Source organism: Rhinolophus ferrumequinum, chromosome 2 (genome assembly GCF_004115265.2).
Source record: "Rhinolophus ferrumequinum isolate MPI-CBG mRhiFer1 chromosome 2, mRhiFer1_v1.p, whole genome shotgun sequence".
In the NCBI taxonomy this organism is placed as follows: domain Eukaryota; kingdom Metazoa; phylum Chordata; class Mammalia; order Chiroptera; family Rhinolophidae; genus Rhinolophus; species Rhinolophus ferrumequinum.
Window position 1 is genome coordinate 77,469,104 of NC_046285.1, and position 144,179 is coordinate 77,613,282.

Here is a 144,179-nt window from a genome sequence, read left to right on the forward strand (position 1 = left end):
ATGACTATTAGAGGTGGCAAAACAGGGATCACAGATCAATTCTGGGGAAATGAGGATTCCTTTTTTATGCACCTATCCTCTGCAATAAAGAATGAAGTTAAACAATTTACATAGTTATGTGAAAGGAGGTTGGTTACTAAATAAAAGTTGCCAAACTCTTCCCTAGGTCTTAGTAGCTGCTACTAGAAGATGAGTAACTGCTTTCAATATGCAAAAGTGAAAATGAGTCTCTCAAACTGAAACTCAAGTTACTTTTCTCATTATTAACGAACTGCTTCTGCACTGAATTTAATGGTATCCAAGACTAGACTAAAGAAAAAGTAAGTATTAGATTGGTGAAAAAGTAATTGTGTTTTATGGAAATTTTTAACTTTTTAAACCGCAATTACTTTTGCACCAACCTAATACAAGAGTTGAAATCTCTATCCTAAAATTGAGGCAGGATTGGTCACCTCAGAAATTGGCAAACCCCTTCCAGGGTACAACATGAAGTGCCTCACTGGTTACACAAGTGACAAGCTACTGTATCCAGCACCTGTAGCTGGAGAAAAACAGGAATCTGTTTTCTCCACCAAGGCTAATCCCTATGACCAGAGACCTGACCTTAGCTTATTTTAATATCATTATAAAGTCATTTGCACTGCGATTACAATGACTCCCATCATGCATTTGATGTTATGACAGTTCAGAAGAAATCAAATAAGGATGAAAAAGCAGGAAACCGAGTGTCCCAGCAGGAGAGATGAATGAACCACATCAACGGGACATCACCAATTCCTGCCCAGGGAGGGATAAAAACCCATGATTGTAACTTCCTCAGTACCCCTCATTCTCTAAGTTCACCCGCACTTTCCTCTTAAGTGAGTACTTTCATTTCAATAAATCCCCTGTGCTTTCTTGCATCTGCCTCCCTTCTGGATTCTTTCTTGCACAGAGATAAGAACCCGGTTACTGCTGCTAGACTTTGAGGCCTCTCTTGGACATCCCCCTAAGCCTCCAGTGACAAAAACACGTCTTCTATTCTGTGTTTTTCCCTTAAAATGAGAATATCACCAATTGATTAAAACTCAAAACAAACAAACAAAAAAAACCCCAAAAAACAAAAAAACAACTCAACAAGTATTGCGATGAGATTTAGTAATCACAATTGAGTGTCTGTTTTAAAAAGGGAGATGTTGAATGACCCTGGGCTAGAAGTTATACATAATAATGTTTATGCTTTTAGGTCACTGGGGAATTCCTTCGCCCCAAATATTTACGTATACAACTTGTGTTTTATTCAAATTTCACCAAAGGTCCAACAACATTACGCTTCTAGACCATCTATGTCACTTTCATTTTCTCTAAAACTTTTTACTGTTTGAGTTTTGGCTTACATTTCACCCTGAAATTTTCTTGTATCATTTAATGGACAAAGATTTTGTTTTTTTTAAAAAAAATATTTACAGATTTAAAGTAGCCATCAAAAATAAAGGTATGCTCTGAAGTTTATGGAGCAACATCTTTCTGGGTTAAATGAAAAAAAAATCACAGGCCTTTATAGATACCTTTCCTTGTTTATTAATTTACTTATTTCACTGATATTTTTCACCATTCTGGTTAATTACACAACTCAGAACTATATCAAGCATGAAGTTGTTCTTAACGCATATTGAACATCTAATAAAATACGAGAACTGCCTTTTTACTTTATTTTTATTTTTTACAGAAATCTGTATTTTATTATTGGCAAGTACTAGATTCAAAGTGATTAGCCCTTTAATATCTATATTTACCAAAGACATATGTACCACATTTTACTCAGACTTTCTTATGGGTTGAATTGTGTTCACCCAAAGTTTGTACTTTGAAAATCTAACCACCAGTATCGCACAGTGTGACTGTTTGGAGGTAAGGCCTTTAAAGAATTAAGGTAAATTAAAGTGATATGTGAGGACACAGTGAGAAGGCAAGAGCCTGCCAGCCACAGAGAGAGGCCTCAGATAAAATAAACCCTTAGTGAAGTCTGCAAGAGAGTGGAATAGGAAGTGCCAGACCTCATTCCTCCACAGAGTAACTGAGTAATGATAAGGTAGGTAGAAAGATAGAAATGAGCAGGAGGGAGCAACTTAGCACCAGTTAACAGGCCCCTGGCAGCTGCTCCTACATGGGTCAAGGCCCCTTGCAGCTGCTCTCACTTGCGGCACAAACACCGTGCTTGTTCAGCAAGATACTAAAAACACGATATATCATTAGAAGAAGGAAAGATACAGAGGGATAGAAACCATCCCGTTTATCAGAATATACATCCTGCTTCTCAGGACCATTTTTAATGAACTTCTCAAATCACGGGAAATTAACAGGTTTACACTTACGCTCTGAAAAACAACGTTGAGAAACACAGGGAAGGACTGAATACTGTAGCAGAGAAAGACAAAGATAACAGAGAGGGAGACAATTCTACGCATAGCGATAAAAACCCTCACACAATGTAAGGAGAGGCTGCTTCCCTCCCTTGGGTCAGTCCGCAACATGTCTCGGAGTGTATTCACTTTTACTAATGAACTTGCTGTTCTATACTGTACAAATTCTGACTCTTGACTCAACTCTTTCCTTCAAGAAGACAAAGAACCGAGGTACAAGGTCATTCCCGGTATCAGTAACAAGACATATGAGAATTTTATGAGAACTCCAGAAAGGCTTTATGAGAATTCCAGAAACAAGTTAAGAAGTTGCTACCTTCCAGAGCGCAAAGCCAAGAAAAACCGCTTTGAAATGGGTATAAATAAATAAATAAATAAATAAATAAATGAAAAGCTGTTGCATTTTCCAAGAGGAAAATCCAAGAGGGCCCTTACCTCGAGGTGGCACAGCTCAGTGCAAATGGAGAAAATGGTGCAACTGGTAGCTTTTCTCTCAGGACTTAAAGAGATGTAGATCCACTGTTCCACGTCTTGGGGAGGCTGACTCGCCTGACAGATAGCTGATGGGAAACAGCTGTACTTTGTAGGCCCGCAGCCAATGAAAGATCAGCCGCTTTTTGTAGCATCCGAAGCTGCAGTATCGCTGAGGGACACTAGAGGCAGAAAGAGATTATGAGCTCCTGAAAATAGAAATCGTGAAACCTCTCTAATTGGGAAACTACAAGCACAAGCCTAGACAAACTCATCCCCAGAAAAGATTTGAGAGCTTATGGAATCTCTACTCAGCCTGAGTGGTAAAGCTCTCCCCCTGTACAAAGCCAGTCTGTAAGGACGGTGAAGGAGTGACTCTGTCAAACAACCTAATCTCAGCAACAGATAACAGGGAAACTGGCAGTAGGGTCTGTGGGAAATCGCTGTGTTATCTTTGCATTTTTTCAATACATGTAAAACTGTTATAAGACATAAAGTTTATTTTCAAACATGACATTTTTTGAAATGGGTAGAATTTGAACAGTCAAAAACAAAGGTCAAATGAGAATAAAAACGATAAGAAAATCTGATGTAGTTAGACCAATAGTTTGTATAGATAGCAGTACTGTAGGCCAGCTGGACTGTGAGTTGGCACCTGTGAAAATATATACAACTTTTTCTTAGCAAAGCATTGATACAGTTCATTTCACTTTTTTTTATTATCACTATTATTTTTATTTGTTTAGGAGTAATACGCTACTGAGTTAAAGTAATAGAAAAATACACATTCACGGTTTCAATAAGGCCTTTCAGAAATTAGGCACCTGCCTAATTTTCATCCTCTTAAATGTAGTCACTTCTTACGCACTTGCAAAATATTTTTCTGAGTTTTCAATGTAGTTTCACAACTTTTTAGATGGCGAGTACCCTTTCATTTTAATACTCAGCTTAGTTATCATCACCTCCAGGAGACGTCCATCTCACCATCTAAGATATACTTCCTCTGTATTTCCCTGAATTTAAGTTATTTTTTTTTCTATCACAAATCTTAAATACTATATTGGCATTTTAACACACCACCTTCCCTCCCCCCCCTTTTTCCCTACTTGTCTGTACTTTCAAGAAAAAAGCATTATCTTGACACAATCGTTAGCCTGTATAATAATAGACAATTGTCAAAAGAGAGAAGAAAGGGAATGAAGCATGGTAGATGGGATGGCAAAAAAAAAAAGTAATCATGTAAAAATTGTATTTTTGTGACTTTGGACAAAGCTTAATTTATTTTTTAAAATCCAGTCTGATAAGTAAAACATTATGTAGATTCACTTTTTATTGCATGGCCACTACTTAAAAGCCACAAATTTACCCTTATATAAAGAGGCATGTGAAAATGATTCTATCAGTATATAATTTCAGATGGAAATGTTAATGTAAAACTTATGAACTAGGTTGGATTCCTGATATCACTTGGACTCAGAATTCATAAAATGTGAAGACAGGTAAAACTCATTTGTCAAAGAGACAAAACAAACCAAATTCCAAAGATGCACTTACAACGTTCAGTGTACTGTTTTGAACTGTGTTCTTCCAAAAGATATGGTCAAGTCCTAATCCTTAATATCTTTGAATATGACCTTATCAGGAAATAAGTTCTTTAAAATTGTAATCAAGTTAAGATGAGGTCATACTGGATCAGCAAGAGTTGATATTTTTACAAGAGGAGAGAAATTTGTACACACACATAAGGAAGACAACCATGGGAGGATAGAGACAGAAATCAGACTGATGGATCATCTCAGGTAGAATGCCAAAAACAGTCAGCAACAATCAGAAGCTTCCTAGAGGCGAGAAATCATTCTTTCCCAGAGGCTGTAGAGAGATCATGGCCCTGCTGACCCCTTGATTTCAGACTTCTAACCTACAGAGAACAAATTTTCAGACAATTATTTTGTCAGAAAATAAATTTCTGTGGTTTTAAGTCACTCATTTTAGGGCACATTGTTATAGCAGCCCAAAGAAAATGACATATTCGGTTATATGTTGTGTTTTTCTTTTTTTTTTTTAATCTACATGTACAACATGTAACATTGATGTCCGAGTCTTAGTTTTCTCCTATCATTAATTTCACCCTTGCAAACTATACAGCTATAAAACTGTGTTGTAAAAATATGTGTATGTCTCAATTATGTTTTATTTTAGTTTTCAGCATCGGGAGCAAAGAGCACTGTTATTTGCTTTTCATCCCCTTGTTCTTTCACATATAAGAATCATAAATATTTATAAATTGAATTGTTATCATTGACTTTATAAAAGCTGTTGAAATAAACAGATTTTAGACACTTGAACAGCTAAACCAATGAGGGATATTATATGTTAAAATATTACATTTTTTAAAATATATAATACACTTCTGATGTAACAATAAGCAAGAACTCTCTTAAATTATAATTACTTGTAATTCTCCTATCAGGCTCTGGAAGAACTTTCCATTAAAGTTGAAATCAACTTGTATATAGTTTTAGTATGTATGTGACCTTTCTTTATTTTCTTTGCCTTTAAGGGTTACACATGAAACCCTTGGGTCTTTCCAACTTTTTTGTCTTTAGATGTTTCCCTTTACACTATAGCTCTAACCCCAAGTACCTTCTGTACTTTCTCATAAGCCTTTTCTTACTCTGTAGGGAATTGATAAAGCAAGTCTGACCTTGGTTTCAAAGAAAATTGAAAGAAGAAAAAGGGGTGGAAACTATGTAAAGCAATAGGAAGACTAGTACTATCCACGGTCAGAGAAAATCAGAAAACAGGAAACTCTAGGAAACAGGCTTAATTTGCTATACTATAGTCTGTTATTATATCATCTGCCATTATACACTCAATATATAATCAAACATAGTACCTATATGGAGAAAAGTATTCACACATAGTTTTGAATTGTTATCCACGTGTACATGTAAATATATATGTATTTACTCCTTGGAAATTTTAAAATTTCCATTCTAATATTGAATATGTGACAATGCATACACATAATATAAAAGATAATTTGTTAATGAAAGTAGAAAATTTTACAACTATTTTTTGACTATGTATAATATAAATGAAGTGAACATGCTTTTGCAATAATGGAAAACAATTCATATTTTTTAAAATAAAATTTCTATGATGCAATAAATTGTATACTAGAGTTATACTAAATACACTTTGAGATAGCCATGCTTTTATTTCCTATGAAATGAGGGCATATATATGTAACACTGTTTTCTTAAAATTATTTGAGAAGCAATTTGTAAATTTTAACTTTCTGTATTGAAAAATAATTGTTGGTATTTGTGTCTGGGATAATCAGTTATGAGCTTATAATTATAAGTATCAAAATACCACAAGCAATATTATAATTCATTTCTCTCAGTTAATAAAATGGTTCAAAAGTTTATTTTAGAATGCATGAAGCCTATGAGAGGCCATATAATATGAACTTTGAGCTATGGTTATATATTGGTGTCTTACCTCACACATAAAACAAATTATCTATTTCAAAAAAACTATTGTAATTCTGACAAATTCAATATTTTAGGCATCATGGCTATTTCATGTGCAACTCTAGTAATCCTCTCCAATATTATTTTGCTGAGTGGAAATGTCACAGGACATTGACAAAAGCAAGTGACAACTCATCCTGCAATGATATTTCTTTCTAAAGCAAAAAGGAATCAGAAATAAGAAAATAAAACATATTTTAAAAGAAATATTATATTGTATAACCACATTAAGTTGCCAGAATTTCATTAAATTGTACTGTGCATTATTTTGTAAGTAAAATCTCAAAATGTATTTCTATATTGTGGAATATAGGCAATTAATCCTTAAAAATATGTATGTCATACTATTAACTCCTCTTTTCAGTTTAAAGTACTCTAAGGTGGCCACAATGACAACTAAGATATAGATGAATCTGGAGTTTGTAAGGTGCTTTCAAGTACACCATCTAATTTCATCTTCATATTCCAATTATTGCCTACAATTACAAAATCATCACTTCTTAAGCTTTATTATGTGTCACTATTGTTAATGTCAATAGACTGGGAACCACACATGAAAAAGATTCAGTTCTTGCCTTCAGAAACATTAAAATTCTGGGAGAATCAAATAAATAAATATTTTACCCATGAAAAAAATACGTAATAAATAAATAAATAAAATGTGGAATTAATGATAGAATGTTGTGTAAAATGCTGCCTGAAGATTACCAAAGCCACTTATTCCCACCTGGGAATCATCAATCTAAGAAAAAAGAGCCTGATGCCACCTATTAAAGCTAGCCAATGAATAGACAAGGAAGATTATTCTAAAAGAGAGGGTAACGTGAATAAAGGTTCAAATGTATAACATAGTGAAGTGTGTATATAGCAAGTATCAGCCAGGCCAGGAACCTAAAAACTAAAGGACAAAGCATGGGGTCACTTGAGACAATGTTGGTGAGACATGGCAAGCATTTTTTTATGCCCTCCTAAAGAAATTGATCTTCATCCTGCACAGAAGAAAGCAATCGACTGAGGATATTTCAGAGAAGAGACACATTTATCTCTTGGGTTGAGGCAGAGTTTCAACTATATATAAGTTGATTTCAACCTGTGATAATTTAACCTGTAGGTAACATAGGAGATAGATCTGAGGTATAAAAATACTTGATGCAGAAAGGTGACATAGAATATTATTTTAATAGTTGTAGTGAGAGAAAGTGAGAGTTCAACAAGTCAGGGCTATTAGAATATAGAGTAAGAATATTGATAAGGGACAGGGTTGAGAGATACAGTTATGAGTTATATTTGTATTTCTTGAGCTTGACATATATGACGGTCAAATCACATATGTTCAAAAGTCAAAATACATGACACAATTTCATTCAGATTTGATCTATTTCCCATGAAATCAGCCCTGGATTGCACTCTAACCCTAGTTTTCCTTTGTTTTTGTGGATATTTGTCAGACTTCTTAGTTGTAGGTAACAGAGGATGACTCACTAGCTCATAACTTCCTTAAGTTAATCTTGAGTTACCCACCTTAAGATTATAGGTTTAGTTCCTGATTGTCAAAACTTAATGGTATAAAAACATTTTAACTAAACTTATTATATTGTTTGCCCTAAGCACAGTAATTTATTACCTGTCCTAAACATGCGTTGTTCTTTTGGCACTCACATTCTTAAATGTGAGTGCCAAAAAACCTTGATGGCTCAATCAACCTTCAGCCAACCCAAATTCCTAAATGATTGAAGCATTATTATTGCAGGTTTTTAATGTTACTTAAATTATGTTTCACCTAATTAGTTTGATATACTATATTAAGATATTATAAAAGGTTTATTTTACCTTCTGACACACTACTCTCACTCAAGACAATGACAATAAATATTGTTATTGTACATCTACATTTTAATTTACTCAAATACTAAATAAGATTGGCCAAAGAATAGGTTACTGTGTTATACTTCAATAATTTGAAAATTTATATTTTCCATAAAATAAGATGGTGTCAATAGGCTCATTATGAATTATCACTTATTTTTCTAAGTTCCAGGTGTCTTCTAAACATGAGTTAAGTATTTTTTGTTTGTTTCTTTGTTTTTAAGTATCTTGTCCATATCAGCTCTTGAGTATCTTTGTCTTTTACAAATTATAGAAGTATCACCAAAATAATTTGAGTCAATGCAATAGAGACAATGGAATCATTTTTTGTAATCATACTTTCAAGTGTTTTGAGGACATTAGATTGAAATCAGTATGGTCATGACATCAGGGCCTGACATAAATTCTCTTTTTTTCCTTATCTTCCCATATATTTTGTTTCAGATGGTGTTTAATCTTTTCACTTTTAGATGATTGCTTTTGATTAAAAATATGAAAGGAAAATGATATCTGAGCAGTTCCTTATGTGTGATATTTTAATATAACTCTGTGGTCTGTGGCTAATAGTTTATTTGACATAATCATTCCTGGGACTTCTAAAAACCTTATAAATATTTTATGAAATTGTGATATTATTTTCTATTTTTGCACTGACTAAAAAAATCAGCTTTTACATTTCCAAATATGAAAAAGAAGCAACTATTTGAACAGAAAATGTATTTAGCACAAATATTACAATATTACATTAAAATTACAAATGATCTTTAATACAAAATATATATATTTTTATTGAAAGAAAACAGAAAAGGCATAAAAGATGAAGTACTTATTTGCAAAAGCTTAAGTTGATAGTTGATAAGTTCACTAAGTGATAAACATAATAAAAATACTAATACTCTATATTAAAACTTTACAATACCAAAGATAAAGAAAAAAATCCCAATGTGTATACAAATAGAAATAAGTCAGATTGAAATAATGTATATCAAACTGTAATTTGATATTTCAGAGACATTAGCACCCCTGGATTCTAGAAATCAATAGAACAATACTTTCAGAATTCCAAAGTAAAATTATTTTCCCTCAATTGTCAGTTTGACTTTAGAATTAAGATATTCTGACACACTCAAAAATAAGTTTTAGTAGTTAGCTTTCAGAACATAACTCAATGTAAAAACTACCCTAAAGCTTGGCTCTGCTTCAAGCTAGCCAACTGTGAATTGTTTGAAGCAAACTAACTCTACATGTCCAATTTAGGGGCCATGTTGGAGACTCAGTACCTGCCCGGATTATTTTCTAACGGTGAAGATTGGAAGCTACTGAGAGTCAAGCAGAGACATAAAACGACTCCTATAACTCATATTCAAAGAGCATACTTCAATTTCCATGCAAATTCTATTGGCCACAAGTCACGTGGCCAGGTCCAACCTTAGTGGGATGGGACAGTAGAATCTCCTATCAGGTAACTGGAAAAAAAAAATATATGAGCAAAATAATTTGCACCAAATATCGGCATAAGTGTGCACTTTCTAATTGAAGAAGTAGTAGAGCAAAACATGACTGTAAGCCAAAATGATACACATCCTGACATTTACATATCAACGGATACAATTCAAGAGAAAACTGAAAGGAATGCAAGTCACTGTCTGTGCAGAACAAGGAGAATCAACCATCCAAACTGGAACAGAAGAATAGAAGACTTCAGAGAAAAGGAGCACATAATCAAGTAATTTTTCTTAGAGAGTTCAGACAATGGAAAATATGATAATAGAAATAGTACAAAATAAAGACAATTGAAATAGCAGAAAAACAAAAACAAACTAAGCTAGGTACTAAAGCCTTAGTTCAACTATTTGTTTAGATATGTTTTAGTTTATATATATATATATATATATATATATATATATATATATATACACATATATATACATATATACAGATATATATATAGATAGATATATCTATCTATCTATCTATCTCTATATATATATAGAGAGAGAGATAGATAATGGTTTATCACACATATGTATGTAAAGTATATATATGTTCTTTAAATGAACCAATAATTTTTTCCTACTCACTGAGATTAAATGTAATACAACATGAGTATTTGCAATTTTATTTAATGATAACGTAGTATAATATTTAAAAGGTATTTATGTTTCCTAAGTTTTCATATTATTAGTCAATTTATGGGCAATGTAGAGAATAATTATTTGTGATTGAAAGAAATAATATTAACAACAAAGGAGTTGATTACAGAATTTGGAACATTTTTTTAAATGGCTGAGTAACATTCTTTTTATATCTTTTGCATATATATATATATATATACATATATATATATATATATATGTATATATATATAATTTTTTTTGTTTGTTTCCCCTGAAAAGGTTTTACTAAGCTTCATTGTATTTATTCTTAGGAATTTAATGTATTTCATTGCCATTTCAAAAGGGAAAATCTTTTCATAATAACTATTTTTTTTATTATGGTTGTTGCTGGCACATAGTTCCAGAAAACTCTGATTTTACATGCTGATTTGATTCAAGCAAGCTTACTAAAACTCTTTTCATTAATTCTAAGTTTGTTGACAATTTCTCTTAGATATCATATGCAGAAAAATCTATAAGCTACAAAAAAAAATGTCACTTTATTTCCTCCCTTTACAATTTTAGAGAAAGAGAAATGTTGATAAACATTTATTTTTGTTATTTCTGACTTCAACAGAAATATTTTAAATCACTCTCATTAATGATGTTGGGTTTAGGTTTTGGGTACTCTGTCAGGTTAAGAATGTCCGTCCCTAGTTTTAGTTCTCTAAGAGAAACTTTGTAAATAAATGTTAAATCTCAGTGCAATTTTATGCATGTATTGAGATGAAAGTTGTGTGTTGTTTTCTACTTTAGATAATATATAAAATATTTGTAAATATTTTGTTAGATCACTAGGGTAAGTCATAAATATAGGTATGCACAACAGCATAGATATGACATGACACACTTTTCAGGTTAAGTTGCAATTTAATGGGCCTATTGAGTCTTTGCTTCTATTTTCTTTACCACAAAAAGATAAACTGTAGAATCTTTATTTAATGCTTCCAGGGAAAACCATACTTATTTGAATCTAAACATGTTTCATCATATATATTTTGACAGCGGCAACATCAAACCAAATATACCTTGTTATTATAGAAATACATGGGTTATTTTGTCATATGTACCACATTTGGAAAGTGGAAATACGTATTAATACTCCAGAATGACAGACCCATCTGACAACTTTGCCCTTACCTGAAGTACCAAAATGAAATATATATTTTGAATATATATCATCTCCTATTTTAACCTGCAAATATTATTTTATATTTTTAGTGATCATTTGCTGGATAGACTACTATTGAGTAGTCCATGTTATTGAGCATAACATAACCTTAACAGAGAAATTATGAAAAAGGTTGTTCAAATAACATCAACCCTTTCATTTATCCCAAAGGAACTTCTGGCTTTTACAAATATGTCAATTTTTGTAACTTCATTGTATTAATATATACTCAAGGTGCCATTAAGAGCATGACTCTTTGACTTCTTCAATGAGGTGATAAAAATACTGATTTGTATCTATTATTTTGCTGACTAATTAATCTATTCCTTACACAATAGGACACTAACTATCCTGTGCATAATTTCACACTGTAATCACATACAATTTCAGATCATACCAGGTCACTGATCACATAATATTAAACTTTTTTCTGTGAGTCTCTATAGGTAAATCATCATGCAGTCCCTTTAGAATTCTTGAGGCATAGCTTTGTATGTAGAGAAATATTTTTCTTTTGCAAAACAGTTTCTGGCTTGCCACGGACCCCTAGTAAAGATCGAAATCTTGACCATGTACTGTAAGCTATTACATAATCAGAACTACCAGTAATCTATCTGGTCTTGCTTGCCCCGCCAAGTCATAAATATAGGTCTTCCAACATGAAATGGAAGAGATATACATAAATTGGCTTCAAATGGGACCTGAACATATGAGTAAGTTACACAAGCACGTGGTTCCTGATGACATGAAGCCTACCTATCATGTTGCCCGAAAATAAGACCTATCCGGACAATCAGCTTTAATGCATCTTTTGGAGCAAAAATTAATATAAGACCCGGTCTTATGTTACTATAAGACTGGGTATAATATAATATATAATATAATATAATATAATATAATATAATATAATATAATATAATATAATATAATAACGGGTATAATACCGAGTATAAAATAAAATAAAATAAAATATAATACAATATAATATAATATAATACTGGGTCTTATATTAATTTTTGCTCCAAAAGACACATTAGAGCTGATTGTCTGGCTAGGTCTTATTTTCAGGGAAACATGGTATGCTAGATTGACTCTTTTTTACTCAGTCTTAACTCATGCCTCATATTGATTTCCCTATGACCAGTTGACTGAGAAAGAAACTCATTTAGATCTTGTTTGCACAATTCTATTACAGCCCTTCTCCTGGGTGGCATTAAAGAACAGGGATAAAAGGAAAATTCTTCCAGTGGGAAGATCTTTAAATAGTTCACCTGATTATTATTTTTTCTAGGAAAGAGACATGGCAAAAGGTATAGATTCACATTGTTTGATAGGAAGTGGATAGGATTTTGCTGGATGGTAACATTTGAAAGGAAGATGATTAGAAAATTAGTGATGAGACGATGTATTTGACTCAAGATCAAACTCAACCTCTCTGCAGCTTTATTATAACATATTGTTTATTTTATGATATGTAGTACTGTTCATGTTTTTGTTTTCTTTTGAAGTGTACTCTAGGAAAAACTTTTGTAATGTTTAAAGTTTTAATTAATTTAAGAAAACATGTCAAAGAAAACATCAATCATAATTTACAGATCTTGGTACTATTTACCTTTATATAAGTGCAATTGTATTCTTTATACTACAGAAAATTAATCACCTTGACCACTGTAGAAATATGAATGATGCATGTGCAATTGGGAGTAAAAAAGGTGTTTGTTTGGGACTTCCTCTTCTAAGCACAATATATAATACATGTATGCAACATGGCTATGTATATACCTACTATGGCCTTAATCTTTTACAGAAAAGACACAGTGTGAGCCCTACCAATTCCCCTTTTGTACCTGTGAGCATTCTCAGGAAAACAGTAGCACACTACACGGACAGAGGTGAGAGTTCGAGCAAGTTGATGAACAAGAATTTGTGAATCAGAGTCCATGAAATGAGGAAGCTCTGCTGACAGAGAGGTTCAGAAATCTGCACAAGGATCACCTTGAATTTTTGGCAGAATGTTAATTTAGCTCTATATATACATTGTGAAACTCTACAGGACTAGGCAGAGGGCAAGTATAGATTTTATATAACATCCAAGACCTTTTAGTTTCAATCCTAATAACCAAATAGAAAAGATAAAGATAGGGAAAGACAAGCACAGTTTTTGGTTGTCATTCAGGTATTTCCTCAGCCACCCCTTCCTTATCCAATGGGTATATAAGTGAAGTGGCTATAGTGGCTAAGATGGAGGTTTTTCCGTGGGCTAACCACACCCGTTCATAAAAGCTTTCTTCTCTGAGTCAGGAGAGGTCAACACTGGACCCCAGATGTGGTACCGTCATACAGAAAGATCAGTCAGATATTGGATAGCAGGTTGGATCACTTCCATAATGGAAGTGGCAGTACTTTGTGGAATTCAAAGTTCTCTCAGTAGAGTAAATACTGCATATTGGTTTTCTTTTCCTGACAGCACTTCTATAGAAACAACCATTGCAGATGTACAGAATGTCTTATTCACCATCATGCTTGCTTCTGAAGAAGTGATTTATACTGAAGTAAATGAAGCATGCTATAGTATTGATCCGTTAGGAATTCAAGGTGTTATGAGACCAGTCTGAGTCCACATCCTCATTCATGTCTGAAGACAGGAGAAGACTGATGTCCCACGGGAATACAGGCAAAGAGAGCAAATTCTCCCTTGCTCAGCCTGTTTATAAGCTCCAACCACATTCAGGAGGACAATCTGCTTTACTCATACTAATTTAAATATTAATCTCATCCAGAAACACCCTCAGAGACACATGGAATAGCATTTACCAAATATCTGGGCACCCAGTGTCCCAGTCATGTTGACATATAAAATTAACCATCATACCATCATAATGAAGACATTGGCCTGATGTAATTGTGAAATGACCTTTGGAAGATTTCATGTTAGTGCTAGAAAGATAGCAACGCTTTCCTGGACTACAATTATATTTTCCAAGCTGTTATTGCTAAATAAAAGAACATAAGAGAGTGCTGTTTATTTTACAGCCAGAATTATTGGGTCTGGGAATCTAAGGGTAGAAATAGAAATGACTCTGCCCACTGTTACCTCTTGAGATCCAAGAGTGATTTTTTTCCCCATAACTACAATTTTAGGTTTTACTAGCCTAGAAGACTTAAATCTCCAGAAATGAGTGCTGCCAACAGGGGAAACTGATATATTTCCATTAAAGTAGATGTTGAGCCTGTCACCTGTCTACTTTGGGCTCTTTGAGCCAGTAAATCTTCAGGCAAATAAGAGAGTTTCTGTACTACTAGGTTCGTGTAAATGTAATTGTGGTTTAAAGGTTAAAAATAATTGCAAAAAACACAATTATTTCTGCACCAATCTAATAGTTAGGTTAATTGATCCTGATCACTGCTATATGATAGGACTAAGTGTGCAATGGATGGAAGAAATATCCTGGAGAACTGGTTAATCCACCAAAGCCATGTGATAAAAATCAATATACAACTGGAACCCCTCAATAGAAAAAGGATTGCAATAGACTGGACGCTTTAGAATACATTTGAGTCATCTTACCAACCAAGGAACTAAGACCAGCCAAAGCACTGTCCAAAGACAAAAGGGATATGAAATGGGCAATGGAAGAATGAAGTTATAAATACTAGCTACAGCCATGTGACAAATTGTGGAAATACCAGTGTAAGAGTTATGGGTATTTTTTTTTTAATTTAGATACAAACATACTTTTTTATGTGTATATGATTATTTTCTCATTTTATGCAACTCTACAATAATCCTTCCAAATAATAAAGAATATGGTAAAAAAAAAAATTAGCTTCACACAATATCTTGAACTTACAGAAAGCCCAACACTGTGAAACTATTCATTGCTAATTTGAGGCTTGTATTGCCCTCATCTTTTTGTCTCATTTTGTCTTTTGTTTCTAAAACCAATATCTTTGAGTTTTCTCTATTGAATGTTCCCTGGAATGTAGATATAGACATTAATGCATTAATTTTAAGAAATGCAATTTGAAAATAATGTATTAACAGCACTAAAATAAATTTAATGTGTAACTTGTTAAAGATAAAACTTCCTTGAATTTGAAAACAGCTGATTTTGACATTAGGATCATAATTCCAATGATAAAGGGAGTTATTGGGACCTGAAAATAACAAAGTCTCTCTGGATTCAAGCAGGTTTATGGTAGAAGATCTGACATTGTGTGTCTGGAGGAAAAGATATCACAGGCCTAAAATAAAACACAGACAAGTAGATCCAAAAGAGTTTGTCTAAGAGATGATACACCAGGCATTGCCCAGGAGTAGAGACTCCAGGGCCACTCATTATTCTAATATCTGGTAGGTAATTGGATTCAAAGATGCCTGGAAATGTAAGCAAACCTTCCCCTCTAAGGTGGAATGCAATAAAATAATTTCTAACAAGAATTCCCAGCTGTTGCCATCTTGGGGTAACGGAACCACTAACTAAGTCTGGCACTTATTTACATGGACAGTCCCTGATCCTATTAGGTTGGTGCAAAAGTAATTGCAGTTTTTGCAATTATTTTTAATCTTTTAAACCACAATTATGTTTGCACCAATCTAATAGTAACAGGAAATTGGGAGTCAAAGTCAAATCAAAAAATGTCTCCAGACTTTAAAACTTTATAATTCTTGTTATTTATAATGTTTGGTAGGAACTTCACTGATACATGATTCCCTAGAATCAAACTGTTTTTTGTTTAATTTTTAAAATTAAAAACTAATTTGCATTTACTACGAACACATTTGTAATCAGTGGTCTCAGACTCTGTGCTATGTTTGAAATTTCAATTACAAATTAAATGGATTAGTCAATGGCTATTGAAGAAATCAAAGGTCACAAAGGTAAGGTCCTTAAGGAAGTAGAAAGTGAAACAGGAAACTATCTTTTTAAAAATGAAAGAGAAGGAGAGAGAGAGAGAGAGAGAGAGAGAAAGAGAGAGAGAGAGAGAGAGAGAGTGCTTTTCTTTTCTACATAGAATATAATCACCCTCATTTGCTTTGCTTTGTAATGGTGACATTGAGTTTTCAGAATATGTGTTGGTTTTTTATTTTAATAATTCTAGCTCTATTAGAAACTTTGCAAAGCACATTACTTTGTAATTGTAAAATACCATACTTATGATGATTAATTTATAATTTTAATATATATTTGTTTTTATTTAAATGATGCTTTGGTGCTACTATATAAATAGCCTAGTTCAAAGATAAGTGTTAAGAAAGAACACTTTAAACTCTCAGCTTTCCCTCAACTTGATGTCTACCATCTCTTGCCATTAAGAGGAGGGATTTTGTGCACTTAGTAAAATCATAAAACTCTTAATTTGATATCTCATTGATAATGACTTACTGAATACATCTTTCCGATATGAAATTTTTGGGTTGACGTTTTCTTGTAGGTTTTGTCCAAGGCATAGTTTCTCAGTACATGCAAGTCACAGTTATGTTTTTTCAGTTGGATAAACCAGCAAGGATATGGTAAAGAGAAATAACCATTGTAATGATCCATTTACTACTAATTTCTGAGTTAGAATATATTATATTAATGGACAGTGTACACAATTATGTTAAATGTGAAGAATTAATTAAATCTTAATTTTAGAAAAGCAGTTGAATGTGAAGGATCTTTATTGGTAGGCCCAGGTTATTTTAGACTACAGGCTGTATTCATTCCCAGTGACTACTTGACAATTATTACTGAGCAATACGAAAATAGAAAAACAAAGGAAATATATTACTTCACATATTATGGAGAAGTTTATTTAATATTAGCGACAATTTTCCTGGCAATGGAGTTCAAGTCATTTCTACTACAAGGTAGGTGCTATAGAGTGATCCACAGCTTGGTAGATAATTAGCACCAACACACTTTCTTTCTTAGTTACCGTATTTTGAACACTGAGAAACTAAGATCTTTAGGGATTCTGCTATTGGAGATCACCCAAGTTCATCTAAGAAGACTCCAAAAATTGTCAGCATAAGAATTTTTTCTATATCTATGTACACCTTTATGTGTTTGGACCCATAGGTTTTTACAGTAATGTACCAATATTTTCCAATATTAATGACCATGGATATTTCATGTCACTAGTGTTTTCTTCTTCTGTCAAATAACAATGTCTAAAATCCTATATTAATGTTAACATATAGTTATATCAATGACACAAGCTGATACAAATAATTAGGTGATTAGCTGCTTAGGAATTACATATATATAGATATATCTATATATCTATATCTATACCTATATCTATATCTATCCATGTCTAGATATCTAGATATAGAAGAGAGGCAGCAAGGGCAGTAACAGTCTCCATTTTTCCATTCTTTGTATTTATATTTAAAAACCAAATGTCATATATGCATAAGTTAGAGAATCAGCTAACATAGAATTCAAATGAGATTGTATATGAAATATCACAAACAGTTAAATAAACCATACTGAATTCAGATTTTAAAAATTTAGAAAATTGCGGGAAAATGGCCAACATAGTTCAAACTTCATTTTTCTATCCCTTGGATTCATTGATAATGGAACTGTCGCTCTATGTTTGTTTACCATTGTAGTTTAATCTTAAGGGCCAGAGACAGCCATGATAACTTAGATTAATGGGGGGAAAAAAACTTCAAATAACTCTATTAAATTTATCCTGGAAACACTTATTATGTTTCCTGGATAGATTTCAATATCCTGGAAATATCTATTATGTTTCACCTACATTGTTACATTACTTTTCAATTCCCTGTTAATTTTAAACACATAAACTTCATAAGACAGTTAACAGTTTGCAATTTTTAAAGAGAAATTATTAAAAACTCAGGAATCAAATGATTCACAATTGATATCAGATTCTCTAGAACATTATTGAATTCATGTAATTCTCTATCAATATCAAAAATATGTTAAATGTGGAGCACAATAAAATATAAATGTGTTTTTTTCTAAATACATTTTTAACAAAATAATTTTTTACAAAAAATAATTTTGAAATAAAAAACATCCAATTATGATTAAAGCATATAATAAGTGGGGATAGAAGGTAAATACATGAACATAATTAAGGCCATATACAACAAATCCTCAGCTAACATCATACTTAACAGTGAAAAACTGAAAGGTTTTCCTCTCATATCAGGAAAAAGAGACAGATACCCCTATCACCACTGTTATTTAACATAATGTTGGAAGTCGTAGAGCAACAGGCAAGATAAAGAAACAAAAGGCATAAAAATTGGGAATGAAGAACTAAAATTATCACTTTTTTGCAGATGGCATGATTCTTTGTATAGAAAACCCTAAACTTCACCAAAAAACTATTAGAAACAATAAACACATACAGTCAAGTTGCAGGATACAAAATCAATGGACAAAAATCCATTGTGTTCCTATGTGGTAACAACGAAACTTCAGAAAAAGAAAAAAAAAAAAGCCTTTTGCAATTGCCACTAAAAGCATAAAATGCCTAGGAATAAACTTAACAAAGGATGTGAAGGACCTATACACTGAAAACTATAAGACATTATTTTTGGAAAATTGAAGAAGACACAAATAAATGGAAAGATATTCTGTGTTCATGGACTGGAAGAATCAACACAGCAAAAGTGGCCGTATTACCTAAAGTGATATGCAGATTTAATGTAATTCTGATCAAAATCCCAATGGCATTTTTTCAAGAAATATAACGAAAATAATTATCAGGTTTGTGTGGAATCACAAAAGACCCTGAATAGTCAAAGTATCTTAAGAAACAAGAAGAAAACTGGAAGCACCACACTCCCTGACTTCAGTTTGTACTACAAAGTGACAATAATCAAAACAGAATGGTATTGGCAAAAAAAAATAAAAATAAAAATAAAAAAGACACAGAGACCAATGGAATAGAATTGAGAAGCCAGAAATAAACCCACATGTATAAAGCTAGATAATATTTGACAAAGGAGCTAAAAGCATACAATGGAGAAAAGACAGCCTCTTCAATAAATGGTGCTGGGAAAATTAAAAAGCCACATGCAAAAGAATTAAACTAGTCTGCTATCTGTCACTAAATACCAAAATTACCTTAAAATGGATCAAAGATCTAAACATAAGGCTTGAAACAATACATTGCATAAAAGAAAGCATAGGTACTCAACTGATAGACCTCAGGTTCAGAGAGAATTTTATGAATTTGACCTCAAGAGCAAGGGAAGTAAAAGCAAAAATAAATGAATGAGACTATATCAAACTAAAAAGCTTCTGCACAGCAGAAGAAATGATCAATAAAACAAAAAGGCAACCAACCAAATGGGGCAAGATATTTGCAAACAACACCTCCGATAAGGGGTTAATATCCAAAATATATAAAGAACTCATACAACTCAACAACAACAAAACATCCTAATTAAAAAATGTGCAACAAACTGAACAGACACTTCTCCGAAGAAACATAAAGACAGCCAACAGATATATGAAAAAATGCACAACTTCCCTAGCTATTAGGGAATGCACATCAAAAACACAATGAGATACCACCTCACACCTGTTATAATGGCTATTATCAACAAGACAAGTAATAACAAGTGTTTAAGAGGCTGTGGAGGAAAAGGAACTCTCATATACTGCCGGTGGTAATGTAAATTGGTACAGCCACTTGAAAAACAATAGGGAGGTTCCTCAAAAAATTAAGAACAGAATTATCATATGACCCAACAATCCCTCTTCTGGGTATATACCCAGAAAATCTGAAAACGTTTATCCGTAAAGATATATGCCCCCTCCTATATTCATTGCAGCATTATTCACAGTGGCCAAGACTGGGAAACAACCAAAGTTTCCTTTGATAGATGATTGGATAAAGAAGATGTGATACATATATACAACGGGATATTACTCATCCATAAGAAAAGATCAAATAGTGCTATTTGCAACAACATGGATGGATCTTGAGATTAACATGCTAAGTGAAATAAGACAGAAAAAGTTGAGAACCATATAACTTCACTCATACATGGGATATAAAACTGAAAGCAACAAACAAACAAGACAAACATACAAGGAAACAAAAACTCATAGACACAGACAACAGTTTAGTTGTACCACCCCTCTTTATCAGAGGGGCTGTAGAAGAGGGAAAAGAAAGTCAAATATATGGTGATAAAAGAAGAACTGACTCTGGGTGGTGAACACACAATGCAATGTGTTCATGATGTATTATACAATTGTACAGCATAGGAAAAAGAGTCCATAGAATTGTCACAGCTATATAGGATATCAAAAGGGTAGTAGATTGGGGAGGGGGTTTATCATTTTGGGAGGGCTGTGAATGTCTAACAATTACACTGTTTTGTACACCTGAAACTAATATGTTTATATATATATATATATATATATACACACACACACATACACACACACATATATAAACGTGTGTGTGTGTGTATATGTATATGTGTGTATATGTATATGTATATATATATATTATATATAATATATATATATTATATATATATACATTTTATATATATATATATATATATATATTTATATATATATATATATATATATATATTACTTTGGCATAATGAATACTTCAGCCTGAAGGAATTTGTGAAACAGCAAGTGCTGGAAGGATTTTCTGACCTTCCCCTGAAGCCAATTATAAGACTCAGATGAGAGATGCCTGATGAGGAAAAGCACATCCTTACCCAAAAGACAAACACTGAGAGGAATCTGAACACACAGGCCATGCCATGCTGTTTTCCCCAGACTGCTACACTTATTACAGTCTCCACTCTTTTTGTTTTACACTTGTTTTCCTTTCCCATGACTTTCCACTCTTCCTCAAACCTAACATAAAATCTTTTTAGTTCAACCACTTCTTCAGTTCTCCATTTCCTTATGAAGACTATCATGCCACATAAAACTTAATATGAAATAAATTTGTATTTTATGCCTGTCTCTTATTAATCTATCCTTTGTCATAGGGGCCCCAACCGAAAATTACTCAGAACATTTAAGGGATATTTTTTCTCTTGCTAGTTGGAATAATAAAAATGATTCTGAAAACCAAGTGCAATTACACGTACTTTATGTTATTTTCAGTAGTGCTCCTACATATCCCCTCATAGGTTAGCAGAGTGCATATTTATACCCAAGCCTCTCTAACTGCATGTTTTATCTGAAGCACAAATGACATTTAATCATGGTTATTACGACATTCTACACTGGTTATAATCTGAGGAGTAAATTTTGAACTTAGTTAAGAAAAAAAGTATAGAAGTTTATTTTCTGTTTTTCTTTAGTCTCCCTAAGAATCATGTTTACTGAATTTCCTTGGCTTGATGCCATTAGTCTACCAGAAAAAGACATATGAAGTGCATGTTGAACTTACTTTAACAATTTAGTTCAAATTGTTTACTATATTACACAGTGTTCACTGCAAGAGTTCCCGGGGAAATTTCCCTCTCACTTAGGACGAGGCATATCATTCTTCTACAGAACATCTGGTTTGCTTTTATCTTAAGTGCACTCTAAATAAACAAAGTGATAAAGTTCTCCTGTTTGCATTGGCTGCTGAAAAGCTTAGTGCTAAATTTGTTACACTCTTCCAGCAAGTGTTTTGGAATTACTAGCATATATTTAATGTTCCAACCTCCCTCCTAGATACACCTTGCTTCCTTTTTTCCTTGACTTTCCTTAGAAATATTTATTCATTGTAAAAAAAAAATCATGTTTGCAAATAGTCTTAAACATTGTACTGTGAATTCAGTGAGGTATTACATGAGGATCCTTACAACAAAAGTTTTGAAAATCAGAGAAAAGAGAAACACAGATTTTAGTCTAATTTTAACAATCTTTTGTTCATAACCAGCTGAGTTTTAAAAGACAATGAATGTTGAATTTTCTCAAGAAGAAGAGCTTAATTGAATAGTTGGCTTCAAATGGCTGTTTTTATATTACAACTTTGGCATCTGAAAAAAAGTCTGCCAGCAGCAGAGCAAGAACAGCTTGGTACAAATACAATGTCGTATTTTTTTGTTTGTTTATTTTAATTTAGTATAATATTCCTCATAAAGCCTTCACCACATGTGTATCTGGCATATGGACTAGAGGATTTATCTGTGCTTCCGGCCAAAAGATAAAGAGGAAGAAGGCTGCTGTGAAGTTGAGTACAAACAGAAATAATGAGAGTTAAGATATGAACCAAGGTTAAAATGTAAGATCAAGATTATGGCATCAGATATTTAAGTTTTATGGGCTTCAAAGGCCCACAGGTACTGAGAAGTGTTGCTTAAGCTCTCAAATATATCGTGGGGTTTCTCATATGTACAGTTGAGTATAAATATATAAAACATCCAGAGCAAAGCTACACACATAGCATTTAATTGTACCATTCTCATCCCTCCGCTCCTTTTTATGTTCTTACTCTTGATTCACACCATGGACTAAGTGTATTCTCTAGAGATGTTTAAAAATTATCAAAGCCTGCTGCTATTTGCGGGCCAACTGAAGCGAAACCTCTCTTGGTGTAGGAGAGCAATTTTTAAAGCTTTTCATGTGATTCTCTTTCTATTCTATCCAGTCATTATTTATGTATTTATTTTTCCAAATGGCCTTACGAAGCATGTGGAAAAATGTTTAGCATTTGATGTAAGTTTTGAGTCTGAATAACCAATAATCCTGTGCATCTGAGCATACCAGAATATTTAGCTGAGGAGAGAGTTCAGAAAGAGTAACAGTCACCATTTGAGCAGCAGGATGTCTTGATGATTCCATGGCTATTTTGAGTCAGATGAGATGGACCCTCTTAGGGAGAGCAGAAGTCCCATCCCATTCATTTCTTCTCTTTTCCAGGTTTCCATGCTTACATATTTTAAAAAATGCATATGAATATCATAAATGATGTTTTTGTTGTTGAATTAAATACTTTTTCTCATTCTCTCAATCTCGGAATCACTGGCACAATTAATTTCCCTTCCCTTTTGCAAGGATTTCTCTACTTTTGTTTCTGATGAAATACACTCTTCTAGTTTTTCTCCTTACTTCACTAGTGATTTCTTCTCAGTCATCTTTCCTGGAGTGTTCTTATTTTCCTGACCACACAAACATTCGCTGACCCAGGGCTCAATGCTCTCTGACCTGTTATCTTCCTTATTTTAACTCACTCTGTAGGGGATCTTATCCAGCTACATGACTTTTAACACAATGTCTATTATTATGATGACTCTCAAATGTATACCTTTAACATGATAGTCCCCTGATATCCAGACTCACATTTCTTTATTTTTAATTAACATTTATTGAGGTGACAATGGTTTGTAAAGTTATATAGGTTTCAAGTGTGCAATTCTATAATACATGATCTATATATCACATTGTGTGTTCACCATCCAGAGTCAGTTCTCCTTCCATCACCATATATTTGACCCCATTTACCTTCATCTACCACTCTCCTCCCCTCTTACCTTCTGGTAACCACTAAACTATTGTACGTCTATGAGTTTTTTGTTCCTTTGTTTGTCTTGTTCCTTTGTTGCTTTCAGGTGGCTAAGACATGGAAACAACCACAGTGTCCTTCCATAGATGATTGGATAAAGAGATGTGGTGTTTATACACAATAGAATACTATTCTGCCATAAGAAAAGATGAAATAGTGCCATTTGTAACAACATGGATGGATCTTAAGATTATTACGCTAAACAAAATAAATCACACGGAAAAAGAACCATTATGATTTCACTGATGTGTGGGATATAAAACAGACTCACATTTCAAAGTCACTAATTTCTATCTCCTCTTGTATGTTCCATAGGTATCTCACACCTGATATGTCCACAACCAAACGTATGGTTTCTTCCTCCAAACTTGCTTCTTCTTGTGTTTACTAAATTAGCAATTGCCATGACCAATTTTCTCAGATCAAAAAACCTAAAGCCATTCTAGCCAACTTTTTTTCTCCCACACTCCATATACAAAAACATCACTAAATCCTGTGATAAGTATTTCCAGACTAATTTCAAAATTAGACTACCTTTTATTACCTCCATCTTAGACCAAGCCACCAGTATACCTCATTTGAACTAATGCTATAGCCTCCTAATGAATCTTTTCTTGCCCATTGTTAGGCTGTATCTAGTGTTCATTTTAAAATATGAATTCATTTCTGTCCTCCCTATCACACACAGACACTTCAGCCTCCAAAGACTTCCTAGTCTTTTAGAATAACATTCCCAAAACTTATCGTAGAAAAAAGGTCCTATATTTTCAGCCATGCATTGATTTTTCTTGGATTTCATTTTCAAACACATTCCCTATGGTCATAGAACTGTGGGCACCCTGTCCTCTGACATCCCATGATCTTTCTAAAACATTTACTCCCACTTTGGCATCTATCAATCTCACTGCCTGAAGCATTCCTCCAATATTCAATCTACATAAATGATCATTTACTTTCTTTTGGATCTCTACTCAAAAGTCGTTTTTCTCAGAGAGGACTTTCTTGAGTCCCATACCATGGTCTGTCCCTTATCCTGTGTAAAGTTCCTTTACAGCACTTATACGGATGGTGTTTTGTTATATAAGTACACTATTTATTTATTTATTTGTTTGTTTGTTTGTTTGTTTATTATCTTTTGCGTTTGAGCTACCCACTAGAATATAGGATCCATAAAATCAGAGAATCTTTCTTGTTTGGTCCTTGTTTGAGGCCCAACATTGAGAATACTTCTTGGTATATGATAGACGTTAAATAACTATTTTAATTTGCCTAAACACTCTATATCAGAATGACTTCTATTTTCTGATTCTTTCAAGGTTGTAATAATCCTTTATTAGGATTTCATGCTGTCTGCTCTCTCCTTTAGCTTGAGATGTCATATTGCTATCTCATAGTACAAACTCTTCATATCTGTTTGGAGCAAGCATCTATTTGGTATTTCTCAAGTTTATTAAACTTTCAATTTAATTTTACCCATTGATTGTTTTCCTTTACATTTGTTTTCCTTTTTATTCTTAAAATTAACTAATATTATTTTGTATTTTTATGAATTCTAGAAATAATTTGTCTAATGATGACCTATCACATACATTTACGTGTGTGTGTTGTGTGGCTATTGCCACAGATGGCCATTACCCAGTGTTGAAGATGGCTTGGGGAGTGCAACATTTCATTTTGCTGGAAATTATTTACAAGGATATATTATAGATCAATTTATCTACTGAAGAGGCTGTATCTTCATTGGTTTAAACCACCAATTTTCTTTCTCTAAAGCTCTTAAAATAAATTCAGGATACAATTAATTTTCTAACAAAACCAATGAGGTATCTTTCTGTTCTTTATTCTGTTGATGGGTATGGACTGCCAAACATTGTTGTAATTTAATTTTTATTTTTGGTGTTATAAATATAAGCTCATGCTGAGAATATCCAAATGCTTTCCTCTGAAAATCATTAACATGATGAGTTAGATTTAAAACAGCAATAATGAAATAGAGGTCATGAAAAAAACTAATCATAAAACTCTCCAGTACTTTCTGAATTAGCATTTTTCAATGGTCAACACTCTTGTAATACAATTTTATTTTAGCTTCTTATTTTAAGATTATTACACAAAATTGGGTTAGTATAATCATGTTTTACTCTTTTGTCCAATAATGCACAGACACTTCATTGGCTGCAGTGAAAAGATTTTCTGCACTGAAAGAATACTGCATTATCAGAGCTATGACAAAATTCAAGCCAACAAACCAGTTTCACAACAATTATGCTTTTCTTTCACGAGATTAGAGAAAGAAAAGATGAGAGGTAATTTTTTTTTTTTTTTCCAACTCTTCACTCAGAAATCTATTCTCCGGAATACCACATGCCACAGTTAATATTCTGATGCCATCATTTTCATAGCAGAAAGCAAATTTAGCATTCTAGGTTTATGGTTCTCATCCTAATTCATCTGTAGCCATGTCCTAACTCCAATCTGCATGCTACTGTCCATCATATAGTTCAGTTCAAAAAATTGCTGTCCCATAAAACTCTTTCAAAGGATAATACATAGTAGAGAGTTGCTGGAATATTTTTCACTTAAAAAATGGGACAAGTTTAATAAACATACAAAAATGTAGAGAGAAAGAAGATAGCATCTTTCTGACATCATTTCTATTTTTGATACACAAGTCTTGTATCTAAATTCTAATTTTTCTGACCTGGCAAATTGATATCTGAAGCCTATCCTTTATCATCACCTTTGTTTCTCTATGTTTCTGGAAATTCATAGAATGATTTAGAGATGCAAGTGACTCAGAGATCACTTTCTTAAACCTATTTGTTTTACAGATGCATGAACAGTGGTATTATATCTAACCATTCATGTATAAGCATAGTATCAGAGATCATGCTAAAATGCAGGTTGATAAATGCCCATTGTTCTAGAAAAGAGAACTTATTATATTCCAGGACAGCTTATCCCACCAACAAATAGCCCTATCCATCAAAAAAGCCTATAGTAAATGCAAGTATGTCTTTAGTTTCAATTTACTTGTCCTAGTCTCATCCAGGGGGAATAGAACATTTTTTATTACCACATTTGCACAATGATCCTTCAAACATCTATAGACTTTTTTATGGCTCTCCCCATTCTTCTCTTCTCCAAAGTACACACATACAGACTTTCAACTACTTTTCAGAAAACAATCTTATCATTTAGGTCCTAACATTTTTCTTTTTCATATCTTCCCTAAATCAAAGCACCTAAAACTGAGCACAGTACTCTTACCTGCAATTAATAAAAATTAGTCTTAATCTGAGTCAAGGTATTCTGTATCTAGCTAGTACTTCTTGGATATACGATGCTCAGTCTTTCCTAGTTTCAACATTAATGTAATCAGTTTTGATTGTGAATATTAATGTAAACTGATTACATTTTCTTTTCCTGCCTTCCTCTTTCCTTCCCCTTTTTCCCTCTTCCCTCCTCCACCCTCTTTCTTTCCTTTTCTCTTTCTGATTCCAAGTTTTGGAATCTGGAATTCTGACTACTGTGAGAACTGTGAAGGATCTAAGATTTACCCTACGTACAGCTTACATGTTAGCCTACCACAATCAGAAACAAGAGACTTTTTGATTTGGAGCAAACACGGTAGTCAGAATATTGGCATTTGTACTAGTTTCCAGAGTCCCTATTCCCACAGGATATTGCAAAGATAATGGGGAGATGCCTGCAAACACAGTGGTATCCAGTATAAGGGATAAACCCTTAGTTTATGGAATCTGAATCTTCTATAATGGGCAACAAACCCGTCTGTCCTTTGCATTGCAGGAGGGTATTATCTTTATTATAGTAGCCAAAAAAACAAGCAAGCAAACAAATAGAAACCTGCCTGTTGCTCTGGAGAAAGGCACTTCTGTCTGGTTTCCATGTCTGCTCACTATAGACATCTTTGAAAAATAGACTGGAACAAAGGCAGTCAGTAACTCTGCTCATTATACACACAAAATTTGAAAACAACCCAACAACTACCATAAAATATCTTCACACTATTACTACTATAGGCTGTTCCTTTTGAATAAATTCAGACAGCATTTCAACATTTCAGCCAATATTTCTTCTAATATATTTCTTCTGTCTCATTTTCTTTCTTCTCTATTTGAGACTGAAATTGCATGTGTGTTAGGGTGTTCCACTGATCATTACAGTCCTTTGACATTTTTTTTTTCCCCTTTCTGTGCCTCACCTTCCATGATATCAATTAACTTGAATTCACATTTACTAACCCTTTCTTCTGGGATATCCAATGTGCTCTTAATCCCATCTAGTTAACTTTTTATTTTTCCAGACATTTTATTTTTCAGTTCTAAGATTTCCATTTGATTCTTCCTTATACTTTACTAATTTTACATGAAATTCCCCATTTCTTGTTCTTGATTTCTTACTTTTACTGTAGACTCAAACTTATTTTATATTTGTTTTAATACCTGTTCAATTTGTGTTGCTGTTTTTCATAGATTGATCTTTTCTTTTGATTCCAGACCATATTTTTCCTTTATTCTCATTTCTAGTAATGTTTAATTGGATGCTGGATGATATGTTATAATATGATATTCTGGATTTTGTAATCATCCTCTGAAAAGTGTTGATTTTTGTAGTAATAGAAAGTGAATTATCCCGGAGATTGCCTTGAATTTGTACATACTTAGCTCTATACTGTGTAATGTATGTTCGTTTAGATTTTGTGCTTAGTCCTAATGATAATATCTTAGTAATAACGTGTGGGCCTCCTGGAATATCAATGAAAGTCAAAGGTGTTTCACACATTTGTCTACATTGTCAAGACTCAATTCCAAACTTTGTTGAGAAGCAGCTGAAATCTCTTCTCAGGTCTTTAAGCTTTCTATCTGCCATTTTCACCTTATCCTTGGAATTGTGTCTGTAGTTCTAAGGTCAATCAAATATAAGGGAATTTATATCATATTTTTTGGCGTATCCATTTGTGGCTCTCTCTTACCCAAATGTCCCTTTCATGTGCCAGTCTCTCTTAATGTCTATATTCCTTAGGCCAATAAGACTGTGACTTTCTGCTTATGTCCTTCTCAACAGGACCTTAGAAGTAACCTCACTGTGAAAATCGTATTAAGATTTCACCCAGTAAAAGTCCTTTTCTTCAAGGGTTAAATTCACTCTTATATCTGCCTGCCATTAGCCATTCTTTAAAACATTTAAATAAGATTATATATATATATATATATATATATATATATATATATATATATATATATATATATATATATACACACCCAACAGTTGTTAATCTTTTCTGCATGAGGGTTAATTTGATACAAGCTACTCTGCCATTACTGGAACCAGCTCTGTAATTTCTAGCTGTGCAATTGTGGGAAAGTTTATTTAAAAAAAAAAAAGTGTTATTTTTTTCATCTTTAAATTAAGAACTTTGAGATTATCTAATCCCTAATGATGTTTTGACAAATATTTGTGAACATTAATGTAAAGCATTGAAAAGGAAGTTTGGTACATTGAAAGCACATACAAATTTTACTATTATGTTTACTATAGGAACATCTTTCACAAAAATCCTCAGGACTAACATCCTTAGGTTAGCAATAAAATAAAATAAATATATTTTAATCTATTTAGGGGTCACTTTCTTGATTTCAAACTTTCTAAAACTCTACTCTAGTTTTATATGATAAAGATGGGGTGGCCAGTTAGTTCAGTTGGTTAGAGCATGTTGTTCTACCATGTTTCCCTGAAAATAACACCTAGCAGGACCATCAGCTCTAATGCATCTTTTGGAACAAAAATTAATATAAGACACGGTCTTATTTTAATATAATATAAGACCAGGTATAATATAATACAATATAATATAATAATATAATATAATATAATATAATATAATATAATATAATATAATATAATATCGGGTCTTATATTAATTTTTGCTCCAAAAGACGCATTAGAGCTGATGGTCCAGCTAGATCTTATTTTCGGGGAAACACGGTAATACCAGGGTTGCCAGTTTGATCCTGGTGTGGGCAAGTGTGAGCTGCGCCCTGCACAACTAGGTTGAAACAACTACTTGACTTGGAGATGATGGGTCCTGGAAAACACACTTAAAATAAGTAAAAGTTAAAAAAAAAAAAAAAAAAAGATTATCTTCATTTTCAAAATCCAGTTTCTTTTGTTTGTGTATTCATTTCAACTTCAACACTTTCTTGTCCTGTTTCATATAAGCTGAAGTAACAGTTATGTTCTAAAGCTAAACGTTATGGTTTAAGAAAGCATTTGTGAGATGCTTTTGTATTTTTTAAATGAATGTTTTGTTTTAACTTTTTACCTTTCTATAGACTATAACCTATCTCTAAGAGTTATGGAACTTGGGGGGAGCAAAAACATTTAGTACTTTTGGAAGTTATACTGCAATCTTTAGTGCAATCCATAAGAATTCTTTAATGTATTTCCTGTTCCAAACACATTATATATTCTGAATCTTTCTTTTCTTCAATCATTCAATTCTATCAACTCATAAATGGCCTTTTTTGAATATCTATATACCTAAAAGTTACATTAATTCCTGAAAGGCCAAGTTATTTTATTTCTAGGAGGAAAATTTACCTGGGATGTTCTGTTCTTATCCTATTGCAATGAATCACTGTATCTTTTACAACATTTATTCTTTTTTCTTTTCTTTTTTTTAAGAATATAGTTAATTACCTGTTACCCTGCAGTGAGACTGAGGCAGAGACTAAAGTGATGGGGCCTCAAGCCCAGGAATGTCAGGGAAACCACCAAAAGCTGGAAGACACAAGGAATGGATTCTCCCTTAGAGTCCCTGAAATGAAAGTGGTCCTGCCAAACCTTAATTTCAGATGTAGAGCTTCCAGAACTCTGAAAGAATATGTTTCTGTTGTTTCAAGCCACTAAATGTGTGTGATTTGTTAATGCAGCCTCGGGAATCAAATCCACACACCCATTAACACATTTGTTCCTGAAATATAAGAGCAATAAACATTTTATACTTTTTTTCCTGCAACTCAATGCACTGCTAAGTATATAATATACTTTTATTAAAATATACAGCTTCATTATTAAAACACTGCTTTTCATAATGTTATAGTGATTATTTATAATCCATTTTACTACATATAACATTTAAAACAACTTCATATCCAGGTATACAAATGCACATCATGACTACTAATATCTTCCATGGGCATATGCAATATTTATTACTCATTTTGAAATTGCATAAATAGCAATATACTACCTGGTATTATCTGTATCATTTACATTATTTCATAGTGAGGAAAAATTCTTGATATTGGTTTTCCTTGAATTCATCCTGATCCTCTGTGAGGATGAAATCAATTATTAATATATAATGTTTAACAGATGGGAAATATCAATGCATTGATCTTTTCTTAAGGACATTTAAGTATTTTATGCAACCGTTCTTAGGCTTGAGAATTCTCATTTCTGATTCCCACGCTTCAAAAAAGGAAAGAACAAACTGCATTCGTTCATTAGAAAGAATAACATGCATTTGTTCATTATTTTTGAAAGCAAATTCAAGTTGATAAATAATATTTTGCTAAATGTGAGTAGTTCTTTACCTGCTAGGTTTTTTGCTTATTTGTTAACAACTTTATACTGTTTTACACAATGTGACTACCCTTAACTTTCAGAATATTTTCTAAACATATATATTTTATCAACCCTTTGAATCTCTTCCTAGTTATAATCACACTTGAGCTAAGCATGAACCTGCAATTGATAGATAAAACTGACTATATGGGGAGCCAGAAATCCTGATTTTCAACGCTGATATAATCATGCTTCTGAAGATGGCAAAACTTAAAATCTTTTCAAATCACTTAAACTAGTATCAGATAACATAGAATATATCTAAAGTTTTAAAAGTCAGGGATTTTCATATGAATTGCATTATTTTCCTGCTCACAAAAATTTAAGAAATATTATTCATCAAGTTACTAATTCATATGTATTTAAGATTAATTATTTGTAGTAATGACCGTGTACAGTTTTAAAATTTTCTAGCCAATTAAATTTAACAATAGTAGCTGAAATTTAAGTCTCAAATTTGTTTCATATAGTGTCCTAATTAAATCTTTATTGATTTATTTTGTTTAGTTACCAACCTCATTTTGTACCAAATACTGTTAAAAATCCCGACAGAATATTATAAACTAATTGTGTTTCATTGGAAAATTAGGATTTTAAAAATTATAGTTTCTTATAAAAACAGAAGGTCCATAAAACTCTTTGCAAAACAAGTTTTTGCAGGTAACATATATTTTGTTTGTATTTGGAGGTGTCTTCCTAAAGCAGTTGCCAAGATGATTTTTTAACTCATTCCTCTGCAGACTTCTTAACTTCTTCCACTAGGAAATTTATTAATTTAGCACTGATACTTCTGTATTAGCTCACAATACACAAGCTGACTAACTAAGTGCTGATACTGATACTTAGAGAAAACACTTACTTCATACTTATGTGCAAGCTTCTGTTCTCAGATATTTTCATATATTAATCCATGGAATTCCCCCCAAGCAAACCTATCAAGAGGATACTTTTTATTATTCACTATTTTATAATTAAGTCACACCATTTAAGAAACTTAGCCACATGTAGAATGAAAAACTCAGGCAATCAGGCTTCAGAAAATGTGTTAACTATTCTGCAATCCTACCTTTGTAGAAAAGTAAGCTATCAACAAAAAACATCAAGGGCCAATATAATAAGTTGATTTAAACTTAAAAACCAAAACAAAAATATCTTATAGCTATTATCCTGAGAAGGATAGCATGCAACAATTCTCACTGACCTTCCTGATGTATAAAAATCATTCCTTTTTTTGAAAATGTCTTCTCCAGGGATGTTTTTCTATTACTATGTCACTGCTTCTGACATTTTCTACACCACTGGTTTCTATAAGTCTAAATTTTATCTTCCCCTGGCATTCTATTTTGCTGGTAAAGAATCTGTTTCCTTTCAGATCTTCTGGAGAAGGGATCCTGTAATTCTAAGTATTTTATTACTATCATTTATGACTAAAGTTATATACCATGAAAAATTTCCTGATTTCTTCACCAATATAATATCTGTCTTGCTTAAGACAGTTATAGAATTTTTGCCTCCTCTCTTATCTATATCCTGCTTAGGAGTAGTCATTCGTTTGTGTGTCAGTTTACTCAGCCTTACAACTCTATATCCTCCCATATGTACCAAGCCAAACAATTGCACTTCCTTTAAATTAATGTGTTTTATCTTAGGCAAACTACTTGAAATACAGTGTACCAAACTCAGAGAGAGTATACGTATGTTATTGAATCAATTAAGCAACGTTTCAGTGCCACGTTGGTAGAAAGCAATTTGAAAAACTGGATTAAAATAATTCTTAAAAATAAGAAATGAAAAGATTGAATAATGTCACTCAGTACATTTATGGGGCTACCTATTAATATTTCGTTTTGTCGGAAACATGTCTGCTCAATTAAGAATCAAAATAAGATGCAATGCTGCAGACGGTCTGGAATTTCCATATTCTGGGGGAAAGTAGAAAATCTTCCTAACCAATACAATTGAATACCACCACGTATTTATTACTGTTAATTTCTCTGTATACTATATAAAGTCTATGATATGTAAGATTGTAGGCTGTGTAAATATAAAATATGGTTGACATTTTACAAGGAAATTTATCATCACTAGCTTAATTTTTAAAGTATACTAATATGAAGAATTTAGGATTATTTGCTATTGCTTCATGTATATAAGTAAAAATAACAGGTACTTTAAAAAGTTAATAAAGAAATAAATTTTTAAAATGCATTTAAGAAAATACATTTAAAATACATTTAAGAAAAATGTATTTTGAAAGTTGTGTATTTGGAAATAAACATGGAAAGAAACTTGACAAATCCTAGGGAGTCTATAAAAAAGGGAGACTGATAATAAAGGGCTTAGCAAAGGTGACAGGCTGACAGTTCGACTTTCAAGTTTTCTTACTACACAGAAAATGCAATTAAAACTCTTTTACAGCTTTCACAAAATGATTTTCAATTATTTCAAATCAGTGAAAACTACATGTAACCCCAGCTTGGAGTTAGTATTCCAATGTAGGAACGTACCCCCAAGGAATACTCCATTTATATACTCCTTTTCCTCCTATTGACGTTGCACAGAGTATTAATAGCAGTTGATAGTTGTTGAAGCCCAGAGGCTTGCCTCTGCTCATACTGTAGATCTGTAATAAAACTTTAAAACTATAGATATAGAAAGCTTGCATGCATAATGCTTAGCAATTTCAAAATATTTAGGAAGTCTATTAAATTGTTGCACAATATTTTATTTGCTGCTTTTTTTTGGCACTGAACTTGCAATTTAGCACTATGAGAATGTTTTCATTTGGTCATCAACTGAGCTAAAGCACAGATAATTTGTACAGATTCCAAAATGATAATGAAGGTTATTATAGTGATAACCCCCAGCATATTTGCAGTCTTCCTAGGCAGCAATAATAACCAGCTCATCATCTTTTAATTAAAATGGTAGTCATTTTGTTTTCTAAAAATAAAAATTGTATCTCATATTATTATCCGTGGGATGGTCTATTTGCTGTATTAAACATTTCATTTTAGTTTTCACTTGACATTAGGGCATTTTTTTGTCTTATGTGACACATATTAGCAAACTAAATATAAAATAGTATCATGATTATGGCAATAAGTAAAAAACAGTGATATATTTTTAAGGAGGCAGCTGGCTTTTTTAATACAGTCATGATTAATGCATAATAATTGTATGTATTCTTCATAAACAGAAAAAATACAGACACTTCTTACAAATTTTAAGAAAGTAAACAGATCTGTAAAACAATGTAACTGAATCAAGGCAATACACTAAGTAAACAATTTCATAATTTTATAAGTTGTCTTTCTCAATATTATTATTTCTAAATTGACAAATTAGATTTATAAATATTTAAGAGCTGCCTGAAGACCATTCTCGATAACTTAACAGGTGAGAGAGGCATTGCTGGAACAGGCTTAGTTATCCCAGGACTTGGATAGGGTATATAAAACAGAGCAGGTTAGGAATATCTCCTGAATTACAAAGTAGAGTTTGATTTAAAAAAAATAAATAAATAAAGATTTTACAAATGTTAAATGCTTTACTTCCTGACAACATTTTTGAAGATGAGAGCATTTCATATTGTTTTTCATCAAATCCTCTTATTCTCATTCAAGCCAAATGTTCAATTGCAATCACTCCTCATTTTCTCTTTAACAATTGAAGTGGTAAATGTTTAAATTACTTTATTTCAGAAAACTAGTCACCATTAAATTTACTCTTCTTATTACTATTTCCATTTTAAAACCATAATATTCTTTTTTCTTTCATTTTTGTATTCAAAATATTTGGATAAGAAATAGTAGGCTGCATGAAAGGGAATTTACAATTAAGAACAAACAAAATAATCCTTTATATTTAATATTCTATGGTGCTTATAGTCATTGAAATGGGGGAATTAGTGCAGTTAAGTTTTATTCCATTATATGATCTGAGTTAAGTTACAATAGTTTTCTGCTTGTTTCTTTAACTACAAAATAAAGGACTTACATTAAATTGATTACAATGAAATAGTTTATTTTTGATTTGGTATAGAACAACATATTTTTGATACTTTACATTAAAACTAATCATTAATGCAAACAAAAAATGTCAGACTGTATGCCTGATACCAATGGAATCTGCACCAAAAGGATATCTTGATTTCTCTCTTTTTCTCTCTCTGCTTTCCAATTGGGCAGAAGTGATAGTCTCTGAGATGGCAGAACTGCAGGACAGAAGGAGCCCCAGTGTATGTATGTGTATGTATTTGTATATGTATGTATACATATACCTATATGCATATATGTGTATGCTAACATAAACACACACAACATATGATACACACACACAGAGTGTGAAAAAATGTATACACATTTTAGGAAAGGAAAAAATGTATTAAAAATGTATTTGGTTGGTATAAAGGAATTGGGATTTTTGCAATTATTCTTAACCTTTTAAACCGCAATTACTTTTGCACCAACCTAATAATACTCAATATACACCAATAACAAAAGATGAATACAAGTCACGTTTGACTTCTGAAACTACAAGAGGTGCTCAAAGTGGTTACCATCAACATCTGGACACTTCTGATTACGGCGAACTAGTGCTTGAGCAATGTTGAGTGAAGTGTGCATTAGTATACATTTTTTTTGGCACCCCCAGTATTTATATTTATATATAATATATAAATGATACACACACACGCACACACACACCATTATAGTGGCCATATATGTGTAAGACAAGCTGACTTTAGTCATGTAAATATTTGGGGGACTAGAGTTTTAGGGCAAGCCTTGAAGTGCAGACTTTCCTTGGAATTTATAAGAAACAAGAAGTCAGAGTGGATGGAACAGAGCGAACAAGGTTGGGGAAAGGGTGGAGAGGGCTGAGGGATTAGTAAGTGCTAGATGATTCAGGCCTAGGTAAATCATGTTGCAAAGGGGGTGAATTTGCTTCCACTGAATCAAGCAAATAAATAAAAAACAAAAACGCTTCTTTTGAGAGCTTTAAGTACACAAGTGGTGAAATAAAAATTGTCTTCAAAAAGTTTCCTCTGGCTTCTGGGTAGCACAGATGACAATTTCAACACAGATTGATCACCAAAAGATATTGTTGAAGTTCCAGGTGAGACCATGATGTCTTTAATAGATGGTGACAATTGAGTTTGAGAAATGTAGGCAGTGATTATGGTTCACTGAATGCAGGGGAAGGAAACCTCTATAATGTGAAATACCAGTAATTACATTTCTGATAACAAGTGTTTTATTTCTGGCTAAGATTCTTATAATTTTCCCATAAGTAAGATTATACTAACAGTCAGAGATGGGACTGAAAGAAGATTAGTAATCTACTCTATTAAAATTGTCTTTCATGAGTGAACTTGACAACCTATCGGGTATCAAACACATTCACAAATACAGTCATTGTATTGCCTGTAATTTTCTTTTGATAGACAAAAGTATTCAAAGTTTTAGTTCTCAGAACTTTTTCTATATTCTTAAAAATATTTATGAATACAATGAGAACTTTTCTTTTTATTTATGTTTAATCTATTTATATTTACCATGCTTAAATTAAAATGGGATTTTCAAAAATATTTATTAATTTATTTTAAAATAAAAAGACATTCATTATATATTAAAGCAAAAACATTTTTATATGAACATTAATTAAATATTCCAACACCAAAATATTAGAGAAAAGTGACATTATTTTATTTTTGAAACTCTCTTGCACACTAGCCTACTACACAATAACTGTATTCTCGTGTCTGTTTCTGCATTCAGTCAGTTGTGATATATTGTTTTGTTTGAAGAACATGAAGAAAATCCACGTACTTCAAACTGAAATGTGTGGGTATAAATCATTGCTGCCACACCAAATTTTGATAGGTGGTAGTTTCTTTAAGATTAGTAATATATGGATTCTGAAATAATATCAATTAACATTTTATACTTTGGTATACAATGGATATACCAATCCATTGGTCTATCTTACCCTTTGACTGCACCTCTATCTATTTGTGATGTTACAACACAAGAGGCATTAGGGAAATACTGGTTCACTGAATTATGCAGGTATGCCAAATACTAACATAAGCCTTTACATAATATTAAATAACACTTGGTAGTATTACCATTACTTTTATCAACAATGTCTTTATTGGCAAGCGGTAAAGTCCTCAGTAGTAAACCAAATTTTCCAAAATTCTAATATTTGGTTGAAAATTCACATTTTATTATTCACAACAAATACTATAATTTGCTTTCCTTGAAGAGATAAGCCAAGTTATTTACTTTCAAACAATGTCTCTAACATATGCAAGTCTGAATAACCCGTTTATCTACCAGAAGATCTTTCTAGTGAAAACAGTGTACATAAAAAAAAAAAAACCTAATTCAACTTGCATTTGAAACAATAATCCTCCCCATCACACAGATGTTTTTCTTAGCAACAGTCATCATATTTAGTCAGCAACATTGCTTTGTGAATAATTTCTATTTTCTTACACAAAATATTGAAATACATATACTCCAGAGTCAAAATTTAATCAAATCAATAATGTGTACTGCTTTATCAATGACACTTTTAAGTGAAACCCAGCATCCTTTACTGTAAGTTCATGGTGTTAAAAGTGTAATGAATACTAGTCCAACTTAGGGCCACTGCTTTAATTCATGCCAAGGTGCCATAATTTTTATCTAAAATTGCTTTTGCAACATCAGTGTAAATTTTGCTGCAATAGCATGCTTTCATTTTATGAAAATTTATTTTTATTTTTACTTTTTTTCACTTCCTACAAGGGCCTTAGGGAACCCAGAAGTTCTTAGAAAGCACTTTGAAGATCACTGTATATATGGTCATTTAATCTATAAAAAGGAGGTAAGAATATACAATGTAGTAAAGGCAGACTACTCAATAAATGGTGTTGGAGAAACTGGACAGATACATGCCCCCCCCCCCCAAAGAAAATAAAACTGGGCCAACTTCTTACTCCAGATTTAAGAATAAACTCAAAATGGATTATAGACTCAAATGTGAGACCCAAATTGTAACCAAGAAAACCATTTTTTCTTCCTAGAAGAAAACATAGACAGTAAGCTCTCTGACATTGCTCTTAGTAATGTTTTTTTTCTGGTATATCTCTCCAAGCAGGAGGAACAAAACAAAAAATAAACAAATGAGACTACATCAAACTAAAAGGCTTTTGCACAACAAAGGAAACCATCAACAAAATGAAAGACTACCTACTGAATGGGAAAAGATATCTGCCAATGATATATCTGATAAGGGGCTAATACCTAAAATTTATAAAGAACTCATACAAATCAACACCAAAAAAACCCAAGCAATCCAATTAAAAAATGTGCAGAGGACCTAAATAGACATTTCTCCAAAGGGGACATACATGGCCAATAGACATATGAAAAGATGCTCAACATGACTAATCACCAGAGAAATGCATATTAAAACCATGATGAGATATGATCTCACACCTGTCAGAATGGCTATCATCAATAAATCAACAAAGAAGTGTTGGTGATGATGTGGAGAAAAGGGAACTCTCATGCACTGTTGGTAGGATTGCAAACTGGTGAAGGCACTATGGAAAACATTTTGGACATTTCTCAAAAAATTGAAAATAGAATGATCATAAAACCCAGAAATTCCACTTCTTGGTATTGATCCAAAGAAATTCAAAACACTAATTTACAAAGATATATGTACCTCTATGTTCACTGCAGCACTATTTACAATAGCCAAGATATGGAAGCCGCCCAAGTGCCCATCAATAGACAAATGGATAAAGAAGTACCGTTATACAACGGAATAGTACTCAGCCATAAAAAATGATTTATTATTGTTTGCGACAACCTGAATGGACCTAGAGGGTATTAAATAGGTGAGACAGAGAGAGACAAATACCACTTATACATAGAATCTAAAAAACAAAATAAACAAAAACAAAACAAAACAAAACAAATAGACTCATAGATACAGACAATAAATTTATGGTTGCCAGATGGGAGGGGGTTTAGGAGACTGGGTAAACAAGGTGAAGGGATTAAGAAGGACAAATTGGTAGCTACAAAAACTATTATTGAAAAATAAAAAAGGCCACTGTGATGGCATAATTGCATTACATTATGCATTTGCATGTGAATATCTTCTGTGAATCTGTCTGGAATTTATTTTTTCTCTACTATATTGAGGAACTGAAGAGAACCATATTGCTTTCAACCTCTCAGAAGCCTTCGTCAGGTGGATAGAGAACAATGCACATCCAAGTACACACTAACAGGGCTCGATTAACTAAAAGTACAAACATTTATGTCTACTCAACTTTTCAGCCTTTAAAGATTTCTTTATGATCACAAGTCACTCGGTCAGTCATGCAATTATGTCTTTACTTTAAAACCCTAATAGGAGTGGAAATATCAAAAGACATAGTTGACTAGTAAAAATCATTTTCTAAAGCTATGAAAGTGATTTCTCACTTCCTTTGTGATTTTCTGGCTCCAAAATCACAATCCAGATATTTGGTGATAGAGATGACAACTTTAGGAATGCATGCTGTGGGCTAAATGTGGCTCCCTCTCGGATTCACATGTTTATGCCCTGACATTTATTACCTCAGGCTGGGACTACCGTGTTTCGCCGAAAATAAGACCGAGCCGGACCATCATCTCTAATGTGACTTTTGGAGCAAAAATTAATACAAGACTCGATCTTATTTTAATATAACATAAGACCGGGTATAATGTAATATAATAAATATAATATAATATAATATAATATAATATAATACAATACAATATGGTATAATATAATATAATACAATATAATACAATACAACATAATATAATATAATACTGGGTATAATATAATATAATATAAATTAATACCGGGTCTTGTATTAATTTTTGCTCCAAAAGATGCATTAGAGCTGATGGTCTGGCTAAGTCTTATTTTCGGGGAAACATGGTATATTTATAAACAGCTTCTTTAAAAAGGGAAATTAAGTTAAAATAAAGTCTTACAATGAGTCTGCAATCCTACATGACTGGTGTCCTTATAAAAAGATTAGGACACGGATACTCACAGAGAGAAGGACCATATGGAGATACCAGAAGATGTACATGTACAAACCAAGGAGAGAGGCCTCAGAAGAACCCAACCCCGATGACAGCTTGACCAAGGACTTCTAGCCTCCAGGATTGTGGGGGGGGGGGAATTATGTTGTTGAAACCCACCTTGTCTTTATTACTTTGTTACTGCAGCACTTGCAAACCAATCAAACACTTTTGAAAAGAAATTGCTCCTAAAGTCACTTATGAATGTTACATTTAGTTGATAAAATTATATCCCTGAGTCTTCTGTTTCCATTGATTCAAGGTGTAAATATATCCACAATTAATGTAGACACAAAATTCCAACACAAATTCCTTTATGCTCTAGCATTCTTTAGAGGAGATATGTAAACAAACACAGGGACCAACTTTTGGCTTAATTATTTTGGAAAATTCAAAAGTTAAGCAATAGTTTTGAGGATTTTTCAATATCCTTCAACATAATTTATCTGGAATGCTAATGGTTTCAAAATGATCTCCTCTTAATTATCTCAAATAAAATTATTGCAATGACTAGCATCATCTCTAGATGCAAATGATTATAAGTATTGATAATAAAAAAAAGATGAATCAGATTAGTCCTCTGCTATGAATTAGTGTTTAATTCCTAACACATTGTTGAATTAGAAATATATATATATATATATATATATATATACACACACACAGCACATTATTGAATTAGAAAGCTAGACAGACATATTCATTTATCAATCTAATACGAGGAAAACATAGTCGATGTTAACTATGTTTAGAATGTCATACTATAGGATTTCAGGATGGAGTATATAAAACAAGGTTTTATTAAAAGACCTACTGGAGTATGTAGCATTTAGAACTGGTCTTCAGTGATAACAATTCAATACCAGGCTTCTACTATTTATTGTTTGATAAATGAGAACATTGATTTCTCAAGAATAACTTAAATATTTCCATATTCCTAGGGATCATTCTATATAAGCGTCATGGTTTATTTGTTTTATATTTCACTACAGCATGGGAAGACTAATTGCTCAACAAAAAGAAAATATTCCATTAACATAGAATAGTCCAATTGAAATACCTTCACATTTTTTATTTACAAATACTAACTGTTCTATCCGTATAATATTTTTCATTGCATTATTTTAATAACTATAACTTAATACCTAACATAAAAACAATTTTTGGAAGGGTAATTTTGAAGAGTATTTCTAAACTTCCTATTGAATTATTCTGGGCTATGATGGACCACCTGCGGTTATTGTTCTTATCGGGGATGCCTCACCAACTATTTCGTTCAATGAGTCAATAACTATAACTCTTCTTAATATATATCTATGTAAGACAATCACGAACATTTGAAATGATCCAATTTGTGCTTTTCAAAGATTACTGTGGCTGTAGAATGGATTGTAGGTTGCAGAATAAATTAAAAGAGCACATAAAGTAGCCTATGACAACAGTCCATGTGAAATCAAGAGGTAACCTTGATTGGGAGAGATGACATTGCAGAAGAGAAGTAAGAGATAAGATATTAGAAGGCAAAATTGACATAGTTTGATGATTGATCAATGAGAGGAAGAGTGAATTTAGATTTATAATATAGTAGTCCTCTCTTATCCATGGTTTTGCTTTCTGTGGTTTAAGTTACCCATGGTCAACAGTGGTTTAAAATATTAAATGGAAAATTCTGGAAATAAATAATTCATAAGTTTTAAATTGCACATCATTTTAAATAGTGTGATAAAATCTCATGCTATCGGGCTCCATCCCATCTGGGATGTCAATGATCCAGTGGCCAAAACTATCAAATATTCCACATAATTACAAGGGGAAAGAAATATAATCTAATTCTTTGCTCAGAAAGAAAACTGAATATAGGAGAATCTACAAATTGTCCGTTCCAGTTATTAATACCAGGGGTACCAAAAAAACATATATAAGTGGACACTTGGGTCAATGTTGCTCAAGCAGTAGTTTGCCTCAATCAGAAGTGTCCAGACACTGATGATAACCACTTTGAGCACCTCTTGTAATTGCAGATGTCAAACGTGACTTGTATTCATCTATTGTTATCAGTGTATATTGAGCATTACAATTTTAGTACAGTTTTCCTTTCTTAAAATGAAAAAAGTCCCGGAAGTACACACTGTTCCCCAATAAAGTCCTATTTCCCTTCCCCAATAAAATCTTAAAAAAAAACAAAGAACAAACAAAAAAAAAACTAAGTGATGGTAATCACTTAAAAAACATGGTGATGGTAATTATGCATAGAATATTCTTTTTTTTCTTTTTCACTTTTAACTTTTCTTTTAGAAAAATTTAGGAGTCAGAGAAAACTAGAAATAAAAGGAAAATGAATACTCCCTTTTATAATGGAATACAGATTCACCAGTTGTTATTTTACTACATTTATGATTCTCTTTTTCTTTTTTCTCTCTAGAAATTGTAACGAATTCTCAAATGATTAATCAAAACTTATATATCATCATTTTAAACAAAAGAGATTATTTCTCCTGGCAATAAATATTTTAAAATAAACCCACAATAAACTCATTCTTCTAATACTGGTGCCCATTCACACTTGGTAATTTAATATCAATAATTTACCATGTATTAAACAATGCATTGTTCATATTCAAATTTTTCAGTTATTCCAAAATATCTTTTAGTGCCTTTTTAAAGAACCATTCATCTTTCTAGGAAAGTATTATGAATACATACAATGTTATACAGTAATGTGCCCCATAATGAGGTTTTGGTTAACAATGGAACACATGAAGGAAAGTGTTCCCATAAGATTACAATGGAGCTGCAAAATTCCTATCATCTAGTGACACAGCAGTTGTAACATTATAGCACAACACATTACTACTTTGTGTCATTTCAGTGTTTCAATAGCAATGCCATCAGCTAGAAATGCCTAGGGGTACTCACTGACCTAGGCTGTGACCATCCCACAGACATCTCCCCTTTTAACCGATGTTAATACTGGACCAACCCTTGTGGTTCTTACTGTGATTGCAATGTATCTTTCAGGAAATATTGAGGAAAAAAAGAGTTTATTACTTACAGTCCCTGGAGTGTACAAATGAGGTACTGGGTAGAGAGATAGAGGAGAGAGAGAGAGAGAGAGAGAGAGAGAGAGAGAGAGAACACAAGCTCAGGCTGTAGGCTCTGTTTTTATTGGAGTCCAGGAGTCCAGAGTGGGAGCCTAGGGTTTCACAAATTTATTCTTTATTGGTGGATTTAAAACATGATGGTGGAAATTTAAAGAATGGGAAAAGGAAAAAAAAAAAAAAAGTAGTCCAAATGGTCAGTTATCTAAATCAACCAAGATCTATAAAACAAACAGCCCTCAGTGGTGAAAGGTAACCTGACTCTTCTAGTGGTGTGCTAAACAATGGCCTCCTTGAAGAGGAGGCCTCTGAAATGGATGCCTCTTTGGAGTGGATGCCTAGACAATCAAAATGAAGTCAAGCAAGCACATGCACTACAAAAAGAAAAGCCAACCTTCAGTGCATATACTACAATTATTCATGCATTCGTGGTGATGTTGGTGTAAATAAACCTTCTGTTTGCCAGTTGTATAAAAGTACAGCACATGCAATAACAGCAGTTGGCTATACCACTTAGAGTTGTATAAGTACACTCTGTGATGTTCACACAAAGAATAAATCACCTAACTATTCACTTCTCAGAACATATCCCCATCATTAAGCTGTGCATGACTGTAATGCTTTTTTAGTCCCCTTTAATCAAGAATCGCTCTACCACTTTTCATTGGTACTGCTTAAAGTACATGCCAAGTGTTTGTTTTTAGGTTTATTTTGTCTTCTCTTGTTTCTCATTTTCAGAATGTCATTCAACATGAATTTGTCTGATTCTTTCTGTTATGGTTAAGTTCAGTGGAAAAATTTTGGTTGGTAAGTTTACATAGATGTGCCTTTCTCAGTGTATCACATCAAGAGTCACATGATATCCATCGCTCATTTTTAGGTTGATAAATTTGTTCTCAACTAAGGTGATAAACTGACAGTCTTATTTGCATACACTTCCTTTCCTTCTTGTTCTTCACTGACTTTTGCTTCCAACGGTCATTTTTTCCCCCTCAAGGACCTGTATTATGGCAAGTTTGTTATATTCCCCATCAACAATTATAAGGATGTCTTTCTACATTTACAGTCAGAAAGTAATCATTCAAGTGACAATCTGACTGTTGGAGTATCTCACCCTCCCCCAAACAGCAACAAAAGAATACTTCTCATTAAATGATTTTAGTATTTGTTGATGATTTTTGCCCGATTCAATTATTACAGAGAATGATACAAAGTGATTTTCTTATTCACTCATTCTTTCTGAATTTAATAGCTATCATTGTTGTGTAACAAAGAAAAATAAATTTATTTTTGTCCACTTGTGGACCAAAAAGGGGTCACATACCAAACTTGACAAGCACAAAGGAGGCTAGTATGGCAGGCTCTACAAACTCAAAGACCAAATTTAACCACGTAGGATGATCTGAACATAAAAATCCCTAACTAAAAGCAGGTAGTCACATCCTTGGCCCGCAGCTTCCTTGACAAAGGTCAACCTTTACCTGAAGTGAGTCTGTCTATTATCTTTTTGCATCTAAGATAACAGACCCTTGGAATGTCAGAGTAATCCCGTTTTCTGGACCCCTGAAAACCACAGCACCAAAGCACCAGACCACAAAACCCCACATTTTTATCTTGTTCCCCGAATACCATCTCTATGTGCTATAAAATGTTAATTGTTAACTATTCTGTACCTACCAATGTAAAATAAGTGTGTGTCTCTCCTTTTTACTTTTTATCCAATCCCAGAGATTTCCCAACTTTGCTTTCTCCCAACCTCTTAATCTACCACCAATGGATTTCATATAACTCTCCTTATGTCTCCTTCTTTGATTCTAATACAAAATAACCTGCAAAACTTCCATTCTCCAGAGCATTTTCTTGATCTGTTGAGATTTTGCTTCCTGGCAACTGTCCTTAGTTTGGCTGAAATAAACTCATTAAACTTCTCTACAGGTTTGGATAGCTCTACATTGACACACCCTGCCCTTGTTTTTGAGTTTCAGTATAATTTCTTTTTTATTATTCACTGGGTCACTACTACCATATTCTATGTTAAAGGTAGTCCCAAATTTCTCAATAGAAGCATCTTTTGATATACTTACATTTGTTGTTATTGCTGTTGTTGTTTTGAGAGAGATTGGGGAAGTAAATCTACATTTATTAAATATGCATTATATGCTAGTTTTTTTGCACGTACACTCAGTCATCATAATAACTTGATGGAATAGGAAGCATTATAATAGCCATATTATAGATGAAAAACCAATGCCCAGACAGGTGAAGAGACTTAGGCAAGTTACATAGAAATTTGAACCTGGATCAATCTGGGTCTTTTCCACTTCATCACAAACTTCAGCCAGAAAGTTCATACATATTTCACCAAAGACCTGATACTATTTGGTCTGTTTCTGAATATTCATAAATTCGATGTGAGTGAGGGATTTAAAAAATTACTCATATGTAGAAACAAAGGGAAAAAAATTTTTTGTTTTACATCTGGTTATCAATAAGTCTTTAAAAAATGTGCCTGCATAACGGTAAATAAAGGAATGTGTCTTCTGCATGGTTCCTTTTCTCCCCTTCACATACGAATACTATTATGTGCTAGATCCTCTGTGTCTCCTATTGCTTACGTTTTTATCTCTTTTCTTTATACTTTATCCTCCTATGGGTGATTAAGTTTTTCTACTTTCTCTTTAAATGTCTTCCAGTTCACTAATCTTCTCTTCTGCACTATATAATCTTCTGATGTACTCATCTATTGAGATTTTAATTCCACTTATTGTTTCTTTCCATTCTAATTTGATTTGGAGTTACATTCAGTAGAAGAACTCTGTATCTTCATTCGTATTTCTTTATATCCCTTTTTTTTCTTGATAACAGTAATCATAGCTGTATTAAGCCATTGTCTGTTAACTTCAGTATCTGGATCCTCTATACGTCTGTTTCTAACATATATTTGTGGTGTGTGGTGTATGTGTTGTGTGTGTGTGTGTGTGTGTGTTTGTGTGTGTCTGTGTGTGTGTTGGTCTTGGTTGTTTATCACATTCATGATTCATTTATGATTGATTATTTATGATTAAATGCTATACACTGTTACTTTTAGAAATGTGGAGGCTCTGTATGATGGTATTTTTCTCCAAAAGTTTATACTCTTTTGTACTACGGCATGGACTGATCATCTTAATCAGACGTGAACTGATAGAGGGTGAATTGTTCTCCTGGACTCCTTCCCCAGGCAAATCCTAAACTCTAATTCTTGTCTTCTGTAGCTCTGTGAGACTGCCCAAATTTGTAATCTGTTTTTCAAAGGCTTTCTGCTTTGTGCCTTCCTCTACTGCAATGTTCAGTTTCAGCATTTGGCAAATGTCTTGAGAAGAAAAGTAGCACAGGTTCAGGTTTAGTTTTCCCCTCGTCCTTCTCACTGGAAACTAACAAATTTCTATTTTTTGTCTCTGTATACCCATACCCATGAGACTGCCAAAGCTCTGGTGATTTTGCTTCTCTCCCACCCCCTTTTTTTAATGAGTCTTAGTCTCATTTCTTCACATATATCCTCAGTGTCTCTGTGTCCTGGAGCAACAAAGGCCCTGCTTGAAAAAGTATGTGTAAAATATAAGCTCAGTTCTCTCTGTAGTTTTTCCTTCTTGGACCGTTTCTTTTTTTCCCCCCTTGATCAATCAGGGTTACCTTAGAAGTTATTAAATCCTATCAGTTTTTGAGAACTTCCTGACTTTCTGATACAAGATGTTTCAGGTATTATCACGTATTTTCCCTGTCCACGTAATAGAATTAATATTTACAAGGACTGCTGTTTTCTTATTGATGCATGTGTCTCATTGCTTTTAAGCCATTTCATTGTTAGAGTGATGAACAGCATGTGTGTGTGCACACACATATAAACATATGTGTAAATATATAAATATATATTGGCATATATACATATATATTTATTTATAATTTCATGTTGATACCTGCAATTCCAATCCATTGCCATAGAGCTCTTCACTTCCTCTTTCATTCCAGTTTGTATCTCCCTCCTCTCACAATAAAAACCTTAATTCTTAACACTTTATTTTATTTTATAGAGGTTAAAGAATAGCAAATAGCATTTCTTTGGAATGCACTGATATTTTTACTCTAAAGGCTAGAGGCTTTATGAGAAATATAAGCCATTTAAAGTTCATTTCTCAATGCTTCTGAAATGTATTCATTTAAAAAGTCTAATGCCCACTGAGCTCAGCATCAAATCCAGATAAAGGCAATATGGGGCAGAGTTTGCTTGCATTTAGAGTCTCTATAGGAAACTCACTTGTAAAAAAGATGTAAATATCTCTTTAGGGGAGTACCATAAAAGTGAATTTGTGAAGATGATGTTAAAATATGGCTGGTAATACTTCCTGAAAGCACAAGACCTTTCCACTGCAAAAATATAATAACATTTACTCAAATATTTATTCAAAGACTCACAGGGCTGCATGGAACCCTGAGAGGCTGTCAAGTCCATTTTCTGACCTTCAGGCAAGACCACATTTAAACTACCTTAGGTGATGAAAATCTCTTTCCTTGAAAAGGACTTTCTTCCTTGGGTATCCCATTTTTATGTTTCATATCCTTAACTGTGAGGAAATCCTTCATTATACCCTCCATGCTGCAATTTAATTCCTTTTACCTTCTTCTACTGTAAGTAATAAAAGAAAAATGGTTTGTTATTATCTATTGAATAATATCCGTTTATAGACTAGAAATCTTATTATTAGACTAGCCTCATTTCTTTGTCTTTCTTTTTCTTTTTCTTTTTTTTCAGTTTGAAACTCATTCCATGGCCTTATTTGCTTTATCCGTTTATGAATCTTACTGTTCTGCTATAATCTTTTCAAATCATGTTTAACGTTTGATCATATTAGAGCTAGTCTCAGAGCAATGTAGTCAAAATGTGGCTGGTTCTGACCATAATGTAAGGAGACCTGGCATCTCTTACTACTGTATGTTTTGAAAATGATTGTGAATTTCTGATTTACTTTTATTTTTTCCATTAAACTCCAAAGATTGTTTTTCCTCCTCATTGAATATGCAGCTATTTAATCCAATTATCCTATAAAGCCATATTGTTTAATGGAGAATCACTAGGAATTCTAAAATGGTGCTGATATTATACATCAACCTGCCAATTCCTGAACAACTGAGTAATACGATTATAATGATAACTGCTACTAATTGAGTACTTAACACGTGCCAGCTACTGTGATAAGCACATAAGAATCACCTAATTTAATTATTATAGCAATATTTACAATAAGTCCCATTATTTCTATTTAAATGTGGGAGAGGGGAGACTGAAATTTAGTAAAATGAATAACACAAGGAGTAGAATGGTTACTTGAATACAGACCAACCTGACTCTAAAACCTGTGCTTTCAGCAACACAAACTTCACCAGAATTTAACTTGGTTTCTAACACTTCAAAAATTACCTTCAGAAATAAGATCTGATGACAATACTAAGGGAACAGGAAAGGCCTGGTTAAGCCCTATTCCAATGTCACAGCTATCTTTGCCCAAGTATGACATGGAAACAGTTACACACATGCTAGTTGTACTTTTCAAGCTATCAAAGACATTATAGAATGAGAATGAAGACAGGTAAAATTGAGGACAGAGCAACTTTGTTGGAAAGTTGGAAAGGATCCAGCAGGGTCAATTTCAGTTTCATTAGGAGAGGTAGGATACCATATTTATTCAGTCAGCTGTGCCAAGTTTTAGGAGAAAAGTGATTTTAAAATGAAATTATACATCTAAAGTGTGATGCCTAGCCTCAAAAGGGATAACTACCTGGTACACAATGCAGCAGATAGTAGATATGGAAAAAACAACAACAACATTTTTTAATATAGTTGAGGATCTAGAATCACTGTATATCAAATAAGTAGAATTGATGGAGGCTACAGTGACAGTAGTAGGTGGTGGCGAGCTTGAACAAAATATTGCTGCAAGCATAGTGTAGAGGAGAACAAACACATTATCTACCACCAGTTACCTACCACTACACTGTTATAAGTAATTGATTAAAATTAAACACAGTGATGTGAAGATAGTGATTGCTCAGTAAGAACCTATGGCGTTTGGTTCCAGGGATATAGGAACAGGAAGACATAATTACACTACATTTCCATTATTTCTCCTTTCAGAAGAGGCTGGCTTATTTTGAAATAATTCTTATATACAGGTCATATCAGAAAAGAAGAGAAAGACTTTAAAGTAGTCTAGTGGGAGATTGAGAAAAAGGACTGATAATAAACATTTCAGCTTTAAAGGCATCTACTTTTTCATTGTAGTACAGGAGCAATCATAGGTGATGTGTAAAGAATGGGTGTGACTGTGTCCTTATCAAACTTACGTAGTTGCAAAAACAAGTGGCAAGTGAAAGAACCAAAATTTAGCCACCCCGAAGCTGCTTTTTGGGATATATATTTTAACAGTTTATTAATAAAGGAAAGGCTCAGGAATAACCTGTGGCTCTACCCTCTTTCTTGCCCAAGAGATTCAGATGGAAAAACCTGCTTTAGGAAAGGAGCCTGGGCTTAATCCCCTTAATCTTCACTCTGGTGCTAGAAAGACTCCAAGCCTATTAGCTAAACACCTCCTGTGTCCCATTGTTTTGAGTTGCCCAGAAAGAATATACCCACCATGTGTGTTTCCCTCTTCTTCAACTACTTGTTAGTTGCCCCTTCTCACTTCTGAAATCTAATACCCTGTTCCCCCATCTTTCTCCTTTATCCAAAATGTCATATATATCCAATGTTGCCTCATTGTCTTTGAAATTTCCATGTTTCTGAGAATTCCCAATGTGCATGTATTAAATTTTTTTATTTTTCTCCTGTTAATTTGTCTCTGTTAATTTGATTATTAGCCCAGCAAGAAGAACTTAGAAGGTGGGAGAAAAAGTATTAATACTTTTTAGCTCTAACACAAACCCTATTTGGCCCATGGACTGTAGTTTTCCAGCCCCTAATCTAGTTTAACTGTCATTTTTGGATTAGGAAAAGAAGGCCTGGTATGATGAAATCAAATAAAGGTAAAATAGTTGTGGAATTTGCACAACTATAAATAAAAGCCACATTTTCAGAATTCTAGATAGGGAGGCTACAATGTGCCAAGTATTGTGCTAATGACACACAAGTTCTAACTTTCGGTCTCCCTTACACATCAGGCATATTTTAAATTATTTTTATTGTCGATGAAATACACAGCCAGTAAAAGGAAACTAGAATCCAAACACAGATCTGTCAGCAGTCAGCAGTTAAGGTGTTGGTAGTGTTAATAAAAGTGATAAACATTCTGTCAGACCTGGTGGGAAAGTGCTACCAAGATTAGACGGTGCTATTTATGTATACAAACATCTTCCTTGGAAATAAATATACTGTGTGTCTCGATGGTGTGTAAGTTAAATATTTTACTTCATCTAGTGATGCTCAATATCTTGTTAACTGACTCAATGTTTTTGAAGGAAAGAATAAGTTGTAAGGTTTGGAGCATCTAATAATTTAAAAATTATTTAAGAAGGGGCACCTACACTGGTATGAAAAATACATTCAGCTTTAATACCTGTTATGGGAAAGACAAATAATTCACTGATAGTGAAATGTCTTTCTTAACTCATGGAACTATGCTGAATATTCAATCATTTGCACTTGTACATCAACTGATGTGAGGAAACTTTTATTAGTACTAAACCATATTTCTGCTGGTTATTTCTTTATAACCAAAAAAATATCATTGCTTCTACTGCTGAGGGTGAGATTGAATCTTTTGAGCAGCTTTCCTATATGCAATGACATTCAGCAGAGTATCTATTGTCAGTTCTTCTAGAAATGGCATATTTGTCTAATAGACAACAGTAAGAACATTTCACATCCTATTCCTTTTATTGGCAATCTGCTATTACCATTGATCATTTCTTTAGGAAAGAAGCAAAATTCATTGTCAGAAAAATAAAGAACACTCAAAGCATGAATAAAAATGAAAGTGACTAGACTTTTAAATCAAACATGCTAATTAAGTGCTTACTTTAAGAGGGTATAGCTCATTTTGAGAATGTCTCTAAAATGGGAACAAAACTTTTAGTAATTCTTTGAAATCAATTTTAAAGAGAATACAAATATATTTATGATGGAAAAGCATTATCCCTTAAAAGTATTTTGAATTTTTGAAAGCACCTAGTCATTGCTTGTTTTAAAATTTACTATTAGTTCAAAATGTGTTATCTATCTTGCAGAACAATAGATAAATTTGAAAAAAAAATATTTTGTATATTCCAAGTTGTAATTAGTGAAATAAGTATATCTCCTCCTAAGACAACTGCTTTGATGAATATGATACCAGTTTTGAAATCACTGTTGTAGTCTGATTTTTTACATTTATTAACCATATAATAATAATTCTTGAATTACATCTTAGTAAACGTATAATAGAATCATCAGTAAAAAAATATGTGAAGCAAAAATAGCTAAGTTCATGCTTAAGTTTTATGTTTTTGATAAAAATTACACAATAAATTTCTTTTGTAAAAGACACTCAAAAGTAGTTTGAAATCAACTACAGGTATCTCCAAAATGTTTGCTAAATATTTATTTTGTGTTAATTGAATTTATTTTAATCTCATCAATAAAAGGAAACACTTTCCAAGGAAGACATTTTCATGAATACATCTTTCAAAATGAAACACTCATTAAAATCCCACACATCCTGTGTCATCCTTAAAATGAATTTTTTTTTTCTTGCACATTTTCATTATGTAGTTACTTAAAACAGCTTACAAAATTAATATGTGAGAGTCTCTGCAAGAATATACTTCCATGTTTTCCTATGTTCCTCTTGGAACTTAAGAAAAAGAAATCGTGTTTTTATAAATGCTACTTTCTTGGGCTTTGATTTTTAATGTGGAAAAAAGAAAGCATGTTGCACTAAAAGTTACTATGTAAATGAAATTATAAGTGAGCCAGAATGGGCAATCAGCAGCATACATAAACCTGCTGGCATATTGATATTTTAAAAACAGATACTTTCACAGTATTACAGGTGAGATTTTTAATTGAAATATTGAGGTAGTTGTTAGGTCTCTGAATGTTAAAGATCTTGACTTAATGTTAGGTCTCTGAATGTTAGGTCTCAGAGAACTTGACTTATAGACAGATCCATGTCTGCCAGAAAACAACAAACCTGTTGTTAGCCTATACCTGCAGACAGAGCCAAACTTGTGATGATAACAGAAAACACCACAAAACAGCTACTGGCTTACAGGCAGTCAGCATTCTCTGTTCAAACAATGCTACCCTGTCAGTACCACACCTATATAACCCTCCTCATCCCCTCCCTTGGAGCTGCAAGTCTCCTTTAGACATGCAGCCCGGGCTGTAACATTCTTTGCTCAGCCCAATAGACTTTCTGTTAATAAAATAGACTTTCTTAAACTTTCTTAACTTGCCGGACTGCGTGGGTTCCTTTACCAGCCAACCTATCAGTAGTGAGTGTAAATAAACATATTATACAATAGATCATCTCTAAACTTTACTTAAACATCAATGAGAAAGAAAATTTCAATAGAAGTAAAATGACTCCACAATTTCTCTGGTTTCAACTGCAGGCTTACACTAAATCTAAAGAAGAAATAAATTATAATAACATTCACTGGTAATATAAATGGAATATTCCTCTATAATAAAAATAATATGAAAAGCATTTCATCTGGTGTTTTGGCCATTTTAGTCGCCAATGCAATCAAATAGAATTGCCAGTAAAGACAAATGAAAGCCACTTAACGTCATGGCCAGTATACTTGGAATCATGCGTGCACTTGCTGCTTAGTCAACTTCACAGATTGTAAGAAAATCATGGTACTGGAGTATAATTCTACCCCCTTCTGGTTAAAAACAGGGAATCATTTATTTGAAGTTTCATACATGTGTGACATTTGAATATTTATGTAGATGCAGGATAGTCCATTTTAAATAATGAAGAGGAAGTTTGATGCCTTATCTTTTTATTAAGAAAGAAAGCCACCACTATTCCTTTACCTACAAAGACCTGCCCAGGTTCCAATCAATGGTTCTATTAAGTTGGTGCAAAAGTAATTGCGTTTAAAAGGTCAAAAAAAAAAAAATTGCAAAAAACGCAATTACTTTTGCACCAACCTAATCGTTCAAGCATAGCAACGACATGGTCTGAACCAGTTTTACTGCTAATCCCTGCACCCATAGAAGGTATATCTATCAATTCCAGCACTCTGTCGCAATATGTCCTTTTACAGTTCCAGGATCTCATTCATGGTATAATGCATATTGAGTTGCCCTGTCTCCATAGTCTCTGTTTAGCTGTGACTGGTTATAAGTGTTATGTGCAGTTCCTTTTGCCTTTTATTTAACAAACTCAACTCATTTACAAAATTACTTAAGTTTACCCCTGGCCCCTACCCCTTAACTTAGGTGGTTTCATACATTTGTAAAACAGTTGGATTCTTTCATCACAGTCTGCATTCTATTCAGGGATCCCCTGACTACCTAAAAGTTGTTTTTTGTTTTGTTTTTTAATTTACGTAAAATAAGATTCAATCTTTGGGTTGTAAAGTTCTATAATTTTGAACAAATGTATAATTCCATGTATCCACTATTATAACATCATACAAAATGGTTTCAACATTTTAAAAATGTCCTGTGCTTGATCTATTTTTTCTGCTTCCTATCTTCCGATCTTTCCTGTTTCTATAATTTTGCCTATTCCGGATGTCATAAATTGGAATTTAGCAGCATGTAGACTTTCAGTCTGGCTTTTTTTCACTAGCAACATGCACTTAAGTTCTCTGTGACTTGATAGCTTGTGACTTGATGTCTTTCTGTGACTTGATAGCTCGCTTTTTAAAATCCATATTCCACTGTATGGACATGCTATATCTGTTCATCCATTTGCCTTCTTTAAGATATTTTATTGCTTCCAGTTTGGGGAATTATGAATAAAGTTGCTATAAACTTTATTCTTACGCAGGTTTCTGTGTGAACATAAACTTTGCCAAATTCACCAGAGAAAATGCTTTCTCTGTTGGAAGGTTATTAATTATTGATTCAATTTTTAATATATAGACCTATTTAATAAATCAATTCTCCTTGTGGTAAGTTTTTGTAGTTCATGTGTTCGAAAAAAAATGGTCCGGGTCACTTTGATATTTAATTTGAGGCCAAAGATTTGTTTAGGGTACTCTAATATATCATTTTTATATTCCTGGGATCAGTAACGAATCCTCATTCATTTCTGCTATTGATATTTTATGTTATTTTTTTTCTTGGTTTGATTGGGTAGTTTATTGATTTAATTTCAAAGAACCAGATTTGGTTTTATTGATTTTCTCTATCATTGTCCAGTCTGAATTTATTTGATTTCTATGATTTTCATTATTATTTTTCTCTTCCCTGCCTTATACTTAGATTGATTTTGTTTCTCCAGTTTGTAATTATGTAAGCTTAGAATACTTATTTTATATCTTTATTTTTTTAATATAGGCATTTAAAGTTTTACATTTCCATCTAAGCACTGTTTTTACTGTATTCCACACATTTTCATTAGTTGTCTTTCCATTTTTATTTCACAATATTTTAAAATTTATTTTTATTTTTCTTCACTGACCTATGCATTATTTAGAATCTCAAAATATTTGGAAATTTCCCAGCTATTTCTCTTGTTATTGATTTCTAATTTAATTCCATTTTTGTCTGAATTCTATAACTTTAGATCAATATATTTTATGACTGAGAATGTGGTGTATATTGATAAATATTCCATGTAAATTGGAAAAGAATGTGTATTCTACTTTGATAGGATGGAGTATTCTATAAATGTTAGATCAAGTTCATTGATAGCTCTATTCAGATCAACTATATCCTTACTGTTTTCCTTCCTGTTTAATCTATCAACTACTGAAAGAAGAGTGTTAAAGTCCCCTCCTATAATAGTATTTTTTTCTATCCTTCTCGTAGGTCTATCAGTTTTGCCTAAAATACTTTGACACTGTTTTTGGGTCCATACATATTGTTATATCTCGTAGAATTGAGCCCTTTGTCATTATGCAATGTCTCCTATTTATACATGGTGAGCTTCCCTCTTCTAAAGTGTTCTCTGTAAGAAATTAATATGCCACTAAAGCTCTCCTTCCATTAGTTTGAGCATATTTCTCCATCACCTTTTAATCTATCTGACTAATTCTTCATATATAAAATGGTTTTCAAATACACAACATATAGTGGAGTCTTGTCCTTTTTTCTTTTTTCTTTTTTTTCTTTTTATTTACAGAAAGAGAGGTTGGTAAACCAGAAATAGGAAGCACAGAAAAGTATTTGGAGACATTTTAGACATAGGGGAACAGAAAGAAATGTGTCAGCATATAACATGAAGTAGGGTGCAAATGATTTATTAGAGTATTTTTAATATAATAAAACAGAATATCAGTCAGATTTGTGTAAATTATGCAGTGGTTAAATATATATATATATTTAATAAATATATAAATAAATATATAAATAAATAATAAAATATATAAATATATTTATATATATATAATAAATATATATATATACACATATATGTGTGTGTGTGTGTGTGTGTGTGTATATATATATATATATATATATACACTACTATCTCTGTGACTTAATTCAGCAAACATTCATTTCATAATCATGCAAAGTATACTTCAACTTTTCATTTTTTCAGAATCACTGAGGTTCAGCATATCAAAAGTTATCAGTCTTGACATAGCTCCTTATCAACAATATGGTTTAGGTAACTGTACAGCATGTAAAGGGAGCATAATAAATCATTCATTGCCTCTCATCATTGGGAATGATTCAAACAATTACTTCATTAAAAAGGTTGTATGGAACACAGATGAACACATGAGTACATGTTCACATCATTATCCATTAGGGAAATCAAATTAAAATTATGAGGCGATCTCACTATATACAACTGTATTAGTCAGGTGGTCTGCTTAACAATATCCATAAACTAGGTGGCTAAGCAACATAAACTTATTTTCTCACAATTCTGGAGGCTAGAAGTCCCAGATCAAGATGCTGGATAATTTGGTTTCTCTTCCTGACTCATAGCTACCATCTCACCTCATGAGCACCTTTCCTTTGTGCACTCATGGAGAGAGAAATTTCTGTTATCTCTCCCTTTTCGTATAAGGGTGCCAGTTTTATCTGTATAAAGGTCTCACATTTATGACCTCATTTAATCTTAATTACTCCCTTAAAGACTTATTTCCAAATACCTTCACATCGGGAGTTAGGGCTTCTCAAAAAGAATTTTGAGAGGACACAACTCAGTCCAAACAAGAACTAGTAGAATAGCTAAAACACAGCGCAACATACAGATGATGTATTATAGAATTGTACATTTGAAACCTAAATAATTTTATTAACCAATGTCACCCCAATAAATTTAATAAAATTAAAAAAAGATTACGACAATAAAATAAAAACTGTGCATATCTTAGAGATCTGTTTCCAAATAATAAAGGAGAAGGAAGGTAAGTGAGGGGATAGATGACATAAGATTGGCCATAACTGGCCAGTAACTATTGAAGGTTTATTATACTATTTTGACTACATTTACTTGTCTGAAAGTTTCCATAATAAACAGTCTTTAAGAAAGAAAACAAAACAACAACAACAAAAATTACTGATAATATCCAGGCGTTGGTGAAAATTCAAAGCATCTGGAATTCCTAAATATTGCTAATGGTAATGCAAACTACTACATTCACTTCAGAAACATGTTGAGAAATAGTCTACCACATAGTCATGACTCCAAAAGACAGTTTTGCAACACATTTAAATCATATATTTATATTTAGATCTATATCAAAATATATATATTTTTGTAAGATATTTTTACAATAGGTTTTTTTTTTTTTATTGGAGATTTTCCCCTGACCTTTTCAAATGTCTCTCACTCTTTCAAAGATATTTTCATAGATAGGGCTCATATATATTCAAGATTCCTTCAAATCATAATGGATTTATTTAACTAGCATCTTGGTAGAAGTATATATGTATATGCATTTTATGTTTTAATATTATGAAAATAAGACTCTGATATAATGAATTATTTTCTCTAAGCCTTAGAATTCACAAGCTTCCCCCCCAAAAAAAAAATAGTATTATCATTCTCAGTTCATATTCTATTCTTTGGTACAAAACAGTTTTTCTTCAAGTTGGGTGCTGGACACTCTTAAAGAATATGTTTTCATCACCATTGGAAATGTCAGCAAGTTGTCTATTTTTTTTCCATTTTCAATTCCTTGGACATCTATATATTTAATTACAGATAATCACAATTTGTCTTCTGCTTTTTGCAGCAGCTGATAAAAAGCCATCACAATATTTTTATGTCTTTTAAAGATACAATATTGTACTATTTTAGGAAATATCATTGAGATACCTCTGCTTTTATATCTTACTTGAAATATTTAAGAAGTAAACAAAATTAAGATCATTTATGTCTAAAGATAGGTTTATTTTATTTTCTATTAAATTGTATGGTGTCCATAAAAAAAATTTTAAAAAGAATGAAAGTCAGGAAAACGTCCCTTTTTTGTCAGAATGTTGTTTCCAATTATTTTGCTTTCTTTGAAGAATAAGATGAAAAAGTGTCTTTCATTTAAAGTGCAGTATTCCGTATGCATTTGTGTTTGTGTATATTTAATCTATGTGTCTTTATATCAAGAGTTTGTATGGGTGAGAGAGGTATATAGTTTGAGAGAGAAAAAAAATGTATAGATACAGAAACATGTACTTTTTTTCCCTCTCCAAATCCCTAGCAGGGAGTGAGCTTAGAGAGTTTCTGAGGTCAGATGCTCGTGTACTCATTGACAGAGATGATAATGACGCTCCTGACAGCACTGAGATACTGCACGCTGTATGACAACAGGCTTGAAAAGGCATCACTGAAGGTGATAATAATGAGGACCAGCAGGAGGACATATTTCAGACTGAGAACCTGGGAGGGTATTATCAGCCTGATGGAACAGGCTGAACTCTAGATCCATGTAGATGGCATTCTTCTTTTATTGAGGATCCTGCTGAAATAGACACCTTGTACTTTCTGATAGGTTTTTTTACAGCAGCTAAAGAGACTGCAAAATATTCCTAATGTAAGAACAATTCTGGAAAATGATAAAGTACGCAACTAAGGGTAAAATTTATATAAGAGGAAGAGATTTGAAAAATCATTTTAAGATTTAAATTTTATTGTAAACATAAGACAGTATATATGCTACATTTTACTGTTTATTTATTAGTGCAAAAATAAATATTGGATTTCTTGATCTACAATCTATCATTCTAAAACATGTGATACAGGGTCCTTGTTACATTTTAATTGTAAATCTACCAGTTCTACTAAGAATGTTTTGCCTAGCATGCAATTTATAGTGGAATTCTGGTTTACACAGACACACACACACACACACACACACACACACACACACACACAAATATATCAAAAGAGGATCAAGAACTAGGTCTATACCTTACAATTCCATCGATCTAGGTGCTAACACAGATGAAGAGTTATACAATGACATATCCCTGAAGGACAAGTTTCAAAATGCAAGGACTCACCCTAAACATGTAATTGAATTTTTAGGAAACAAAAGTAGACAAGAAGCTAATAGGAAAATGCCCCTGGTTTTGGTGTGCAGCTATGTACCCTGGGTATAACTCTAAGTGATTCTGATTAAGTTGTCCAAAGGCACATTCTTCCTTGAAATGGCTGTGTAGCTGGTCCTAGATGCTACAGCAGGAACATGATCTAATATGGTTTCTAGGGAAAACTTGATAAGGCTCTCATCGGGCTCTCTAATTTGTACCAGCATAGTACCAGTGTCAGACCTGAAGCAGGTGATTTGAGGACTATCCATTTCTTAACTAACTACTATGATGATGAATACACAAGAGCAGATTATGAATTCTGATCAGTTCTACATTTCCATCAAGTTCAAAATCCTTGCCACTCTGGAAAACAGTATGGAGGTATCTCAAAAATCTGAAAATGGAACTACCCTATGATCCAGTAATTCCACTCCTAGGTATCTATCCGGAGAAATCCAAAACTTAAATTCAAAAATCTTTATGCACTCCTATGTTTATTGCAGCACTATACACAATAGCTAAGACATGGAAACAACCAAAATGCCCATCGGTAGATGACTGGATTAAGAAACTGTGGTACATTTATACAATGGAGTATTATGCAGCCATAAAGAAGAAAGAAATCTTACCATTTGCAACAACATGGATGGATCTAGAGAACATTATGTTAAGTGAAATAAGTCAGACAGAGAAAGATAAGTACCATATGATCTCACTTATTTGCGGATTCTAAAGAAAAGAATAAGTGAATGAACTAATCAGAAACAGTTTTGGAGACAATGAGGAAAAACTGAGGGTTGCTAGATGGGCGGGAGGGGTGGGGGGTGGGGGGGAGGGTGAGGGGATTGGAGGGCAGTCGGTGACCACAGGATGGCCACGGGTTTGAAAATTAATCTGGGGAATGTAATTTGGTGGTTACCAGAAGGTAAAGGGGTTGGGGGGTGGGGGATGAGGGTGAGGGGGATCAAATGTATGGTGATGGAAGGGGAGCTGACTCTGGGTGGTGAACACACAGTGTGATTTATGGATGATGTGATACAGAATTGCACACCTGAAATCTATGTAATTTTACTAACAATTGTCACCCCAATAAATTAAAAATAAATTTAAAAAAAATCCTTAATATATATATATATATATATATATATATATATATATATATATATATATATATATATAAAATTATATGTAAAAAGTCATGGTGGGGCCTGATTAGCAGGTATTCTAGTGCCTGGGAATTCTGTCTAGGTTATCTTTGGAAGCCTATCTTCCATGGGGAAACAAAAACAACAATACAAACAAAAACAAACAAACCAAAACCCTCTAAAACTTTGGAAACAACAGGATAGACAAAGAGTGACTGAAGCATTCAAAAAATTCTGAAGAGAAGTGAGGGGGCAGAGGGATTCTGCAGTCCTGGAGAAAGATGGCCCACAGTGGCTAAAGATCCATTCCTATTAATGAAAAATCAAAGTTGACCTGTTATAGAACACTGAGGCTGCTGCTCTCATGTATAGTGTCTCTCTCTCCTCTCTAAGTAATATCACTGATGCTTTACAAGATTATATTTCCACATTGTTACTCTCCTCTGAGTTCTAGAATTCTTTACTCAACTGCCTTTAGACATTTCAACTAAATTGTTTTGAAAATATTGTAAAATAATATGTCAACCAACCTTTCCGTCCTCCCAAATCTTATATTTCCCATGTCTTTCTCATTGTAAAATATTGCATTTTATCAACCACCCAATTGCTAAAGTCAGAAATTTCCTTTATGAAATTCTATCTCCCCCAACAAAATATCTTACTTTGTCTACTTACGTAACACCAGTTTAACTTTCTGCCCCAATCTCTTTTACTGTGTACATCATTTTTACCATATTATGTTGGACTGTTTTTTATGAGCAAGTAAACTGAATTTACTTCCCTGAAAATGAGAATGATAAAGCCTGACTTGTTCTCATGATAAAAATAAATAATAATAATAATAATATACAAAAATAATTAAACAGAGTTCTCTCTCTTTGTTGCTTGTCCAAAATGTGAATGTCACCTTCTCAGAGAGGACACATGTGACAGTCCTTTCTGAATTTGCCTCTGACCTCTTTGTATCACATCACTCTATGGTATTACCTCATGGTACATATTTATTAGTAGACTGAGGACACGCCTTCTCATATTTAATATTTATATGGGCAAAGACTCTGTCTGTCCTGTTGAATGGTGTACCCAATCTCTTAAAATAGTGTTGGCAAACAGTACTCAGTTAATACATAGTGGATACGTGAACAAATGAGACAATATACTCTTAAGTACAGATGCATTATGAAAATGTAACTGGAATAGCTGTTCACGAAACAAGAATTCAAAAAGTATTATCTTGTCCATTCACTATTTTGGGGCCTGTAACCAAGTCACTCAGTTACCCTTCATTTATGTTTCTCCTCTATTTTTGAGTGGAGATAAAGTGCTCTCCCCCATAAAGAAACTTCTAATATCAAATACATGATGTTTAAAAACCTTCCTATTTTTCATGAAGACATGACTGCTGATACTGTTTTGAAGTCATGGTTGATTTACACTAATGCAGTTATAGTCTCTTACAGTATTAATATTTGGTTCAATAGCAAACATTTTCTAAAAAACATTGTCAGTTATGAACCAAAATCATAAAATCACAAAGTGTTCATAAATGCAGCTATTCTTAAAAATATGTTATTGATGATGTCTAGAGAAATTTCAAATACAAGTTAACTACCACCAAATTTCCCAGTGCTTTTTTTTTTTTGTTCTGCCTGGGGGTGGTGGGGGGATGGTGGTAAGACTAATTCCTGATTTTCTGTCATATCACAATGTTATTTTCTTAAGTTGGCATTTATTAAGGCTATTTTAAAATTCCATATTGTCACTTAAATATAACTTCCTATTTCTCAGATTGCTTTCATATACGATAAGCAAACCTCCTTTTAGTCCTCCTCTTCTGTGTACAGCAGAAACTCACCTATTTATATGGCTAGATAGGAACTTCTTGTTAACAGGGGACACTGGGAGTGTTTGGGGAACAACATTCATATTCTGATCAACACTGAGCCTCTACTGTGGGGATTACACTCAACCAGATACCAACAAATGGATATTTGTTTTGGCATTTGTCATCGTCATCATCCCTCGCATGTTTAGTTCCCAAGAGAAATTAAGTAGAGATAGAGCTAAACACAAGTTTTAATAATGACTGTTTTTTGGCTGAAATAATATTTATAATATCAACAAATCACCCTAAATCCTGATTTATAGTTTGTCTCTGTTACGAAAGAAATAAAATTCCTAATTTTGCATTAGTATTAAATTAGCAGGACTTTAGGCTCCCTTTCTTTCTTGAAACATACTTAAAAATCCTAGTCCAAACAAATTGTTTCAAATGTGTTATAAAATGACTAATGGTCATATTTTTTAAGTAGATACACTTTCACAAATGAAAGAAATTTACTGATAAAAATATTCAGAAAAAGAAAACAAGCAGAAGGTGATAAAAATCATCCATATTAAAATGTTCCAAAGCAAGCAACTGTGCAGTTTGAAGCATTTTATTTTAAAAAGATACTAATGTTTTCATACTGTTAGAAAATAAAATACATGTAATTTTTATACTTGTTAATTAAATATATATATTGAAAAAATTCTCATGCAATTAAAAATTCCTCAGAGATATGTTTCTTACTTCTGTAAGATTCTAACAAATAGATAGTCATAATTCACCTAATAATTCTGTTATAGAGATTTCATTTCTATCATGGACTTTTTCCCCTAAGTTTGCCAATAGAAATTGCTATCTCTGTAGATAATGTTTATCTGCATTTCCAGTTATTTTCTCAATGATTCTTCAAAATTAATTTATTGGGTCAAGTATTTGTAAGGCTCTTTGGCCAACAGCAAAATAAGTTGCCAGCAGCTATGTATGAAAGTGTTTATTTTCTCAAAAATTCATTCAGAATGAATTTTATTGCAAAAAATGAACTTAACTGATGTTAAAATCATTTGCATTGTTAACATTTTCTTAATCCAACTGTTATTCTTAAAACTACCATCTTAAATTTAGTTTGGTATGTTATTTTTTATAGAACATTCATAAGTATTTATAGAATATCATGGCTATTGTCAACGTGAATCTTTCATTGCCATATGAGTATGATAAAAAGAATATGGTAAGCATTTAAATTAAAAAAAATTACTAAAAGACACATTGAAATTAATGCCCCTCAGAATACTCTCCCTCGCTTCAAACACACTTATCCCATCATTCTTGCCACTTTCTGAAGCAGTTCTGGAAGTCCTCTTTCGTAAGTGTCTTTACTTCATCCTCCATCATGAACGCTCCATGTCCCACATCACTTCTGGTACAGAAAGTTCTGTCAAATAAAAACATTATGGTGTGTCCTCATGCCCCTTACTCACCGGATCTGGCACTGTGTGACTTCTGGCTTTTCCCAGAAGTCAAAATGACCATGAAAGGTAAATGTTTTGAATCAATTCAGGACACTGAGGCAGCCATGACAGTGCAACTAAAGACACTTACTAAAGAGAACTTCCAGAACTGCTTCAGAAAGTGGCAAGAATGATGGGATAAGTGTCTTCGAAGTGAGGGGAGTATTTTGAGGGGGAATGATGGCAATGTGTCTTTTACTGTAATATTTACTTTTTTATTTAAATATTTACCATACTGTTTGATCATATCTCATATACACTGAATAGCTTTGGAATAATTCAAACATGCAATCATTATTCAAATCAATTTCATTGGTTCAGCTAATATGAATTTTGCCACCTACCACCAGAATGAGCAATATTACATTTATTTCACTTCTCTAACTGAAATATAGTCAGTTCTGGGATCCCACCTAAACATGCTGGTAGGAAATTCAAAGGCAGTCACCATTGCGGTTCTTCTTCCCATCCTGAATTTTGCATCAAGTACATCGATCCTGCCTAGGTCACAACTAGAAAGCAGAGAAGCATGATGGTTACCGTTTATAAAGTTTGGCCTGCCCCTTTTATTAGCAGGAGACATTATAAGTTTTCTTTCCCCACTTTCTGAGTTCTTCCCTTCTGAGTTCTTCCCATTGGGCATAAAGAGAAACATATCTGATGGAGTTTAACCCCTTAAGAGTGGGCTGATCTCTGTTTTCTTTCTCTCTCTGTCTCTCTCTCTCTGTCTCTCTCTCTCTCTTTCTTTCTTTCTCCATTACATTTATTGGGGGTAACATTGGGTAATAACATTATATAAATTTCAGGTGTAAAACTTTATAATACATCTGTATACTTTATTGTGTTCCCAACACCCCGAATCTAGTCTCCTTCTGTCACATTGTATTTGACCCCTTTTTCTCTCTCTGTCCTCCTCCCACTTCCCTGAAACATAATGTATTTCCCTGACACTACCACCAACTAAATTTATCCTTTTCCCAAAAATGGGCTTTCCTGATAGATATAGGTTGCCAGAAATTGTCTATTTCCTCTACAGTAAGAAGTACACAAACTTCCCTAAACTTCAGGCTGCTAACTTTAAGATGCTTACATTGTTATGGGTCAGAGCTCCTCATCAAAATAACTTTTTTCCCCTCAAACCTCTGAGTCTCAACTATTTGGTAAGGTACCAGGACCCACTCATTTAAGCAGTTGGCTTATGAAGCATTATAAAGGCCTTCAAATTCTTAACTTCTGTGACTAGTCTTCTTATGCATTGTTTTCACCATATGCATATGGTGGCTCTGAAGTTGCCACGGCTTTCCTTACTTAAAGTGGAGCTGTTTTTTTTGTTTTATTCCTTAACAATTTCCAGCAACTGGAAAAAGCAAAAAACAATCTTTCGATAACATGGAGCGTAAAGAAGATTTTTGCACTCAATATCCTCTGAACACACATACGTTCTACGTGGGATTAATATTCCTGGGTCTAAAACTCCCAGGCCCAGTACCCTCTATAATTCTTTACATATTAAACATATACAAACATTTTCTCTTCTTTCTGGTAAAACTTTAGGAAACTAACCTAAAGTTCTCCCAGATTTATTATGCATTAAAAAAAAAGTTTATTTAAAACTGTTTAGATACCCAATCACTTTGCTGAATATTTTTATTTTGAGTACTTGTAACTAGGTTACCAATTTAAAACTATGGTTCTAAAGACACCTTATCAAAGAATCATCCCTCCCTGCCCACAAATAGTCCTGCTCTAACACAACAACAAAACACTCTACTTTCTGCAAATATTCCCATGTTCCATAATAATAATAATAATAAATACCATAATTAAGACTGAAATATCTATCATCTAAGTAAAGGAATTTCATCCTTATAAAACACCAAGAGTTCTGATATGTTGCTACTTCCTTCGTTAGCCTGGTTGTGATCTTCCCAACCGGTCCCTACATGTGAGCTCCTGTCTTGGGTGGCGTTTCCATGGTGATTAAAAAAAAAAAGAATTTTTCTTCCAGAATATCTGCAACAATAGGCATTAGGTGTCCCTCCATTTCCTGGGAGAGTTGTTTTGTTTTTGTTTGTTTTTAAATTTAGTCTGTTAGAGGAAACTTAAAATGCATCTTCTTTGTTCCTCCCTTACTTGAACTTCTACTTGGAATCACAAATTAAATCTTATCAGACAACTGTAAAATACCAGATTTACTATTTTCTCATTCAGCTACATCAGTTCTGCTCATTATCCTATGTCTTGTAAAACATTATGTAGTGATGTTTCAAAATTTCTCTTATCATAGTTCATGATATTCCTCCAGTCTAAACTAAAAGTTATGAAATTTCTACATATAAACTTTCCACCAGGGTCGTGGCCATTGTTTCAAAATTAATTGTCTTTATTTACCAGGGATATAATTTAGTTGCTCATAAAATATTTACTACATAAGAATTGTAACTTATCATTTGATGATGAAGCCTTCATAATTAGAATGTGTGAATTTTACCCTATCATTCAGAAATGAAAATACACATTTCTTTTACTTTTTGAGATAAAATTTAAATACTTGCACTAAGCTGGTAAGAAATTCAATGTAAGTCCTTAAGAGGATATCATTAAGGGGTGGTGATATTTTCAGGAGTCTTATGCTGTTGAGTAGATGTACCAAGAGCCCCTGTGTTATGGGTCTGCGTCAGATGCCTCTGGTATACACATTCTGCAAACATTCAGGCCTCCTTAATGTCAGGTAACTCCTCTTCTTAGGAGTCAAACTTGGATATTTAGGTCAAACAGGGACTTTGTCAGGTATCCATGCTCTAGACTCCTTATTGCATTAAACTTGATTCTCTATATGCCCTACGGGCACTAATAGTGGATTATAGATATGTTTTCACATGGACTTCCAGTTCTGAGAAAATACCTGAAAAACGACCTCACCTATAACTATTACTGCACCTTTGACTTCAAGTTTTCATTTTCCTTAGCTCCCCCTCTGAGTATCCCATTGTTTCCTTACACAAACTAAAAGCTTATTAAAATTAGATGAAGTTCTATAGCACTGTAGTAACATTATTTTTTCTTTGATCTATTCGAATATTTTTTGTACGTATATAATAGCTCAGTGAATAATTTTGACTCTTCCGAAAATCAGGTGGGTGAATTGAAAGCATAGTTCCAGCATTTAATTTCAAATTACTTCGAGAGTTTCACTTTTATGTTGGTTGTAAAATTAGAATGACCATATTAGAATGATCATAATATGGCTATGAGCATTGCATACATAATATGTATAAACTATATAGCCCAGGGCATGACATAAGGTAAAACAATATATGTTAACAATTACTATATCATTGTCACTAACATTTTGATATGAAATAAAAGAGACATGTATTATATATGAAAATTGTCACTTAATTTTTTAAAATAATTTACAACCTAAAATTTTATTTTTCATTTACCTGATGTTTTCTTCACTTGTAAATCAGGCTGCGAACCCTAAAATCCCGCTGAGAATTTAGTAAGCACTCATTACATTTTGCTGATAATAAATAGTTATAGGCTTTCAATAAGAGAAATCTGGATGGAGATCCAGCTTTGGAAGAAATGTTCTTCAATTTCTTCCTTCAGGTTTGAACTATGATCCAGCCTGAGGCAAGAGAACACATGTGCATCTTTATCCTCCTGGAATGGATGAGGAAAAATATCTAGTGCCAATAAACAGAACATGGTTTATTTTACTAAATTATCCTGTCACAATAATGAACATTTTTAAAAACTGAAGATCAAATCCATCAAAGTTCATTTGTCATGAATGACAAATGGATTTGTATATTTGGATTCCTGATGCCTGACTCTTTATGATTCTGTCTTCATCTATGAGGTCTGACAATTAAGTTTGTGAACTCATCCTAGAAAAAGTACTACATATCTCATTGCTGAATATCACTATGGTCACCTTCGAAGTACTCCCCTTGGGAAGTTATGCACCGATGCCAGTGCCTAGTCCACCCTTCCAAGCAATTTTGGAACTCTTTTTCTGGAATGGCCATCAGAGCTGTCCTCATATTACCCTTAATGTCCTGAACGTCATCAAAATGTCTTCCTTTCAATGTTTGCTTTATCTTAGGGTAAAGAAAGAAATCATTGGAGGCCAGATCGGGTGAGTAGGGAGGGTGTTCCAATACAGTTATTCGTTTACTGGCTAAAAACTCCCTCACAGGCAGTGCTGTGTGAGCTGGTGGATTGTCGTGATGCAAGAGCTATGAATTGCTGGCAAAAGGTTCAGGTTGTTTTCTTCTTTTTCACGCAGCCTTTTCAGCGCTTCCAAATAGTAAACGTGTTTAACTGTCCAGTCAGTACAAATTCATAATGAATAATCCCTCTGATATCAAAAAAGGTTAGCGACATCGTTGCAACAAGTTCGTGAACTTAAGTTTCAGACCTTGTGCATCTAAATATTGAAGAATGGAAGTACAGTTCTTGCAGCACTGTCATCTCTGGTGATAAGACTCTGTTCCCATGATCAAACTGTGTTGACTCACAAATCCCAAAACGTGAAAATTACCAATTACTTCCATGTCTTAAAGAAAGTATCCTTAGTATCACTTGACTTAAGAATATATTTAAAGAGGAAAAATAGTGGACTTGCTAATAATGAAGTAAACCCCATTTTCCTATTTCAGCATCAACAATAGGCATTGTATAGCTGTGAATCTGGACAGAACTACACGAGAGAAGTGGGATGTGGTACCCAGATAACTAACGGCTTTTCACCTATTCTCAATGGAAGCAATTTTAACAATGAATACTATAAGACATGCAAACATTGATCACTGGAGTAAAGGGACAGGAAGGGTAGCAGTGGCCTTATACTTGAAGCCTAAAGATGACAAAAAAGTCTGTTCCTTTTGAATGTGACAAAATATCTTGTTCTCGGTAAATTTAAAAGATGTTTTGCAAATACTGCATGGCATATTGTACCATGGTATTATTTTTCAGACTTTTTACCAAATTCCAATTACCATCACATACTTGAGAAATCTGCATTTTAAATGTTCCATAATTGTAAATGACAGTGTGTTTGGCAGTTTTTTAAGCTAAATAAAGAAAAGCTTGTTTTTAAAAAATGAGTCAAAGAAGACTCAAATGTTACTAAGGATACTTTCTTTAAGGTATAGAAGTAATTGGGAATTTTTTTTTCTGGCAATGAATTGTTTATACATAGATGTATAAAAATACTTTTGCTACAATTATAAAATGTGTTACAAAGATAAGATAGTATTTATAATCCTTGCACACATATGCAAAAATGATATAAATGGGATTTAAAACCCTGGAAGTTATAACTATCTTTTTATAGACAATTTATTTGCAAGTATTTTATACAATATGGAACTGTAAAATTAAGAAAATACTTTTTCTACCTAGGCTATCTTTTTAAAGCCATTATTATCATTCAGCTAACCAAATACCCACACTTTCAGATAATGCAGAAATACTGGTGGCTTAAAATTACATTATTAGCATATATTGTCCCATGTATAATTTATGACTCTTAAAGTTTAACTTTTTTTTTTTCTTTTTCCCTGGACTGAAGGCATAGTGTTCAATTTCAGCTAATCCTTTCATCTTCTTTCAATCTGAATTGTGAAGGTCGAACTGAATATAATATTCCTTATAAAATCAGAACCAAGGTTAGCTTTTGAATTGTATGATCAAAATTTCCCACAGGAGAGAAAACTAAGACCTGGGAATCAATACAGCATCTGAAACTATCATGAGATAATTACTTAGCACTCTTCTCTGAAGGTCCCGGTTTAAAAAATAAAATAAATTCCCTGAAATTTTAAAATAAAAATAAAATAAAAATTTTCCTGCTGCAAGTACAAGTTAAAAATATAATCAAATGGTTGCTTTATTTTAAGATGTAACAAATTATATTAAATTAACACATATAGTTTGGGATAAAAATGACTACATTGTGTTTCAGTAATTACTTGGCTTCTTTATTTGGACTCAATGTATTTCTAAGTCCATGCACAGCATTTTGACATGACAGTGCATCCTATAAAAATCCTCACTTATGCTTCTATGTCATTTTCTCTATGCAAGTTCAGAACAGATTCTCTTCTTAATGGATTATTAATTAGTGAGTAGCGTAACTGAAAGTCTTCTCATCTTTAAAAATGTCCTTATAAATGAAAATTAGAAAAATATTCAACAACCTCTAATTATGCCTCATTTCTAAATGTATACTACACTTTTACTGTACTCATTTCTTTTTTATTAACTATATATTTGTTATTATTATAAGAATAATATGTAACTGCTCTCTATCACCAATACCACCAACTTTCCAAATGCTAGCACTGTTAGCAGCATTTTGTACTTCTTCCAAACCCTTAAAAACATACGCACACAAACTCATATCAGGGCCTCACAAAAAAGATATTTTAATAAATATTTGATTAAAAATACATATTAAATTTACCTAAATAGGACAATAGGTTGCATATTCTTGGTAGTTTGGTCAATTTCCCTTAATTTACCCACAGAGCCACCATATTGTTTTTAACACCTGTAGATGATTTGAATATATATATATACATATATATGCTATATAATACATGCTATATAATAAGCAATATGTTGTGTCACTTGCCTTTCCCAATGAGTGTTTAAGTTTCAAATAGTTCTTACTTACTAAATGTCAATAAGCAATAAACATTTGGGACATATATCTTTCCACATATACAAATGTAAAATAAATTTCTTTAAAAAAAATTTTTGTATCCCAAACTAATGACCTTTATTTTCAAGTTATAAACTATTTAAACAAAAAAAGAAGAGAAAAATGTAATAGCAGCATCCAGGTTTAACAACTGTTAGCATTAAGGTGTATTTTTAGGTCTATTAAAATGTGTTAAATTTTCACTTGAAATTAATTCCCTCTCTCTACCAAAGAAACCCTGATCCTGAAGTTTGGGTTTGCATGCTTTGTCAATGTTTTATACTTCACTAAAATACATGGTATATGTTAAAAAATGTTACGATTTGGCATTTTTAACATTTACATAAACTGCCAAATACTCTAATGTCCCTCTAAAAGATTTTCCTTCTTCACACAGCAGTCATGTAGACATGTAGATATCAAGTTCATAAGTGCTGTATGATGTTCAAATTTCAAAACATTTCACACATTATTTTTACCCTACCGGTGGTCATTTAGTTTATTAAAATTTTTCAACATTAGAAACAATTTTTCCCTGATTTAACTTGAATATGTGTCCTTATGCATATACTCAAGAACGATTTCAGTATATCTACTTGAAAGTAGCATCACTTTATAAAAAAGTGTTCATAGTCAGTTTTACTAATAGTACTCTGATGCTCTCTAAAATGATAAAGCCAATTTCTAGTCCCACTATTGGGCATCAGGCTAATGGTTCTCTATATTTTTTATTAACAGTTTTTCAAATCTACATTTTATGAAAGTTTTATAAAATTTTAATTTATGACATTTGTATAGTTACTGATTGGTGCTTCATTGTTGGTTTTTCTCAGATTACTAGAGAAGTTGAATATATTCTCATATTGGTGACCAATAAGAAGGTTTCTTCTACAAAATATATTTAGTTTATATTTCTTTTGATGACTTGTAGGAGTTATTTATATATACTTGATAACAATCATTTACTTGTTTTATTTTTTGCAAATACCTTTTCACAGACTACAATTATCTTTTAAATTATTCTAGTGGCTTTTTTTTTCATTTTATAGAAGATGATTTAGTATAAACAAATGTCAATATTTATTTCCATGGATTGTATTTAATGTTGAGAATTGAGATCATTCACACAACTTCATTATCAGAATTAAGAATCAAGATCATTTATGTCACCATGACAACTATTTGTTTTAGGAAATTCTTGCCCAGAAAGCTAAAGCTATAAGACCAAAAAAATAACTACTGTTAACAAACCAATTTGTGTATCTGGGCAAACTCTCTTCTATTAATAGAATAGAAAGCTAAGCTGAGCAAAGAACTCACTTATGAAGCAGTAATTTACTTATTATGATTTACTCCACAATTTTCAGTTTATAGTGTTCATCAATCCTACACTATTATGTCACCAACATGGCCTGTTTCCAATCAGGTACTCTGTAGGAGACCTCTTAAAGCACTTGAGTGCAGACACAAAGATGTGTAAATATCTTTGATGAACAATCAATTTCTTCTAATAATAATTAAGACTGTGAAAATGGTGTTCTCTTATTAAAATAAGTTTAATAAAAATATTTTTGCTTAAGTAATCAGTTATTTGTGTGGTTTTCTAGAGTATCTAAACAGTTTACAACCCTGGTAGTCATGGTGAAACCCAGTCAAGACATCTTCACTGCTATATTTCAAAACCCCTAACTTGGAAAACCTACACTTCTCAGAGGGCCCTTTAGCCTCCTTCCATAGCCTCCCCACCCCCACAGTTATAATGAGATACGGATTGCATTGTGTCTGACTCTGAATTATTTTTGTCAAGATCCCAAATATTTTCCTAGGATTGAGCAGCACATTTCAGAATTATTATTATTATTTTTTTTTCAGATACAAAAACTCTTATCCCTGGACAGAGACCAGCCTCATTAGTAACAAAACAATTGTCTGTTCTTGCCACATTTTGCTGTAAGCCATTACGAGGAAAGGCATAGGGAAGAGGTTGGATATAGGACCAATAATGTGATCCCTCAAACTGGGTGTAAAGACTGATAAATTCAGGTCCTAACAGAGCATTTTTCTTTATATATATATTTTGGTTCTAATATCAAAACTATGTTGGAAACTTCCCCAATCTCTTCTTATGTTGTCCCTAAGAGTCTGATCTTGAAGTGACCTCCTCTCTAAAAATCATGTCTGCCAAGAATTGAAAATGTGTCATGTCTACAACAAAGGGAGTCAGTCATTAGATTAAGGGCCTAAGAAATAAGGTACACAAACAACACAGTCAAGGATAATTCCCAGACCCTCATAGGTCTATCTTCTTGTAAGTTGTGTACACTCTGTGTCAGATTATTGCTACTTATATGTATTCAAACTATGAATGTAATTCTTGTACTTATCCTTAAAAATTTCACAATTTCACCCAGAATAATTGAGAACTACATGGCCACTTGGGAAATGCAACATGAACAAAATATTCATTTGAGATGTACCTCTAAAAAAGAGGAGTATAATTCCGAACATGCAATGGTCTGCATTTTCTATTAGTGTGTGAAAGCTTCCTAAAGAGATTCAGGTTCCAGAATTGTTTTGATAAAATATTCCTTGGCCAAGGAAAATTAAAAACATGAAAGCTTTATATCCCAATACACCACCCAAATCACAACTTAAACACAATCATCTTTATTTTAGTAGTCTTCTTACTCTGTACTTTTATTAACATCTTTCCTTAATCCTCCTTATGACCCAGTTTCCTTTCATTTTCTCAGGCCAGCAATACCCATATCTTAATTGCTTCTTAAATTAATTTCCCTCTGAAACAGGCAAGATCCTCATGGTTGAATTTATGTCCTGGTCTCATTTTCTGCTGAGAACTATTATCTAAAATTTTTCAAAATTCTGAGACTCTGTAATTCGACATCTCCCAACCTATAATAGTAAGTTTATATTCTTATAGCAAGCTCAGATTTTAAAAAATTGTGTATAAAATCAGGTGGGAAGATTCTGAATGTGCTTTATAAGACTACAAATTGCATAAAACACCAGGTAGATTTAGAAAAATCTAGTGTTAGACAATATATTTTGAAAGCTTTATCTAGATTTTTTTTCCTACAAAAATAAATTGAACTCTAATTCAACTCTGCTGGTATGAAAGGATGAATCATTGGAAACTTCTGTCTTGTGTACACAAAAGAAAGTGTACACAAGTGGATCCTAATGCAAATGTGATATTGGCCCTCTTTTTAACTTTTTGTGACTAGCCTTAAGCCAAAATTAATGGATTTAACTTGTGAGTGAAAGCTAGATCGGTAAATGGTTTCATTGCCATATCTCCAACTCCTCATTGAACATTTAAAAAAAATGCTTACAATAAATACAGACCCCAGCCATTAAGTACCTGAAGAGGGATCATCTTGATGAAGACTACTGAGGACACTGTAAGCAAAAAGGACATGAGGAAAATCATTGAACTGTAATGGCTGAAAAACTTCTTGGGTAAAATAAATCTGGTGACCAATAAAGCCACTTCAAGGGGATATCAAGCACCGCCTTATTTTTCTTCAGCTATCACTCTGCTTACATTGGTATGAGTTATTTTAATACAACAGCAAATCAGGAATGAAATAGAAATGACTTTTTAGATGACAACATAATAGTAAGCCAGGCAGTCAAAAATCTAACACCTGTTCCAGTTCTGCAAAATATAGAATATATGCATTTCTTTCTTTGTCTCCAACTAAGTGAAACTAAAAACTCTGCAAGTTATATTAAAAATCAATAAAAAAATACTTTTAAAGGTGGAGAAGAAAAGGTAGATTGACTGAGGTAACTAGGACTCAAATTATAATACTGTGATGAATGAAATCATTGTGTTTTCTTTTTGCCTCTGGTATGTCTCTGATTGCTGAAAAGTCTTACAACCAGAAATTCCAATTGATGCAACAAAAACCATCCCAAGAAAATCTTGTTCTCACTTGCCAAAGAACCATAAAAGTAACAGCCTAGCAATACAGCAAAAAAAATAAATAAATAAATAAAAAATAAAAAAAATACAGTAAATGCTCTGCTTCAGCAAAATATCAAGGGAAACACACACACACACACACACACACACACACACACACACACACACACACACACACACAGCAAAGTCTGAGTGGAGATTCTAGATAGACTTTACCTTCCCGGGCTGTAAGGAAGCACCTCTCTCTTCCCCACTGTGGTGATGTCATTGGAGGCTAAAAGGAGAGCCTAAACTTTTACCACTGACCAGTGGTGATTGATATTTTCTGGAAAACTGCCCAGTTTACTTGTATTTTAAAATGCTTGCCTAATATTTTCCCAATGTCTCCTGTTCCATTCCTAACATTGTTTACTTATATCCCCTATTTTTTCCTGAAAACATTTTGCCATAGATGTTTCATATTGAGTCAAATTCTAGAACCAGCTTTGATTATTGTTATCTTTTCTATATAATTTGTTTGTTTTCCATATTCACTCATATTCTCTCTTGTACATAAAAAAATTTTTATATTTATAATCATGTTACTCTGATTTATTGAGTTGAATTAAGTGTTAGATAGGAATGTACATATAGATAACAGTAAAAGCCACTATAATAGTGTATTAAACTAAATGGAACTTTATTTTTTGCTCATTGTTAAAAAGACTGGAGGTGGAAGAAGTGATGTCATCAATATTGCAACACAGGTCATCCAACCTGCAGTTCCCTCACAAGAAGACCAATCTGTAATTATCCATAAATAAGACACCATTTTGAAAATCCTAGAACCACAGCGACCAAGAAGAGACTGCATCAGAAGGTTAAGGGAAGCACTTATACTTTGACTATATTGCCCCTACTTTAAGCCAATACAGCACTGAACAGAAAGAGTCCCTCTGGGCCAGTGGTTTCACAATTGGGAAAAGAGAGCCCAAAATGGACGTCCAGCTCCCAAAGCACTGTCAGACGCTTCCCCGGAGGCCTACTCAGGTCTTGCTTATGGGAATCTGTGGGGCTACACCACCGGGGATCGGATAGAGACAGGCAAGGTAGCAGGGTTTATAGCAACCATGGCACAGGTCTTGGAGGACACTTTTGTGCACCAACAGCATTCAAGGATGGATCCCAGAGAGCAGCTCCAGCCATCTACAGAGCCATGTCGGTGGCCCTGTCTTGCTTTGGAGCTCAGCTGGAAGTTCTTCCTGATTTAGGTCCTTTGTCAATAGACTGTACTGGCCTTGTAGCCTATTCTACCACCCTAGCAAAAAAGGGAAGTAAATTCACAACCCTGCCTAACTGCTGATCATAGCCTCCAGTCTTGCTCATCCAGGAAGTTTGACCTTAGAACCTGGAAAAACATGGAGCCTATCCTACAGCCTCAATTAAGCAGGGGATCAACCCTGCCGTCCTGCCCAACTGTTGAGCATAGCCTCTGGCACTGCAAAATCACGGAGCCTCAACATTTACATATGATCATAGCAATAGATGCAGAAAAAGCATTTTACAAAATTCAATGTCTATTCACGATAAAAACTTTCAACAGATTGAGCATAGAAAGGAACATAGCTCAACGGAATGAAAGCCATATATGACAAGCCCACAACTAGCATCATACTCAGTGATGAAAAGCTAAAAGCTTTTCCTCTATGATCAGAAACAAGAAAAGGATGTGTACTCTTAACAACTTTTATTCAGCATAGTACTGAAAGCCCTAGCCAGACAATCAGGCATGAATAAGAAGTAAAGGGCATACAAATGGGGAAGGAAGAAGTAAAATCAAAATAGCATAAGCCTTTTCCTTCATTAAGGAAATATGAAATAAAAATGCAAATATTACTTTGAAATGAATACAGTTCTATTAAAACAAAAGTATAAAGCAATTCACTTGGCGCTAAAAATATTCAGGCACTGTGTTATAATCCGTTCACTTTGATGAGAAGTCTAAAAATACATAAATTTGTGATGTAGGAATTAAATAACTTGTCTCTACTCAGATTTGGGAAATTATACATATATATGTATCTATATCTATATCTATCTACATATATACATGCATATATTTCTATATTTCTATAAATTCTTCCTGATCATAATTGAGACACTTCTTATATTGTTTTTACATGCCATTGATTCAATGTAAAGTTTTAAGAGCTTTCTTCTTACACATTTAAGAAACAACTACATCTAAAACTCAATTTAAAATCGACTGGCTTAGGTATTTTCCTGGAAACAAGAAATATGTAAGATATAGAAAATCCATAAAAAATACATAGCTATTATTTTTGAAGTATAAATGACAGCATTGTGTTTCTTTTCTCTTCTTTTAAATCTCAAATTAAATATAAAAAGTTTAAAAAGATTTTGGTTGTTTTGGGTGTCTACTATGATCCTTTATCTACCATTCAAAAATAGGTATAAAGATACAAAATTATCAAGATACAAAAGTGATATTTAGAGTTTCCAAAGTCTAAACATATCATGGAACATGGTTTATACCTTTACATTAACTTCTATTATGATAAGTTTGTAAAGTTGCATATCATTTTCATGAAAATAATTTATCTATATTTTTATTCAAGACTTATCTACTCAGAACTCCCTATGCACTAGGTATCCCCATGATGAGGATGAAAATTTAAATATGGTATAGTGTTTATCCTCAAGAATATCACAGTCTAATGGGCTAACTATACTAATAAACAGATTACAACATTCAATATGAGAGGTGAGATGACTGATGTACATAGAGTGTTGTGTTGTACCAAACTAGACAACAGACAATATGGGTGGGGCAAGAAATTAATTCAACTGTCATTTAGCAAGTATTTATTACTCTCTTATTATGTGTCAAATATTATTATTGCTGAGGACACACAGTGAACAGCACTGCGTTGACAATGCTTACATTTCATCATGGGGAGACCTATAATATACAAACACAAGTGAGTTATACGTCAGATGGTGCTAAGTGCTTCACTTGACAATCATTTGAGGTGCAGGAAAGACCTGTTTAAAGTAACTGACTGGGATAAGAAATGATGTCACCTGTCACACAGGGTACAATGGTGAGACAAAATCTTAACCATTTTCACGTCTCCCTCTCACCTTGAGATCACCTTAAAAAGGGAACATTCTTTTTAAGCAGCCAGCCAGCATTTCCAGATACCATGGGGTAGGATGGAATAACAGGTAGAGAAGTAAACTCTTATCATTTTTCTACATGACACAAAAAAAAAATACAGCAGTGGCTTTTTTGTGTAGGGTGGGAACTGAAATTAAGGGGGGAAAATGTAGATCAAAGGGACAATCAGAGAAAAATCTTTAAGGTCTTAAGCATCCTCATTAGTTAGAGATTGCATTTTTTACTGCAAGCAACTGAAAATGTAACTAAAAACCAGTTTAAACAAATTGGAGTTTGTATTTTTCTTAAGTAAAAGAATTCCAGAAGCAAATAATCTAGGACTGGTACAGTCATGGAATACCCATGCTTTTTCTCCTCATTCCCTGCCATCTATATCATAAGATTTGTCACCTGATAGCTATAAATGGCTATTCCACCTCCAGTATCACTACAGTGGACTAGGAAGAATAAAGAAAGGACAAAGGACAAACCGTATGTTTCAATTACTTTTTAAAGTGTTTTCTGCAAATCAATCCCAGTAATTCTCACTTATATTTATTGGCCAGAACAACGCCTATCTCTGTTGGTCAGATTTTTTTATTTTCTGTGTGTAGCTAGTAACATCCACCTGTCTAAATAAAAATGTACACCCAATTATATCTATTTTTCATGTTAACATTCATATTTTAAATAATTCATAAAAAGTGTTGCTATTTATACCAATTGCTTATTCTCAGGAAAAAAATCCATTGTAATAATGGTGTTTAACAATTTGAAAGTGAGAACATTATAATTTAATGATAATAATCAAATGTTTTCTTTAAATTTAATAGACTAAGAAAAACTAATAAATAGTGAGTTCAGGCATAGACACCATGTGCCCTACACACTAATTAAAATAAATATCTGTAGAGATCGCATATTGGAAGTCTTTCAAAACATGATATCCAGCTATTTCTGGATAGCCTTTGGGCATAAATGAATTTCAATCCCAGAAAAAATTTTAATCTCCCTTTCCATCTGGTTTCTAACAAACAAAGGCAGGCAAATTTAGCAAACATTTTAAGATAAGCACAAAGCACGCGGAGCATCATCAACCTACCACTGATGACCTTGGGATATTAAGTACTTCATGCTGAATTAGGAAATGCATTAATCTATTTCTTCCTTTATTCAACAAATATTTACTTTGAGCCAATTAGGTATTATCCTATGCATAGTGTGGTGGTATCATTGAGAAGCTATGATTCAACTTAGCATTTGGAAATATGTTCTATATAATTACCTGTTTTGTGGTTGATCAGAGTAAAAATAAATTACGTTCCTTTTTTGAAAAGTTTTATCATATTTAATTAAAAAGCTGTCTATAAACTCTTGGCACTAGGTTTAATATAATTATCTTGATGATGCTAGGGGACTCAGGCAGGATATAAGTCACAAGAAATGGCACAGATCTAACAGGAAGATGAAATCAAGCGACTGCATAAAATATCCTTCCTTCGTAGGTGGGATCTAAGAAGGGCTGTTCACAAGCATTCATTTCAGCTTGAGAGCAATTCAAAAAAAGAGAAAGAAACAAGAGCATTTCTGTTTCAAAAGCTGACCTAGAATAGCTATTCAATGGTTACAGGCAAATATTCTCATTGGGAAAAGATAAGCCTGCCATAACAAAATGACTTTAACCTAAATCTGGTCCATACACTGTCACCAGCTGGAATGGACAACCAGCAAGTTCATGTGTTTACAAGTCAAAATGTGAATGTTGTATGCATCATTCAAAACTCAGAGTGAGTTGAAACTTCATTGGGATAAAACAAATTGTACATCATCTTAATTCTTTTATCAAGCCAGGACATATGTGTTGACTGATTTATCATCAGCAAGTGATAAGTTTTATGAACAATAATCTATTTCCCCTACTATAAAATAGCTTACAGAAAAAATACGACCCAGGACATTTCATCTTATACAGAAGCATGTCATGATTAAGGTAGTACAAAGATAAAGAAAATATAGGTGCAGATATTAAGTTTCTTATACAAGATATAAGAATCTCCAAAGAGTTGGGGAAAAAAAATAAAGAAAATTATAGGACTTTCATATAGAGAATTATTTTTCCTTTCTTTTTTAATTGTTGTCACATTATTGTTGTTACTAGGAGTGTTATCAGTGCCACAATCATGCCCATGTTCAGTGAGTTTCTCCAGGTAAAACAGATAATCAATCTAATGTCATTTATTGGACCAGCCAATGTTGGTCAGATAAATGTGATGATTTAAGATTTCTTGATGAGCCACTAGAGGGGGTTGTTTGTTAGTTTGTTCGTTTATTATTTAAGTATAGTTGGTATACAATCTTATGTTGGCTATATTAGTTTCAGGGGTACGAGATACTGATTCGACATTTTTATAACTTACAGTGTGAATAGTGTGATCCACTAATTCCAGTAATCATCTGTCACCTTACAAACTTATCACAATATTATTGACTACATTCCCCTTCTCTTTTTCACCCAACCCCCACACCCAACCTTTTGGGAACTATCCCTTTGGTCCCTGTTCTGATGCTTCTGTTTTTGTTTTGTTTTTACATTCCACAGATGAGTGAAACCATGCAGTATTTGTCATTCTCTGTCTGACTTATTTAACTTAGCAGAATACCCTCTACATCCATCCATGTTGTTACAAATGGCAAGATCCCATTCTTTTTATTACTGCATAATATTCTTCCATATATATATGAAATCTTTATTTATTAATGGACACCTAGGTTTCTTCCGTATTTTGGTTATGCAAATAGTACTTCAACGACAGGGACTTTTAAATAACTAACTTTAAAAAATGAGTTTATTATTTTTTGAGGGATTATTATATGTATAATATATAGTGTATATGATGTATAATATATATTATATATATGTGTGTATATATATATATATTTCTCACAAATAGTTTTAACTCTTCAATTAATAAGTTTCATCTCACACCACGGGGAAAAAACTAGATGATCATAAATGTTTTTGCTTCTGTGATTGGTTGATTTGATAAACTTACCAAAATACTATTCAAAATATAACAACAAATTATGCTTTAGTGGAAACATGTTTCAGTGATTAAAAAGAAGAAGTTTGTAATATCAAAGATTGACATCACGGATTATTTATTCTAATGTTTAACATTAAACTTGTAATTATTAATATACGTCAAACACAATATTGTATCACAAAACCACAAGATTTTCAGTAAAGATATTTCATCGCAATTATAATAAATAAATCAGTAATAAGTGCCACTTAATGTCAAAAGTACAGAATACACTTAGAAATATGTTTTTAAATGTTTTATCACTGTTACTACACTGACCATGTCTTGCTGTTTTTATATGAGAAAGACCAATACATAAACACAGCAAATATTATTTGCAGCAATATTTAAATTGCTTCAATTTGTATATTCATATTTCATAAAAGTATGCTTTAATACAGCAAAAATAAGGAAATATATGGAAGAAATAAATAACAGATCAATGAAACCACATCAACAACTGATAAAAAATAAAGGTAGGAAAGTTAAAGATATTTTTGTTTGTTTGCTTTAGCTAGTGACCTACATCTTTATTTAGTATAATAACAATACTATTTAATATATTAATATGAAATAGAATGTAAAATATGCATAAAATTTTAATAAAACATGGGATTTCAGAGAAATTTCTCCTTTAAAAAATATTACTGAGTTATAATCCACCAGACTGCTAAAGCACTTCTTTTTTTTTTCAATTTGTTGTTAGTTTTGAGAGAATCAAGGGAAAATACAAGTTATTTTAAAATCCAATATAATTGATATGAAAATGTCGGATATCGGCAGTCAGCAGTACAGACATATATTCATAGTTTTAAAGAAGGAATGGGGAGATGGTTATGACTGGAGTAGAAATAGAAAAATTTATAAAGTAAGTAAAGGTATGGAGTTCCAAAATGTCTGTTTTAATGTCTTAGAGCCATAGCTTGCTGACACAGGCACACTCACCAAAAGCTTGCCATCTGCCATTCTGAATGCATAAGTCTGTGAATTCAATTAAGAGGCAAGAATTGAGATAGTTGTTTTTTTTTTATTTACTTTTACAAACCCTGAGAGGAAAAACAAAATCTACATGATCTGAATGGCAGGATTTTTAGAATAACAGTGTGAGGGATTAGACTTCGAACTTCATGAATCTATAGATGGAAGAAGAGGTATGAAATGGAACTCACTTTAGGCAAGGTAAAATTCTTAGAGACGTGAAAAAGAGAGGAATTATACATGCAAGAATTTGGAGGGTATAAGTAGACAAGTAGAACTAACACAAAAGTTCACTTATAATCTAGTAGCAGGGAAAATGAAGGGATTGATAAATTACTTGTGTGGCAGGCTGTGGAAGTTTGAAAACCAGGAGTATGAACTTTAGTGGAAGCAACTGCAATGTAATGGGATGCTGTAGGTTTTGTTAGGATGTTTCTGGCAAAAGCCAAGTTACTTTATGGAAAAAGGGATACCATGTAGAAAGGAATTTCAATATTTTGAAAGTAAGACAATGTGAGAGGACACAAGAGCACTTACTGGTTATGCAAAGATATTGGCTTTTATTCAGAATGGTGTGATTTGCATTTTAGAAATTCTGCTTTGCAGTATGGATAATATATGAAGAGAAGGTGAGACTGGAGTCAAGGGTATAATTTGGGAGAATACTGCTTGATTCAGAGGAAAATAATCATGTTGGAGAGAATATAGATTCAATAAATACTTCAGAGTTTGATTTGTCAGTAGTCAATGACATTGAGAATGAGACTGTTGAGGAAGAAGATGGAATTAAAGGAGAATCATGGCTTTCTGGCTTGAGCTAGTGGAAACAGTGTCATTCCGAGAGCTAACAAAATTTGGCATGAGAAGCTTTATGGCAGTAGAGGGTGGTGACGAGTGATGGGCTCAATTTAGAACAAACTAGAGCAAAAGGGACTCTCACGGGAATGCAAAACTTTGCAGCTACTTTGGAAGATAGTCTGGCAGTTTCTAACGAAACTATAAACATAGTCTTACTATACGATCCAGTAATCATGTTCCTTAGTATTTTATTTAATCCAGTGGCAGAACACAACATAATATATCCTATATGAAGGACTCCATATATAGGTTAGACAAACAAATGTGTACTCAACTAATTTTTCCACTGTAAGTCTCTGTTGAACACAAAAACATGTCTTTGCATATAGTAATCCAGGCATTCAGAGAAAAAAATGGTTAAAACTCTGTGAAAATATTTTTATCAATGTCTCGGGGAATGCAAAGTGATTCCATTCATGTTGTGAAACCTATGTATATTCATAATGTTTTATAATTTCCAAAAGTAAATTTTTCTTTATGTAGGTTGATGCTTTGAAACAAGTGAAATTTTAATGCTTACTAAATACTGAAAAAATGCTGTTAAAATGTAGAAAAATATCATCAATTGTTCAAATGTACTAACACAGTTTAATTTCATTCTCTTTCAATAATATTTATGTATTTAATTTTCAAATATTATCTCACTGTTGAAAATACTGACGAATAAATATGTAAATTAAAAACATGCAAATCCACCAAAGACACAACCAGTGTTAAAATTTTGGTGAATTCCCTTCCTGCCATTTTATTTGAAAACTTGTGAGCATAGAAAAATTTGAGTAACACTGCATTTATAGTTCTCTGATCTGTTGTTACTCTTATAATATCACCATATTTTATGCTTTAAAATAGTATTTTAATGTGATATGCATCATATAATTGCACTATAGTTTATTAAGCAAAACTCAGAGTACCAGATATGTGTCATGTTCCAAATATTTTTCTACTATGAAAAATGCTGTAAAGGACATCTTTATTTATCAATATTTCTTGGCATTATTAGGATAATTTGTTAGAGAAATTCTGAATCAGAAAACACAAATATATTTACTGTCAGAAGTTATTTCCACCATTCTATGAAAATTTCCATCTCTTCACAGTTCTGCCAGCCATAAGTATTAATAATAAAATTATACTGATTTGATTTATGAAGCTGTTATGAAGTCTGTACTCTTGATTGTCTCCTAATGATTATGAGCATGTTTCGCTGTGTTAGCTGACTACTTATATTTCTTCTCTGACCAACAATCTTTCCATTATACTAATGGGAAGTGATTGCTTATATACTTTCAAGCATTCATGTATTAAGGACAATAATCCTTTTTCTATCATAATCGTTGCAATTATTTTCTTATTTTTCCATTCTTTAATTTTTTTATGAAATTAAAGAAATTTATAGGAGATTATGAATGCCTAATATTTACATATCTATGTCATTTTGAAAACTATGGTAATATCGAAAAAGAAAAAGGGAAAACAGATTTATTTGAATTTGCCTTGGATATTAAATCATTTTCCTATCTATGGAGATTCACTTTATAAGAGATTCTATTATTTGTGTCAATGTGAGAACAGACCATCTTTAAATTCTTCTCATTAAAGAAAGTAGATGAAATGATTGGCTCAATAAAAATGCAACAAACTAAGGAACGTTAGGCAAAATAACATGATTTGGAGTTTGTAGGACTGGGAGAAACTGCCAAATATAAATAAGATATGAAGATTTCTTTAAACCAAGCCCTCTCTCGTCTTCTCTAAATGTAATGATTGAATGCCTGGTATTGTGCTTTGTAAATGCTTTGTACCAGAAATTTATCTTGATTCCGGGCTTAATTGATATTCCTTTTGTATAGTTCAATATTAAATTGTGTAATAATAAAAATATCTCCATCAATGTTTGGAAAGAACAATTTTAAATGATCTTAACTTTCAAGTAGGAGAGTAGAGAATGGATTTAGCCCTCAAAACCACCTTTTACCTATCCCAAAGGAATGAGCATGCAATTATATTTATGAAAGAATGTGATTATGTTGCACAGATGCACGCTTGTGGTTGTGTATTTGCAGCTGGGAACTTTGGCTTTCGGGAGAGGGACAAATAAAAATTGATATACTGTAAAGTATGACCACAGCATAAACCATGGCTTTTAAATGGGTGCCCCCTATACATTTTACTCAAATATGTGTGTCAAAGCCATCTAAAAAAAAATAAATTGCATCATTGAAATGGATTTTCTTGAATGAGCTATGAGATACCTCCATGGTAAATTATGAAATCCAATTTAAACTTATGTCAGTTTATGTAGCTTAACTTTTGCCTCTCATGAAATGCATTTTTAAGTTTATTTTTATCAAGATATAATTGGCATATAACATTGCATAAATTTAAGGTGTACAACATGTTTATTTGGTACATTTATATATTGAAAAATAATCACCCTTAAAAAAAAGAAATATAATCACCCTTGTAGTATTAGCTAACACCTCTATTGCATTATATATAATTATCATTTATTTTTTGTGCTGGAGACAATCAAGAACTAGTCTCTTAGCAATTCTGAAGTTTATAATACAGTATTGTTTTCTGTGATCCTATGTGGTGCATTAGCTCTCCAGAACTTATTGGTTGAAAGTTTGTCCAACCAATTATCATTATTATTATTAATTTCATTTTCAATAATGAGCAAGAGAGCTGGATAAATATCAATTAAGATGGTGCATAACTACACAACATTGTGGAATTCTTGGGAAGAGAAAGGTTAAGTGATGAGTTATTACCATTGTATTTCCATTAATGTAATAAAAATATATTGTTGTTGAAATAAGTAACCAAAATTGCTTTTGTATTAATTTGAGCAATAATGTTTGCTTAATATCATTTTGAGATCCAAAAACACTTGATAAATGTTAGCACTTTAACTTTGAATCATATTAGTTTTAATTTAATCAGTAGGTCTTATTTAAAATACATAAGATGCATAAATTAAAGAATAATAAATATTAAACCAACTTGAGACGCTTCCTGGCTTTTATATAGTTTATATGTCTATCAATAGAATATTAGTGGATTATTATTATTACAATAATCAAGAATGAATCATTCAAATAATTGTTATAAAAGAATGTCTATGGGTGATTAATTAATGAATAAAACCATAAAGGATGTCACAATTGGATAATTTAATTTACCATTGATTTTTTTCAATAGAGAGGTGACGGAATAAAGTTAAGATTAATTAGAATAAAGTAGATATTAATTAGGATCAAAGAATAATTAAAGTTCAGAGATACTAGAAATATTTGCGAACTGTATTTTCATGAAACATTCCTAGGACCACCTTATTCAAGTTTGTTTGAGAAAGAAATAAACATCTAGCAGAAGAATTTATCATAACTGGTAGGAGTTAAAATTAGAGAAATGTTTCTTAGAGGGGAATGAGAACAACAAATGGCACCTGACACATCTTAGGAGCTGAAAAAATGGTAAATAAAATTTGACAGAAAATTGGTGGGGAAATGCAGATCAAAACTTCATCTCCTTCTGATAGGTGTTTATTAAAATAGCTATTTTTAAAATAGTTACTGAATAGTCATATTTAAAATAGCTACTGAAATATAAGATATTTTAATCAATTAATCGTCACCTGATTTGATATTTATATCTTGCTTTATACAAATTAGTCATCTGTATATACTCCTGAAGGTTAATACATTCATATGAATGCAGTTACAATTTTAGTTATTTATAAAGTTCTAAGTTAATTAAATGGTGCAAAGAGTCATTGCATCCATCTAAATGGATCTTTCTGTGCGTTGTTATAACTCTTTTTTACTTACCCACTATATTTTTAAAAAGTCCGTTTCCTCTGGATATATTTGCATGGTCAATACTTAATACAATCACACTCACTACAGAAATCATAAAATTGAAATTATGAGTTGCTCTATATTCAGTATAAAAATCAAAAATTGGATTGAAAAAACATCACTTAAATAGGGAAAAACTTAAAATAAAACTTTAAATACAGTACTATACCACATTTAAAACCCATATAAAAGATTTTTAAGCTCAACAGTAAGAATACAAATAACCTGGTTAAAAATGGGCATTAAATTTGAACAGATCTTTTACCAAATAATATATACAGATGGTAAATAGCATATGAAAAGATGCTCAACATAATTTGTCACTAGAGAATTTCAAATTAACCATTAATGAAATACCACTATGAATCCAATTATATGACATTCTGGAAAAGGCAAAACTATAGAGACAGTGAAAACATCACTGGCAGCCAGGGTTTCCGGTGTGGAGGGATAAAAAGCTAGAATACAGGGGATTTTTATGGCAGTGAAACTACATTATATAGTGCTATGATAGTGAATACATTACACATGCATTTGTCAAAGCCCATAGACCTTTAAAGCACAAAAGTAAAACTTAATGAATGCAATTTTTAAAATAACATTTAGCAGATCCCATAATGGAATGCAGAATATTACAAAACAATCTAACTATATTATAAATACATAAAACAACCACACTGAAGGTGATGAGGGAAGAATATGCTGACTTAAGTTATATTGTAAATGAGTAGTGTCTATAAGACTAAAGGCAAAAGAAACTGTGCATAAATATTGTATGTAAGTACTATACTTGATGTTTCCACAGGGGCATAGGTGAAGAGTCTGATAACATCATACATGTATAATGGAACTGAATAATTAGGTAAATGGATGGCAGATGGTAGGAGTCAGGTTTCTTACTATTGGAGTGGGAGGTTACATATAAACATTGGGAATAGGCAAAAATGATCCATATAGTAATGAATTAGAGGTGGAAACATCAGTATGAACTAATGTTTAGCTTAATATAGACATAGATGTTTATATAGAGAATTTTTTATAGATATGTATATAGACATGAGCAGTATACACATACATTTATTGTTGCTATATTAGCTGAGAGGTCCTAGAAGTAATCATACCCCAGTAGCAATGAACACACCTACCATTCAAATATTGGTTTCTAAAGCCATTTGCCAATGAAAGGAACCGTTTTTTGGGACAATGCCCAATTCTAGGACTGGAGTAAGAAATAGACAAGATGAGCCTGGAGCATCTTGTAGTGCTAGAAAATAAGAAATCACTTAGAAAAAAAAATTACATTGATGGACCATATGTCAAAGTAATACAGAGCCAAATGAAAAAGCTCCCAGTGGCCATAATTGGAACAACTTGACAAATAAACTAGTATTGGATTACACGCCAAAGAATAAAATTAATATATATGAGTACATATTGATCAAAATAAATAATCTGATAATTAAACAAATGAGAAAAAATAGATAAATCTCTTGAGCAGAAGAGTTCCAAATGATTTATTTAGTACTCCACTCTCATGGAGATGGGGCATCTGACTCAAGTGTGGAAATGCACAGAAACTTGTTTCTAAAGAATACAGAATGGAAAAGGAGAAAAAACAAAACAAAACAAACCTAACTCTGTAGTGGAGAAACCTAACAAGCACTACCTCAGCCAGGTGATCAATATTAACATCAATATAAGTTATGTTAATAGCATGCACCCTTAATATATGATAAAAATTGCACTTGCACTTTAAATCTGCAGTCCTCCTCCTATACCACATAACACTAACTTAATCACAAGAAAAACAATAGACAAATCCCAACTGAGGGACATTCTACAAAATATATGACAAGTTCCTTAAAAATGTCAAGGATCAAAACTAAGGAAAACTTGTAAAACCATCATAGCCAAGAGGGGCCGAAGGAATCATGACTACTAAATATAATCTGGTATCGTGGAACAGAATAAGCACATTAGTTAATAAAAATGTATCAATATTGGTTCATTAGTTGTTAACAAATGTACCGTGCTAATATGTTAATTATAGACAAAACTTGGGTATGTGTTACATAGGAATTCCCATCAATATCCTTACAATCTTTCTGTAAATCTAAGTCAACTGTTATAAAATAAAGTTTAAAAGAAAAAAATTGAAAAAAACTTAAATGTTCATACAAATATTAGTCAACTAAAGTAAGGTATGTCAACACAATGGAGCATTATACAATTACAAAAAAGTCATGCAGGGATGATCTTTAAGGTGATATGAAGTTACTTTCAAGGCATTTTCGCAGACAACCTAGAAAGTAAAACTTACCAACAGGAAGTGCACTAGAATCTTGTTCTTTCAAAAATATTTTAGCACCAATAATTTTGGGGAAAATATTAATGCTAAAATTACAACACATGCCAAAGGAAAACTGAGATTAGACTGCAGACCAGAGAAGTACGGTAGATCAATGGAAGGTATACTTTTAAAGGTAATGTCTTGAACGTTACCATTGTTCAAATTTCTTACTGTTGGTCTCACATTTACTATAATAAAATAACTAATTCTTGTTGAAAGAAAATCTGAAAAAGTAGAAAACATTAAGAAAATAGTAGACATTAGCACTTTCACATGAGTTTATTTATCTAGAAACCAGTGTTTTGTGCTTATAATTTGTATTACATCATTTTTTTCTTGATTCACTCTCAACATTTTCCCAAAAGGCATGTTTGAGTGGAAGACTGTTCTAAAGAGAGGTCTTACAATACTGAATAATACTGTTGAGAACTGTAGTCTCAGAGAGTTTATAATCTAAAGGGGAAACAACTTGGGAGAGAGACAATAAACAAACAGAAAAATCCAAATTAATGTTAAGTGCTAAAACGAAAATAAAATCCTGGAGGGAGGGCATTTTAAATGATCAGAGAAGGCCTCTCTGAGAAGTTTATAAATAATCTAAAATGAGAATGACAGGAAAGAGTCTATTTTACAAAAATTGGAGGGATGATCTTTCTAAGTAGTAGAAACAGTAGACCAAGCCGGAAGGAGCTGGTCAGTTAACACAACAGGTTGTTGATGAAGGGGAGATGGGCCCAAACCAAAGGCATTAAAGGAGGTCAGGATAGGGAATATAGCTTGATTATAACTGTAGAATGGTCTGTAATAGACTGTTGATTTTTTATAGTTTTTTTCTTGTACTTATATACCAGTTATTCTCATCTGTAGAGTTTGAGAGTCTGTATCTGTTATGGTCATCAATTTTGGTGGGGGAGTAGCATTCGAGGGATTCCCCTGCATTAAGAACATTAAAAAACATTTTTCAGTGATGTCTGATTATAAAAAGCATTTTGATTACCTAAACCACTTTGATTGGCTTTTGGTCACAGTTTATAAAATGTTGTGAAATGCCTCTGTATTAATACATGGTATACAATTTTAAGGTTTATCAGAAAGCCTCCTAGGTTTAAAAAAAGGTGAGCAAACACATCACTGTGTATTATAGACCATAAAAAATACACTGTTCTGCATTAAAGATGTCTAATTTGTTTGTTAGTATTATGAGCCTTGAAGTGATATTAGCCTAATACCCATACCTCAAGGGCAGCAGTACTGAGCTATATATAGACAGAGAGAAAGGGAAAGAGAGATCTCTTGACATGGTTGGGATAAATCAATGTGAGACATTTTAACAGGACCTTTGGTAGTCTGGGAAAGCCTGGAAGTATTACTCCATTTTAGATATTTGGCTACTGGTGCTTAGGATGCAGGATTTGAAAAGCACCAAAAGGACACATAGAGAGTGATGTACAAATTTATCAACTTGTTAACTGAATATCGAGCAAAATCTTATTTTCATTTAAACTAAAATTAAGTAGCACTAAATTAAACTACACAGACTGAAATATTTTAAAAGTCAGTAAGATTTTCATACCATTGTTTAACTTCACTTAACTGGATAGTATAACTAGCATTATAACAATTAATTTTCAACCATATCAACAAAGGCAAAAAAATAAAATATAAAATAAAATAATCTCCCCTGAACTAAATATAGTGCCCAGATTTGGTATATACCATGAATAATTTTCTAATGATGTGGTCTCTATCTTGCCTCAGCACCCAAATATGTAGTTTTACTGTATAAAATAGAGTTATGATATAATGAGGCCAAGATGTCACACTGTCACATGCAGTTCTAATACAGGGCTATATGACTTTGGGCAGCTCAATTATATATATATATATATATATATATATATATATATATATATATATATATATATATATATATATATATATCAGACCAGAGAAGTATATATATTTGTAATATCATGTTAATACTGCATCAGGCTGCTGTGAAAAGTATATAAGAAAACCTTAGTGTCCACTAGTTACTCTCCTTCTTTTTGTTTGTTTGGTTTTTTTTAGACCATAGTAAGGACTCATGTCCTCTTTCTGCAGTACAGCTGTCTACGTATTTCAGGGCCATGGCCACTCTGATCTATTCAGTCCTATACACCAGAAGGGGACGTAGGTATTTCCTGGAAGGCACTCCGAAGTACCAGGCCCTGGAGGCCCAGGGCCTGAGCCAGGACCACACCTACCCAGATCTAAGGCAGGTGTGGTTGCTCAGCATTAGGGAGAAGTTCAGTGTTCCTCTTTACACTTTATGCCTCGTCATGGTCAAAGGATGTAGAATGACATTAAAGGAGGAGTTTAAGGAGAACAATTAACTCTGTGTCTATCTCTCAGGTTCTAACAACAAAACGCGATTTAAATTCTCCTTTGTGAGAGGCCTGCAGAAGCTTTCACGTGCTTCATTTAACCTAAACAGCAATTTTAACTCAAGAGAAGAAAACACTATGCCTATGTGGCACACAAAGCCATATTTTCTGATGTCATTTTACTTTGATTTCTTACTCTTGTACCCTTGTGTCCATTTTTTCAATTGGCTTAGAATCTAGAAAGTAAATGAATTGCTATTTTGTATATGCAGAAACCCTGATATTTAGAAACAAACAGCACCTGTAACTATAAAATGACTTTCAAATCCAATTTATGGGCACAATCATGTATTCGTATGTAATACCAGAGTATGCATACATAGTGCAAAGGTACGTCAGGTTTCATAAATGTCTGGGTCAGGCTATGTATAGAAACAGAGAGTGGTGATGTCAATAAAATATTGGTAGGTGCATGATGTGCACAAAAATGTAATTCATGAATCTTGACAGTCTGTCAGCCAAATAAAACATTTGGATAATTGGTTCAGTCTATATCTGCTGGTATAACTGTCTGCTAGAATGCCCTTTTGTTGAGGTTAGAGATTGATTTTGCTTACTCTTTTTAATATTCCCAATACCATCACTGAACATGGTATGCCATAGGTGCTCAATTTTTTAATTTTCAGGTGTTTAGAATTTCTTCATTGCTTTATTGACTGAATGAATGGATAAAGGGAAAAAAATTTCTCTCACATCTATTATGTACTATGTTTAGCTCAAATTACACCAAATGTCCATCTACATTTAATATTAACAAGACTTCAGTGTTTAATTGTGACAGATTGCCAATCTAAAATAATCACACACACACACACACAAACACACAAACACACATATACACACAATGCACATGCACACAAATTGTTTAACACAAAATCAAGAAAGGTGAATGACTGATATTATTAGATATTTCAAGTATAAAAGATGTGGAAGAATTTGGTCTCTTAAATACATTTAGTTATAGATATTAGATGAAGTAAAGTCAAATAACTTTCCTAAAAATGCACATTAAAAATGCATGAAAATATATTAATGAAGAAGACTGAACGCTTATTTTATGTTGCTATAAACTCAATCATGGTAGATCAAATGTTTTCTTCTTCAATTTTTGTGTCATTATAGCTGTGTCATTTCCAAGAATATCTGGTTTGATTTTGGCAAATCTAAACTATCAGAAAGTCCAGAATTTTTGTAGTGTTTGCTTGACTTAAACAATAATGCTCTCTATCATAAAGTGCTCAGAAGCTATCGACTTCTGAGGTTTTTATATACAGATGTGTATACTACCTAAAATCCAAATACAAACAGAAATAAGATGTCAAACTTTTATTTACAACATAAAATCTGCAAAAACAATTGATAGAAATTATTGATATGTCAGTGAAACTTCAGAGTAAACACTGAGGATGCAGTTTGAATATAACTAAATCTGAGTCACAAAAAAAAAACAACAACAATCATCTCACTTGGATATACACTTGAAGAAACACACTATCACTCACATATGCAGAAGCATACATATACTTTCAGTTAATGGCATTACTTCTTACTCCATTGTGAATTTAAAGCAACCAGAAGAGAAATTCCATAGACGTCTGATACATTTTCTCCTCATCTCTCAGAGCTACATATTGTCCCTTCCTGCCTATTATCAAGGATGAACTCTATATGATCCTATATCAATCATATCTCCCTATGGTACTAAATCCACCTTATCTCACATATCTAAAGATATTACCTCTAGCAATTGTGTCCTTTTTCTCTCCCCTACATCCAAATCTCTCTTTTTACTGGATCATTCTCATTACCATTCAAACATTCTTTAATTTCTTTCATTAAAAAAAAAGAGAAAAAATAACAACAAAAAACTCTCGATCATATGTATTTTACTAAACTACCACTTGATTTTTCAATAATACTCCTGCAAAGGGTTGTCCATATTTGCCCATATTCTCTTAAATCCATTCTCCTCTAACTTTCATGCCCAGCACTCCAGCAAATAACATTTATTACAAAGACCAACATTCTCCACATTGATGATTCCAATGGTCAGTTTCTGTACCTCATTTTATTTTAGCTACCAGCAACAGTTGGTGCAGTTTAGCATTCTCTTTTCCTTAATAAATTTCTTCAGTTGGTTTTCAGGACACCACATTTATTTTGTTTTCTTTATACATCATTTGCCTTTCTTATACCAATTTACTGGATATATGTCCACTATAGTCATGCTGGTCACAGCAATAATCACCACTTTCCTAAATTAGTACAATAGGTCCCTAATTGTAATGTCTGCTTCTATCTTTCCCTCCCCACTCCCTTTCTTTAGTTAACACCTGACAGGACAATTCTTTAAAAATCTTAATCAGAGCATGTCTCTCTTCGAAGCAAAACACGGGAATGGTACCCATGCACTTAATAATAAAAGCTCAAATCCATAAAATGGCCACAAGGCCCTTTGTGATCCTGCCCTCCATTATTTCCCTGAGCTTATTTCTTCCCCTTAGTCATTGTACTGCACTGACCTTCTTGCTGTTCCTTGAACACACAAGATTCTCTCCTGCTTTAGGGTCTTTGCAATGCTATAAGTTCCACAATTTTGTTACAGATATATTTTAGGGCTAATTCTATCTTTAAGGCTTGCTCAAGTATTACATTTTTTTTGTTTGTTTTTTAAATTCAACCCTCATCTCAATGCTGGTATACACAATTTACCTTACCATGTTCTATCATTATTTCCCCATCCATTTGAAAATCACATCATGGCACACTATATACATATTGCTGATTTTCTATTGTCCTTTATTAAACTATAAGTCTACAAGTGCAGGATTTTTTTTTTTTGTTTGTTTTCTTTTGTTTTGTTTTGTTTTAGTTCACTGAAAAATTCCAAGTGTGTGGGATGTTCAACAACATTTATTGGAACACTTATATGGAAAAAAAAAAGTTCCCATAGCATGACTTCATTTATATCATAAATTTATTGGAACCTAATTATACCAATTACATTTCCTGAATTATTACCATGCATGCTGTTTATAATCTGTCTCATGCTTATTGCTAGTGTACCATAATTGTGATGTTTGTCTGTAATGTGTGAAGCAATGCTTAATAGGAGGGCCCAGAGCTCACTGTTTTCACCAGCTACCTGCATCATGGACTAGCAAACACATTCAATGATGTATTTTTAATTTACTTTAGTAGTACTGTTGTTGTTTCTTATGAAATTTTGATTAACATATGTATGTGCTTTGATCATGCATCATTCAATAGAAAAAGTTTTTTTCTGTCTCTGTCCTAATCCTGTACCTTAATTTTCTATAGATTTGTCATGCCTTTCTAGTCTTCCACGTAGTGGTCAGGTATACATTCTAGAATTAGAGTACTAGCTTAAAGCCCAGGTCTTCCTTTTACTAGCTCAGTGTCCTTGGAGAAGCTACTCAATATCTCTATGCCTCAGTTTCAATACCTGGAAATTAAAGATAATAATTGTACATTTCATAGAGTTTTTGTGAAAATTAAATAAATTAATACATTTATAACAGCTCTAAGAGTGTCTGGGTCATAGTAAGCGCTAACTAATATTATGCATCTCTCACATTTCTGCTAGAGTATGTAATTCTTGTTTCTTTCTAAATTCTTCTCATTAAATTTATTTTTTCTTGAGAGTACTTGCTCAGAGAAAATTTGTAAAAAGTGAGTCTTCAGATTTTTAATTGTAAAATTTGATTTCTGTTTGATAACTTAAAGAAGTGTCACTGATACTTTTGTTACGCTATTTGTTGTCATCTCTATCTCTTTCTCTGACTCTCTCAAACCTGACACTGTGTTTACCAAAGGTGGTTTTCTTTGGTGCCTACATATTTTTTATCAGAGTAATTTTTTTTTCCAGATACTGCAACTACAGATAAAGAATCTCCTTTTTCAGTGGAGCCCTCTTCTTTCTGAGTTTTAAAACAGATATAAGTCTCTCAGAGCTTGGAAACATAGGGACCCTGATACCTCCTGAGAAACAGCACTAGGCTTTCTAAATAGTTGAGGCTAAAGGCATTACTGTTTATGTCACGCCGAGTATCATAAGGTCATATGCGTTAGGTATAAAACAACACCGTGGCAATAGCTTGGGTTTCTGCAGTCTTCTCTCAAGCATATGATGATGGTTGTGTGACCTGCCTTATCAAACATGCAGAAGCATAAATACTTGGAAAGTTGACAACTCCCTTATGAATGCAACAGCTATGTTCTCAATAAGAAACCAAAATGTCTGAGAACCTTTCTGAAATTAGAGTTGATAGGGTATCATTTTTATGCTAACGTCTGTAAGTCTCATAAAGATATCTTTGCATTACAAGCAATGGTATGCTGGAGTCAACTCACATGTTTCCAAATCTCTTATGTGGATTGTGATATGTACTCTAAATATCTTCCTCATGAAGCAAACTCTTCTCCACTTTATTGCATGTGTTCTCTTTCTGTCACAGTTCTTGATTGCAAACAGACACTGGTTCAAGCAGATTTAAGTGCAAATGAAATTCATGTATTGGGTTGCCCATACTAGCAGGAACAAACTGGAGAACCAGTCTTGGGAAACAGAGAGGAACAAAGGAGGCTGTAAACAACAACTAATGACAATAGTAAGCTTCAGAACCATTTGGGTAAAGACTTCCTTTTCACTGCTACCAAACATTTACACCTCTGACTTCACCGTAGGCAGGGCCAGCACTGGAAAATGGGAGCCCCACAAGCTCTACTTCTGTAAATGAGTCATCTCTTTTGCTGCTGACTCCTAGTTGATTCACCATTCTCTAAGCTGTTTTTCATCAAAATATTTCAGTTCAAAGCCCAGCAGTCTGGGTTTGACTTACTAAGCTAGAGAGACTGAAAAAAACAAGAATCTGGATTTTCCTCTTTCTATAATTGAAGGCAAACTCTATGTAGCACAAAATTTCATAAAGTTGTTAATTTCCCAAACATGCGAAGGAGTTCAGAATAGTTTACCAAGAATAATAAAGTTTGGTCAATTTCTGCTAAATATTTTGCCAATCAAATTAATGTTTAAAAACTTAGAGCAAGCGATATCTGCATTCTCACATTAAATGCAATATTATTCACATTAGCCAAGATGTAGAAACAATCTTAGGGTCTATCAACAGAAAAATGGATAAAGAAAATGTGAGATGCTTGTATAATGGAATATTATAATGAAATATTATTCAGCTGCATAAAAGAAGAAACATTTGTGACAACATGGATGAACTTTGAAGACATTATGCTGAGTGGAATAATTCAGACTGAGAAAGACAAATATGATATGATCTCACTCATATGAGGAACCTAAAAAAGTCTCATAGAGACAGAGAGTAGATTGGTGGTTGCCTGCTTCTGGGGGTGCGGGAATGGGGAGATGTTAGTCAAAGGTACCAATTTCAAGTTATAAAATTCATAAGTTCTGGGGATTTGATTTACAACATGGTGGCTACAGTTGACAGTATAGTATATTTGATAGTTGTTAATAGAGTAGATATGAATGTTTCCCACCACCTATACATAAAATTTAAATTATGTCACGTGATGGGTACATCAATTAATCTTATTATGGTAATATATTGCAATATATACATGTATCAAATCATCACATTGTACACTTTCAAATTACACAATGCTATATGTCAATCATATTTCAAAAGCTGGGAAAAAATCTTAGAGCCATATTTTTTAATCAGGCTATAAAATAATATATTTTCATTATTAAATACTGAAGCACTGTATATAGAGATAACTACTGCTAACACTTTGATGAACATGCTTTTAAATATTTCTGGTTTTGCTCATGTAATATGTGACCTTGATTACCAGCTTAGCATCAGTTTCTAGTTAGACAGTGCCCTTTTGAGGGATGAATCCACCCTTTCTCCATGTAGGCATGTGCAATAAAAGAGGATGATAGCATGCTCAACTTCAATTTCAGAAATGACTCATACAAAAGTAACTTCATCCCCATATCCAAGGAATAGTCCAGGAAGGATATACACAATGCATTTTTTTAAAAATGTGCTTAAAATTCCAGGAAAGTTTCTCTATGGTTTTAAGATAGTGAGCCACTGTAAACCATTTATAGAGAGACACAAGTACGATGATTGTAACAATGATCACAATTGGCAGACATTCTACAACCAAAATAGAAAAAGTTCTAGAATGAAATTGAAAAAGGAGAGTGGAAAATAAAATCAACTGGAAAACTCCGGTCCCAAGAAAATATGAGTAAACTGCTGGATCAAACCAAAACTGAAAGTTTTGGACTTCACTGTATATGATCAAATATATCTTGTGGCATAAATTTACTTTCATTGGATTCTCTGTTGTTTGCAGTTCAAGAGCCTTAACAAATAGAGCAAACTAGAATATACATATACAACACAGAGAAAATCATACAATACATATGTTTACAGCATCTAACCTTAGTAAGTTAGTCTCAAAATAGATAAATTAGTTCATACATTGATTTTAAGCTGCATAGTTCCAGTTTTCATGAATGTTTAGTAATGCACAGTATGGACGTGTGTTATTTTATTTAATTTCAGCATGTCCTTATTAATGGATTATAGAATATCTAGTTTTTTGCTTTGTTACTATAATAAATTCTGTAGTGGCAAAACCTTGGCATGCTCCTTTGTGCAATTATTTTATTAACTCTGTAGGATTGTGAGAACTATGATATGTGGGTCAACCAATTATACATATTTTAAATGTTCAAATTTAGAGCAACACTGCTTTCCACAAGTTTCATAATGACTCATTTCCATATGTGCATGAAAATATTTATTTGCAACATGCTAACTCAAACTTGGTGTTGGCAATTTTGTTAAGCATTCTTCTAATCTAAAAAGAGAAAAGCATTATATCATATATTTTAGTTTATATTTTCTCTCATTGTCTATATAAGGACTAATGTAATTTTTTACATTCATTAGCTCATTTATAAAATACTTGTGTATGCCTCTTACCCACTTATTATTTGGAGTGCTATCTTTTTTTCCTGTTGATCTGTAAGTGTTCAATGCATACAAGTTATATTAACATTGTATTTCATGACTTGAAAGGATCATCCAATTTTATACATAAATGTGTTTATTGCTTCCTTGTAAATATTAATTTTGACGTAGCTGAAGCTATTAATTGTTCTTCTGGTTTTTAGTTATTGTAATGCTTAGTTTGTTAAATTTTAGTGTGTCATTTTCCTCTTCTAAATTGTGATTCTCAACTGTTTCCAGTCCACTGGGCATTTAAATGGATTTAAAAATTTTCTGTTACCCAATGCAAATCAAATGAACACTAAAAAATAAATGTTAATTAACAGAATTAATAAGATATACTATTGTGATTTATGTGGTTTTAAATGAAATCAGTGGAGTGGTGTCTCATGTTTATAAAATCATGATTAATGCATGTCATAATTAAGAAAACAGAATTCATCTTGGTTTTTAATTTGTAATGTTTTAGTACCTGGGTATTTTTAATCCATTTTTAAAATATTAATTTTATTGTTAGGGACTTTTGGAATAAGTTCATGATTGTGGAAAGATAAGACTATTAATATGCACCATATAGAAAATATATTTAAATAATTTGCATGCCACCAATCAAAATATCATAACATCATCTTCATTCTTATTTGAACAGTTTATATGCATATTCTGTTATATGTACATATTGCCTTAACATAATTCTTACTAGGTAGTAAAACCATCATGAAATATACAGAGTGTGAACTCTGTAAAAGGCCTACTCACCAGTGAAACAACTTTACCAGAGCTTTATTCCTACATATGCAGAGGTGTAATTACCTAACACAAGCACTGACTAGTCTTCCAATCTCACATAAGTGAGAATTTAAAAAAAAGGTAAGGAATACAAGTGAAGGTCATAGCCAAGGCACACAAGCCCACCAAAATACTGGATTTCATCAAAAAATGATCGAATACTTACTTACCTTCCCTAATTCCTTACCGCCACTTGAACTGGGCTTCAGTATTGTACGGGGAGTTAAAGCGAGAAACAAGGCAAAGCACAGACCACATTTAGGGAAATACAAAAACAACAAGAGGAGAAAATTGTGAAGTCCCCGTCACCTACTATTATAGCAAACATTAAACACGGCCCAATTTTTAGCCAGATTCATATAAATCTCACACCTTTTGCCTCAGATCCTATTACCTGATATGTCATGCCCAGCTTTCAAAAAAAAAAAAAAATTAGAAGTCATCCTAGTAGTCAGAAAAAACAGATTGAACACGCAAAGTAAGCTTCAGAACTGGATTCAGATATGGCCTAAACTTTGAAATTATCAGACAGCAATTTAAAATAACTAAGATTACTGTATTAAGAACTCTAATGTAAAAAAGTAGATGATTTGCATGAACACATGTGTAATGTAAATAGAGAGATGAAAACTCTAAGAATCAAAATGAATGATACAAGATCAAAAACACTGTTAACAGTGTGACTTATATGAGTTTAATTAATAAGAGATATTTTTCCCAAGTTCCCATACTAAGTGATATTATACTCCTGTTAGTCTAGTAAAGTGAGATTATTGGTATAAAAATGTTTTCATATTCTTCAAAATATATCCAACATCTTTATAGTTAGTCAGGAGGATCTTCCATTGTGTTAACACATTGGTCCGTGCTTGAGATTTTACATAAATTACTAATGTAAGTTGCTAAATTAAAACACTGAAAATCTCTTGAATGAACCTCTTTTCAATGTTGTCTGCAACTGACAATACCCAAAGAATTTTAAGTTGTTACCTAATTCACTGTTTCAACCTTGGCTAAGTTTCAAAATCAGCTGGGGAGATTAAAAGATTCTTGATGCCCAGATCATTTCCTAAGGTATTCTGGGGAGGAACTCCAGGGTCAGGTTTTTAAAGCTCCCCGGTAATTCCAATGCACAGAAAAATTTCAGAAATGCTGCTTACTACATTGAAGACAGTGACAGATGAGGAATGTAATAGGCTGAATGATGATCCTACAAAAGATTTGTCCATATCCTAATCGTCAGAACCTGTGACCATTATCTTATATAGTAAAAAGAGTAATATTGTCTATGATTTTTTGTCATTTGTTACTTTCAGTTTTATATCTCACATATGAGTCTTGAAGCCATATGGTTCTCGACTCCCCTTGGGAAGCTATGTACCGATGCCAGTGACTAGTCCACCCTTCAGAGCAATTTTGGAACTCTTTTTCTGGAATGGCCATCAGAGCTGCCGTCATATTACTCTTGATGTCCCGAATGCCATCAAAATGTCTTCCTTTCAATATTTCCTTTATCTTTGGGTTAAAAAAGTCACTGGGGGCCAGATCAGGTGAGTAGGGAGGGTGTTCCAATACAGTTATTTGTTTACTGGTTAAAAACCCTCACAGACAGTGTTGTATGAGCTGATGCATTGTCGTGATGCAAGAGTCAGGAATTGTTGGTGAAAAGTTCAGGTCATTTTCATCTAACTTTTTCAGGCAGCCTTTTCAGCACTTCCAAATAGGAAACTTGGTTAACTGTTTGTCCAGTCAGTACAAACTTATAAAGAATAATTCCTCTGATATAAAAAAAATGTTAGCAACATCGTTTTAATTCTTGAATTGGACTGACAGCTTTTTTGGTGGTGGAGAACTGGCTGACTTCCATTGTGCACTTTGATTCTTTGTGGCAGGGCCGTATTGGTACACCCATGTTTCATCACCAGTGATAACATGGCCCAAAACATTGTTTTGCCTCTCCAAAAGGTCTTGGCAAACTTCGACTCTCCTTTGCTTTTGTTCATCGGTGAGCTCCTCTGGGACCATTTTTGCACATACCTTACTCATGCATGCCAAGATCTTCAGTAAAAATTTTCCTTTCTATGTTAATGTTTACTTGGTCTGTTATGCTTCTCACAGTCAGCCAACAATTTGACGCAAAATTACATGGACTTTTGCAATTTTTCCATCAGTTTTGCTTCTTACTGGCCACCCTGACCTCTCTTCATCAGTGACGCATTCTCTCCCCTCATAAAAGCATTTAATCCGTTTTCACACTGCCATTTTCTTCGTGGCATTATCCCCATAAACTTGGAGTAAGTGGTCCTGATTTCACTTCCATTCATGCCAAGTTTAACAAGCAATTTAATGTTTGTTCGTTGCTCTAATTCAAGCTCTGACTTGCTCGCGACAGCACACAAAAACACGCAACAACAATAATGAATGCCACTCAGCAAAACACCGCCACATTCAACACAAACACAGCTGAGACACTGATATACCAAGGTTATGGAACCTTACTGAGCTGTTTATCCAGTACTGCCAATGTAAATGCACAGCGGCAAGTTTGCAAACATAATGGTCAGACCTCGTGTGTGTGTGTGTGTGTGTGTGTATTTTATAGAAACAAAGCAAAAATATGATACTATATAACTTCATCAGATATTTGTGTCGTATTCCTATAAAATATACATAGTTTGAACTTTTTTTTTTTTTTTTTTTGCTTATTTCAATAACAGGTGGTTTTCACCAAATTACTTTAAAAAGGTTATTTATGTGACTCACCACAGAAAAGGTAGCATTTAACTATATTTTTGGTTATATATTCTTCATATAAAAATGATTTATTAATTTGAATTAGAAAATTCTAATTCACAAATTAAATTGTAAGTACAGTAGAACAGTCTTTTGAAATTCAAATTAATAACTGGAATATCTGGCTCCATTTTAAGTGAAGAATGCAACTTATTCTGACACTGTATGTTTGGGTGATGGACTCAAATTTAAATATGTTATTAAAAGTTAAGGCCAAAAGACTAATTCATCATGTATTCTTTGTGTTATTTTTATCAGTTTAACTGATTTTATGTGTGTCACATACAGTGAGTCGTATTCTAAGCTCTCATGCATATAGTTACTTCCTTAAGCATAATAATGTGTTCATTAATCTTTAAAGAAATTTTGTTTGCCAGTTTCAAGTGATGTTAGAATACATTCTTCAGTGTCAATTCACATTTATTTCCTGATTAGAATAGTCACTATCAAATGGATAAGTGTTTACAGATATAAACAAGTCCCGAGAATAGGAAACACATATTGTAATGTATTTGGTCATATTATTTTAGTGAAAATATCTATAGCTAAAAAAATAAACTAACATTTGGAAATGAGAATTTAAAAGAATATTTTAATGTGGCAAATAAAAGTATACCTTAAGAAAATACTTATTCACATTAATAAATACTATTTAGGAAATTATCCCTAGATATCATCAATATCATCAATAATCTTTTTCAAAAACATAGGTTGTAGTCTGTTGATGGCTTGTTGATTTCCCAGCATTCCTAATAAAATAAGTTGAGATATTTTAGTGTTTATTTTTTAAATGAACATCTTTAATCAATAGAATGCTAACTGTCATTCTATTCACAATTATCCTTGAGTGTACATTTTTCATTTGACTGTACATTGCATGGAGTACCACTCTCTGTGAAGAGTAATGTCATTCCTAAAATCTATATAAAATCTGGGGGTCATTTTTCTCAAATAAACATTATGATGTGTAAGAAAGTAAATGGAACTTGGAGTCAGAAAATTTAAGAGTCTTGATGGACTTAGTTCAACCCCAACAAAAAATGATTTACTTTGAATGAAAATAGTCAAGTCCATACTAAAGTTCATATGGAGAAATAAACATTGAAGAATAGTTAGGATGTACTGAAAGGGAAAATATAAAGTGAAATAAAGTCTTATCAGGTAATAAAGCATACTATAGAAGCTCTCCAAATAGTGTGGTACTGGCCCATGAATAGAATGAAGAGTCCTGAAATAGACTGAACTACATATAGAAATTCATTTTATAATAAAGTTTTCAAAGATATTCATGTTCAGACACCTGGATAGTCATTTGGACCAATTAAATAAATGTCTCTTATTTTCACTAGCTTTCAGGATTTCCTATTCTAAGTTAATATATTGATTGACTTATTTGTTTGTTCTTTAATAAACATAGTTTCCCCTTCGGTTTGGCTTTAGCTGTATTCCATTGGTTTATAAGGAAATAAATCTTTACTTTTTTGTTCTAAACAATCTGTTACATTATACTCAAAATTTTGATGCAATTTTAGAATTTATTTTACCGACATCCCTCCATGGAGACGGTTACTTCATATATTATATGCCACACAAAATTGGCTAATAATACCCAAATAGAAGTACCATATAATTCACCAGTACTTGAAATGAAACATTCTGTTTGGGGACATGTTGTTAGTTATAGGAGAAATAATATATTTTATTCACTACAATTGAAATCATGCAGTAACCATTTTGGTGTTGTAGCACAATTTAAATGTTGCAAAGCTGTTACTTTCAAGTAGATTTAAACAATAGAGTCATAAAATTGATAGTACCTTTGACACCTCTTTCTCCTCCTGAAGGGTGTTCTTGGCTTCCCTATTCACATCTGACTTATACTGAGAAAAATATTAATGTTCATACATTGGGTTTGATATATGACTTACACTTGTCATCAGTTCTACTGGATTCATATAAGACTCTCGTGTTTTTACACTGTCCTTCAAATTTTCTGAAACATATTAAATAACAATGATGTCATGCCACTGCTATAATTATTCTTGCTTTTTAGAATAAAAGAGATTTGAATAAATATAATATCAAGATAAGTTTATGTTATTCCTTCCTAAAATACTAACACAGCACTCCATTTTCATTTATCGCTGCAGATTACAGTGGTGAAATGAAAGAACAAGTTTTGCACTATATGTAGAAAAGTTGTTGAAAATATCACTGAAAGCCATCATTAACATAAGGATATGTTTTTGTTGAAAACATCAACTTAAAGCAGCTTGCCTCTTTCTGCTAATTTTAATTACTGTCTTTGTGAATTTCTTTTTAACTGCCAAATTTTTCAAGTAATGATGTGTTCCGTGATAGCATTCATCAGGTTGTCATTCTTTTTCTGAAGTTAAAACTAATTGGGAATGATTTCAAGAGTGGCTTATTAAAAAAAAAAAAAAATCTTTAGATAGACTTGTTAGCAGTGAAAAAGAAAAAAGAGCTTCAAACTGCCCAGCAAGCAGATGGTTCAATATAAATAAAATAAATTGCATATTTGCCAAGCTGCATGCATTTCCTTGCTATGTGAGAGCAAGAAAAAAGAAAAAAAATGAGGAATCCAGTGCTTAAGACACGAATACTGAATTTCATAATTTTAACAAAAAATAACATAATTGCAGACGCTGCTAAAGATAAATCAAATGCATACTGAATATTTCATCATGAGAATTATGTGACTGTCACATAGATATCAGGAAGTTCTGGAAGATTATGTGCAAGCATTTCTCAGTACCTCACATATGTTTTGTTCTCAAACCTGGATTTATAGGTTATCTGGTTACATACCAGACCCATAACTGAAAAAGGAAGCCGTTAGTTGATTCTTCAATTAACTAAAGTCATTGATGAATGCATTGTACTATTCTTCCTGGGGAAAGGTTGTACTATTTTGCCAGGGAGGAGAACAGAGATAAGTGTATGCATCATAGGGCAGAAGTAGATGGAGTAACCAGTTCTGGAATGTGTTCATCTGCCTTGAACCAAAGTTGCCTAAAGTGAGCTCAATTTCCTGATAAAAATTATCTCTATTAAAAAATAAGTAATTAAAAATTGACCAAAAATAAACAAAAAGCTTTACTTGGAAATTAAGGAAGACACTGCTAGGCAAGGCTTTCGGGTGATTTTCAAAGTGTTGTCTCTTACTCAGCCACCTTAGATCACCTGGGAACTTGTTGGAAATGCACATCATTGGATCTCACTCCCATCTACTGAATTAGAATCTCTGGGAGTGTGCCCAGAAATCTGTGTTTTAATGCTCTCCCCAGGTGATTGTGATACATACTAAAATTTGAGAGCCACTGCCCTAGAACAAAATGAAATTCAAAACAGAAATTAAAAATTCTAGAAAGTAGCAAAAAAGGAAAACACTACATACTCAAACTTATGGAACAGTAAAATCTGTACCCAGAGGAAGATTTATAGGCATAAGTATCTTTAAAAGGCCCCAAATTGATATTTTGAATCTGTAATTTATATTTTAAATAATTCAAGTTACATAAGGGTACATAAAAAGATAATTATCTCCCAAATTATTTTTAGGAATCCAGTATAACATTAATACCAAAACATAGATAACAGTAGAAAAAAACATGTGTAATATGTGTTCCATATTTTAACCTGGAAATGAAACCAACTTAGAAATAAATATGTAAACAAATATAAAAAAAATGTCCCTGGTTAAAATGGAGTTTGCACAGACACAAGATAAACAAAACAGAGAACTTGATTTTAATTGACAATATTTTTTGTACCGTTCCTTCCTAAATAAACAGTGCAATACATTATAATTCATGATCCTAGCTTTTCTGAGAACCACATACTTAATGATCTGTCTCTGAGAGTAACCCGGGTAATATTCAGGATATGGATAATCCATGAAAATGATTTTAAGGTATCCCTTATTCAATATTTTAATAGAAAATAATTTGGAATGAGGATCTGCTTACAAAATATGCATTTTTCTGGCTTCAGTAGAACTTGAAACATTATCAAATACTTTCTTTAACTTTGTAATTACTGTATATACTTGAAACAATATCTACAAAGACTGGCTCATGAGAATAGACTGCATTTACACTGAAAGTTACAAGTTATTTTGAGACTGAGGGTATAAGTCTAATTTTGTCTCCACTAATAGCATTTTTCCAGCTTTGCCAATTTGTTATTTGTACTTAGTCATAAAGAAAGTTAATTATGTAAAACATAATTAGCATACCAGGAAAAGTACTCTCCTAGGGGAAGCAAATGACTGAATTTTGCAAATCTTTTGATTTATAGAAGGACAGACAATGTAGTTGAATATTTAAAAGAATAGAGTATAAAAATTTTAGGAATATAAATAATAAAGTTTCAAGAGTAATTTAGGTGTCTAATGTTATTATATAGTAGCAGTCATTATTTAATAGAAGTTTAATTCAATATATTTAAGTAATTCTAAGAACTAGAACCAGTACATTATTGATACATTCAAAACTCAATACATTTCAATGGAACACTAAAGAAATGGAAAATGAGATGGAACTTATGCTGCTTTTAGATGTATATTTTTCTTGCCTCTCTATATTAATAAAATGTTATACTGCTAGCACAGTTAGTAAACATTGGCAAAAAAAATATGAAGTAATTGTTCTGACTAGTTAAATCACACACTAATCCAGACAACAATTGTGAAGACTGTTTTTCTCTGCTAGTAATTGATACAGGCTGTATATAACTTTAAGTACACTGAAGTTGTTATGTAGAGATAACCGTATTCTCTCTAGAATGTTCTCAAATATTATATTTAAATTAAATTATTGGAATCTCTTGTTCAAAAGAAAATATAAAAGTTATTGAGCATTTTCTTTTATTAAGGATAATCTGGTATGAAATTAGCTCCTTTATGCACTATAGAAATAAAAACCTTTTTAAATTGAAATAACGGTTCAGAACATTATATGTATTTCACGTGTACAATTATAATTAATTCAATATCTGTATACTCTGTTGCATGCTCAGCACCAAAAGTCTCGTTTCTATCTATTACCATATAGTTCACCCACTTTACCCATTTTCCCCTTCCCTACAGGGAAGGTAATCACCATTCTGTTTTCTGTATCTATGAGTTTTGTTTTAATAATACGTCTGTTACACTTTTGTTTAATATGCACATATGAGTGAAATCATACATTATTTTTTCTACATTTTTTATACGATTTATTTAATTTAGCATAATACTCTCAAGATCTATCCAGGTTGCTGTACATCATAATATTCCATCTTTCTCGTGGTGGAGTAGTATTCCATTGTGTATATATATACCATATCTTTTTTACCTACTCACCTGTCAATGGGCACCTAAATCATTTCCATATTTTGGCTATTGTAAATAATGCTTCAATTAACATAGTGCTACATGTATCTTTTTGAATTAGTGTCTTCATATCCTAGCGATAAATACCCAGAAGAGAAATCGATGGATCATATGGTAGTTATATTCTTTCCTTTCTGAGGAACCTTCATATTGTTTTCCATAGTGGCTGCATCAATTTATAATCCCAACAGAGGGTTCCCATCTCTCCATACCCTCTCCAACACTAATTTCTTGCCTTTTTGATTAATAAGCCATTCTAACAAGTGTGGGATAATATCTCATTGTGGTTTTAATTTGCATTTTCAATAAAAGTAGTGATGCTAGACCATCTTTTCATATGCTTGTCGGCCTTCTGTATGCCTTTCTTGAAAAAAAAGTTTATTTATATTCTCTGCCTATTTTATAATCAGGTTGTTTGTTTGTTTGTTGTTGTTGTTGTTGTTGTTGTTGAGTTGTATGAGTTATTTATATATTGTGGATGTTCCCCCTTACCAAAAGTATAATTTGTAAATATCTTCCTCTCATTCAAATGGCTGCCTTTTTGTTTTGTTGATGGTTTCCTTTGCTCTGCAGAAGCCTTTTAGTTTGATATAATCCCATTTTATTTTTGCTTTTGGTGGCCTTGCCTTTGACTCAAATTCATACACTGCTAGATTGATGTTTAGTAGCTTAGTGCCTGTGTTTTGTTCCATGTATTTTTAGTTTTTTCAGGTCTTCACAGTCAAGTCTTTAATCCATTTTAAGATAATTTTTGTATATAGTGTCAAATAGTCATCTAGTTTCATTTCTTTGCATATGGCTATCCGATTTTGCCAACACCATTTACTGAAAGAGATTTCTTTTCTCTATTGTATATTGTTGGATCCTTTGTGCAAATTGCCCATATATGTAGAGTTTATTTCTTGGCACTCAATTATCTTCCATTGGTCTGTGTGTTTCTTTTTTTCTGCCAATACCAATATTATTTTGATTACTTTAGCTTTTGCGTATAGTTTGAAATAACTCTAGTTTTTTTGTTGTTGTTGTCGTGTTTTTTTGTTTGTTTGTTTTGTTTTCAAGATTACTTTGGCCGTTCAAGGTCTTTTGTGGTTCTATACAAATTTGATATTTTTTTTTCTATTTTTGTGAAAAATGCCATTGGGTTTTGATAGGAATTTCATTGGATCCGCACATTGCTTTAGGTAATATGAACATTTTTAACAATGTTACTTCTTCTAATCCATGAGACATGGAATGTCTTCACATTTCTTTGTGTCTTCTTCAAATTTTTTTTTTTTCAACAATGTCTTGTAGTTTTCAGGGGAGAGGTCTCTCACCTCCTTTGTGAAGTTTACTCCTAGGTATTTTTTTTTCTTTTTGTTGTGGTTGTAGATGTTTTTTTTTTTTTTGTTTTTTTTTTTTTTTTTTTTTTAATTTCTCTGTCTGATAGTTCCTGTTAGTTTTACAGAAATACAACAGATTTTTATACATTAATTTTTTATCCTGAACTTTACTGTATTAATTTATTATTTCTAATAGTCTCTTTGGGTAGAGTCTTTAGGGGTTATACATATAAAATCATGTCATCTGCAATAGTGACAGTTCTTACTTCTTCTTTCTAATTTGGATGTTTTTTATTTATTTTGTTTTATTTATTTATATTTTTGTTTAATTACTCTGGCTAGGACTTTCTGTACTATGTTGAATAAAAGTAATGAGAATGGGCACCTTGTCTTATTGAAATATCATCTTTTAAAATGATAAAGGAATATCATACAATGTTAAACATTCATATACCAATAATAGAAGAATATTATCTCAGACATGGATGTATAAAAACAGATATTTTTATGCAGTTTTAATTTAAAATATGTGACTAATTTAACACATTTGCTAAATTTAACATAACATTTGGTTCTTCTAAAATAATTAAGGGTAAACTATGTACACATATACAGACATGAGTATATATACTTATACACATACACACACACAGAGGATATGAAAAAATATATACACGTTTAAGAAAGAAACACCAATTAAAATTGTAATAATATATACTGATAACAAAAGATGAATACAAGTCACATTTGACTTCTGCAATTACAAGAGGTGCTCAAAGAGGTTACCATCAGTGTCCAGACACTTCTGATTATGGTGAACTACTGCTTGAGTAACATTGACCAAAGTGTCCACTTGTATACATTTTTTGGCACCCTGGTGTGTGTGGATGTATATGTGTGTATATGTGTGTGTGTGTGTGTGTATACATATATATAATGTGTTTAAGAATCAACACTATTTCAAAACCTCAATATCTAAATTAATATCAATATTTTATAATGTACATTGAGTTACAAAAGTTATTCTGATTTTTAAGTATTCTAGCAATAGCAAAATTTTTCTCGTGGGTATTTGAACCAAACTTTCATGATCTGTTCAAGTTAATGGTAAAATACATGTGCCAATTTCTCCACAGATTTGATAAGCATCATATGGCCTTTACAGATGGTATTAACATTTGATCAATGACAATGGAGTTACTTGCTATGAATGAATATTAGATCTAAACCACTGATCAAACTAAAATGACATTCTGTCAATTTCTACAACACCTTACATATGATCAACAATAAGCTATTACAGCAATATTTAAACAACAATAACTCATCACTGAAATGGTAGTGCTATTAAATCTAGACAGTAAGTGGAATGTGATTGCACAAGGCTATAAAATACTATGTTTTCAATTGCACTAGGAGTTAATATGTTAAAAGATTAAGCAATAGGGCCACAATTCTTACATAATGCCAAATAATTTACAAAAGTATTAACATAAAACAGTTTATGTTCATATATGTTATTTAATATTATTTTAATGTAGAGTTCTAATGGCTTAAATTTGGTTTAAAATCTAGAAAGCAATTAAATGAGTTGTATATAATTCATTATCTATTGTATCATTGCACCATACAGTATTAGTCCAATAATTAAAACAAAAAAGTTCTCACTCAAAATTATAATGGAAAGAAAAGGAGGGGAGAATGTTATTTGAGTATATACTGATAAAATACTCAGTGAATACATTCTGAACTGCATTTAACCGTGCCCACCTCCAGTATAATAGTGATTGAGCTTAGGTGATAATCCATTCCTCATAAGCATTAAGGCCTTATGCTGCCATTATCTGTTTTACAGCATGACAGGTCACACCACTACTTAATGATATGAGCAGTATCACAAGCTCTCAGGGACTGCCACCAGTCAATATCAAATAGACAATTTGAGCTTATTTTCTGACAAGGAAAAAGAACAATTGAATTTATTACTTAAATTAACATTGAAATACCTTATACATAGGTAAAATACCACTCTTCTTGTAGATGTTTGTTTGATTTTGTTCGTTTTTGACACAGGAAAATATCTCATGAAAAAAGTTTTAGTTTCCTAGGTATTGGACCAATTTCTAGCAGTTGTCATTATTTATTCAGTGTCCTATTCTCATCGGACTGCTATCTTTTACCTAATAACTCCATATCTGTTACCAAATTTGCTTCTTTTATATATTTAATATTTTTTCAAAGCTATTTTTTTTTCCATATATAACATTAATACTGTAATTAATGAGGAGTGACAGTGTTATCTGTACAACTAAAGCATCATAAACTTTCTTCCAGCCTCCATTCTAGTTTTATGCAATATAGCTTTTGCACGTTTTCTAGGAGACCCAGCTCAACAAAAACACTTCACATTTTTAGACGGCCTTCCATCACTTTCAGAAATAAAGATACGATATACATACATCCCTTAGATCAGTGGTTCTAAAACATTGTGCATCCAACCATTTGGTGAACTAAGTAGATTCCAAGGCCTAACCCCTAGTTTGGAAATCTACATTTTAATTAGCACTCTACTGTGCCCTACATAACCTGGCGACCTTCTCCCTTGGCATTTCCCATTACTTAACATACTTTCAGCTGAATAGTACAAAACTGTAGTACTCTCTCTTTTTTTCCACGTTGAAGGGTGTCCAGGAAAGTACACAAATAAAAGTATGTCTATAATCATAAGTGTTATGAAAAATTAAATAAGGGAATAGAGAACGAGAAGGCTGCTGTACTTTTTATAGGGTTGTCAGGAAAGGCCTGTTTGTTATGGTGAGTTTTCAGTTGGATTTTAATGTGAAGGAGAAAGCTGTATTAACATCCGTGTTATGACCATCCTGGACAAAGGGAGACAGAGATCTTGAATCTGGAGTTCAAAGGAAAGAGGTTGTTATGTGAGGCACAGTTTTGAGATGCAGGCAGGGACATCATCTTTTGGGGCTGGATGAAATAGAGATTCCTGATAAAGATAAACTAGGATTCTAGGTAAAAATGCATACCTCATCAACCTTATTGCATTATTCTGAGTGGGAAGCCCCAGGGTCTACATTTTTAAAATAAATGTCCAATGGGATTATGACATATCATATAATAAGCAATTTATTTTATTTTCTATTTGGGAAAAATGGGAAGATTTTGTAGAATGTCTCTTAAACTTCAGCAAGCTCAGAATCCCCTACTGTGCTGGTTAAACCACATTAGTAGGCCTCATCCCCACAGTTTCTGACTGAGAAATTTGAGAGTTGAGCCTGATAATTTACATTTCAGTAACTCTCAGGTGATGCTGCTGTTAATAGTGGAGGGACCATATTTTGAAACCACTGTTGAAAAATCTTGAGCCAGGTAATGACAAAGACCAATTTATATTGCCAAGGTGTCTAAAGGTTGATTAGGAGATAATTAAGCAAAACCTACGGAGAGAGAAGATAATTTCTTGGGGTGGTAAAGACTTTCTGAAATCTGTAGGTGGCAGGGCATTGATTTCTATTTAGAAGCTGAAAAAGGCTAGCAGTAAGGTTGCTGTGTGAATGGTGAAAAGGTTGGTGGGTGGTAGGTGGTAAGAGAAGAGCTCAAATGCTGGAAGGAGATAGATCAAGGTGAAGCAAAATCCTTCAGGGTGTTGTAAGCCATGTTAATAAAATTGATCCTTATTCAAAAAATATAAAATCCATTGGGTGTCTTTAAATGAGGAAATAGCATCATCAGAATTATTTTAAGTGCTTAGGGAAAACTGAACCTTTATGAGACTAGAAAATGAAAGAACAAATTAAAGGAATGAGAAACATGTCAATTTCTGTCAAAGGTATAGTGATCCTATTTTCATGTGTACCTATAACAATAATAACTTACATTTTTATAGTTTTCTATATTTTGAAAACTATTTTCACGTATATCTGATTAACTGACTTTACAATATCACTTGAAGTAGACAGAAATTCATACCTCCCAGGGTAATATGAAGAGAGAATTTGCATTATAATGGACTAAATTCTTGACACTGTCAAACAAATTAGGAGACATCTTGAATATAACCCGAAGCTTAAAGAGTTCCCATTATCAGACGATAAGAACACAAACTAGCTCACAACAGAAGATGAAAACCCCAAGAATAGAAACCACAAAAACTAATAGGAATTCCCAAAGAAGCACTGATATGTGTCACATGTCATATAACTAGGTTTGATACATCTTATAATCAGGAATTACTGAAAGAGAAAATGTGAAAGAACAATGGCCAGGTGTGACATGTGAAAAATTCCATTGTGCAGACATGTAAGTTTAGCAGTTACAGGTTCACCAATGGATGATATACCTTGAGTGGAAAAAAATGCAGCTCTTTTTGGTAAAGGTAAATAAAAATAGAATGAAAGAACCACAGTTCCATACAAGGTTGATTGACAAAATTATGTGTCATATTTCTTTTCACATTTCTTATGCATCCATCAGTTATTTATTTAGTATATAGCTTTTCAAAGTCATGAGAAAAATTGTGGGGGGGGGGAAGAAATAGTTTCCCTGAATAGAAAACCTTATATGTCTTTTTAATGTGTTTTAATTCATGCTGTTTGGACAGGGGCTCCGGGAAGGAGTTTCATGCTGCCCCACTTATCCAATATGCTACCCCTCCTGATCTTCACACATACACACATACATGTACTACTCGTATGAATCTACAGTCACTATTATGCATGGATTACTTATTTTGTATGGGGAAACATAAAGATATTAAATCAAAATATCCACAAAAGAGATAAATTAAAAAAGAGGAACGAATAGGGAAATTATTATTATTATCCTGATAACTCATTTTTAAAGAATGCAACAAACAATTTGGTGTTTAAGAAATAAAGTAATTTATGGCTAATAGTAGACATTTATGTAATTTATGGCAATTAGTAGACATTTATTTATCGGAATTAGTAGACACTGCTGTCTGGCGTTATAATATTAGGGAATTATACCATCTTAGAGCAGGCTGCTTACCTTATATTGAAGGAAAAACAGTTATCCAATGACCCAACAGAACCAAAACTTGGATTATCTACTCTTACAAGTTTTATTCATATGTTCTTAATGGGAATTTATATGCTTTACACTTCTCACTATCAGATTTTGAATTTACCTCCTGACTTGGAGTATATTTATAAGGGTGGTAAGTTCACCATCATATTAGCTACACAAAATATAGATCAAGATATAAAAAAATGAAACAGGATGATCTATCTATTATATTTGAGACCAGGATAAAAGTGACTGACAAAAGATTGTATGGCCTAATATTTATCATGGCATATAGAAATAGCCTAAATTTGTGACTTCTATGACAAATGTGACAGATTACATTTTGCAAGGGGAACTGCTACAATAGCTACTATACCATATATTCATTTTCAATGTGGCCTTGTCATTTTCCCAGCAAAAATTGTAGTTTATGTCTATCTTTTTTTTTTGTTGCTGTTATTATGACAAGGGTATGATGTAAGTTTTGACTGTTTTGACTGTTTGATATTCTAACGAGAATATGCCAAGAATAATGCTATGTCTGGTATAGCCCTTTACTGGCCTGGTAGCAAGCATCTGCTGCTGCTTGTCTCATGGGACACTCACTCTTGGGATGCTCTCACTCAGATCCAACCATCAGGCTGTGAGAGAAGAAGCCCAAGCCATTAGGCAAAGTCGCAGATAGGAGCTGCAGTCTACGACCTCAGCCAACAACCAGAAACAACCGCCACCAAGTTAGCAGGCCACCTCCTTTGACTGGACGATCATTAGAGTCTGCAAGTGAGAATCATTCACCGGAGTCCAGTCAACTCACTGAACCATGGGATGTGATATTCTTTGTTTGCTTCAAGACACTTCAACTTTGGCCATTTGTTAGGTAGGAACAAATAAATGGAATAAAAAACACTGCAGCCTGGAAATTTGCAAGTCCTTCATTAAATGAGTTAATAAAATAGCCTGAGGAGCTCTCTGGAAATTTCTATGGGCTTTGGATGCAGAATGTTGTGTTTTGTATTTTATTCTAAAGGATATTAATTGTGAGGGTGCAAACTAGTTCAAAACTCTGGATGCCTGGGGCCCTAAATGCTTAGCCCTATAAGAACCTTCTAGGTATGTGTAGATGAAGAAAAAGTGAATGAAATGTCTCTATCTTTTAAAAGTCTCTCACCCTCCCCCCACCCCCAATTCCTTTTGTAAAAGAAATCTGCCTCTACTCTCCAAAGTATAACATTTTCATTATGTCAGCCAAGGTTTTCAACAAGAACCTACCTCTTGATTTTTAATAAAAAATGTCCAGGCCTTCCTGATTTCCCCAGCATCATCCTCCTGGTGACTAGACATTCTTCGTCTTAAACACAAGATCTTGCTAGTTTACAAGGATATTGATATATATATATATATATATATATATATATATATATATATATATATATATATATATACACATATATTTAACAATATTATGAACTACTAGAAAACATTCACTCTGCTCAATATTTCTAATAGTACCCTATTGTTTCATTAAATAAAGCATATACTATTAACATCACATCCAAAAAGTACAAAGAGAGGTCAGATAAATGTCTTCCACAAGTTATTCTTTAAATGATTCCCCCCTTCATTGCATGTAAACATTGAATTTAATTTCCCATATGGATTATTCAGATCATGAAATTTCTTGAACTATCATTCATAGTAGATACTGTACTAAAATATTTATTTTCATCGATGGACCTCTAAAAACTTAGTGATCACATTTGAACTTCTCTAATAAAAGAACATTCCTTCTTCATGAATAATATTTCATAAACTGAGACACATTTTTTCAATAACAAAAGGCAGTGATGACAAATTAGCCATGTTAGTCTGTCTTGGGATGAATTCAAATTCAGTCACATTGGCAATTTCAGTTATCTTCATTTTAAAATGGTGGAAAATCATCAATATATCACAAGCCCCTTAACAGAATACATCTTGTATTTTGGCAAATTTAAGACACCATCTAAAAGATAGCTAGTTGTTTCATCTATAGTTATTTTTTAGGGTTTTATTTTTCTTTATATTGACAGATTTTAGAAACCAGGAGTTTCATAAACAGCATAATCTGGAGAGTGAATACTGTATAATTACAAGCTATTGGAGAAGTACAGCTATGGAATTATAATTCACAAAAGACAAGCAAAGTTTTCAAAAACACAAAAAGGGTGATTATATCATAATAAATGTTCTAAAATGATATTGCCTCAGAGGTAGAAGATAGATGTTATTCCTTTTTAAAAAGCCAATAAAATGTTCTTTCTTTGGCTTAGTATCCAATTATTTGTTATAACCATCTGGAATTTGAACACATTTTATATCCGATTATTTTCAGAGTAATACTTATTTGATAGTAATTGTGTCCCTGAGGTATTTTAATGCTTAGATACCAATGAGCTATTTAAATTAACCTGATCATGGCAGATAAGCATATTTTATTTGTCATTTGAAAAGATTTATCATAAATAGCAGGGTGAAACCAGATTGAATATTAGAAACTTATATTTAAAATGTTTGAAATTTCTAGTGTGAATGAATAGTATTGTTACAATACATTTAAACTTATCCATATTTTGTTACAAATTAAGTAAACACTTTAGAGTATATTATGGATTTTTCAGCATGTAGACTTTGAATGCCTTCTGTCTTTCCAAATTGTTCACAGAAAAACAATAAAAATATATTTTGGTCACTGTACCTTTTAAATCTCAAGTTCTCTACAATTATAAATAGACTAGCTACAATTTTAAAATAACAGATTTTAAAAACCCTATTATAATATGTCCAAAGTTTTAAAACTTATTTTTAATACAACAAAGAGCACCCTATGATTTCTTATCAAATTATATTTTAGTGTGAGAAAAGATTGGCGTCTTCATATTAGTGTTACAGAAACTATGTTTGGTTGCCCTGTATAGATGGAATAGGCAAGAGCCAAAGCAATGGGGGAGGGAGGGGGAATATAAAACATTATTCATTTAGTAATAATAACCTGGGACAATGCAGTGGATATGAGGATTGAAAGGAGGGAATTTGCAAGCTATTTAGGGTGTAGAATTGGACTCTTAGGCCATAGAATTGACAAGATGAATAGGTAGGGTTGGCTGAATAATCAGATAAAAATAATTATAGAATAATAAAAAAAAGTAATTGAAGTCAATTCTTTTTCCAAATACTGTAAACATTCCTCAGAGTACAAATAGTAGAAAGTGATAAAAAGAGCAAAGCTAAATTGCAAAATTAAAAATATGTAAATAAGTAGGGAGCCTTCCCACAAATCTGAGATTCAGTGTTAATCTCATTTCATGTGTCATGCACATTTATGTTTGCAGTGAAATTATACTCCTAGAGCCCAACTGCTATTTATACTAAAGTGAATGTTGCTTCTGAGCCATATTTCTTATCTCAAGCAGTGCAATATGCACCCTTTATCCTGCTTCAGAATATTTGATGGAATTTAAATAGTTACCCCTGTCTTCTTTTGGACTTTGTTGTTTACCTTTGACAAATAATTTTACAAAGTCTAACTTTCATCCCTTTTTCTTTCCTTTGACTTTATTAAGTCATTTTTGCTAAAACTGTGAGATTATTATTTTTGCATAAAGTGTACCTACAGGGCGTACATTAATAGTTATTTATTTATTTTTTTTACATACTATACCTGAATCAGTAGAAGTTGATACTACTTTTCCTGAAGAACTGAAAAACTCCAACTCAGATATTCTCATTTCAAAGAGTGTTAAACAGTCTGGGTTTTGAAAGTTAAAATCCTATCAGACTGAAAAAGAGAAAAGCAGCCCTCTGCAGTATAATCTAGTTGGGAGGATAGATAAAGTTGGCTGCAAAGATAACAGAAAACATAGCTTTTTGCAAGGTCATGTAGTAGCTGTAAAATGTCATAACCAATCCCTCTTAGCAATACCTTTTTTAAATTTATTTATTTATTTATTTTAATTTATGGTGCCATGGAATGAGCTTATCCTCAAGATAGCACCCATCCTTAATCTCCATTTCAAATCTGCCTCAGAAATAACAAGTGATCCACAACCCATCCCACTTCCCATAGATCCATCTCAAATTTCTTCAGTGGGAACCTAAACCTTACAAAATATACTTCTTACCATTTTCCATAGCTCCTCCGAAGAGAGGTCTTGTCCTACATTGAGGATATTATCAAATAATAAGCTGGATATTGCCAAATTATAGGCTTGTTCCATTGCTTTTGCAATGTTTATGTATTGCAATTGCTTATAAATATCTTCACTGATCAGAATTGATTTATGTAGTAATATTGAATCTCTTTTCTTAAATGTTAAAATGCACATTATTGTCAATTTTATGTTTTTGGGGATAAGAATATTCTAATTCATTTTATTAAGTTTTTTTTCCAGAAGGTGGAACAATAATAAACAAAAATTAGGAAACTGCTGACTCAGTGTTTAAAAAGAAGTGTAAAATAAAAATTTATACAATCATTTGATTAAATGTCTCAATATTAGAAAGGTATAAGTATTCAATATTTATTTTAAAAATTGAACTAGAAGCTCTTATTTTTTTTAAAAATTGTTTCTTTCTTTCTTTCCTTCTTTCTTTCTTTCTTTCTTTCTTTCTTTCTTTCTTTCTTTCTTTCTTTCTTTCTTTCTTTCTGTTTTTTTAGCTGATATGCAGAAAAGTTGTGGAAATTTTGTGGAGACTTCTTTGTACTTAATACCGTGTTTCCCTGAAAATGAGATGTAGCTGGACAATCAGCTATCATGCATCTTTTGGAGCAAATATTAATAAAAGACTTCTATACATATCAGCTAAGAAGAAAGAAGAGAGAGAGAGAGAGAGAGAGAGAGAGAGAGAGAGAGAGAGAGAGAGAGAGAGAGAGAAAGGAAGGAATGAAGGAAGGAAGCAAGGAAGAAAGAAATTATTAAAATAAATTGTACAGGGCTCTAAATATCCCAGCACATACACATTTACAACTCTACATAATAACTGTAAAAATATGCAGTCAAAGTGTAAACAGAATATTATCTTTAAATAAAAACAGTGCTAAAATGCAAAACTATGGTTAAAACTTCTTGAAATGCATGTTCAGAGTCATACAATTTCATTATTTGACAAGAACTACAGAGAGATACTAATTCAATATTCAATTAAAAAGGGTAGGATAGGATGGCCAGAATATACTGGATACCCAGTTCAATTTGAGTTTAAGATTTTTAGAAAACATCCTAAATATTGAGTATTGGCCTGAAATTAAAATTTAATTAGATATTCTATATTTTTATTTGACAGGTCTGACAACTGTGAAGTAGATGTCAGTGGAAATTAAAATAATAAATAAATAAACGAATAAATAAATTGATTATAAAAATACACATGGAGACAATGTTCTTTAAATTAGAAAAATTGCATAACTAATATTCAATCAATGACTAATTAAAATAACATGGTAAAAGCATAAACTCACCAATTTCTTTTAATAGGAAAGACAATTGTAAAATTGCATAAGAAAGTTGAAATAACTCAAGGAAATTGTTATTACTGTGCAATATTTGCAAACTATGCTGGTGTTATTCTTAAAACAAATTATTGGAAATTCGTTTTCTCAATGTCATTAAACTCAATGACAGTTTAAATTAGCTATGATTAAGTCAAAATCAAGGTTAAATTAACACTGTAGAAACATAGTTAATGACCGAGAAATATATCTATGCTATATTACCAGAAATAAAGGCATTGAATAAGGAACTCATACAACACAACGACAAAAACAAACAGTACAATTAAAAAATGGGCATAGGACCTGAATAGATATTTCTCCAAAGAAGACACACAGATGGCTAATAGACATATGAAAAGATACTCAACATCACTAATTAAAAGAGAAATGCAAATAAAAACCACAATGAGATATCACCTCACACCACTTAAAATGGCTATCATCAAGACAAATAACAAAAGTGGAGAGGCTATGGAGGAAAAGGAATCCTCATACACTGTTAGTGGGAATGCAGATTGGTGCAGCCACTATGGAAGGCAGTGTGAAGGTTCCTCAAAAAATTACGAATAAAATTACCATATGACCCAGTAATCTCTCTCCTGGGTATCTACACAAAAAATCTGAAAACATTTATCCTTTAAGATATATGTGCTCTGATGTTCATTGCAGCTTTGTTTACGGTGACCAAGACATGGAAACAACCAAAGTGTCCTTTGATAGAAGATCGGATAAAGAAGATGTGGTATATACACACAATGGAATATTACTCTGCCATAAGAAAAGATGAAATAATGCCATTTGCGACAACCTCAATAATCTTGAGATTATTATGTGAAGCGAAATAAGTCAGACAGAAAAAGTCGAGAACCATATGATTTCACTGATATGTGGGATATAAAACTGAAAACAACAAAGAAACAAGACAAATAAACAATACTCATAGACACAGACAATAGGTTAGTGGTCACTAGAGGGTAAGTAGTGAGAGGCATGGTAAATGAGGGTAAAAGGGGCCAAATATATTGTGAGGGAAGAACTGACTCTGGGTGGTAAACACACAGTGTAATATATAGATGATGTATTACAAAATTTCACACTTGAAACATGTAATTTTACTATTTATTATCACCCCAAAAAAATTAATTAAAAAATGGCATTGCGTAATAGTATAAAAAAAAGAAACCTAATTTTCCCTGTAAGTATGTACTTGAATGTATGTAAAGTAAAAATGTACCAATGATATTCAGTAAATCTCTTAACTCACCTCCACTTCCATTACCTAATGAATCAAAACTCAATTGCCCTGTAAAATACATGGAAAATTAACTCATTCAAAATTATCTGGGATATACGCTGACATTCCTATTAGCCAAGAATCTGTTTGAATTTGCACTGCAAAATTATTATTGTGGAAAAATATTTTTATGACACATAAGTTAATACATTAGAAACCCCAACAATCTAGGTTGCTAAAAAAAATAAAAAAAATACTTTCATAGGGGAAAAAAAACTCATAGAAAATCTAGAAATCTGCCCTCAGTTTGCTTTATAATTGTTTTTAATATCTTACTCTACTTTTAAGAAACTAAAACATGAACTCTTGTATGATGCATTGTAGGTATGATTTTTTAAAGGAAACCTATAAGAGACCCGCAACCAGTGGATCTATACTCATAATAAAGATACCAATAAAATATATGTCCTGACAACTTAAGGAATGATGCTGGATTCTCACATAAAGTGGTAACAGTATTTATCTTTATATGATGAGGTTTGTGGTAAGCTTTATTTATATATTTTCTATGTTTTTAATATATTTAATAATAGACATGGCATATTTTCCTCCAACTGCAGAGACATTAGGATACATGATGGCAAACTGTACATATTCAAAGTTTAATAATAATGATTATAAAGCAAAAGATTTTAGAAACTGAAGTTTATAATACATGGGGGCTCTTCAAGGAACATAATAAATATTAGAAATTGAATATTTCAGAATTAATAAAATAATCAAAACACATTGCAAATTTTTAAATGTCAAATGTCACATACATATTCACTATTTAAAAAGGAACAGTAACAACAACACTTCTATAATATATAATGTCTTATATGTTCTGGGTACATTTTGTTTGCTTCTTTAAATGATAGAATTTTCTAAAGAGAAAGACAAGTTAGTCTTCTAACACGGTTCACTGAAATCTGGTTTTCATAATTTGGAGTTTTGAAGTTTATGTTAGCTTCACAGCTCGTTAGTATAATGCAATGTTTTAAGCTTATTGTCAAAATTGAGGGAAAGTCTACAAATTTTCATGCAGACCATCATATTTCAGGGAATTTCACGTTGTCCTAGATTTATATACCCTTGTACTTTTTATTACCAGGTGCTGAAGGCCACATTTGCATTATTACGTGATATCTGGCTCTTTTTTAGTGTCATAGTATACAGTGAGTCATCAAAGCCTTGGGAGGCATGTTCTTGAATGTCATTTCAACTCTGGGATTGTTAGCAATAATTAATTATGGTAGGCAGAATTCACAGAAGAATTCTGAGATTTCAGCCTCTTGGTACTCATACTCTGTGTGAATATGATGGACAACACCCTCATAATTAAGTTTGTTTATATGGCAAAGGTGAAGGGATTCTATAGTTATAATAAGGTCCCAAATCATTAGACTTTGAGTTGATCAAAAAGGTGATTATCCTGGGTTGACCTGACCCAGGGAAGCTCTGAAAAGAACTGAGCTCTTCCTGAAAGAGGAGATTCAGAGCATGAGGATAAAACAAGGCTTATAGAGAAATCTACATGGCAAGGAACTGCAGGTGGCTGCTAGAAACAGAGTAACTCCTGGCTGACAGGCAGAAAGACAATGGAGGCCTCGGTCCTACAAATGCAAGAAACTTAATTTCTCACACACTAAAACCTCATATGCTTAAAAGAGAACCCTGAGTAACAGAGAGGAATAATACCAGAACAATACCTTGATTTATGCTTTGTGAAACACCAATGATAGAACCCAGCTCAGCCATGATCAAACTTTTGACTTATAGACATTTTTAGATTAAAAAAATCAGTATTGTTTAAGGCACCAAGTCTGCAGTAATTTATTATGCAATGATAGAAAACTAATATAATAATGATACACAGAAATAATATAAAACCCATACATATATCTCCTAACTCCCAATTGAAAATATTTCCTACTCAATTTCTCCTTAGCCTGATCTCAGTAATATCCACAGCTATTCCAATGTACTTGGCACAAGAAAACAGAATGATGGAAGCAAATACCAATGGGAAGGTACAGGATTTTCCAGAGTTAAATTATTTTAACTTTGTAAAAATTAGAAAACATTTTAAAAAGTGAACATGTTTCTAGGGCCCCTCCTAGGAAGTTGGAAGGGGCCCATCCAGGTGAAATACTAAAATATCTAAAACATAAGTTCCCTTGTGTCAAGCACTGGAATAAATATTTTTGTTCATTATCTCATTTAATAGTAAAATCTATGAATAAATAATAAAGATCAGAAGGCAAGTTATTTTACTACAGATCCTGCGAACCTAATCATTATCCCATACTCAATTGCAATTACCGCGTTTCCCCAAAAATAAGACCTAGCTGGATAATCAGCTCTAATGCGTCTTTTGGAGCAAAAATTAATATAAGTGCCGGTCTTCTATTATATTATATAAGACTCGGTCTTTTATATTATGTTGTGTTATGTTATGTTATGTTATATTATAAGATGCAGTCTTCTATTATAATACATAAGACCCAGTCTTACATAATAGTCAAATAACACTGGGTCTTATATTAATTTTTGCTCCAAAAGATGCATGAGAGCTTATTGTCCAGCTAGGTCTTATTTTTGGAGAAAGACGGTAGGTCACTTTCTCTATATTACTGACATACAAAAAAAAAAAAAAAAGGGTAGAAAAAACAAGCATATCATGACCAATATCAAGAAAACTGAACAGTTTTAGACTGACTCCAAGATTGAGCTTTACTGGTTAAGATTAGATTCTATTTGTTTTAATATCTTAAAATTCAGTATAATAAAATATGCTCAAACAAATATATGCATTGAACATTAAAGCAACAGTGAACAGAAAAGGGTTCCTTAAAACTGTTTTCTTTTCTAGAAAGAAGACCAGTGACCAGTGCATCATTACGTGGATGCAACTTTGGAAAAGCGTATGAAGCAGTGTTGAAATGCAAATCCTCAGCTAAAGAGCAGTAGGAATTTTTTATCAACATTTCTGCATGTTTTAAACCTTGGAATCTTCACTAAGACATTTTTAAAAATAAATCCCTGATGGTACAATTTGTAATGCAGACAAAATATGGATAAAGATAATAATTTTCTGCCATGATAGGGTGATACCCTGAACCTAAATGTGATTTTCTCAGAAACCTCAGAACTCGAATTTGAGGGTGAGTTCAGAAAATTAACTTTAGAGTACAAGAAATAAGAAATCTTCTCTTCTGCTAGGTGGACTAATGTTACATTCACGGCATTTCATTTCTCATGCTAGGAACTGACATCATGTTCCTCAAAAGATAACTGTCTGTTCATCTTTTAAAATTCAGAACAAATTAAGGCTTTGAAAAAGTCATAGGCATGGCAGCTATTCTCTCCTTTTCTTTTGAGAAATAGAAACTAGATGGGATAGGAGAAACTGAGAGTTCATGGAAACATACTTCTATTTACAAAGTTCTTAAGACAGAAAATGCAAATAGGACACATGCGTTAGGAATTTTAAATAGGAAATCCATAATCTTCAAAGCAACTGAATTGTCAGAGAATGAAACAAAATCAATTATATAATATAGATAAAAGTGATAGAATCTTCCTATCTTTTTGTTATTGAAAATTACGTAATTTAAAAACAAAATAATTTTGTGTGATTTTTGAATGCACTGTTTAAAGACAAAAGCAGCAGAATAACATAACTTGTGCAATATATTCATAGTGATGAATCCAATTTAATTTTAATATCAATGAATTGTCCTTTGGATGATTATTTATGTATCACTGCTAATTAACTTATTTTAATAAAACATATAATGAATGTTTTAATAAAAATATACTTAGGCTACTAACCTGAAGTTAAAACCAGGCAATGTTCATTGTTTTGCCCTGATTTTCAAATTCAATATATGTTGTATAAATTTATGTTCAGCATTAATTGATAACTGGAAAGACCTCATGTTAATCTACCTGCATTTCTTCATTGTGTAATTGTTAGGACTCATTAGCGGCTGCCTCTTTTTAAAGGAAGCCTGTGATTTCCAGTTTGCCTCAGTGCTGTGACCCTCCCCTACTGCTTACGTGCTTAGACACCTTAGGCATTTGAATTTGATTACTGTCTTGCAGGCACATAAATAATTTTGAGTTTAGGATAAAAATAGATATATACTTGCTACAATTTACATGTTTACAATGTATGACAATGTAAGTATGTTTAACAGATTCAAACTATATAAAACAAAGAAGAATTTTAATTCACTTATACGAATGCTTCCGCATGTCTTTTAGATGCTTATAAATATGTTAAAACTGAAAATCATGTAACTCAGTAAGCATTTATTAACTCCTATTAGTACAAAGCCTGGGGCTGAGTTCTTTGATATGACTCCTGATCTCCAGAAGACTGTATTTTGTAGAAGAGATATGTGTATACCACTATGAAACAAAGCAAAATTTGAAAGAAAAAGACAATAAATATAATTATCAAATATTAGTGTGCTTGAAAATTATAATTTTCTTCAGAGGAATTAGAGAAGACTTTGTTCAAAAGGTGACAACTTTGTCTTGAAAGATGTGCGAGATTTTACCCAATAGAGATATGGATAGAAAAGATAACTGAGCAAGGAAAGAATGCACAGAACTACCAAATACTTTGGAGAATAGTATTAGTGTTTGTTTTCTTTTAAGGAAAATAAAGAGTGGTATCAGAAGGTAAAAACGTAGATGGAGCCAGAACGCAGAGAATATGACACCTAATTATAATGGTGTATCAGTTAGAATGGGTTAAATTGTGTTACACTAACAACCAACCAACCTCCAAATCATAGTAGCTTAAATAATAATGGTCTATTTTTTGTGTATATGCCTATATGGTTTACCTTAGGTTTTGTTTCATGTCACAGTAACTCTGGAAAGCTGCCTTGTGTAATACCTGTTATCTAGATTTTTTTTCTGGTCACTAACAATAGAGAAAGGAACACAGTGAATCATTTACTGATTCTCAAAGGATCCCCTTTGCAATAAATACTAACACTTCTATCTATCATTTATTAACCAAAGCAGGTCATAAAACCATGTCTAAACCTTGAGAGCTAGTATCTCACATTTCTGCATGATACAAGTTTGGGCATTTACAGTTAAGTTAAGGATGGTAGTATTAAAAATATATTTCAGAATAGTAAAGTTTAGAGATGTCTTCTTCCCTGGAGAGATGTCCCAAGGTAGTAAAGATAAAGACATTTTCTTTCCATTTCTAGAGAAGATTTGTTTACCTTAGAGAGCAAAGATAAAACCCCTCTGTGGAGATGGGTCTGTTACCAGCATCCTTTTATAACATCAAAGTCTCCTAATCCCAGAATCCCTCTGCTATCATACATCCCAAGGCATGTTCACATACCACCCAGTCCTCACCATGTCACCCTCTAGGGGATGGGACTTGGGAACAGATGTTATATGTTACCTGGGCTGTTGCTGCTTTTTCCATGAGTTATAAACCCTTTGTCTCTGACCCAGAGGCCTCAGATTCTGTCCGGGTAATAAATATAAAACTCTGGCAGCTAACTTATCTTGGACATAGAGTAAAATCTCAATAACTTCACAGTGAGCCAACACTAACTTCATGGAGTCAGGGAAATACAATCTTAACATGTGTCTGGAAAGAAGAGATCTGGGAACAGCAATAAAAGACCAGAATGATTCTACACATGGTAAAGAAACTAGAGATGATTCCTTTGGGTCACTGGTTTATCACTGTTTCATGGAAGGCATCCTGTACTTAGACTCAAATAAGAAGGGTCAATAGAGGCTCTGAACCCCATTCATTGGTGAATCCTATATATCACAAATACAATAAGAAAAATATTTTTAAAAAATTTGGAGGCTTCTGTCACTTGTGATTTGAGCAACGTTAGCATAACACAAACCGATAAACATATTCCTTGGACTAATGTTATTCAGGTCCCAAGGAAACACTTTCTCTATATTTTTTTTTCTTGAAACAAAAGTTGCTTATATCTGAATGCCATGAAATGTGGCTGGGCTCTGGTGCTATATATGTCGAAAACAAATGCTGCTTTAGGGTATGGGAAGGATTTATGCACAGAAAGTGCTTTTGTAAATGTTGTAGACAGAGTAATGGTCTGCCCAAGTTTTCTAGGGTCTGATCCCCAGAATTTGTGAATATGTTACTTTACATGGCCAAAGGGATTTTGCAAATTAATTAAAGTTAAGGACATTGAAAGGGGGAAATTACCCTGGATTATCCAGGTAGGCCTAAACTAATCACATGGGACCTTAAAAGCAGAGAATCTTTACCAGTTGTGATCAAAGAGACATAAAGTACCTATGGAAAAAGATTAGACAGATGCAACTCTTCCCTGCCTTTAAAGATGGAGAAGAAAGATAGGAGCAAGGAATGTAATGGCTTCTAGATACTGGAAAAGCAAGGAAATGGACTCTCTCCCAGACTCTCTCCCAGAGCCTCCACATAGAAATAATGCCCAGCCAACATTTTTTTTTTTATTTTAGCCTGGTTAGACCTATGTTTGATTGCTGAACTAAATAACTATCAGATGTTTTGTTTAGAGCCATTCAATTTGCGCTATTAGGGCAGCAGCAGAAAACCAATGAGGTATGAGAAAAGGCAGATGCATGGATTTATCGCATCCTTCCTCTATAACAGCATGGATGCAACTGATTCATATATAACAGGGATCACTTCCTATTTGTGGTGAGCACTCATTTCATTGTTTTCTTATAGTTCCCATTTGTAGTTCACAGTATATCAAAGAATTGCACATAGTAGCTAAGAAATATTTTGTGATATTAAAAAAGCTATATTAACTTTAAATCTAGATATAATATCTATGAGTGTCCTATCAAGATTTTACATTGGCTACTAGCTGCATATTGAACAAAATAACTGTAAATATATTGTTGATATATAATGAAATATGACTGCAGTAAAATAAACATTTTTATATTTATTCAAAAATTATGGTAAAAAGTTTTATATTTAGCAATCACAATTGATAAATATAAAAACAATTATATTTTCCTTTTTAAAATGGTAATTGATTTTATATTTTAGTAAATACTAAAATGTCTAATTTATATTTTTGAAGAACATATATTAAAATATACTAATTTTTAATAGCTACATTCAATTTTTAAAATTTATGAAAACATTACTCTTAGCAGAATGCAAATTATGTTCCATGCATGATTATAACAACAAAATTATACTATTTGACATTAAAGCTAGAAAAATGAGCCTTGTGAAATAAAATAAACTAATAATTATGTATTATTTTCTTGTGAGTCATTTAAATATTGCTGAACCATTAAGAATATACCAACGCATGCACAGAAATAAATTAAATAGTCTTTAGTATTTTGCCACATTTTAATAATATACAACAGCTTTATAGATTTTTTCTTTATGAATGTATAAGTGTCATATGAGATGACAGAAAGCATTAATTAGACAGTTATTACATTAATTTCTTCTTACTTTCAAATTTAGAGACAAGTTAAATGGCCCTCCTTTTATAATCCTACTAAGTCCTTGCAAATATTAAAGGGAAACCTACAGTAAGTGGTGCTAAATTTGTAAGTAGTTTCCACAAACTACCCATAAGTGCTTGTTCACAGCTGTTCATATTACTGTCACTTTAGGTTCTATTTGTTTTTTAATGGTGGTAGTTTCTCTGTCAAGGTTATTTTCCATTTAAAATTGACTCAACAATAAAAACAGAATGAATTAGCATTTGAACTGAAGTTACTGTGTGTTAGAGTACTAGGAAAAACTAATGGAGAATAATTTCAAGAGTGAAGTAAATATTTATTATTGAAGGAATGACCAAAAGTCCACATTCCTTTCTCAGCAACAACTAAGTGCTTTACAGATCTAAGAAATAATCCCCTCCACAAAGATAAATCTCTCTTATAGTTTGTTATTGTAATATATTTGAACCATGAATATAAAAAATCAGAATACATTAAGAACTTTATTTATATACAGCATAAATTACATTATAATGTGGTAAATAATAAAAACCGTTTCTGTAAAAGATTTTTTAATAGCTATGAAATAATTCTGAATGATACAAAAATATTTGGTCATAATTTCCATGACATTGTTTATTTTTATTTTTTGGATGCTCATTAAATAATAAAGGATATCACGAACAATAGCACATTGGAGTAGATGAAATGTGAAATCATAACTAAGGATGCTTATTCTAGGAATGCAAGAATGTTTTAAAGTAGAAAATTAATGCAATGCATTATTTTCATGGGTTAAAGAGAAAAACTTGAAGAGAATATTAATAAATATAGAAAATACATAGGCAAAATTCATCAGTCTTTATTATGGAAACCTCCTAGCAAAAAAAAAAAAAGGCACATATTCAAAACTCAAACTTCTATGATCTGATTTAAAACATCTATTAAATATATCATATTGATTTAAAACATCTATTAAAAATATTATATTGATTGGAAGCTGCCTAGAATCTATCAGGAACAAGTTCTGGAGGCCCACTAGCACACTATTTCCCAATATTGCTTTGTAGAACCTATTATATCTAGTAAGTAATATCAAAAACAGAATGGAAAAAATATAAACGAATATGTCACTAGTTTTCAATACACTGTTGTCTAACTAAGACATGTAGTATCATAAAAGACTCAACTGACAATAGTAATCAAAACTATATGGCACCTGGGAATGATGCTAATAAAATATATAAAAGGCCTATATTGAAAAACTATAATCATTACTCAAGTACACAAGAGACCACCTGAATAAAAGCAGATACTTTACTATTGCAACTCAATAATAAGAATACCGTATGTTAACCTATAAATGCAATGCATGTCCATTCAAAACCCAAAGGGTTTTTATGAAACTAAATAAACTGTTTCTAAAATTGATATAGAAAATATGGGCTATGAATAATCAATGTTTGAAAAGGATCTTACTGTTCTTAAATATTAAAATATACTATACGAGGTCTGACAATTAGGTTCACGAACTTGAACTGTGAACTTACATTGGCAGCATTGTACAAACAGCTTGGTAAGGTTTCGTGACCTTGGTATATCACTGTCTCACAGCTGTGTTCATGTTGACATATGGTAGTGTCTTGCTGAGTGGCATTCACTATTATTGTTGTGTCTTTTTCTGTGCTGTCACGAGAATGTCTGAGCTTGAATTAGAGCAATGAACAAACATTACATTTCTTGTTAAACTTGGCAAGAGTGGAAGTGAAATCAAGGACATGTTAGTCCAAGTTTATGGGGATAATGCTGTGGAGAAAATGGCACTGTACAAATGCATTAAACATTTTTTCTGAGGGGAGAGAACACGTCACTGATGAAGAGAGGTCAGGGTGGCCAGTAACGAGCAAAACTGATGGAAAAAATTGCAAAAATTTGTGGAATTTTGCATCAAAATTGTTGGCTGACTATGAGAACCATAGCAGACCAAGTAAACATTGATAAAGCAACAGTTATGAAAATCTTAACTAAAAATCTTGGCATGAGAGAGGTGTGTACAAAATTGGTCCCGAAGGAGCTCACCGATGAACAAAAGCAAGGGAAAGCTGAAGTTCTCCAAGACCTTTGGAGAGGCAAGAGGGTCTTTTCAGCCATGTTATCACTGGTCATGAAACATGGGGTACCAATATGATCCTGAAACAAAGTGTCAAAGTGCACAATGGAAGTCAGCCAATTCTCCACAACCAAAATATTTCCATCCAAATGAAGAGTCAAAACGATGTTGCTAACCTTTTTTTTAATATCAGTGGGATTTTTCATTATGAATTTGTACCAACTGGACAAACAGTGAACCAGTTTTGCTATTTGGAAGTGCTAAAAAGGCTGCATGAAAAAGTTAGATGACCTGAACTTTTCGCCAACAATTCATGGCTCTTGCATCACAACAATGCACTAGTTCACACAGCACTGTCTGTGAGGGAGTTTTTAGCCAGTAAACAAATAACTGTATTGGAACACCCGACCAATTCACCTGATCTGGTCCCCAATGACTTCTTTCTTTACCCAAACATAAAGGAAATATTGAAAGGAAGACATTTTGATGACATTCAGGACATCAAGGGTAATATGATGACAGCTCTGATGGCCATTCCAGAAAAAGAGTTCTAAAATTGCTTTGAAGGGTGAGTTAGGTGCTGGCATCAGTGCATAGCTTCCCAAGGGGATTACTTTGAAGGTGACAGTAGTGATATTCGACAATGAGGTATGTAGCACTTTTATTAGGATGAGTTCATGAAATTAATTGCCAGAAACCGTATAAACCTTAAATCATACATCTATCTTAACTACAAAGCTATATTAAGACTATGTGATTGGTATACATAGACAAATAGGCTAACAAATCGCAAAAATGGCCAGAGCCAGCTCAGTGTAAATATGGAAACTCATTTTACGGCAGAGCCAAAACTCTAGGCCAGTGGAAACTATAAGCAGTATCCATATCTTACTATGAATTCAATATCTCACAATCAATAAGGTAGATCAGAAATTTAAGTGTCATAAACACGCCACATAACTTTTAGGAAAATAGTTCTATTTTTTTATTAATGGTGGGTAAAACATCATTTTTAAGGAGAAAAAAATCATTTTTAAGGTGTAAAAGTAGGAAGAAATTGAGTTCATTAAAATTTGTATTTACAACTCAGAAAAGAGAGCTAAGAGTAAGAAAAGCAGAAAGCAGAGGTATTTGTAATATACATTAACCTCTGATCCAGAATATTTATTTACAACATCCTAATTAACAGTAAGGAATTATTTCAAGATGAGTGAATAGTCGTATGTACAGATGTTTCACTGTAGAGGATATTTGAATCATCAATAACAAACATTCTAGTTACTTATTTCTATGTGGCAAACCATCCAAGATTGGGTGGACTCATTTGGAAGGTTTTCCCTTAGAATCTCTAAAGCAATTTCAGTGAGAATGTGGCCTGGTCTAGAGTCTTCATTTTCAGTAGCACTCAGGCTAGATGGCTAGAAAAGCTGAGGACTGGTCAGGCATTTCACCATACTGCTAAGAAGCTATTTTAGGCTTCCTAATATCATACTGGATTTCTTATATGGTTGTTGACTTCACCCAGAATGAGCAAAAGACTTGAAGGTTAAGATGGCAGTCTGGGCCCAGAAATTGGCACAGTGTCATGTCTGCCATATTCTATCCAACACAGCAAGAGGAGACATATACCACAACCTTTTGTAGGAGCAGCTTCAAAGAGCTTGTGGCCTGCCACAACTCTGAAAATGATCTCAAATGATAGGTAGTAAAATAAGTTCCTTAAAACCATGACAAAATGTTACTTATTCAAGATTTTATAAGCCAGAGGTTTAAACTCTGAAAATAGTGATTGCTGGTGAAGAGGTAAACAAAAAATTGCATGCACTCCTGAGGAAACAGACATGGGTATGACTCTTTGGAAGGCAGTATTTACAACATCTAATAAAGTTGAAAACGCTCAAATCATGGTGCTCAATAATTCCACTTCTATATGTATAACCAAGAGACAATCTCACAAATGTCCCTCAGGATATGTGCACAAGTTCATACTAACATTCATTGTTCATAGTAGGAAAAAAATGCAAACTACTAGACTGATTCTCTCCCCGCAAAGGAAAATGGGAAGGGAAAAAGAGATAAGTTCTCATTTGTACCTGTTATATTTAATATTTAATTTCATTTCTTAAAAAGTTAAACTGAGTATAGCATAGCGTGAAGATTTACTAACGCCTCAGAAGTTTGTAAATGAGTCTCCATTATAGTCATATATTACTTTCAGTGAATAAAATTAGGTAAAACCTTTAATAAGCTTTTAATAAAGAGGACCTGGAAAACATTTCCAGTTACACTGGATTCTGTAATTTACAGCTCAGAAATCATGTTTTAAGGGAGAAAAGATATGTACATATATTAATATGGTTAAAGCAATACATATTTGGAAAGTTTTCTTTGGCAAACTCCTTCATTAATGCTTCAATTTAATTCATGCACCTCAAGTACATCAGACAAGAGAGGAAACAGAAAGCTCAGTTTTTGTTTGTTTTCTGCATATATAAATATTATATCCATATAATTGTCAAACACTAATGTATTTATACAAATTGAATATGGACACCTGTGTTTCAGATTATCATTGTTACCAAATCAGATAAATAAGTTACATGAAATTAATAATTTACATTATGAATCTCTTTAATGTATTTCTCATGTTGTAATTTTAAAGTGATATAATTATAAACCAAAACATTATCTTTAAAAATGTGTAGTTATCACACTCAAATAGTTATCAGTATATACTTTTGCAGAGATAAACTGCAAAGTAAGTAGTTTGGATAACCTTATTCCTTAATATTTGCTTGAGATGTTTTCCTTGGTTGTATAATAAGTAACAATTTTAAAAACATGCCCTGTCTGCTTTAGGAAATATATGTTCTCCAGGTCTGGGATACATTTTTAATATAGGTATATTAGGTCAATCATGATAATTGAGTTAGTTAAATCTATATTTTATTGAATTTCTGTCTGATCTGTTATTTACTGAAAGGACTGTATTAAATCCTCACAATATGATGATAGACTTATTAATTCCTCCTTATAGTTCTGTCAATCTTTTTTTTTTTTATAGCTGAAGCTAGATTATTGGGGGGCAACTATTTCTAGTTGTTATATTATCTTGATTAATATAACTTCTACCATTATGAAATGATGTTATTTTTCTTGCAATACTTTCTGTTAAAGTATTTTTGTCTGATACTTATTGTCTGATATTTATTAATAACTGATATTTGTTTAAAGATGGTATGTTTTTTCCTACCATTTGACTTCATATATCTACTAGGTACTTATGTTTTGTGTTTGTTTCCTATAACCTGCATAAGTGATGATTTTTAATTAACTAGAGATTTTAGTCATTTACATTTACTGATATAGGTTCATTTATATTCCATTACTGTGCTTTGTGTTTTTCTCCTTTTCATTTCCATTCAGTTTCTGAAATGAATTTTTATTCCATTTTCCTCTTTACTACTTGAAAAACTATACACTGTGTTTTCATTTATTTCAGCGATTATGCTATAAATTTAAACATACATATTTACAATACAATCTGAAATCAATGAGTACCTTAATTCATATCAAAAATAAAATAAACTGTTACTATTATGTCTACTGTCCCTCTTCTCAAAAGATTCTACTTGCCCATTACTTTAATTCTATTTTCTAAATTCACGAAGTATACATTATTACTGTTTTATAAATGCAGTGCTTATTTAGCTGTTCTCAAGTGTATCATCTATTTTGCATACGATTTTTTCCTGCAAGTCAAACCTACCATTGTAGATCATTTACCCTCTTGCTGAAACACATTTTTCAAAAGTAACTTTATTGATAGTCTCCTTGTAGAATTCTCAATAGTGAGTACTACGTCCTTTAATTTTTTTTAATATGAAAGCAGGGTTTATTAGCGATACATTCTTAGGGAAGAGAATGGTCCTAGCTGAAGTGAGGGAGAGGGGGGAAATGGGAGAAGGAGGGAGGGAGCGAGGAAGAGAGAGAGAGAGAGAGAGAGAGAGAGAGAGAGAGAGAGAGAGAGAGAGAGAGAGAAGGGGAAAGAGCAAATGGCCAAAGAGAAAAACTCAGTCTTTTATTGTATGTTATTTAGTATGTTGCTAAACATACTTTTATTGCTAAACAGTCTTTTATTTAGTATGTTGCTAAAACATACTATTGGAAAAGAGTTTAATGGGATATAGAATTCCTGAGTAAATTATCGAAGCATTTAAAGATATAATTCCATTGTCTATGGTTTCCTTTACCTTTGTCAAGATGAAAGTTGTCAAACTGACATTCTCTTCTTTCTGAAACTTGTAAACACTGACATTATTCCTTTGGTGTTCTAAAGTTTCAGAAAATCCCAAAAATGAATTTATTATATTTTCCTCAAGATACATTACAATTTAAGAGCATAAAACTGTTGTCATTCATCAACTGGGAAGATTTGTTAAGCATGATCTCTTCAAATATTCTCCTCTTTATATCCTTATTTTCTTTCCTGCTAGAGATCTGTTTAGAGAATTATGGTAGAATTCTTTTTTTCCTCTTTTCATCCTCCATGACGCTTAACTTCCCTTTTGTATGTTCTACTTCTTTGTTTTATTTTGCCGCAATGATATAATAACCTAACTCTTAAATTCTTATTCAGCAATTTGATCCCCAGCTGGGTGTAATCTGCTGTTTAAATCATTCATTTTCATATTTAATCATTAAATTTTCCTTTCTAGAAATTTGATTTGCTTTTTATTCAGATCTAGCTAGTAATTCTATATCAACAATATTTTCTTTATCCTACCTTCAATATCCTTTATGCATTTTTTAAATAAACATACTCATTAAATTATGTTGAAGGATATGAAATTTGCAACATTATGGTTCAACAGAATATACTATATGTCTGGTAAATTCAATAACTGCTGCAATTTTTAAAGACTGATTTAAGGCTCTTACTTTCTTAGGTATTTGAGAATATTATTTTCATTTTATGAATGCATTTTCCTTCAAACACTTTCTGTGGACATTTTTGAAGCCTTGTTTGTGATTATGTCTGTCAAGAAAGGATTTGGCTCCTACTATATACTGATTGCACTACAGAGTCAGGATCGCCTTTACCTCATCTTCCATCATGACAATACTCTGTGTCACACATTGCTTCTGATATATGACAATTTCTGTAGAATAAAAGCATTACAGTGTGTCCTCATCCTCCTTATTCACTGGATTTGGAATCTTGCATCTTCTGGCTCTGCCCTAAGTCAAAACGATTCAGAACATTGAGGCAGTCATAGCACAACTAAACACACTCATGAAAGAGGACTTCCAGAACTGCTTCAGAAAGTGGCAAGAATGATGGGATACGTGTGTGCAAAGCAAGGAGGAGTATTTTGAGGGGGATTAATGGCAGTGTATTTACTGTAATGTTTTTTATTTAAACATTTACTCTAATGTTTGATCACACCTTGTATTAGGCAGATCTGTATTAGGCAGATCAGTCTCCCACTCTTGGCGGGTGGCCTTAGGTAGCAGGTACCCTATGGGGTTCAGTGGCAATCTCCCTGATCACCTGCTCTTGGTGCTCCAGGAGTGTCCCTTGTGTGGGTTGTTTTCCCTCATGTTATAATTGAGTCTTGATTGTTATTGGTATGTCAGTGGCTGGGATTGACCCTCAGGCTGATTGGCTGTGGGGTTTGGCCAAGATGACAGATTATGGGCTGCTGTACAGGGGGCTAACCCCATGGAGCAGGACTTGCCATAGTGGTCTCTGGTGCCTACAGAGACAGCTCTTTGGGTGTGCCACTTTTGGGATAATTATGTGGTGCTCTGCTGTGGTCTGATGCCAACCTCCAGGTATGTTGGTTCTGGGGCCTCTTGAGAGTGGCTCTGGTGCAGGCCCATGACCACCAAGAACTGCAACCTGTCAGGGACTACCTGTCAGGAGGTACAAAGTTATCTGCATTTGTTTGCTATCTGTTCTGGACCTGGAGGCATGTGGGAGAGGCCATGGTGTGTACCGAGCATGGCTGCAACCAGTACCAGGCCTGGTGAGCTCTGCAAAAAGCCCAGGACACCCCTAAGTCTGCTGCTTCCTGCCAACTCTTGTAAGGCTCAGCCGCTGATAGAGCCTCATGCAGTGCTCCAGTTGAGGGAGGCAGGTCTCAGGGAGTCACCAAGGCGAGATGAGTGGTGCTCACCAGGTTAATGTAGGTTCTGGTTTGTTGCCAGTGCTGTGTCTGGAGCTACTCAGCAAAAATCTCAGAGCACACTGAGGCCAGCTACCACCCAACTGGGGCCTGCAGACCCATGAGCGTTGTCCAAGAGTGCAATTCAGGTGGTGCTGGCTATTCGCCATGAAACTGCTTCTGGCTTTTTGCAATTTGGGTAGGGTGGGGTCTCACAGAGTCACTAGGGTGGAGTCAGTTCAGGCTGCTATAACAAAATACCATGGAGTCACTAGGGTGGAGCAAGGAGAATTCAACAGTTTAATGGAGATTCAGATTTGGCCATGTAGGAGAGGGTTCAACACAAGAAAGATGATGTCTGCCTACTGGCTCCACTGGAGAAGGATTATACACGGGGAAAATGGTAATTATCCCTCCATTCCTAGCCCTGCAGCCACACAACTCAATTTTTCCTTATATGTCCCTGACACCTTTCAAGTTACGTCCCTCTGCCACCACCAGAGCTCAGGTTCAGTGCCTGTGACCAAGTGAATCTGTGCATGGGCCCTATAAGAGGACATCTGTGTGTTCTCTAGCCTTCTCTTCCACCAGAGTGGTGGCATCCCCAGTGTTTTTCACAGCCAGATGTTGTAGGGGGCTCCTTTTCCCAGCACCAGTACTTTAGGTTGGGGAGCCTGGTTCGGGGATAGAGTCCTTCACTTCTGGGTCAGGGAACTCTGCAGCCCAGATATCCCTGACAATTCTTAACTGCCACCCTCAGGTGTAGGGCCAGCCCATTCTGTGTCTCCACCCCTCTGCCCCTCCTACCAGCCTCAAGGTGGCTTATTCTTTATATTCTTAGTTATAAAATTTCTGTTCAGCTAGATTTCAGATGATTCTCCATGTTGATTTTCCTATAATTTAGTGGCAATTTTTATGCGTTCACAGGAGGAGGCAAGATCATCATTTATAAACTCTGTCATCTTGGATCCTTACCAAGGTAGCATTTCTTTAAATATGTTTTTCCTTTGGAAACTTAGAATTTAAAAATTAGGACTCTGAACTATGAATCTTATGCTGAATATTGGAGAAAGAGTCATTTGTAATAATCTTTGTCAGTTCAGGATGCTGTAACAAAATACCATACCCTGAGTACCTTAAACAACAAACATCTATTTCTTACAGTTTTAAAGGCTTGGAAGTTCTAGATCAAGGGGATAGAAGACCTAATGTCTTTTAAGGTTCTGCTTCTTGACTTGTATATGGTTATCTTCTCATTGTTTTCTCACATGACAAAGAACAGAAGGAGCAAGCTGTCTCCCAACTCTTATAAGGGCTAATGCCATTCAGGATGGCTCCACCCACATGACATCATCTAATCCTAATTATATCCCAGACTCCACTTCCTAATACCATCACATTGTGGGATAGATTTTAATAATATAAATTTTGGGGTGAAACATTCAGTCCAGAAGAATAATCATCATATTTGATTTGCTGTCTGTCAATTTGTTTATTACTAGTTGTATGAATAAAAATTATCTGAACTTCAAGTTCCTCACCTGGCCATGTTTATGGTGAGGATAAAGTATAACACTGCATATAGTTTAGTACCATACTGACACACTGTATGTGCTTGATATATGTTTGCAATATATATTATTAAAAATAGAAAAGTCCAATCTGGTAAAGATAGTATGATATTCTTCTCTTGGAATCAAGGAATAAAAGGGTCTATTTAAGTCTCTTGTGAACTTAAAGGATATAATATTCCTTTAAAGTAATGTAAATGCAGAATACATAATTAGTATTAAATTAGAAACATATTTACTTTAAAAATCTTTGATTCTTATTTTGTTAGTATTCCTTACGAATTACTTTTTAAGGCAGTTTGTAAATTCATCATTATAAAAATGTGTTGTTAATGTAAAATAACCGAGCTTTTGGTAAATGAGAAAAATAACTGAACAGGACGGTAAAACAATCTATAGCTTCAACCTCATTTAGTGTGGTACAGTATCTATTAATATACATCCATGTAATTATTGCTGTCTTTCCAAATATTTTATAACCATTGTTAGCCATATTTTAGAGATGTGAAAGTATTTTCCAGGTATGGATAATGACCTATGGCTATTTCTGAGATCTTTCTCTTTCAGTTTATAGCTTCAATACCAGTGAAAAGAAAGGAATAAAAAAAAAAATTCCTTAGCATTTTTTAATAGAATTACTAAGACTGGGTTTTACCACCCGTTTCCATTAGGTTTTCCATCAAATATTTTTTCTTGCCATATATATATACATGTATATATATATACACATATATACATATATATGTACATATATATGCATATATATGTATGCATATATATATATGTATGTACACACACACACACACAGAAGGTGACAAAAAAGTATACACATTTTAAGAAAGGAAAAAACTGTATTAAAATTGTAATACTCAAAATATACAGATAACAAAAGACAAATATAAGTCATGTGTATACATTTTTTGGCACCCTTGGTATACACACACACACACACACAGACACACGAAGATCTGACAATTAAGTTTGTAAACTCATCCTAGAACAAGTGCAATATACCTCATTGCTGAATATCACTACGGTCACCTTCAAAGCACTCCCCTTGGGAAGCTATGCACTGATGCCAGCAGCTAATTCACCCTTCAAAGCAATTTTGGAAGTCTTTTTCTGGAATGGCCATCAGAGCTTTCATTGTATTACCCTTGATGTCCTGAATGTCATCAAAATGAATTCTTTTCAATGTTTCTTTTACCTTCAGGTAAAGAAAGAAGTCACTGGGGACCAGATCAGTTGAGTAGGCAGGGTGCTCCAATAAGGTTTACTGGCTAAAAACTCACTCATAGTCAGTGCCATGTGAGCTGGTGCATTATTGTGATTTAAGAGCCAAGAACTGTTGGCGAAAATTTCAGATCCTCTATCTTTTTCATGCAGCCTTTTCAGCACTTCCAAATAGTAAACTTGGTTAACTGTTTGTCCAGTTGGTACAAATATATAATGAATTATCCATCTGATATCCAAAAAAGTTTAGCAACATTGTTGCAACAAGTTGGCAAGCTTAATTGTCAGACCTTGTGTGTGTGCATGTGTGTGTGTGTGTGTGTGTGTGTGTGTGTGTATATGTATGCATGTATGTATTGCTTGAAAAACTGGCTGTTTTACATTGATTCTTTTATTCATAGACAGAGTTTATAAATAATATATTTAAAGTATTGCTATCAATGCAGAAGCAATTTAATCCAATAACCTAAAAAATTAAACATATATTTCACAATAAAAGAAAATACAAAACAATTGAGCTGATCACTTCTCAATATAAGAAAAGTTTAAACATTGTTATTCAAAAATTGTAATGAGACATGGCTTGTTAAGTATCTTGGTTCCTAATTCTAAGTATTACTGATGTAATATATATATATATATATTTTAAATAAAGATGCTAAATATAAAGCCACGTTTGTAGTATTATATATGAATATGATGGAAGTTAAATAACAAAATATTATTAACATAGTTGTATTCAACATGGAAGCTATCTTTCATCTTTATTTTCTTTTTTTAAATTCTCTTCAATTTTCCACTTTCAAAATCAATATATAAAAATGTACAGTTGACCCATGAACAATGCAGTGGTTGGGGCACAGACCCCCTTGCATTTGATGATTTGCTTGTAACTTTTGACTCCCCAAAAACTTAACTATTCAGAACCTACTGTTGATGAGAAGCCTTACCGATAACATAAATAGTTGATTAACACATATGTTGTATGCTATAAGTATTATATATGGTATTGTTACAATAAAGTGAGTCAAATAAACTGTTATGTGATATATGTTTTTTCCAAAATGGAGTAAGAATAGTTTAATGATCTTTACAGCAAATAAACATTTTCCCCATATTTTAAGGAGGATCATAAGCAGTATAAAGATGAGAATTTTGAAAGACTTCGCGCACACACACACACACACACACACAAATTACAAACTGTGATTGTCTATAATCAGGGAAGAGTACAAATATCCTGATTTTTACATGGCTTGACACCATGAACAACAATCTGCTTTTTAGACTTCCCCTTTGAGTTTAGATATTTTTTAATATGTTGGGATTATATAGATTTCATAAAAAGATCATTTGAAACTTCTATGGATATCTTCCCAAATAACGAGATAATTAAATTGGCAGAGGTAAAGAAGCAGCATTCTTAAAAGGAAAAGTTCTTGTTATTTCTCAATGTAATAAGTGATGTTATAATGAAATATTAGAGAGTTATAGAAAAGCCAATGCTGGATTTTGTGTTTGTGATATATCTGCATAAAACCCACTTTATCCAAACAGCATTCATGAAAGTGCCCCAAACCATTTAATTTTTCCCTTCTCTATACTTGCAAGAGTAAAATTTCTCATAGTGGCGCTTCCTTTGTAAAACCATCACTTTTCAATATCTGAATCTGTGGGCACACTAGAGTGACAAAACTCAGAGCAGGTTTGGTAAGTCAGTTCTGATCTTCAACTTTCATAGAAAGCATACTTCTTATTTTTGATTAACACCATTGGCAAGTTTCTGTAAAAATATCATGAACAGTATTCCCTTTACAAGGACCTACTTAAATTTTTGAACATAAATTTATGTGGCCTCACTAGCTTAAGAATTTAGTGAAATTCGAGTACCATTAAAATTGGTTCAGTAATGAAGCGTTGGTAAAATCCCCTGTGGTTAAGTTCTTTGCACCCAATCCATACATTTAAATCTCTTTGTAGTTTAAAATAAATTCTTGACAGAGATATTGTGTGTTTAATAAATAGTCAAAAAAAAGCAATTATTAAAACGTAAAATATTCTTCAAGTTGTAATGATCATGCAGATGAGACAGCACTAAAATGTGTCAATCCCATTTTTTATAGCAGTGAAAACACATATTAAATTTACCATCTTAATTATTTTTAAGTGTACAGATCAGCAGTGTTACATATCTTCACATTGTTGTGCAGTAAATCTCAAGAACTTTCTCATCTTACAACATTGAAAGACACTAAATACTAATTCTTCCTCCCCCCAACCCTTGGTAACCACCCTTCTATTTTTGTGATTCTATGAATTTGACTACATTAGATACATCATATAAATGGTATCATACAGTATCTGTCCTTTTGTGACTGACTTTCTTCGTATAATGCCCTTGAGGTTTATCCATATTGTAGCATGTAATAAGATTCTTTTTTTTCTTTTTTTTTTTTTTTTAAGGCTACACAATATTTCACTGTATTATCGAGGTCTGACAATTACGGTTCTGAACTCGTTCCGACGATGTTGGTAAACTTTTTTGATATCAGTGGGATTTTTCGTTATGAATCTGTACCAACTGGACAAACAGTTAACCAAGTTTACTATTGGAAAATGCTAAAAAGACTGCATAAGAAAGTTAGACAAAAACGACCTGAACTTTTCGCCAACAATTCATTGGTCTTGCATCACAGCAATACACCAGCACATAGGACACTGCCTGAGAGTTTTTAGCCAGTAAATAAATAACTGTATTGGAACACCCTCCCTACTCACCTGATCTGGCCACCAATGCTTTCTTTCTTTACCTGAAGATAAAGGAAATATTGAAAGGAAGACATTTTGATGACATTTAGGACATCAAGGGTGTCCCGTCCCACACGACCAGAGTTGTGGGGAGTGAGGAGGGCGGCAGAGGGTTAAAAATAGACAGTAGTCAATAATAGATTATAAGCAGGGCCAAGGGACCCCCAGTCTCAAGGACTGGATGCCCCAAATCGGGCCTATGCATTAGCTTTTATTAGTTAGGTGGGGAAGTAAAGGAGATAAAGCTTGTCAATCTCAAGATCTGTGAATCCCACACATCATAATAGGAAACTGATTCAAGCCAATCACCCTTGCCTGCAGACAGCCGAACCATATGTCTCAGGATGTTTGTACTTCTACAAGGGACAAAACCAATATGCATATGAATAGATGGAGAGCACATCATTGAATCACTTCCCTTGCAGGTTTTGGGAAGGAATGCAGCCACAGAGGCAGAGGCTTTCCTTAGCCTGGGGAAGAGTGGGGGTTGTACCCACCTCTACGAACCCCGTGGGTTCTCCTGCCGATCCCCACTGGACTGCGCCTGGCTTGAGTTGTCACCCCCCCATGGGGAATCTTACTCGTCATTGGCTGACCAGCCATCTTTTTGGGGCCAAACAGGGAGACATGAGGTGCAAACACAAAGGTGAAGCAAAGTCCCTGAAAGGATCTGTCTCACAGACTCTCCTTTCTTTAGGTGCAGGTATGTGGAGACAGACGGGTAGGCTGCTGTGTGGCAACACAAGGATAATGATCAATAGCTCTGATGGTCATTCCAGAAAAAAAGTTCCAAAATTGCTTTGGAGAGTAGATTAGGCATTGACGTTAGTGCATAGCTTCCCAAGGGGAGTACTTCGAACGTGACCGTAGTGATATTCAGCAATGGGGTATGTAGCAGTTTTTCTAGGTTGAGTTTGAGAACATAATTTTCAGACCTCGTACATCATGTTTTCTTTATCTGTTCATCCCCCAATGGAAATTTGTGTTGCTTGCACCTCTTGGCTATTGCAAAAAATGTGATGAACATGGAGGTGCAAATATCAACTTGAGGTCTTTGAGTTCTTTTGGATGCATACTGAGAACTGGCATTGCTGGACCATATGGTAATTCTATTTTTAATTTTCTTAGGACCCCTTACCCCAAACTGTTTTCCATAATAGTTGAAAACTTTTACATTCCAAACAGCGTACAACTGTTCAAACTTCTCCATATTTTTATCATCACATGTTATTTTCTGTTCTTTTGATGAGGGCTATCCTAATGGTAATATATTGTTGTGGCTTTCATTTACAGTTCCCTAATGATTAGGATTTTGAACTTTTTTTTATGTGCTTATTAGTCATTTGTGTATCTTATTTTTAAAAATATCTATGTAAGTCTTTTGCCTATTTTTAAAAGAGGTTATTTGGTTTTGTTGTTGTTTTGATTTATAGAACTCCCTTATATGTTCTGGAAATTAACCACTTGTCAAATATGATTTGCTCTTATTATTTTTCTATTCTATAGGTAGCCTTTTCACTTTGTTGTTCCCTTTGTCACACATATTTTGTTGGTTTGTTTTTTTGTTGTTTTTTTTTGTTTGTTTTTTAAGTTCTACATAGTCCCATTTACCTGTTTTATTGTTATTATCATTGCCTGTGCATCTGGTATCTTATCCAAGAACAAATCCAACGTTATGAAGCTTTTCTCCTATATTTTTCTTCCAAGAATGTAACAATTTTAGGTCTTGCATTTAGGTCTTCAATTCCTTTGCCTTAATTTTTATAGATTGGTTTAAGTAAGATTCAAACTTAGTTCTTTTGCATGTGAACATAATATTTTCTTTAAAAGTAGTTGATTTTATTGATAAAATTTAAATCTCTTAAATAGAAATTATAATACGGGGATCAAGAGCTATATATGGTTGACAGAATCTTTTACATTTTCCTCTATTTATACTGGAGGGTATTTAAAAACAAAAGCCTTAGTTACTCCCCTATAAATTGTATCTTCTATGTAAAGACACAGGTTTCCAGCTTCCCTTAACACTGTGGAGACCTGGCCCTTTTGGTATGGCAACATTTTCCTGGAGTGAGAAA